Here is a 141,735-nt window from a genome sequence, read left to right on the forward strand (position 1 = left end):
TTCTGCGGGTGCCAGTGGGCCCCCTTCTAAAATCTGGGGGGCGGGGAAGGGGCGCCTGGGTGGCTCAGTCAGTCAAGCGTCTGACTCTTGATTTCGCCTCAGGTCATGATCTCACAGTTTGTGAATTCGAGCCCCGCAACGGGTTCTGTGCTGACAGCTCAGAGCCTGGGGCCTGCTTCGGATTCTGTGTCTCCCTCTCTCTCTGCCCTTCCCCTGCTCATGCTCTGTCTCTCTCTCTCTGTCAAAAATAAACATTAAAGATATTTAAAAGAAAGGAAGGAAGAAAGAAAGAAAAGAAAGTGATGCTCTTCAAAGCATCCCCCTGTAGGGGCGCCTGGGTGGCTCAGTCGGTTAAGCGGTTGACTTCGGCTCAGGTCATGATCTCGCGGTCCGTGAGTTCGAGCCCCGCATCGGGCTCTGTGCTGACGGCTCAGGGCCTGGAGCCTGTTTCAGATTCTGTGTCTCCCTCTCTCTGACCCTCCCCCATTCATGCTTTGTCTCTCTCTGTCTCAAAAATCAATAAACGTTAAAAAAAATTTTTTTTTAAATAAAAAAACAAGACAGAATACTTGGGACATATTTGTACAAAACAAGATGTATTAAACAAGAGACACATATGCTAAAAAATTATCCATTGTTTACCTAAAATTCAAATTAAACCGGGCTTAATGCATCATGTCCTGCATTTTATCTGGCAATCTCGAATGCATAAAAAATTAAGCTAATAAAATGTAAAACTAAAATGATAAAACAAAGCGATAAAATAAAATATAAAAAATAAAGTAAAATAAGATAAAATTTAAAGCTGATACGAAATAAAACATAAAATTTAGAGAATGAAAATAAAATAAACTAGATATAATATAAACATTACAAAATAAAGGTAAAAAAATAAAATGTAATATAAATTTGTTTAAAACTTTTTTTTACATTTATTTTTGAGAGCGAGAGACAGAGCGTGAGCAGGGGAGGGACAGAGAGAGAGAGGGAGACACAGAATCCCAAGCCGGCTCCAGGCTGTGAGCTGTCAGCGCAGAGCTCGACATGGAACTTGAACTCACGGACTGAAAGATCATGACCTGAGCTGAAGTCAGATGCCTAACTGACTGAGCCACCCAGGTGCCCCTAAATCTGTTTGTTTAATAGGCGGGTGGAGGCCTGTGTGATCCCTGGTGCCTTAACCGTCCAGCAGGTTGATGGTGGCCCAGTGCCACCCTGCCTGGCCCTTCAAGCCCCCACCTGTGTCTCCACACAGCTCACCCAGCTCTCCTGGGTGCCTCCCAGAAAAATAGGGACCTCTCGCTCAGAGTCCTCCCTACCAGGTGGCTGAAGGATGCAGCATTTTCTCCACTGGTTTTTAATTTTTTTTAATGTTTATTTGATTTTGAGACAGAGAAAGAGAAAGACATAGCATCAGCAGGGGAGGGGCAGAGAGAAAGGGAGATACGGAATCCAAAGCAGACTCCAGGCTCTGAGCCGTCAGCACAGAGCCCAATGCAGGGCTTGAACCCCTGAACCATAAAAGCATGACCTGAGCCAAAGTCATACACTCAATCGACGAAACAACCCATGCGCCCCTCTCCACCATTTTTTAACCGAACCCAGTGTGTTCTAGAAAAGGCTATCTGCAGCTCTGGAAGGAGCCCCCAAAGAGTGAGCAAATACTGCTCTGTTTTCAGGAAGGTTGCACCCCGCCTCCTGGCCTCTGCTGTCTTGTCTTGCTTGGGAGAAGGTCAGGTCGTGGAGGGCACCTGTGTCTGTAAGTTCCCAGGACACCTGCCAAGGCCCCCATGGGAGGGTAACGCCAGTGACGGTTCCCCCAGCTGAACTTTGCCGCCCCCATTCTGCGACCCCAATGCCAGGTGACATTCTGCAGCTGGAAACAGGCTGGGGGACCCTGGTCTTTTTTTCCAACAAATCTGAACGCTGAAAGGCACAGCAGAGGATTTTTGTTCGCTTGGGAAAAAGCCAATCTGTACCTTAGAAAGGAAGAGCAATAATAAAGTTATCATAATATGAAATTAATCCTACCTAATACAGCCATAAAGCTCCAAAACCTTACACCCAGTGGCCCCACTCCTTGGGCGTTGATCCTATTGAAATAATTATGTGCATAATAATGTTCATTTGGCATTGTTGACAGTGTTTGAAATTTGGAAACAGTTGAAAACCTAGGAAGGGAGAAGTATTCATTCAGTAAAGATTGACAGCCACGAGATGTAATGCTGGGCCGTCTTTCCATGATTATTTCCAGTGTTGTAGAAACATGGGGAAACGTTCACAACATCATGTCCATGAAAAGCGGTTGACACGAAATGGTCCCTACTCACGGATCACAGATCCTTCAAAATTCCTTTTTTTTTTTTAATTGACCTTTTACGCAGATAATTGTGGATTCACATGCAGTTGTAAGAGATAATACAGAGGGGCACCTGGGTGGCTCAGTCAGTTAAGCGTCCGGCTTCGGCTCAGGTCATGTTCTCAGAGTTCGTGAGCTTGAGCTCCGTGTCAGGCTCTGAGCTGTCAGATTAAAAAACTAATTAAAAATTAATTTTAAAAATTAAAAAAAAAAAAAGAATACAGAGAGATACAGTTTTACACAGTTTCCCTCATGGTAACATCTTGCAAAACGAGCGTGTTGACAGTGATAGAGACTCCACTGACCTCGTTCAGATTTCTCCAGTTTTACTTACAGTCATGTGTGCGTGTGTGTTCAGTTCTATACAATTTTATCACACAGGGATGGTTTTTTATGTTATTTTTATTTTTTTTAATGTTTATTTTTGAGAGAGAGAGAGAGCACAAACGAGGGAGGGGCAGAAAGAGAGACAGAATTTTTTTTTTTTTTTTTTTTTTTTCTTAACGTTTATTTATTTTTGAGACAGAGCATGAATGTGGGGAGGGTCAGAGAGAGAGGGAGACACAGAATCTGAAACAGGCTCCAGGCTCTGAGCTGTCAGCGCAGAGCCCGACGCGGGGCTCCAACTCATGGACCGTGAGATCATGACCTGAGCCGAAGTCGGCCGCTTAACTGAGCCACCCAGGCGCCCCAGACAGAATTTGAAGCAGGCTCCAGGCTCCAAGCCGTCAGCACAGAGCCTGATGCAGGGCCCAAACTCCCGAACCGCGGCATCATGACCTGAGCGCAAGTCGGACGCTTAACCAACTGAGCCACTCAGGTGCCCCAGGGATGTTTTTTTTTTTTGTTTTTTTGTTTTTTTAAAGAACACTTGAATATGTAGAAACGTGTTAAGGTGGTGGGATTTGGAGAGGTTTTCCTTAATGTTTCTCTTTAATGTGGCCGCGTTACGTTATCCATGAACAGAGAAGGAGAGGTTGGACAGGACAAGGCAGGTGACGAGCAGAGGGAGGCCTGGCCAGTACTCAGGAGGCTGAGTACTGAGAGGTCATCATCCAGGCCCTGAGCACAGTCAACTCACCATCCTTGCCAGAGGAGCCCGGGGTGGGGGGGCCGGGTGTCTCCCACGGCCTCCTTACCACTCACAGCCCACCACTGCCAAAAAGGGAAATCTCCCCACCAAGCGGGAGATATGACATGAGGCTTCCCAAATGTCTGCAGCCAAAGAGGCCTGGACTCTGGAATTGGACGGGCAGGCTCAAGACCGGCTCCCATGGGGCAGCCGGACGCAAACAGGATCTGATAGCAAAGGAGCCAATAAAGCAATGCCCACGGGGCCTCCTCTGGCTGCTCCTGAGAAAGTCGTCTGACTGAGGCTTTCCCTCCAGCGGGATCCCCCAAGGTCAGGGGCAGGGGAAGGGAGGTGCCTCCCCAGACTTCGCAGAGCCTCCTTCCCAGGGGACCCCCTTCCAGATGTGCCCTGCGCCGCTGTGCAAAAGGGCTCTGGTTCCCACACTGCCCTCTCCACAGGGAAGAGAAACTGTGAGCTGTTTCTGAAGGGGTTTTCACTTGAGACGTTTTGTAATTTTTTTTTTTTAATGCGTATTTATTTTTCAGAGAGGGAGAAAGAGAGAGAGTGGGTGAGGGGCAGAGAGGGAGACAGAGGATCTAAAGCAGGGCTTGGACTCATGAACCACAAGATCATGAGCTGAGCTGAAGTCAGACATTTCACCCACGGAGCCACTCAGGTGCCCCAAGACGATGCTTTGTATTTTAACGCTGCCTCGTGAAATGCCTTGTGACAGCTCGGAGATCACAGTTGCCCAGAAGATCCTTGACTTGGTGGTTAGCCTTGCTGTCTGCTTATCCCAGGACGCCCCTTGCCTTCTCCTGTGAACCCTACCCTGCTCCCTTAAGGCGGGGGATGGCAAATATTTCCTGAGAAGGGCCAGACAGTAAATTAAGGTTTGTGTAGCATCTCTGTCACAGCTAGCATGGTGGTGATCCCACTAAATTTTATTTATCGGGGCACTTGGGTGGCTCAGTTGGTTAAGCATCCGACCAGATCAGGTCATGATCTCACTGTTCGTGGGTTCAAGCCCTACATCGGGCTCTCTGCTGTCAGCGCAGACCCTGCTTTGGATCTTCTGTCCCCCTCTCTCGCTGCCCCTCCCCTGCGTGCATGCATTCTCTCTCTCAAAAATAAACATTAAAAAAATAAATAGGTTTAGTTATCAATATTTGTTGTGGATTAAATTTCGTCCCCCAGGAAGATTGTTTGAAGTGCTAACCCTCAGTACCTGTGAGTGTAAGCTGAGTTGGAAATGAGATCTTTGCAGATGATCAAGGCAAGACGAGGTCCTCAGGGTGTCCCCTAATCCAATATGACTGGTGTCCTTCTGAGAAATGGGAAATGTGGACACAGACACACAGAGAGAGAACACCATATGAAGACACAGACACGGAAGGAAGGCAGCCATGTGGGGACGAAGGCACAAGCCAAGGAAATCCTGGGGACACCAGAAGTAGGAAGAGGCAAGGGAGGATCCTCCCTTGAGGCATCAGGGGGAGCACAGCGCTGCCAGTGCCTTGGCCTTGGCCTTCCAAACGTCCAGAACTGTGAGGCAAGAAACTGTAGTTCTAAGCCACCCAGTTTGTGGCCTCTCTTACAGCAGCCCCAGGAAACTAATGCAACACTGGATTGGAATTTCGTATAGTGTTCACCCGAACCACATAGGTCTTGGTATCGTTTGTCAACCACACCAAGCAGCCTTGGGATTCAGCACATACACGTAGGCTGCTGAGAGCCTCTCCTCCAGTGAGCGCACCTCCCCACCACCCGTTCCTCTGAGAGAGCTGGCCGCACCCTTCGCTGAGAAAAGATGGGCTTCAGCCCCCTATGAGCCATTCCCATCAGAGCTCACTGGCCTGGGGTGACCCCGCCCCATCCAAGTGGGCAGCCAGAACCTACCCGAGAAAGCTGGTGTGGAGGGAGAGACCGGACTCAGCCAGGTCTGGTGCCTAGACTGGGAGGCTGGAAAAGCGGGGCCACGGGGCCTTTAAAAGGGCCTTGAGAGGCACGTATAAATGGGCATCCAGAGGCAAGGGAAGGGACAGATAAGCTAGAAGGCAGCAGGCAGAGTGCACATGGCCCCGGAGAAGAAGAAATGCCTGAGAAAGCTGCTGCCTGGCGTCCTTCCTCGCTGAGACAACGGCTCTGCTTCCTGCGGCTGGGTGCCTGAATGCTCTGACCATTTAGTCCAAGTCCCCCTGATGTAAATAGCTTAGGTGGGCTTCTGGGCCTTGTTGCTGCCCTGGGACAAGTTCGCAGGGAAGGCAGGATGGGCCCAGCCCAAGGCAAGTCCTCAAGGCATCTTCCTCCATCCAAAGAGGTCCCACGTACCTTCCGGGACTTACTTCTGCCCAGGGAAGGCATCTGGGATGCCTTCTGGAAAGCAAGGATCCCCCAGAACAGAGGGACGGAGCTGGGCTGGGATTCCAGCAATTTCACTGATAGCTGCAATGGGTCAAAGACTAACACCATACTGTGGATCTTATGTACTGGGTGCTGGTGTATATACTCTATCGAACACCCCATGTACGCGTCTTAATCATCACAACAACCCAGGGAAGGAGACTTCAATTGTTCCCGTTTTACAGGCGAGGGAACTGAGTGTTTGAAGGCGTTACACAGCTAGTAAAGAGCAAGTATTCCTTCTCTGGTCTGTCTGCTTTTCTGGCTTTGCCACACTGTACTGTTACCATAATTAAGACCCATATTTCTAGTTTGATTCTTCCGGCTGCTGTAGCCTTGAAATGTGAGTCAAGCAATTGCAGAATAGGCGTATCAGTTCTGTATTCTGACTGTTCCAAGAGCTAAGCAGTCTCATCGAGGGCTGAGAGTCAGCCACTAGTAATTTCTAGTGCCCTCTGTTGTGTTCCCGTCATCTCGAACAGACTGTGCTCTTCCATACGGACCCTCTGCCTACTTCGTTGTGAACTTTATCCTGAAAATCACGTGCGACGGCATCTGGTTGCTATTGGTTTTGGTTGACCAGCCCCTGGCAACCCCATTTCCTTCTGGAAGGAGATTCTATTCCATCTCCTTCAACCATATCACTCTGTTGCGGCCACTCAGCGTACGCCCTTCCTTGGACGCAGCGACCGTCCCTGTAATGAGTGAGATGGAAGGCCATCGGGAGAATTCCCCTGGCGCTGTGAGCTACAAGCACCTGAATTCGGAGCGGCCAGTGACCACCTTTACCCTATCTGGAATCAGTCTGTTTACAGAAGGGAGCCAGGCAGAGTCAAACAAAAGATAGAAGTGGAAAGAGTGCGAGAGACAGAAAATCGAGAAGGAGAGAGAAAGCAAATGAGAGAGACAAAAACAGAGAGAGACCGGAGGCACCAACCCCGACGCCTGTTCAATTCTGTGACCAATCCCATATCCTTCCTAACTCCGAGCGGGTCTGTTTCCTTTTTGTTAAGTGTGTGGTTCTGTAATATGTCACCATGAAAACTCACTCCAAGGAGCTCAAGGGATGCAGGATGAACTGACCAGAAAGTTTCTCTCATGCTGAGAAGACAGAGGGTCCCGGACTCCTGAGGGAAAGTGAAGTCAGCCCCTGTAGTGCCACCCCAGTGCCTCGTCTGCCTACTCCGCCCTTTGGACGTAGATGATATGTTCTACACAGGCAGACTCTGAGGCTCAGGGCGTCCATCAGACCTTCCCATTATGGGCTGCGGCCATACAGAAATCCCAGCGGCAGTTCTTGGGACCCCCTCTCTCTGGTAAACCCCACACCAACCCAAGCATCATCCCTCAACCCTCCGCATCTATTCCAAGCTCTGCCGAGCCCCCTTCCATCAGCCAGACAGGACTCTGTGTTTTCCCTGACACCTCTGGAGACCTAGCCCATGCCACTGCTGTCCCTCCCCAGGCCCCACCCCAGGTGGGCTTTCCTCCCTACCTACGCCATCGCCAAGGATCTAGATATTCTCGCTTCTAAGTCACTCAATCAGCATTGCGTCCTGCCTCAGGCTTGCCCACAGGCCTCGTGCCTTCTCTGCCCAGGGTTCTCAGGGCCTGAGAGAGGCCTTGCCGAATGCAGGGCAGGCTGGCTCCCCACCCTGAGTGACTCTGGTTTGGACAGCACGTGGTGTGGAAGGGGGCCCAGTGCGCACTGTCTGGTCCCATAATGAAGGCGGGGTAAGGCCTCCCGAAGGTGGAGAGTGCCAGCTGGTGGCCACGTCTTCGGAAAAGCCTCTGCTCACAAACAGCATGCACGTCATGGTCCATCTTTATTTAAAAAACAAATAAATATATACACACACACACATACATACATTTAGAGTTTGAGAGTTGCTTAGAGTTGTGTACATATATTTGTATACAGAAAAGCACACATTTACATATGTATATATAATAGAATATATATTACATATAAGTAAAAATCTAGAAGTAAATATACTAAAATGCCAATGACGGTGGGAATCTTAAAAATAAATGTTTTAAAAATAAAAACTTTATTGAGGTATAATTTACATACAATAAACCGTACCTATTTTAAGAGTACAGTTCGATCAGTTTTGACAAAAATATACACCCAGGTAACCGCTGTGATATTTTTATTTTTTCCTTTGTGCCTTTCTTTGATTTCTAATTTTTTTAATTCAGTGGGACAAGTGTGACTTGAGGAATCAGATAACGCATGTACTGAAGGGTGGGGTGGAACCTGTCTCTGACCTTGCACTCTAGCAGAGGCTGGCCCCTTTGACCAGGTTGACCAGGGGTTTCAACAACCCTCACCTCATGTGGCTTCCTACAGTCACGCTCTGAGGACCTTGCTAAAGCAGAAAGTTAACCCATTTTGCAGGCGAATAAACTGCAGCTCAGAGAGGTCAAGTACCCTGCCCACTAAGTGTACAGTTAGAACCAACAGGGAATAGTCTTGGACCCCAAGTCCAATGCCTTTTCCATATGCCATACTCAACAAAAGACCACACCACCAGGTGGGGGGAGCCCGACCAAACTTTCCTAGGCCTTTGGGGGTCCCTGGCTCCTCAGAGCTGCAGGGAATGAGGCCAGCAGCCTGTTCAGGCATAGCTGCCCCCTCCCGCTGGCCACAGGAGGTGAATGGTGAATCCGGCCCAGACCTCCTGGATCCTGCTCCTTCCAGGATCCTATAAACACCTCACTCAAACTCAAAAGGGGTGAGCAGCGGCCAGCAGGACCCACTTCTTGCCCTTGTCCCAAACTCCCCTCCGTGGCAAGCCAGGACAGAGAGAGCAGCACCCCTGGTCCCCCACAACACACACATTTCTTCTCCACTTCCAGAAGGAATCCCTTCACAGCTGAGTCCCTTGGGGCTACAAACCCAGAAGTCCTCAGGGCCCTCCCTCTGGCTCAGTTAACCTAGAAGCCCAGGTATGGAGGATTTACATGGAGGAAAATGCACATAAACAGGGGGACCTCACAGCCTCAGTCTACCAAGGCAGGAGGCTGTGGGCCCTGGTGACCTTGTACACATCTCAAACCTGTGTCCATTCCTGGACCTACCAAACACACACACACACACACACACACACACACACACGTATACGCAGCATTTTTTTTGTGCTTCTGTATAGCCCAGCCCAGCCCTTGGTGCTGACCATTTACACAACATCCTTGTAATTTCCACAATAATCTCATTATCACCCCCATTTCCCTAAGTGAGGAAACAGAGGCTCAGAGCAGTGAAATCACCTTCCTAGTTTGGGAGATTACAACCCAACCATCCGGGACCCCACCACTACACCCCAGCATCCAACTGCACCCACCGCCTCACGTGGTGCCACCCAAGAACTCTTCCTCTGAAAACTGCACGGAGACATTCCCAAGCCCCCGCCCAGATAGGGGTGAACCCCTAATGCCCCTGCCCTTTCTCAACCTGCTGTTCCACCGGTCAAAGGGGCGGGGGGGGGGGGGGCGCTCGGGTGCCCTCACTTGCCACCAACAGGAGAACACAATCCTTCCAGGGCCAATTTACTCATATGGGTCCCGAGCCCTTCCACCTGAAATCACATTTCAAACATTTATGCTAGAAAATGATCACATACAGACACCAGGTTGAATAAACGATCCACTAGGCTGTGCTCCTTGCCGGGAGGGTGCATCTCAGTCACAGGGTATCCTGTCATCACAGCAGATGAGGGCGCCAGGCCCTTGAGCAAGGCCCGCACAGGTGAGGGAAGGACCTGCCAGTGGCCCGGAAATCCCAGGGGGCCCAGGGGAGGAGAAGACAGCTAGGCTGGCCAGGCCAGTGGGATGGGGGCATGTGTGTGGGGGTCAGAGGCCAACCCTTCCTCCAAGCTCCCGGGTGGTAGGGATAGGAGTCCCCTCCCACCACCCCTGTCCCCCCGCGCCCCCCTCTCCCGCCCTCCCTACTGCTCAGAGGAAAAACTGAAATAAAATTATGTTACATCTGTGAGACAGAATAATACGCAGCCATTGAAAATGATGTTTTCAAAATAGTGATGGGGAAAATGCTCACAGTAAAATGTTAACAGAAAAATAGTATCCAGCATGCAATGAATTCTCAAAAAGTAATTATTATTTCAAAACACTATATTGACGAATAATACAGTCTTAAATGAATCAAGTTGTATATGTGCCTCATGGAAAAGAAAGAGAAAAGAATTCCAACAGCAGTTAAATTTGGGAGGTTGGGATAATGACTGATTTTTCACTTATCCCTTTTTTGATTACTTTGAAGGTGCGAGTAACATAATTTTAGGCTAGGGAGTCAGATTAACTTTTTTAAAGACTCATGGTCCATTCTCTTTAATGCAGAGAGCACAGACATCTCCTTCCCCTGGGCAGAGCCCCCCTCTGAGGAAGCCTGGAGAGTGGAAACAGCCTCTGGGCTGGCATGTCAGACACACCTCCATCCAGCTTCTACCTGGCAAGTTGGGTACTCTTGATAAGCCTCAATTTTCCCATCTGTAAAATGGCACAATTATGAGGTCTTTGCATAGGAAGTGAGCTAATGCATGTAAAGAACTTGGCACAAGTCTGGACCCATGGGAAGGCCGGTCACTGTTGGCAGCTGCGGGCTAGGATTTCTTATATCTGGTGGACACTCAATAATGAACTTTGCTTCCCTTCTCCTTGCCCTTTGTGCGCTGTGGACATAACCAACATTTATGCAACCAAGTTGGAACTAACTGAGGCCCATACGTTGTAAAAAATTCCAGAAACCCTGCTCAGCCCAGCAAGAGGCTTCTCGAGAGCCGCTATCCTGGAGATCACACAGGTGTGGGGCTGCCTGCGGTTACCCATTCATTCCACAAACATGCAATGTACCTCTGGGAGTATACCAAAGGACAAGACGACTCTATTTCTGCCTTCCTGGATTTCCATTTTAGCGAGAGAGACACAACAAATGAGTAAACAGAACGATTCTAATTATGATAAGAACTACAAAGGAAATAAAGGGCTGAACCAGAAAATTAGGGGAGAGGAGATCCTAATCTGAGCCAGGGGAGCCTCTCTTAAGGAACTGGTACCAGTAGGAATGTCTGCACACAGAAGAGCTAATAAGAAATCTACCCAGGTGCCCCCATGCCCCGTCTTCCAACTCCTTTCCCCACACCTTGAAGAGCTAGCTCCCTGGGGGTGTGGCTGGAGGAGGAGCCAGGTCTAAGTAGGGAAGCAGGGGTGGAGGGCTGCACACCCAGACCTCTGGGGAGGGAGCCGGAAACTGCCACAGAGACCCTAATGGACCAGCCCAATCTGTGTGAGAGATAGAGTAGGGGCAGGTAACTCGGACTGTGACCTGCAGCCTTGCAGCAAGCAGAGAGGGTTTGAAATTTGGGCATTGCCCCTATGTGCAACCACAAGCACAGTATGTATCCCGTCTGTAAAATGGGATAATAGCACTCAGCACACAGGGTTGAGCAGGTTAAATGAGTAATGCAGAAATGATTTCTGGTACACGCTGAGCACTCAATACATGTCAACTCTAGCAATGATTAGGTTTCCTATGCAATAGTTATGTAAGGACCCGGTCTGGGCCCTGGGCACACTGCAGAAACAAAGGAAAGTTCCCTGCTCTTGCAGAGCTTTCGTTTGAGTGGAGAAGAAAGACAACAGCCAGGAAAGCAAACTACTGAGTCAGAAGCGGAGAGGGCGAGGGCTAGGAAGATAATACACGTGACAGAAAGCAGTGGGCACAAAAGTACTTGAGAAAGAGCAGTTAGCGTTTCTCTGAGTCGAGACCTGGATGAGAGCGAACAGGCCGAACAGGCCGAGGAAGGAGGGGAGCAAGATTTCCAGGTGGAGGGCACCTCGAAAATGCTCTGCGCTGGGAAAGAGCTTGGAGGCCCAGGCGGAGCGCGTGAGGAGGGCGGGGCTTTGCAGGCCAGGGCGAGAAGGGTTTACGCTCCCTGCAGGTGCACACAACGGATGGGCATTTTTTTTTTTTTTTTTTTTAAGAGTTTGATTTTTCAATAAGATCATTCTGCGTGTTGAACGGGCCGAAACCGAAAGGGACGGGAACAGAACAAAGAGATCTATTGTCATGGGATGGGGACAGAGACCGGTTAGGGCCAGATGATGAAGACTTGGGGAAAGCTGCAAAAGTAAGACAGTGAAAGTGGCCCAATGAGGGTATATGTGGAGAGGGGTCTGTCAGTGCGAGCTGGTGACCGAGAAGTGGGCTGTGACAGAAAGAGGGGAATGGTGGATGAGCCCCAGTGTTTTGACACCAATTAAGCACCAGTTACAAAGATGTAGTGAAGTGTGAGAGCCGGGAGGAGACCAAGAGTTCTGTTTTTGGCAGGTCACATTTGAGGGGCCGGTTTTACACCTAAGCAGAGAGGCCAAGCAGGCAGCTGGATAGGAGAACCTGGGCTTCAGGGAAGTCGGGGTGAAAGCAGACACGGGGTCTCTGGAGCCCTCCAGCATTTAGAGAACAGGAAGGAGTCAAAGAAGTCGGGGGGGGGGGGGTGGGGGTGGATAGGAAGACACGGGGTATGATGTCAGGAGCCCAGAGAACAAGGTGGTTCAGGGAGGAGGGGGTCACCCGGGCCCCAGCTCCTGAGAGGTGACAGGGTGATGGGGTGAGGGCCCCGCTGGGATGGATGGAGGAGAATGGGAGGAAGAAAGCTGAGTTGTTAGATCCCAGGAGTGCTTTCGAGTTTTGCTGTAAAGAGGAACAGAGAAATAGGGCATTTGGAGGGAGGTCAAGGTCAAGTGTGCACGTGTGTTTAAGATCGATGGGTGCCATTTAGGAAATGCTCGGGGAGAAACAGAGACCAATGGTGCCAGACAGAGAGAGCCATGGCCAAGCAGGAGGACAGAGTGGGATTCAGAGCAGACAAGGGCGGTCCCTGTGGAGGGAGATCCCCGAGCCAAGCAGGAGGGGAGGGGAGGGGCGGGGAGGGACAGGGAGATTTCGGAAGTCCTCACGCTGGGCCAGGCAGAACCCAGACCCCAGGTGATCTACAGTGCTCATGTCACTGTCACATGGGCCAAGTCAGGGCCAGGCAAGGGATGGTCATGCAGTGAGAGGTGGGGCCTTGCGCTTCCATCAGAGCAAAAGCTTCTGAGAGGCTTTGGGTTCCCTCCCTCAGCCACCGCACACCCACTTTGGCCAAAGCCCTGGGCTCAGCCGGTGGCGGTGGCTGCGGGTGTGTCTCCCCAGGCCCCACAGCTACGGCCACACCTGGGTGGGGGGAGGGGGAGCCAAAAGCCACATGCTTGACGGACAAGAAGACGGAACCTGGGCCTCCAAGTAAGAAGACTGAGCTCAAGACCGGTAGCTAACCTGCCCGAGGTCACACAGGATTCAGATCCGAGGGTCCTACATGCTGTCCTCTTTCTTCTGATACAGTTCAGGGCACCTGGGACTTCAGCGTTGAGAATGAGGGGTCGGCTGGGTTGCTTTCTGAGATTTGAATCCAGCTCTGAAAACTGTTGTTCTAGCCACCCACCCATCAGAGGACTCTGCCCAGGCACTTCCCCCCCAGCCCAGCAGCCTCCCCTACAGGCTCCCAGCTGAGGCCAGCGGGCCTCGTTCTGTTACAGGGTACTAGAACCAGAGAGAAAGGGAGCTTTGGGGGATGATGCCAGGAGCCCATTGCAGGGGAGCCCCGTCCCCCTCGGATGGGACTTCCTTGTGCCCCCATCTTCGACATACACTTTCTGCCCCTCGCTGAAGCCCCTCGCCTAACACCCCCCCACACCGGACACCCACTGCCTGTGCCCACCACCTCTGGCCTTGCTGTGGATGGCAGCCTCCCCACCAGCCAGTTCTGAGACAGCCTCTCGTCTCCCTCTCTCCTCTCTTCTGCTCTGCATTCACCAGGTCAACCTCGCTGAACCCAAGGAAGTTGCTCCTGAACCAGCAAGCCTGGGAGCGTGGCACATCTCCTCCCCAGCCCGGGCAGACCCACCTGGGCATTCCTCCCCTTCACAACGACCTGACTCCTGCCCAGCCCTGGCCCTTCCCTCTCTGTCCCTCTCCGCCACCATCGGATGGTACCTGGTTTAAAGGCAGGAACTTCGCAAGATGGTTTTTACTAATGAAGTGTCCCCGGTAGCTCCCTCCCGTAAGCTCCGGCCAGACCGCCCACCTCCAGCTCAGGTGGCACTGGGAGGTCCCAGCGTGGCTTTCAGAGCTAGAGGGTACCCATGACACCCTCCCATTTCTCCTCAGCCTTGGAACCAGCATCTGAAAGATTCAGTGTGAATTCCATCCTCCCGAGGCTGCCTCCAGGTGGGTACTCCCAGGTGAGTTCTTTTTCCAAACTGAGTGACCAGTGTTGTTTCCACCTCTTGCTTCTGGCTACAGATTTCCAGCTTCTCAGGGGGAAAAAAAAAAACGCTTTGAGCCTTCACTTCCTCACCGGGATTAACACGTTTCTGAGATGGTCAAACTAAGGACTGTGTTTGTTTTTCTGAACTGAGAGCCTCAGACTGAAGATCCACACTATCTGTCTGCTGACCACTGAGAGGCAATCAGGCCAATGTGTCAGGAGCCAACCAAAATCTTCATCGTTCGGCCCCAAGACGTCTCATTTCTGGGAATCTAGCTTATGGAGAAAAAATACAAAATATAGGGGGGAAAAAAACCAACACATCAAGATATTTATTGCAGCTCTATTTATAGCTAAAATAAAATGCATATATATAGAAACAGATATCCAACAAGAAAATGCCATGCAGCCATTTAGAAAAAAAGCATTCTACATCAACACTGAAAAATAGAGAAAAAAAGTAGGATAAAAGTTAAGTGTACATTTACAATTTTGTAAAGAAAAGTGCCCATGAAAAAAAGCTGATTTTTCTCCCTTTTCTCAAATTTTCCCTTTAGAATTCCTTTCAAAGCAGCCAACAAAATGGTGCAGCCCTAAACCTCTCCCTAGGTCTAATGTAGGAAAGAAACCTTGAATAATCCTCCCTTAGGAAGCCACTGGCCGAACTTGCTTGGCACTTAGGAGATAGAAACGCCACACAGAATGCCAGGCTCTTAGAGCTGAGATCCGTAAGGGGAACATCCTAATTCTCGTATGTGCTTAGATTCTGTTTTTTTTAGATGGCGGGAGACCGGGAACTAGTGACTTTTAGGGGAAGAGTGGCAAGGATGAAGGGGACATTGCATATGAATGGGCTCTTCAAGCCACTAGCAAGACAGTTCTGAGGAGGGGCAGTGAGAGGGACCCAGACTCGGGGCTTCAAGGAAGGCCGGTGGCATCCCCAAATGGCTGCCCGGTACCTCTTAACTGCACTGCTGGCCAGGGGCAAAAAAAGGATCTTAAGCGGAGCTGAAATGGGCTGACTTCCTGCCGACTGTGGCCACTTCTGCTCCCTTGTGGAACTACCCCAACAATCCCAGCCCCTCAGGCTTACCATGTCAGTGTTTGCAAACATCTCTCCTCCTTCCTAGGCCAAATGCCTCAGTTTGTCCCAGGGTCCCTTGTGCAGTCCAGATTGTCTACCTCTCAGCTGCCTTCCTCTCAACACCTTTGTGTGTTGGAGAAACCCCCTGGAGAGGGCAACAGAGCCCATAAGCAAAAGGCCCTCCACTCGGCTGACCCGGGCGCTGGCACGAGGCCCTCCTCTCACGGCTCCAGCCTGGAAACTTCTACCCCTCAGCCCAGGACAGAACGTGCTCTTCCAGAGACACCCCCACCCCCACCCCCGTCTCACTACGTAGCTTGTCTGAGCTTCAAGTTGACCAAACCGTCCTTTTTTTCACCCAGTTTACAGCCCCTACTTAATGCTCACACAGGTGATATTTTAAAGGGAGAAGCTGCATCGTCTGGACCCAAAGCTAGTCCCTCCCCACTTGGGTACTTGACCCCTCTGGGAAGGCTGTGAACAGTCATGTCGGGGGGAAGGAGACGCAAGACAAAAGGACATTATTACGGTGCTTTTTCCGTTTTTCTTTTTGCACAAAAACAGTCCATTTATTCAAGTGTTCTCCAGCACAAGTACATTAGAAAGGAGCTTTATTATAGTCTTCTGGGCACAAAAAAAATGTGATGAAGGCGGAACTGACAGACTTTCTACATCTGCTGTACGCATTGACCTCTTTAATTATTTCATAAACAGCTATGTCACGAGCATCACTTACACAGAGATACAACGGAACACCAGGGGGACGGGGATGGGGACCCGCTCGGGGGCCCTCTCCCGTGCCCCTCCTCGGATGTTCCAGAACCAGACTGTGAAATGTACATTATTATTGTCAATAAATAGAGAAGCAACCCTAAAAAAAAATACAGTGGTGAAAGGGTGCTGGAACCAGGAAAACAAACAAACAAACAAAACCGAAGAAAAAAAAAAAAAGAAAGAAAAAAAAGGAGAAAAGAGGAAGTGAAGAGAAAAGGGGCAGGGGAGGGGGGGCTGGGGAGGAAGTCCTGCATTTAGCTGCGTGGAATGTGGAATAAAAGTGCTCTGCCGCCGGGGTCAAAGCGAAATCGTCTGTAACAGTAAAAGGTATCACCCAATCAGCTACGGAGTTTATTCTTCAGTATGAATACATGATTTCCCACAAATAAGTAAGCACCCGCTACTTCAATGCCTCAGCTAAAACACATGAAACCGCCCATTTAGTTTTCAAGTACAAAGTTAAAATGCCTTTTTAATAATAATATATCAGAGTAAAATAATAGTCTCTTTTAAACTCCACTACAAGAAAACAAAACAAACAGTCATTGTCCAGACAGCAGACTTAATTTAACAATATATATTTTTAATAAAATGTTTTAGCACCTTGTTGAGTCACCTCCTCCCTCTGCGTATTCTAAGAAATTTCGGCATTTTGGTTGGTTGGTGAATTCTAGAGCTGTGCAGCCGAATCGGTCTGGGAAGTGAAATGGGACTACGGGGCGAGGCTTTCGATCCCTGCTCAGCTCCTCAGGCGCCGGGCTGGAGGCCGGCCAGACTGGGGTCGGGGAAAGCCGCTCTCCCACGGCCCTCGGGCAGAGCAGAACGGGGGAGTTTTCCAGTTACCAGAGTTCCAGGAGTCCGTGGGCCTCCGTTCGGGCAGAGTCACGACGAGCCAAGGGCCCTTCCGTCCTTGTCCTCACTCCTGGTTTCTCCCACCCCCAAAACTCTACTGCCCAGGGTCTGTGGTGAGCCAGAGGTCACCAAGCAAAGGCCCGTCTCGGCCAGGTCTCTGAGGACACCCAGGGACAAGAGGGGCTGCCCTTGCCTCCCAAAGACCCCCAGGCTTCCTTTACCAAAACGTAAAGATTCGAGAGCTTCTGTGAGAACCGTGCAGTCTATCTTTTCCATTAATCTCTCCTCTTTCCTCCCAGGTCCTGCACACATTTGGAGTTAACCCCTGCCTCAGCAGGGAAAGGCCGGCAGGGCCATGCTAGCTCCAGGCCAGTCCTTGGCAACCCCCCCCCCTCCCCTCGCCCCCCCCCCCCAAGCCTGTGCTGGAGGAAAGCCTTTCCTGCCAAGGACAGCTCCAGTGTCACCTCTAATCGCAAGCACTGGGAGCGAGCGGAGAGACAAATTCAGATTCCTCACCTCCTGGGATCAAAATGGGGCCTGGCTAGAAATGCTGTTCTCGCCAGAATCTTGGGTCTGCTGTTTCTCTGACCAAAGGAAACTGCCAGCTCTCTCAGATCACAGTGCCGGGCAGGTCCCACAGCCCTAACCCCACAGAGGGGGATCCTGCAAGTTTCCTAAAAATGACTCCTCTGAAAGACCCCAGTGCCACAGCAACTCTGGCCAAGCAGAACAGCGACAGGAATTCGAAACCTCCTCCAAGATCTGCTTTACCTACACTTAGATCACCAAACACGGGAAGACTACTGATTGTGGTTTTCCTGGAGAACATTTCCCAGACGGCTCCACTGAAACCTTCCTTCCCTTGCTCCTGCTACAGACCTTCCTGAGCCGGACATGGCGGGTATTCCCATGTAGGCTCTCCCAGAGCTGCCAGCAAAGAGGGACGGAGTGGGGAGCCGGGCCTCATTAGCCCAGTTCAAGGTCCAGCAGCCTTCCCTGCTGTCCCAATCCACACCCTAGCGACTCACCAAGACTCCCAGGGGCATCTCCACCAGCCAACCACTCCCAGGCCTGTCTCAAAAGCTAAGAGGTCCTGGATGCTCTTTGGGGAAGTTTGCTTTCTAGAAGAATGTTCAGTAGCAGGAGAGTTCTGGGGTCTAGAGAGAAAAACAGATAGTAACGCACTCAAGTCGTCATGTACTGACCGCGAGACCCCTCTCCCCCCTGGTCCTCACCTGCTGCTTCCTCAGCCTACTGTTCTCTAGTCAGCCCACAGGGAAGGGGCTTAGCACCAGCCAGCTTGAGGCCCACAGGGCTCAGCAGCCGCCTGCTGGAGACTCACCTCCTCCTGAGACAGGCGACCAAGGGCTCTGTGACCCTGGCACAGGCCCCCGACTACCTCCCCCGGACAAAAGCCACCAATCTCTTTGGCACCACCTTCTACTTGGCACCTGCAACAAATGGGGAGGCATCCTCCTCAGTCCCTAGAAGCCCTGGTTTCCAGGGGTAAATTTCGTTACAAAGAAGATCCCACTGGGGACACATTCCAGAATTTTCCCTAGGCCCTCCTGGTTTCTCCGCTCCGTGCCTCTACCCTCGGCTTCGCCCACAGCAAGCGTAACGATCCCCACCTTAATCCTCGCACGACCCCGCCTCAGCCAAAGCACAGCCCTCCTTTAGAAAGCGACCAGATACATGTCCCCAGAAGCGCCCCTGCTGGGGCTGGAAGTAGACTGAGAGCATCTGGCATGGCCAAGTTGGCACATCCCCAAGGTCCCCTACACCCTCTCAAATTCTACTGTGGGACCAAGCCCACGGCTTGGGCTGGAAGAAAAGCTGGTGATTGTGAACTGTCATCTGGCCCATTCCGGGGCCTAGTCAGGTTGCTAGACCAGGAGGAACAAGTGCTCTTAGGTTATCACCCACAAAAGCCAGGCCTCCTCCGAGCAAGCTGGCTGGCCCACACTAAGCCCTCAGGCTTTGCCACATCCATGGCTGCCAAGTTTCTTCCCCACACCGACCCCCTGGGTGGAGCTTGGGCCATCGGGAAAGGCAAACCCCTTCGCGTAAGCAGTGGACGAAAAGCCTAGGAGGGCCGAGAGAGAGCCGGTAAGTCTGTTTGCAGAAGGAAGGCCCGGAAGAGACGGTCCTGACGCTGGGGACTGCGAAGACCTTAGTGTTGGCCAGTGGGGGAGGGAGCACCTTGGACTGCCTGAGGCAGCCCTCCTCCCCACAGCCCTCCTGGAGTGGTGCTGGTGAACTCCAGGCCAGGAGGATGGAGCCCGGCTGGAGGAAGGGACGGGCAAGCACCACGATTTAGTACAGGGATTCCAACGAGGGAGGGGCGGACGGATCCCCCCTCCTAGCTGCTCCAGCCCCAGGGGGGCCCACCATCGCCACCTGCCACCGTGTCACAGAGCCGGCAGGAAGCAACTGGCTGTGATTTTAAAAACCAATCTGACAAGGAAATAGTAGCTTGAGGCCCAGGACCAAGCACCTCTAAAAGGAACAGGAGACCACGGCCACCAGCTGTGCGCGGACTCCTGAGCAACGAGCAAGGGATTCAAAGCCTTGGTTTAGTTTTGTCACCAATTATTAATTTGCTTTATTCAAATGATGAGTTTCACTGTCCCATTTTTTTTTTTTTTTCCAATGGAAGCCCCCTTGGCCGAGACAGACCTGGATGTCAATTTTATTTTGGTTGGGGGAGAATAGGTAGGGGGAGTCGAGGGCTGACTTTACTGGTGCCTAGAGTTGCAGGTCAGTATCACAGGTTGCTAACAGAAGAATCTTTTGACATCACCAGGGGCAAAAGAGATAGAACGCTACCTGCTAGAGGAGAGCACCTGCGAAAATAAAACCTCCTCCTTTTCCTGCCTTCAGCACCTAGCAACTTCTGGGATTGACAGTCTACCTGCAATCAGGGCAACAGAGGTAAAGAGCTGCAGGGCCGACGCCACGAAGTCCTGAATCCTGGGGAGAAGGGCGCTGGGAGCCCCCTGGCTGTGTGTGTGTGTGTGTGTGTGTGTGTGTGTGTGTGTGCGTGCACGCATGCGCGCGTGCACGCGTCCATTCTGCATCGGTAGAATTCTGTTCCTGTGTATGCGTGTGGGATTGATTGATTGGCGTGGGGCTTGTCTGCAGTGGGACCCGAGGCTCAGCATCCTGAGCCCCCCTGCCCCGCTCCCCACTACATAATATTTCTTATACGTGACCCTATCTATGTATTTATATAGCGCCTATCACCGTAGGCCCTATCTTTCTAGGGATGCGAACTCGGGACCATGTGCTTGACAGCACACCTCCCAGCCCTGCCAGTCCCAGGAGGTGCCATCCCCCCTCCCATTATAAAATATATATCTCTATATGCCACATATCTACACCCCATCTATCCAGGCAAGCATCTGCCCATTGGGCCCTCACCCTGGAGCCACCAATGCTGTCCCTGCCTACCGCCAACGCCAGGCTGCCCGCCTCGGTAGGAGGTGTCAGTGCACTCGGGGGCTCCAGGTGCTGCTGGCTCCAACGAAGAGCACAGCTATCATCAGACCAAGTACTAGAAAAGAAATACACACCACTCCAATCATACACACGAGGAGAGAGATGGCCCGGTCCTCCCTCCAGCCCTGACACCCGGGACTCGAGAGGAGGGGAGTAGAAGAGAAGAGGGACGCGCCCGGAAGGCCGGCCTCGGGGACTCCTCTGGCCGCCTGGCTGTCGCTGCGCCCGGTGGCCCACCTGGCCCGAGGGGTGGGGAGCCAGGGCACCAGGGCCACCACTAACTTAGAAGCACCCTGCTCCCCGCACCTTGGTTTGAAACCGAAAGGGAGGGGGGTTGGGTTTTTGTTTTCTTAAAGAAAATCTGAAAACAAACATAATTATAACCAGAACCATAATAATAATTATAACAAAAGGTGTCATCAGCCTCCCAGTATAAAACTGCAGCCTTTGGAGATGACCAAAAACATCACATTCCAGGGGCCAGAAGCCGCCTTGTGCACAGAGGGTGGATGGTGAGGGCCTCATAAAAGAACACACAAAAGGCGACTTAGACAGGAAAGCACCAGTACGTTTTGTATGTTTTTTTATTTGCTCCAGGTGGGGTTTTAACTGTCACTTTCCCACACTCTGGATTATTTCTGATCCCACCACAAGGAGCCCTCGAATCGGCTAATGTGAGAAATTGGGAATGAAGACCCCTTATCCTGCCATCTTGCCGAGGGAGTCTCCTTTTTGAAAAAAAATCAAAAGGTTATTGCGTGAGCCTGGATGAATCCCACTCTTAGCTTTCCACGGTCCGACCACCTCGTCTCACCCCCTTTTTGGCAGGGAGAAGCGGGAGAACGCGGTTCCCAGAGTCTCCTCCTTCACCTTGTGAAAATACCAAGGGGAGAGCCCGCCATGGTTAACGATTCACCTTCAAGCTGCCTCCCTCCTCCATCCTCGGTTAAAACCCTTTGCACATAAGGCAATGTGGAAGCTGATGTTTTTACTCATCTCGCTGTTTTAAAGCACCATTATGAAGTCAGGTTGTACAGTAGTTAACAGTACCTTTTATATATATATCTCATATCTATCATATATATATAAACTGTAAACAAGAGGTAACAGCGGCTTCTAGAAACTGATTTTCTTCAAGGTTTCCTGTGTGGTAGGCACCTGAAATACTGTATAAAAGGGTCTTGTGTGTTCTGTCTCCCTGCTGCTAGTTGGGTTCTGTTTTGCATGACCAGGAATGGTGCTGGCAAGACAGCTCAGTGGCTGGGAGGGAATTCTGCCGCTGAGTGTCACTGTTTTCTGTCCCCTGCTTGTGCTCCTATCTGATCAGGCTAGAGACAACAACAAAAAAAGATATATAGTAAAAAAAAAAAAAAAAAAAAAAAAAAAAAAAAAAAAAATCCAATATATAGATTTCTATAGAATTTCCTTTCTTCCTTCTCTCCCATCCTTCCTCTGCAAGGTATCGTTACTATGTCTTGTTACCGATTTTTGCTGCAATAAACCTTCTTGTTTCAGTCACAGCAAGAAACAAAAACCCAAACAAACAGAAAACCCCTCTGAAAAGAGTAGAAAACAAAAGGTTTGACCGAAAAAAAAAAGGGGGGGGGGGAGGGGAGCTTGGTTTTGTTTTTAAATAGGACTGAAGATTAACATTGAAAAATCAGGAGATGATGTCCAACCCTTTTTGCAAAAGGCAAAGCCCTCCGGTATTTCCGCCTCTGTGGTTTTTGTTTTAAATTCCTTTTTCTCTTCTGGGTGCTGATACTTCTCTCCATCCTCATGTTGTTGGTGTTTTGTTGTGTTTTGTGTTTTTTGTTTGTTTGTTTAACTTTGTGTCACTACCTCGGTTTGCCCTCATGTCCCTTACACACAAGCAAAATATTCCTTCAGCGGAGCGAAGAGGTGGCGGATGACGGGCACACTCCATGACCGGCCCAGCAGTCTCTGCCTCGCCAAGCGGCTCATGTTGGAGACGTCGGTATAGTGGACAGGGAAGCCAAACACCCTAGAGACACAAGGCAGAAAGGGCAGGGGTCAATGTGGGCGTGGGCGAGTCTGCCAAATCTTCTGCCCTTCTTCACCAAGCACGACTCAGGCACCCAGCCACTTTCTGTGGACCTGAAGGAAAGTAAGAAAATCGCTGTCCGAGAGGCGCCTCCCAGTACAAAGTCAGCATTTGTGAAAAACACCTCCGCCTGAGAGGATGGAGACACAGGCACGGCGGGTATGGAAGTCTATATACTTAAATGCACATCCCTAGGGCACGCCTGGGCGGCTCAGTCGGTTAAGCATCCGATTTCGACTCAGGTCGTGATCTCACAGCCTGTGAGTTCGAGCCCCACGTCGGGCTCTGTGCTGACAGCTCAGAGCCTGGAGCCTGCTTCGGATTCTGTGTCTCCCTCTCTCTCTGCCCTTCCCCCACGCACGCGTGCTCTCTCTCTCTCTCTCTCTCAAAAATAATAAAAAATAAACATTTAGATAGATAAATACACCCCCCACCCCACCACCCCTGGTATCTTCTCCACAAGAGCAGACTCAACAAAGGAGTTGGACTCTTGCCTGAGTTCAGAAGCTTCAAGTTTCTGTTTGTTCTGTTCATTTGCGTAAATGGTCTCTCTGGCTAAGCTGCAGTTACACTGACATTGAAGAGGTAATCTAGCCCCAGAGTCTGGTTTGCACCAAATCAGAGTGCTGAGGCCGCGAGGCCTACCTTGGTCCCGCGCTGCCCCGGTGTGCAAAGTACCTACAACGAGCAGCACAAGTGGAGGAAGATCCTGCGGTTTAGCAGCTTGAGCAAGGACCTCTGGGAGCGAGCCAAGGCACCACGAACCGATTCCTAGACCCCTCTTACCCTGTGTGACCAACCTCACGATGCGCAGGAGTCCTCCCCAGGAACCTGCCCTGTCAGGAAACACTTGGGAGGACCCACCGCTCACAGGGTACCTGTGGAAGGTACGAGCCTGGCCGGAGGAGGCAGCGATCCCTCCTCCCTCACAGACAGCCACCGCTTCACCCCACACACCCCACGACACCAGCACCCGGCCTCGGTACTACCTTTCCATTTCAGTGCACCATAAGATGTCCTCTTTCTCGTTCATGAAGACGGGGAAATGCTGGTCTTTGCCCTGCTTTATGGAGTTCGACCTAGTAGTAATGGTCCTCACTTTGCTGAACTAGAAACAAGGAGAGGAAAAGAATGAGCACTCATCTGCCGGCTGTGCGTCTAACACATGTGCCAGGCCCTTGCCGGGACAGGCAAGTCCGACACTGACAAGTCAGGCCCGGTCCGTTCCGGTGGCCGGGGTGAGGCTCCGGCGTGAGCCTCGGCAGATCCCACCGCCCTGCTCTTCGTCCCACTTTGAGGTCACCCGGCCATCCTTAGTCCAGTCCCGCTGGCCAAGGACTTGAGAAGTAGCAGCTCGAGCCCAGGACTGAACTTCCTAAGTCTTCTGAGAACTGGTTCTTGCACACGTGAAGTAACTTGCAGGCAAAAGGAAGCCAAACGACTCGGGAGCTCGGACACCTCTGGGGTCCCTGCAGAGTGTTGGCGAATGTCGGTGCCTGCTCTCGTGGGCCCTGACGCCTAGTGCACTCGCTCCAGGAGATTTCTCCAGAGAGAGATGCGGCTTCCACATCACAGGAGAGACGTGCGGTCCCGAAGGCTCGTGCAACAGGCCCTGGCCAAAAAGCTTAAAAGCCCGAGCAGATCCAGGGACTCTGGCAAAGACGTCTTATCGAGTGTCTGCTTCCCACAGGACCAGCAGGCGACGCTCAACGGATGCGCCGGAGACTAGGAAGGACTTCTGATCTCTCTCCTTGCCCTCCAAGCTGTCCCCCGGGCCCGCCCCTCTGGCCGGCTGGCTGCGTGACCCCGTGTCACCTCCCAAAGTGCATCCTCCACACTAGCTGTGGACACGGCCCCAGAGGCCACTCTGGCTCACCCCGCCCTCTCTGCCCCTCTCCCTGCCCCCCCCAGCAGACGGCTTTGGTGCCAGGGGGCTAACCTTGGCTATTCTGCCGTGCTCGAGACACTCCTGCAGCTCCAGCTTATCGTTCACAGTGGATGCCAACGGCCTAGGAGGCAGAAAGAGAAGGTAACGCCAGAGACCAGGAGAGCATCGGGGACGCGCCGGGCGGCCGTGATTCACACGGAGAAGGAAAAGAGGGCTGAGGTCACCCGCACACGTTGTGACCCCCTTCAAACGCCCCCCAAACACAGGCACACACACCGCAGCCATCCCAGGACAGTGCGGCAAGTATTAATCCTTAAAGGGAAGTTCCACAGTGGTCTCAATCCACGAATAAGCAGGTAACACCTGCCCCAAAGAAGGAAAACCCAATCGCTCTTGTCAGTTATCTTTAAATATACTGAGCTTTCAAAGTATCTGTCAGGCTTTGGGGGTGACCAAAGGTTCTGTATCTTGACTATGGTGACGGTTTCCATGGGTGTGTATGCTGGATGAAATTCATCCAAGTGTGCACCTTAAATGTATAGTTAAAAAGGCCTACGTTCTTGCACAGTCCCCAGAAGACTAAAATTCCGTGACATTCAATGTGTCACTTCTCACAGGGCAGAGCAGATCACTGAACATCACCTTCGGCGCTGACCTTTTCTGACCTTTCAGAATACTTAGTGAAGGTTTCCCATGGCAGTCCACCACCTCAGCGTGGGACCCACAGGGACCCACGGCCTGAGTGGGCGCCTCCAGCCTCTGCCCTGTTCACGCACACACTCACTCTACTTGGTCCCTTGTGGTACCTCTGGTCCTCCTCGAAGGTCAGAGTTCTAGAATTTTAGAGTCGGAAGAAGCAAGTGAGAATAATCCCACAGGACCAAGATCCGCGAGGAGACACTGAGTTCGTGGCTCCATGAAACACCGGATTGTGTAATCCAGTCTGCCCTTCCAGTACACATACGTCTTGGGAGCTGAGGAGGGCACTGAAACAGTTTTCAGGCCAGCTCTCCTCCTGACCCATCTCCTCCCATCAATAAGCCCTCACAAAAGACAGCAAGCAGTTTTGAGACATGGGTAGGAGACGAGGGATGTTCCTACAACTTCACGCTAATGGATGAGAGGAAGAGGAGAAGACTGAGGCCAGGTTAGACGATGTTTCTGATTTATAGATATAGCAAGGTATATAATCCACTCTTAGAACATTCTGGAAAAGAAAAAAAGAACATCCTGGAAAATATTTCCCTACATAACAGATATCTAGATTGGGTGGGTCTCACTCTGCTCTTAAACAGACTCTCAACCAGAATTCCTTTCTCCTCATAGGCCTTTTTAGAATGCATTTATTCCACTGAAGAAATGAAGTTGCCTTCATGAACATCTGGACATTAAAATCTCTACCTATGTAACCTAAACAAAGAACATCCTTCCAACAAAGGACCTGAAGCTAACAAAGTGTGGGGATGACAAGCGAAGCTGGACCCTCTAAGCTGCCCAGTGTTGCTTCGAGGGTCCCTCTCCTGGAGCAGATGTGGCCCAGGTGTGGGCACCACTCCTTCCCATCCCACATCCACCCTCCGTGGCTTCACCTAGAAGACTAAGGACAAGCGCAGTCTGGATCCATCACCGACGTGGGAGCGCAAACTATGTAGCTCAGCAGCATGGGGATTCTCCTTTTGTGTAAAGGGTGCACTTTCAAAGGTCTTATTTCAGCCATTAGTTTCTGATTTCTCAGGCAAGTATTTTCTATGCCCTGACTCGCCTTCTCCCTCAAGGAGAAGGAAACAGAGAAAAACATGGCAGAGCGGCAAGCTGGTCAACAGGGGTGGCTGCCCAAGAGGGCCCCTCAGTGACCTCCTCCTCCTTGGCCTGAGCTGCCTGTCCACACCAACCCGCAGCCACCCCAGACCCGGGCTCTCTCACCAACCTGTTCATACCAGGAAGGTTCCCCCAGAAGTAGCGGGCCCTGTGTGCAGCTGACACTTCTTTGGCATCAATCATCACAGGGTTGGACTACAAAACAGGAGAAAGATTAAAGATGAGCAACAGAGGAAAATCAGAGTGCGCCAGGAAATTTTGCTAGTTTTAGAGCCTTACAGCCTCAAAGGCGCTTACTCCTCTCTCAGGAAGCCACACAGTGGAACAGCCTGAAGCCTCTAGGAAAAGCCAGAATGGAACCCAGCCACATTCCACATGCTCTCATTAGAACATTCTAGACCACTGCAGTCCAACTGAACACCCTGTGATGACGGAAATGTTTTCTGTCTGCCCTGTTCAATGGAGTAGCTGCAGGTGGCTAACGAGTACTTGAAATGAGGTTAGAGCGACTGAGGAATTTTAATGTCAATTTAAATACCACACGTGGCTGATGGCTACCCTATTGGACTACATACCTCTAGCTCACCCAGAGGCTCTGAGTAAGAAAGTTCCAATGAGTGTGGATGCGTTCACTGTGTGTCCAGATTATGAGCCAAACAGACGCTTGCGCTTAACGTAAGAACACCGAGCGGGAGCACGGGCTCGAGCTCCCAGACTGCCCACCCCAAGAATGCCTCTGGCCACAGAGATCCTGAGTGCACGGCTCCAGCCGGCTCAGAGCTGAGCTGGGACCCACGGTAAGCCATGTTTTTTCCTTCTCAGAAGCCACAGGGCATCTGTCGTGGTGCCAGGGAGTGAGGGCAAGCCATTCTGGTTGGGGAAAATTGATCTGGCCATCTCAAAGGTTCCCCCAGTGAAGCACCACACAGAACCCCAACTCTAGGAGTCTGGCACCCCACCTGACTTAGGAACAGTCCTTCAAGCCCTGAGGCCCACACCCACATACTACCTCTTAGAGTGAGACCACAGGTTCTTTCCAGGGTCGGCTTCTAGCAATGTTTCCTCCCTAAATGGGAAGCCCTGAGCTTCCCAAACAGGCCCCTTGCAAAGCAGAAGTCACCAGTCCCCAGCTCCACAATGCAGATGAGACAGGGATAAAGCAGCAGTCCAAGGTAGAAGCCATTAGTGAGCTGGCCAAACCAAGGTTGCTGGCTATACCTCGAGAAATCGCGAGATGTCCCTCTTGTCACTAACGCCCATGGCCACCACATTCTCAAAGAGCCAGAAGAAGGGGCGATCATCTCCCTCCTTGGGCCGCGCATCATGCAGGAGGCGGTAGAACTCAAAGAAGAGCCGGCCAGTGCCCTCTGAGAGGTCGGAAGAGAAAGCCATCAGCTGGGGCTGTCTGCATGAGACAGTGGTGTGGCTCGGGCACAGGGAGGGCAAGGGAGGACAGGGTCATTGGGAGTAGCTGTCCCAGGGCAGAAATATCCAAGTAGGAAACCTACGTGCGGAAGCACCAGCTCAGAAGGTGGAGGGGTGAGCACGGCACCTACCGTAGAGTCCTTTACGGGCAGGGTTGACGATGGAGAGATCATTGCAAGGACTGCCCCCAATCACCAGATCGAACGGGCCCCACTCCTGGATCTGGGAGGATAAAGGTAACGTGATGGCCTGATGTCCGGGGACAGAGGCAGAAAGGAAGAAATTATCTGTGAATCTGGCAAAAAAGTGCTTTGGCATGGGAGACAGGAGACCCAGCTGCTTGGTATGCTCACTACATACGTTCGTATCTAATACCACATATATGCCCCCCTCCCCCAAACACACACACACCGCCCCATGGGCACTGAGGCTCTCTGAGCTCAGTTTCCTAAACAAAGGGATTCAACCGGATAATCTCTGAGGCCAGCAGGGAAACAGCGTGCTCCTGACAGGAAAAGCAGCCACTTAGAGGGAAGGCAGTCCGGGCTGGGCAGCTGCATCTGAGGGTACTTTGTGCTCTGCACATTTTGGACAGGGTATCTGGGCCATCTGAACACCCTCCAAATGCCCTTGGGGATCCCCGAGGGCCTGCAGTTTCAGGGGTAGAGCTAGATAACTGGAAAGACAAAGGGTCACTTGGGCAAGACGCTGCCAGAGCCCCCCAGAAATGGAGGCTGGTAAAGCTGTTGCCAAAAGTATTAGAAAAACGGGAACCAAGGCGCTCTAGTAAAAAGGCCCTGAAAAGCTAGCTGGGGGCTGCCCATCTTCCTCTGCAGACAGGAGGAAAATGGAAGAGGAGAAGAGGCTGGGGAAAAGGACAAAGGAAAAGAGCAAATGAACAGAATGCAAGGGGGCGCTGCCGCCCCCCCAGGAGCAAAGCGCAAGGGACGCAGAGAAGGCGGGACGGGTCCCACTGCGCTGACATACATGCTTCTGTGTGACGCTGCGGACGTCCCCGACGTACATGATCTTCCCCTGGTGCCGCACCATGCCCACTGTGATGGAGTCCTCACACACCTCGGAAGCGATGTAGCGGTCCACCTGAATGCCCAAGTCCTTCAGCACCAGAAGCCCTGTGCCAGCCAGCAAAAGGCACGGTCACTGGGTCTCCTTCCCAGCACCCTGGTCTTCGCAGGGGGCTCTCTGGCTGGCTAGACACATGGGTCAGCAACAGGCCTGAACCCTACCCTGCCCGGTAAGCTGCAGGATCCTTCTGGACCTCTGTCATGCCTACTTTGGCATGAGCAAAAAGGCAGTCAAGAGCAGACAACAGATGGTTTTCAGGACCAGAGAGAATAGCAGGTGACTTTTGGGGAGGCCTCTTCTTTGCTGTTTCTACATCCTGCATATACTAGCCTTCCTCACCCCTCACCCATGGCCTCCTGCTGCAATTCTACCCAGCCTCCAAGACTCAACATAAATAAATGCCACCTGCTCTACAAGGTTTCGCCAACACCCCCCACCCCCCACCCCGCAGCCCCCTGGAAGCACCTCCCTGCCCCTGGAAGCCCCTAGCACTCTGCGTCTCTCCCCAACTCATTACAACGGTGTGTATTTCTAATTCAGCAGTTAGGCTGCAAAGGGTCTTCAGGACAGAGGAGTCTCATTTGTGTTTCCTCCTGAGCGAGCTACACTCACTTTCTTACCACGATCCCTCCACAAATGCCTGCTAATTGAGGGCAAGGAAACAATTAGAACAGACCCTGAGAGCTTCCGGAGAATCATCTCCACTGCTCAACAGGCCTCCCCACCAAGGAGCATTTACAGCCTGTTGGGGTGTGACGTGGTTCCAGAAGGCCTCAAGGTTCTGGCCTGGGAAACCAAGGCTGTAAATTAACTTCTCCACGTTCACCTAATACCAACGTGGAGCTGAGCACATAAGCATCTGGCCCGGGATGCTACCCCACCCTGGCCCTCTGACAGCCCGTCTCCCTCTGGTCACAAGTTCTGAAGAGGGTTGTTCCTTTCTTAAGAACTGAGAAGCCGGGGCACCTGGGTGGCTTCGTCAGTTGGGTGTCCGATTTCGGCTCAGGTCACGATCTCACAGTTTGTGGGTTTGAGCCCCGCGTCGGGCTCTGGGCTGACAGCTCAGAGCCTGGAACCTGTTTCAGATTCATGGTCTTCCTCTCTCTCTACCCCTCTCCCACTAGCACTCTGTCTCTCTCTCTCTCTCTCTCTCAAGAACAAACAAACATTAAAAAAAAAACAAAACTGAAAAGCCCTCAGGGCACCTGGGTGGTTGAGGTCATGATCTCCTGGTTCATGGGTTGGAGCCCTGCACTAGCATGGTGGAGCTTGCTCGGGATTCTCTCCCTCTCTGTCTGTCCCTCCCCCTCACATGTGCTCTCCCTTTCTCAAAAGAAATAAATGTTAAAAAAATTAAACCTTTAAAAAAAAACAAAAACAAAAACGGAGAAGCCCTCGGCCTAGGGGCTTGGCAGATGGACAGAGGTCAGTAGCACCTCTCGGGAGGGCACTCTGGCAAGGTCAAGAACCGCAAGAAAAAAACTTCCCATACGGTGACCCGGCATTCCCTACAAGAGAACAGTCTATGTGTGTATGTGTGTATAAAGATATTGTCAAGGACTACTCGTAACAGAGAAAAAACAGTAAACAACCCAACAGAGATCAGTTAAATAAATGATGGTACTTTTACCCAATGGAATCCTATGAAGCATTTTCCAGTAAGGGAGGTCCATGTTAACATGAAAAAGCACTCATAGTATCAAATGAAAAGGCAAGTTACAACACAGTGTGCATTTTACTATCCTTTCGTTTTATTTATCTATCTATGCATGATTATATAAACACACATTCATATACCCGCAGAAAAAAAAATATAAAAGGACAGACACCAAAACACTAATTATGAAATTATGGGTGATTTAAATATTCTTTAGACTCCCTTGTTGATAGTTTTTTTTTTGTTTTTTTTTTTGTTTTTTTTGTTTTACTGTAAGTTACAGCCATCACACAACAGAACTGCCTGTGTTTTTGTTTTGGTCGCCGAGTCTGTCCTTTGAGGCTTTGTGAAAATCTTCAATGATCTCTGGCTAACGACCACCCTGTCCTCTGCTGCAGTGCCTCCCCCATAGAGAAACATGCTGGTTTACCACTGATTTGACTTCTCATTGAGCACAGAAGTTTCCTCTCTGAGGTAATATTTTAACAGCTGTCACGTTAACTATCACTCCGTTTTGCCGGAGTTACACACACATGGTCCCTCAGGCAAAGCCTCCTTGTCCCGGGACCAGGACGGTGGCACATCTTGGGGTCTGTGCCACACACTCACCTGTAGCAATTCCGTCGAATAGAGACAGCACCCGGATGGGCTTCCTCTTCTCGGCTGGGACAGGTGGGTAAACCTTCGGAGGGTCCTAGGCATGAGCACAACAGGCCAGGTGAACGGCCAGGATTCTGCAGGCCTGCACCCGGGGCTGGCCTCCCCCCAGCAAACTGGGGCTGCCCTGGCTTTCCAAACCCGCACCCACGCCCAGGCCCCTCGACCACCCAAGCACTCTGGCTCTGGCCGAGCCTGCCCTCTGGTCCGGCAGGGAGGGGGTGGAAAAAGGCGCCCCAGGCCCGGCACTCACAAACTCCTGGTCGTGGTTATTGGCAAAGAACATCTGCAGCCGCGAGGGCCAGTCGTCCCGCCGCCGCAGCAGCCCGTAGGTGCCCTTGTGCCCGCACATGTAGCAGTTCCAGGGGTCCTCCTTGATGGCTGCCTGGGCGGCCCCCGGCCCCACCAACAGATCCACACACTCCACACAGAAGCACCTGGAAGGAAGCCCAGTGGAGCAGGGCTGGAGGGCGGCCGGGGCCGAGGCCGGGCGGGGGTGGCGCTTGGCCCCGGGCGGAGCTCAGCTGGGGGGCTGCGGGCCAGGCAGGGACCCTCACCTGCAACAGTTGTTGTTCCCACACATGAGCACCTCGCGTCCCCCACAACAGATGGTGCAGTAGGACTGATAGCCGTCGTCATCGTACTGGTAGGCGCACTCCAGAAAGCAGTTCTAGACAGCAGAGGGGAGGGTCAGAGACCATCAGGCAGCACCCAGGACAGCCACGGCCAAGGTGGGCTTCGAGCCCAGGTCTGAGCAGGGGACAGCAGGTCTCCCGACCCACGGCAGTGCGTGGAATCAAGAGGCACGAGAGCAACGCCAGGGAGGGAACCGCATCCCCTTGTCCCTTGCTGCGGTGCTGGACTTTTCTCCTGGGCCCCCAAGGACATCCATCCATCGGCCCGTTCTCCCTCACCCCACACTAGGGACCGTGACATTGTGAGCCCACATCCGGGGAGCAGAATGGGCTTTAGAGGGGGAAGAATCTTTCCGGGGAGGACAAATAAGGGCAAGTAAACGCTCTGAAGGCCCAGGGTCTGTTATCAGGACTCTGCGTCCACAGTGAACTGTGGGGTCAACGTTGCTGCCACCCCAGGCGACTATAAGCCCAATGAGTTGAGATGGCACAGAGAGCCAGGGCCCCAGAGTCACTCTCAACCACGTCTCTGCTGGGTGTGCCCCTACCTTACAGTTTTGGCACATTCCTCCAACGAAGAGAGGGTGTTCCAGGGTGACGTTGAGGCTCCCACAAGAGATGCAAATGTCTAGAAAGCAGGGACAGCAGAGAAAGCGGAGTGAACGTCACCAAAGGGCCCCTTCCCACCTTGGGCCAAAGCCCACTCCAGAAAAGCTACAAAAAAAGGGCGTGTTAGAGCCGCAGCCCCAAAAGGAGGCAGACAGGAGTCTGGGAGAGCACCCACGGAACAGGAAGACACCAGGGCCCCAATCTTAAAGCTCATTAGCTCTCAGAGCAGCAACGCCTACCGCCCAGGAAAGGTGTAATTCAATGACAGAAACCCGCCCAGGAGAAGGCCCTGACCCTGGGTGACTCTGGGGACAGTCCAGTCCCTGGGCTGTCTTTAAGTCTCGTGCTCCTGCCCCATCTTTCCCAGCCCTGAGAGCCCCACGCTGGACAGACTAGGTCAAGGGAAACAGACAAGAGATGCTCTAATGACCACGGGATGAGAGAAGGTGAGGAAAAGTAAAAGGCCCAAAGGTCACAGGTTTAAGCAAATCCAAGAGGCCACCTCGCTCTGACCCACTGGAGTGTCCCAAACCCTAAGGACCAGCCCGTGTCACTGACAGGAAAGCGTGTGAAGCAGGCTGGGGGTGGGACATACAGGACAGAGGCCTTGACTGGGTACTGACATCCTGTGACGTTCGAACCTTTCTAAATACCTATGCTACTCTGTGCCGGGCACCACACGAGGAGCCAAGCCCTCCTGCCCGTGCCGGGAGCCACAGACTATGGACCTCCCAGGGAGTCAGTGCCCACGAGGACTCACCCTCGATGTTCCGGCACTTCTGCCGCACCTCGTACACCAGCCGCTCTGCGGAGGGGAGGAGAGCCCAGCATCAGAGGGGGCCGCAAGGGCCACGCCCGCGCCTCTGAACGCCAGCCTCGCCACACCACTCTCTCCAGAGCCAGGCCAACTACCTCTTGTGCGTTCGTCAATGATCTCCTTGACCTTGGGCTTCTCAGTTGTGCTCTTTCGGGGCTTTTTGGCTGGTGGGGGTGGTGCATAGGCAGCTGCCTCAGGCTCGACCCACATGTCTGTGTAAACTTCTTTGTAGGGGTTCTTCTCCTCTGGATAAGGAAAGCAGGTGACGAGACTGTGGTTACCACGGACAAGCAGTGCCAGCTCCCTCCCCAACTCTGTTCTGCCTACAAAGGGGTGCAGCCTGGTCCCCAACTTGTTCTAGCTCCCAGCCCCCCAGTGCCAGCAAGCCAACGGGAGCATCTTATTCTGCGTCCCACAGCAGCACCGCCCCTACGCTGACCCCAGGGAAAGGGACACACCCCCCGGGCCTCTCGACAGAGGCACCTGGTGCCTCTAGGCAGAGCCTTCCCAGCCCTGGCATGGAGCTACCTGGCTGGCAGGGGTCCCAGAAGGCTGGGCTGAGCACCTGCATTTACCTTCGGGTGGCTCCAGGCCCTTGGGGCCGGAGGGCTGGAACCCTCCAAGAGCCCATTCGATCATCTGTTTGTTCTGCACCTCCACGGCCTTGGCAGTGTCGCTCTCATCGCTGTCGTGGCACGCTGGGAACAGCTTCCCCGCACGGCTACTGGCCACCTGGAGGGCAACACTTGTTGGGGAGAGCGTCAGGACAGGCTGGAGGACAGCAAAGGTGGCCTGAGGCAAGAGCTGGGAGAAGGGGCAGGGCAGGACCGCAGGAGAACACTGGAGGAGGGGAGCGCAGAGAGGATTCCCAAGGGCCTTACAGGTGGACCCCCTGCCTGGGCCTAACGTCTGCCCTCCAGCTTCTAGACCAGCTAGGAGTCCCTGCTGCCTAAGCCCCCTCTGCCTCGGAGGGGCACTCACCTGCAGGACCTCGTAGATGGCTTTGCGGTACATGGGCTGCTTGTTGTAGGTTGCCTGGTGGAAAGCACTGCAGAACGAGCTCAGGGGCATCAGCTTCTCAACACACACCTGGAGGAACAAGCGACGCCCCCTTGCTCCTCCGGCCACACCCGAGCCCCCACCGCGTGCCCGGCAACAGGCAGGTACTGAGGCGTGAGGACTCGGCCTCTGCCCTTGAGAGGACCAGATGCATCGACAAATGATTACACGATGCTCAAAGGAGGAGTCCAACCCAAGCGTGGGGGAGGACCTGAATGCAAGCAGGAAAGGAGTTCTGGAGAAAGGGTCCTGGGAGGCAAGAGCCTGGCAGGCGCACCAGCTCTCCGAGACCGCTTCTCCCGCCCCACTTCTGGACCTCGCCCCCAGCCAAAAAGCCTAGATAGCCCCTGGGACCCAGACCCGTCCCTCCCCGAGGCTACCACCAAACCCCACAACTTACCACCGAGAACTTGCCGTCTCCGAACCACATGACCCAGCGGGTGCCTTCAGCTGCTCGGCTCCGGCCCGTCATCCACCAAGACACAATGCGGCCTGGCCACCAGGAGAAGCCCCGAAGTTTCCCCCACACCAGCTCCCCAATGCCAAAGCCCCGGCCGTCCTGGAGCCCCAAGGAGCAGAAGTCATTACGTGGTGGTCACGAGGCCCTGCCACCCTGATCCCCCCATGGCAACCCCAGCCCTGGGCATCTGAGGGTCAGGACAGCCAGGAGGGAGCTCCATCTGAACGGACTGAGACAGAGCAAGACTGGGGAGACGAAGAGGCCTGGGGTCAGGTGGAGAGAGGAGAGCAGGACGGGAAGAGCTGGCAGTGGAAGGACCCAGGAAAGAGCTGGACGAGGCAGGTGAAGAAGCGAGCCGCTCACCTCGTACTCTGGCTCATCATCGGCCGCTTTGGTGGCGTTCTTATCCCCGGCGTCGGCTCCCACAGGCTCAGGTGTGGTGGCCACAGTGGGGGACGCAGGGTCAGTGGGCTGCTGCACCGCGGGAGGGCTGGCCTCCTCCACCTTCTGAGACTCGCCAGACCCCTGGTTTTCTTCCACAGCGTTCATTACTGCAATCACCTTGGCTTTCTTCTCAGCCTGGAGAAACAAAGGTAACAGAAGTTACCTTGACCTCTCCAGGAATTAGCAAGGCCGCTTGACACGGGAGGGCTCTTCTCAATCTCTTTGTGGCCTGGAGAGAGTGACAGAAGTATAGCTGAGTTCTTTGCTCATCAACTCAACTGGCTTGCCATGGAAAACGGGAAGATCTGAAGTTGGTTGGTGAACTCAAAACAGTTGGCTGCTTTCCAACCTCCTCTTGTGCCTCGCACAAAAATCTTCCTTCATCGGTCAGCATCACCAGTTGCCCACCCTCGGACATGGGAAGATTAATTCTACTCAAACAGTAATTGTGTGCCTCAGCTTAGGCACAGACCTTGGCTCCGCCCTCAATCTTACTTCCCAAGCACGAATTGGATCCTCTTGTCCTTTTCTTTGTAATTTTCCTGGGCAATCAACCCCTGCTATTCCTGGTCTTGGCTTCCAGACCACAAATCCAGTTTTGTCGTGATGTCTACCAAGGATGAAATCACTGTTCTGTGTTCCCTCTCTGCTCAAACCCCACAGAAAGAGCCACAGAGCTTGTCTGCTCCTACGTCATTCTGGAGTTCTTAGCATTGTTATCAAATGCATGTTATCGGATTCCCCCCTTCTTTCTACACGCACCTTTCAGATCCAACACCCTACAAGCCACACATCCTCTCTGCCATCCTACTGACCAATTAACAATCCAAACCCAATTATGCTCCCAAGTGGCCAGCCTCCATCCGTTCGCCTCATCACTCTCATCCTTCCCCAAACCTGCTCCAAAACTGTCATCACCCTACAGAAGAGAACAAAATCCTTGATCCTTAGTTCTGAGAACCATTTCCCCTAGTGTCACCCCAGCTACTGAATCTGAGGGACACGTGAATCTCAAACTTCAAGGCTCTGCACCTGTTTCCACCACATTCGGAGAAAAACATCCCATCTTCAATCTGCCTTTCAACATGAAGCTTTCCCAGAGAGTTTAGAGCTGTAAATGCAAGCCCGTCCTCAAGACTACATAAGAATATCACAAAGCAACTTGGAGTAGAAGAGCTCTAAGCTAGTCGGAGCACCTACATTCCCGCCTTCGCCTGGCAGTAACAGCCGATTCTAAGCAGTCCTTTCTTTCTCTTCCAAGTTGCCCAACCTAAAAAAGCATTTGATCTAAAGGATTTCCACTACCTGTTTCTGACTGGTTTAAGAATCTGATGTATATAAGTATCAAGATTTCCAAGGACTCTCTCTCCAAAGCTTGTCAACGGACTCCCAGATGCCAGGGTCCCAGGTGAAGAACCTTTGTTTTAAGCTCAAAGGCCTACTGTGTCGTCGATTCATTTCCCTTCTTTCCCTTCGGTCTTCCCGTCTGCCTCCAGGCCACCAACCAACCCTGCTTCTGGTGCAGTCCTGAAACACTGAGGATGAAGTCCTGGTTCTTTCCCCCGACTCCACAAATTCTAAGATGGGACACCGCATCCTTTGCCCCCAGCCCACAAACAGCTGGGAAAAGGAGCTGGATGCCAGCGGTGGAAAAAGGCAGGGCAACTTTTCTTCCCTCGCAAGCCCCTTGCTCACCTGCCGGGACTTTGCCCTCCCAGTCCCACCATCAATTATCTACCACCTCCTCCCCCACAAGAAGGTGCACCTAGGTGTGTGCTCAACCCCATCCTCTTCCAGGACCAGCTGTGGCAACACTACTGAAGCCCCAGATCCGCTCACGGAGAAACACCATGCCTCCATGAAATTCAGGCACGGATCTACAGCAGGGTGCTGCTGTGGGAGACCCAAAGACCCTGCTTCGGGGGTGACGAGGCCCCTCAGCCAGAACAAGGTTGCGGGTGGCAGAGGGCAGGAGGGGCCTTCTTTGGAAAGGTGAAGCCACTGGCACAGAGAACAGCAGAGGGTGGGTGCCGGGCTCCCCAGGTCTAGAAGGGAATCGTGCGTGATGCCACCCTCCTCACTCCCCCACAGCCCCTTTGTCTCTCTTCTCAACCCCTCCACTGTGAGTTCCTGAACATTATTCTTCCCCCACAACTTCCCCCAGCTTGTCAGATGCTGCTGCTGACGGCTGTTAAGCACCCCCAACCCACTAGGTGCAGGAGAACGCGCACCCAGCAGGGTTTTGGCAGGCGGAGGAGGAGGAGGAAGAAGGGGGCCTCCATAGGGACGAGGCCAGCAAGGGTGGGGGAAGGAGGATGGGGGTGGGTTAGCAGCAGGAGGCAAGAGGAAAGGGGAAGAAGTGGCAGAGACGGTGGCTGGGTGGGGGAGGGGCCTCATTAGAATAGTCTGCCTAGGGCAGTGTGGGAATGCCTTTTTTCCACGCTCACTCCCACCCTCCTCCCCAGGCAAACAATAGGAGAAAGAAGGGTTAACTCAGGGCTTTGGCATTTGGGCTAAAGGCTCCTACCCCCAGTTCACAAGAGCCCACGCCAGAGCGGCCCAGAGACTGGGCAGGGCCAGGGAGACACCGCACCAACCCCCCACTACCGTGGCTCAAGGAAGCCACTTCTCTGGAGTTTGTCCAGCCTGGAAAGCCACTGGCAACTCCGCTCTAGTAGAAGCAAGGGCCCCGCGTCCAGGCCCATCTTCCTGGGCAGCTGTCCCGCCTCCACCTTCCTCTGCGACTCAGGCTGCTTTCCGTTCTAAAGGTCAGAGGTCCGGGCGCCCATGTGGACTGCCGGTGCAGTAGATCCCAGGCTGTCCCAGGCACCTCTGCCTTCCCAGGTCGGCGTCAGGCTGCCCTCCACGGCAGCCGCTGACGTGCCACAGCCCCTGTCAGGGCCACACTGCTCCTTCAGGAGTCAGGGCTACCCAGCACCATTTCTCTCTGCCTGGCCTGCCCCGTGGCTCCCAGTGACACGCAGGAGAAGAAACTGTCCCTCCCAAGAGGCTGCAAGGTTGGCATGGCCCGAGGACAGCATGGTCCGCCAGCCAAGAGCACGGGTCAGCAAGGAAATGCCGACAACCCATCAGCCAGCCACTTCGGCCAAAGGGCTGCTTCCAGCCCAACTCCTGGTCTCCCAGCTCCCGTGGGCCAGGGCCTGCCCCCCAGCTTCACTGACTGCTGCTCCGGGCACACACGCTGGGGCTGCTCTTCTGGCCCCTGCACCGCCAGTCCCCACCTGAGCACAGGGAGAAGTGGGGCTGGGGGCTCCTGAAGAGGGAGTGGGTGGGACAGCACTAACTCAGCATCTCCAGAACTCGGGCCAGGCACAGCAGCCAGCTCCTGCGGGCCAGGGAGGCAGACTTTGACTCTTCTCAAATCCAGAGGGCTGCAGCGGCCCAGAGATCCTCCCACCGGCCCCTGCCGCCTCCCCGCCCCCAGTCTCCCCAGGGCTCCGTCCAGGAACCTACCCATAAGGCCAGGTGCAGCCCCTCTGTGGTCCGGCTCAGGTGTGAGCCCCGGCCCTGAAGCTCTGTAAGTAGCTGCCCGTCTGGGGGGAGGGGAAGGGGGCGATGGGGCTGGGGGCGGAGGGGGCCAGGGAGAGGGGGAGGGGGGAGGTGGGGGGGAGGGCTTGAACATTTTCTTTGTCTAGAACTCCAGGTCACGTGGGCCCCGCTGGAGTGCCTGGTTGGCTGCGAGCGGGCCGGGGGAGGGGGCCGGCTCTCAGACGCTGGCAATGGGCCAGCCCCTCTCCTCCCGTCCGAGGGGCGCGGGCCGCCGCTGGGGCCTGGGGGCGCGGCTGGGCCTCCGCCCGTTCCCAGGACCCCGCCCAGGCCTGGGCTGGAGGCGGCACCGCCCCCTCCTCCGGGCTGGCCCTCCCGCCCCCTTCACCCCCAACTCTGCGTGAGCTCCGAGGGACGCCTCGGGGCGAGGCGGGGAGCCCGCGGAGGCTGGGAAGGGGACCCGGGAGGGAAGGGGCTGCACTGCAGCGGCGGAGGTAAGCTGGGAGCGTGGAGAGTACCAGGAGCGCCGGCAAAACAAGAGAGGAGGTTGCGGACAGCCTGGGAGAGCCAGGAGAAAGTTGGTAAAAGTCCGTCTCTCGGAAGCACAACCAAAAAAAAAAAAAAAAAAGAAGAATAAAAAGCTTACAGATGAGCGTAGAGGCCCAGGAAGCTGTAGGGAAAACTCAAAGCACACAGAGATGGACAGAAGGCGCCTGCAGAAATTGGGAGCGCTCCAGAACAAGAACTGTTGGGGAGAGGGCTCTCCTCTTCATACTACAGGTGGATAGACAGGGGTCCCTTAAACGCGTGGCTTGAGTTCAGGCTTTGAAAACCTCTTCCTGGCCAAGTCCCTGGGTCCCCTACGTCACTCAGGATCTGCCTTGGATGTCCCATTTTCCCGTTTGCGGGGGGGCAGGGGGGCACACTCTAGTTTAAAAGTGTAGCAATTCCTCTTTCCCAGGCACAATCATCTGGTGCTCAGGAAGACTACATTCCTCTTCTGGAGCCTCCAGGTGCGGACTCAACCATTTCAACCTCCCTCCTCCAGAGCAGAGGCCCCTATCCCAGGGAGGAGGGACACACATACACACACACTCTCTCTCTACCCACATCTGATAAAGAAGCAGACCCTCTTGGCCCTACCTTCAAGGAGCTGACAGATTCAACTAGACTTGGAGAGATAGGAAAAGGTCATTGAAAAAACATCTGTGAAGATAACTATACCACAAATACCAAGCCCCGTGGACTTGGATGGCTTGAAAGCCCAACAAAAAAAAAATGGCTAGTATGAATGATAAATGAGGTTAAGAGGTCAGTGTGGAGCAGAGATGAATCAGATTTGGAATGAAGTAAGACAGAAAGGAAATAAGAGATGTAGGGCTGAGGTGGGGGGAAATCCTTGCCCATCTCCACCTCCCAAGACAACTAAGGCTAAAAGGGTGCAGAGAAAGATGTCAATGGATATATCCCACAGCAGTGAAGAATAACACAGGTGTTTCTGACAAGACCAGATGAATGGTTATTTTGGAAAGATCAGCCTGATTTCCGTTTGCAAGATGAATTAGAAGGAGGAGCAGAGGAACTGAAGGTAAATGCTGTCAGCAGCAGAGAGCTGTTTAGCCAGCAGCACTTGTCAGAAGATCTGGACTTGGGTTCTGGTTCCATCACCATGACCTTGAACAAGTCACTTAACCCCAAGAAGTCTGGTTTTCTCATTTGCAAAATAGAAGTGATAACATCTGCCCTCCCAGGCCCTGGAATACCAGCATCTCTTAAAGAGATACTGCCCCAGGTGCCTGGCTTCCAGCCACAGTCAGCTGGGAACATACCAGCTGGAACAGGTGCTGGTATAAGGAGGTTAAGAGATATGCTGTGAAGGACGGCCCACCATCCCTCCTGGGGCTCGGCACCCTTCTGAGGGCCATCAGAGCAAGCAAGCCCTGAAGAGGGAGGAAGACTCCAAATCAGAGAGCTTTCTCCAAATAATACTTGGGGAGTTCACACTTCGCTCTCCCAACCCTGACTGAGACTCAGAATCCATCCATACAGCAAGGAGAAGGAGTCAGGCTGTTCTGTTCCAACCCATCTTTCAACCCAGTCGAGGGATCTGGAACAGTTTTTCAGGCGATCCCCAAGCAGAGACCAGAAGTCCTGAATTTGTGCTTCTTGCCTGCTGGAATCCTTTCTGGATGAGCTTCTTCTCTGATGCCTCCTGGGCATCCAGGGCCTGTAAACAGGCCACTTTAGACCTCCCCTCCCAGGCCTCCTCTCAAAATGAAATTTCTGATCTGGTTTGGCCAGCTCTTTTTTAAAAAACTCTAGATCTTGGGGCACCTGGATGGCTCAGTCGGTTAAGCGTCCGACTTCGGTTCAGGTCGTGATCTCGCGGTCCGTGAGTTCGAGCCCCGCGTCGGGCTCTGTGCTGACAGCTCAGAGCCTGGAGCCTGATTCGGATTCTGTGTCTCCCTCTCTCTCTCTGTTCCTCCCCCGTTCATGCTCTGTCTCTCTCTGTCTCAAAAATAAATAAACATTAAAAAAAAATAAAATAAATAAAAATAAAAAACTCTAGATCTCATCCATGGCATCTCCTTTTCCACTAATACGAGGTTAAACACTTTAGACTCTACACTGTGGCCTTGGGACTTCTTCAGACAGTAGTAACGATCCCTGGTGCATGCAGCCAGGATTCAAAGTGTCACCTCGGACAAGGACTATCAGTTTCACTTTCTCTTGGCCCACTTAATCAAGTAGCCTTTCCCTCCAACTGCCAAACTTCCTTGTTCTCATCCTTTAAAATTAAGCCCAAATCTTAACCTCTTCCACCCAGCTCCCAACTTAAGCATAAGAAAGACCCAACTCAAAGTTGTCCCCTCACCAACCTAGAGCACCGTCCCCCTCTTGTAGCTATGCGGACAGGAAAGTTTCCCCCCTTCTGTATGTATGCGTCACTCAGAGATTCATGTCTTCTTGGTGCTCAGTGGGCAGAGACGTGCCCCAAAACAGAAGAGGCCTCAAATCTAGGACACGAGGTGACTTTAGCAGGAAAAAAACAGGGCAGCCTTCAAGGATCCTCAGGTCATGTATGTCCTTGACCTTCCAAAGGAAGCTTCCCAGGCTGGTTACTGAGTTGGTCTTTTTTTTTTTTTTTTTTTTTTTTTTTTTTTTTAAGTTTATTTACTTAAGTAATCTCTATACCCAATGTGGGGCTCGAACTCATGACCCTGAAATCAGTAGTCCCAATGTGGGGCTCAAACTCATGACCCTGAGATCAACAGTCGCAGGCTCTTCCAACTGAGCCCTGAGATAGGTCTTTTGATTGCAATAAAGATCATAAACCTGAAATAGGAGTGTCACATAAAACAAGCCAGGTTTTTGGAAACGTTAGAAAGTATGTTGAAAGGGGGAACTGCTGGATGAAAAGATCTAGTGGATGTCAAGAGCCTAAAAGAAGTGTTGGAGAGGAAGTATCCAGGATGGCCCAAAAGAGAGGGTAACTTGAAAGAGAGGGCCGTTTCCTGTTTGACAGGCAGAAAGCAGTGATTCAACAGGCCTGATGAAACACCTCTTAAGGACACCTGACTCTTCGCCCTGATCCTGCACTCATCGAGCAAACTTCTCATTTTAATTATATTTTCCAGCGACTCCGATGCCAGTAAGTTGCCAGAAAACAGCAGGACAAGTGCTAGGATCTGTGTGGCGAGGACACGTCCTGTTATAAATCTCAGCATTCTGCTATGTGTCGCTCTCCTGTGTTTCTGAAGAACATGATCACAAGACGTGCCATTAACCTGACTCTCCAGCTCCCAGACCTGAGATGAGGCACGAGGGCCACGATCCACCAGTAAAGAGCAGTAATTCCCACGGGTCAAGGTGGGGACACCAGGCCTGCTGGGCTGGTTTTAACTCAAAGTTCAGTGTTCTGCGGTACGCTCTGACATGAAATCCGGTGCCGGCAGGACAGGGGGAGGTCATGTTGCTGCCATCAAACAGGACATTTAACCACAAGTCCGTTTACTCAAAGCCAGAGAAGCCATGATCCCTATGAAGCCATCTGCAAAGCCACATATTGAGGAAGCACTGTGTATACTCTGCCACAAAAGCACTCGCAGCCATCCCAAGGAGACCTGGTCCGCACAAAAGGCCGTGAGATCAAAATGGATGTCTGTTCCGATCCTGCCCTTCTCCTACCTGTAGCTCAAAAGACTCAGTGCTACGCACTAGACTCTGACTACCTGCTGATTACAGTCAACCCTCTGCATGGCATTCAAGGCCCCCACAAGCCGTATAGCGCTTATGTCACGCAGCCCACTCAGCCCACCCACTTGCTATTCCCGAAATATGCCCTTTCCTGCCTCTGTGCCTTTGCTCATGCTGTTCCTTGCTCCTCCCCTTCAACTCCCACCAGCCCAAATCCTGTCTATCCTTCCAGTTCATCAGTTATCTCCACCATCAAAGTTTCTCTAGACCTGAACTGTCCAATAGGGTAGCCACTCACTGCATGTGCTATTTAAATTAATTAAAATTAGGGGCACCTCGGTGGCTCAGGCGGTTGAGCGTCCGACTTCAGCTCATGATCTCACAGTTCATGGGTTCGAGCCGTGTGTCAGGCTCTATGCTGACAGCTCAGAGCCTGGAACCTGCTTTGGATTCTGTGTCTCCGCCTCTCTCTGCCCCTCCCCTGCTCGCCCTCTGTCTCTGTCTCTGTCTCTGTCTCTCTCTCAAAAATAAATAAAAACAATGTTTTTAATAAATTAAAAATTAAATAAAAATAAAAGTTATTTTCCTCAGTTGCATTGGTCACATTCCAAGTGTCCAAGAGCCACCTGTGGCTGGGGCTATTATATTGGACAGCACAGATCTTAGAACATTTTTATCATTGCATAAAGTTCTGTTGGACAGTGGTACTCTGGCCCCTCCCCCTTACCTTTCCCTACTGAAAAACTGCCCTGCCCCCACTCGGAGGTACTCCCATAGCACCTTGTAATCCTCTTAGCACCTGCCAATATTTGCCCATACTAAGGCAATCGTGCACTCACTCATCTTTCTCCTCCACAAATTAAAAATTCCTAGAGGGCAGAGACTGGACGTTATTCAGCTTCATATGGAAGCAGTGTGGACTCGAGCTTCTTGCACATTGAAGAGGATTTAGATAGTGTTTGCTGAACTGAATTCAACATTGTCTCAGGAGCCTCATCCAGAATCCACTGCCAAAGTTCCCAGTTAGGGACAGATTCTGTCCATAGCAAAATTCTAATAGGTGCTAAGAGGTCCAGGTCTGCCCCCGCCCCCCCCAACCAGAGGCCGGGAATCTTTGTTTGCCTGTTCCCCTGCAATCCATATGGAGGTTGCAAGCAAATGACCAGGACTGGGCTGCTGGCAGTGAAGCTAAAAATAGCCACGGAGCCAACAGCAAGGAGTTAGCAGGACTTGTTGCTAGGGAGACCAGTCACAGAGAGAGCAACTAAGCAGGGAGAGTGTCAGACCAGCACCTGGAGAGCAGAGGCCATAGTTGCGGGAGGTGGGGGGGGGGGGGCTTGAAGTTGACAGGGGTCCAAGGCTCCCACCTAGAGATGTTCAGCCTCCTGGCAGCTCCTGACTAATGCTCTAAGTGGGGCAAATGCTCCCCCTGTCCCTCAGTAACCCATCTCCATGGAAACCACCATTACTGGGGTGAAGTACCAGCCCCTGGAAGGGAGGCCTCTGCCTAGAGCTGGTTGTTATGGCAACACCCCCCCCCCTTTCCTGTCATTCTCTCTCCCCAGGCTTCTCCTGTGGGGGAAAGGTGGGGGCCTGGTCTTGGCTTAGCCAGCATGACCAGGAAACACCCGCTTCCTGACAAGAGTAACCTGCAAGGGGCTCTTCAGAAGCTCCTGGGAACCCAGAAAGGCCAGTCAGTCCTCAGCACAGGGCAGGCCTTCCTTTTCTTCCCACAAGAGCCCCACAGATCATCTTGCTAGGAGAATCCCCAAATCGGTTGGGTTTAATTGTATTAGGATCACCCAAGGTTTTTAAAAATACAGATTCTTGGGCCCTCTTGTGGAGATCAGCAGGTTGGGGCAGGGCCCAGGAATCTGCTAAAACCTCCCTAGGTAATTCTGATTCTCGCCAGGTGTGGAAACCACTAAAGGCCCTGGCTGTCCTTGTTACAAACGAGGAAACCGAAACCTGCAGGAACTGAGCCCACCCAAAGGGTCAGAGCCAGTACCGGGAGAGGAAGCGGTCTGGAGCAGGAGGGGTAGGTGGAAGGAGATTCGGAGGGAAGCTCCCTCAGTGCAAGCGTCGGAGGAGAGGCCTCAGGGAGGCCGTGTGTCCTGGGCCTTTCTCTCCTCCCCTTCAAGCCAGAACATGCAATTGTCCGATACTGGATTGTGATTTAGGACCGAGCCTCTCTCGACAAGCTATCCCCTGTGGCACAAGGCAGAGGTAGTGGGGTTGGGCCGTCTGGTTCCCAGAGTGTACAGAAGGGTGGCGGCCCAGGCAGATGATCTGCGCTGAAAGAAACTATCCTCCTTCGGAAGGAGACCAAAAGGGTCGCCATGGCAACCTGCAGTGCGCTGGCCTGGTTGGGCTCTGTGCCATCCTCCCAAACTTGGGCCCAGGAGAGGTGCAGCAGTATTCAGGCAAATGCCGGAGGGGCAGGGGCGCCCCATCCCCCTCGCCGGTCCAAGAACCCACAGGGAGGCCGGGCTGTACTCCGGAGCCGACCTCGGAGCCCGCCTGGAACACACCCAGACACCGGAATCCGGGAGCACGGGAGTTCTGAGCACCTGCAGTAGCTGGGCCGGGGGAGGACACTGCGGAGGTGGGGGAGACGGGCCTCCGCCCTTCTGTTACTCAGCCTAATTGTGTGCCCAAGACCCACCGCACATGGAACCACAACCCTCATGCAAGACAGCATGCAATTAGCTGGTAAATTATGTGGTAGGGATGCTGTCTCCATGTGCTGAGGGAAGTCAGAGGAGACGGAAATCAGTAAAGGCAGCAACGGGAGGATGACAGAGGGTATGCCAGGAGTGGGCACAGCCTCCCAGCTTTCTCAGACAGGAGTGGCCAGATCTTTAGGGGTGTCTGCAGTTGTATCGACTCCCCGGCAGATAGAGGGGCAGGGGTGTGAGGCACAGGCATGGCGCCTGCCTATCTATGAGGGAGAAGGAGTCCCAGCTCCCCCCCCACCCCCCCCTGCGTGCCATCCTTGCACTCAGATGCATTCTTCTGAGCCTGGGAGGCACCTCCTGGCCGACCCCTCACCTCATCTCTTCCTGCCACATTCCCAGGCAGCCTCCCCTCCTCCCCAGCCCCCTCAATCTCTGCAGTCACTGCTACGCCCCCCCTAATGCTGTGTGCCTGGGAGCCCCAACTCGCCAGAGCAGCCCTGAGGCTTCTGGAGCTTCAGCTGCTACCTCCTTCCTCACTGCACCCATCTGCCTTCTCCTTCCCTACCGCTCCAGGTCTGCTCCATAAGGGGAAGGCTTCCCCCACAAAGCCAGCTCCCCGCTGCGAATCAGTTCCCCGGCCCCTAGCCCGGAGCTGTTGGGTGTGCAGGGCTCCACCTGTGAGTGAGTGGAGTGCGGGTCCGGGCAGGGAGCAGGGGTGCAGGTGGCAGTGCTGCTGGTCCCCATACCTTACCACGGCAACATCAAAGAGCGGGATGTGAGGTCTCAGACTGAGCAGGGGATCATAGCTGATGCCAAGACCTTTAATAAGTGCCTAGCCTCTTTGGACCCTGATTTCCTAATCAGTCTGACAGGACCACAAATATCTGCTGACTAGTACAGGTAAGATCGAAGGAAGTCAGGAGGGGGGCGCCTGGGTGGCTCAGTCGGTTAAGTGTCCGCTCTTGGTTTCGGCTCAGGTCATGATCTCATGGTTCATGAGTTCAAGCCCCACATCTGGCACTGTGCTGACACTGTACAGCCTGCCTGGGATTTTCTCTTTCTCTCACTGCCCCTTCCCTGCTCATGCTCTCGCGCACACCCTCTCTCTCAAAATAAACTTAAAAAAAAAAAAAAAAAAAAAGGAAGTCATGAGGGTGCAACATTTTGAGAGGTGGAAAGAACCCTATGACAGGTTTGCCTGAGGACTTGTCGATGTTCACTTTGCTTTAGAAACCCGACCCTAGAGAGAAGTGTTAATTTTATACCTGGGACAGATGGGTCAAAAGGAACCTGGTAAACCCTAACAGCCAGGGCTGCGCTGCTCTCCCCTCCCCTCCCCCACCCCTTCTCCAGGCTCTGGGGGTCAAAGGGAGGGGCTCAGGGACCACGATTCAGATTCAGGCATGCAGACCCTCTCAAGTTTCAGAGTCCAAAGAGAAGACCCAGGAGGAGCCCGGCAGACAGGCATTGCAGTAAACTACAGCTGGAAACAGCAGGAACGCCTACCATCTCCATCCCAAAGGGAAAATTTGAATTCCTGTACCAAGTCCTTTCCGGTCTTCTCCCCCCGCCCCACCCATGTTTGGAAACGGTTCCCTAGCTCTGCCTGCCTTAGAGCCCGAACTTCTTTCCTAGTTCAGTATTCCAAGATCAGAGAGTCTCACGCAACAGCTGTACATTAGAATCACCTGGGAGAGCGTTAGCAGCAATGTGGGCCAGGGCCCATCGCTAAATTCCAAATGTAATGAATCCAGAGGAGGGGCCCAGGCGGTGGTGGTTAAAACAAAACAAGACTCCCAGGTGATCCTAATGTGCACAGAGCGCCCCCCACCCCATGCGGTTGATAGGGCGGTAGGTGAAATGACAAATGCACCTTTTGGGGGATCTCTTCTGTGCCAGATTTGCTTTACTTGGAATCATCCAAAGCTTGGTGGTTCTCAAGCTTTCATAAGCCACAGAATCATCTGGGGACCTGGCTAGAAAACCAGCTTTCTCAGGAACCGCCCTAGAGATTGTGCCTCCTTGGGTTCTGAATGGGGCCTGGGAACATGCCTTTTTTGAATGCACAGCCCACATGATTCTGACGTAGTATCACAGCAACCCGCCCTCTAAGACACGCTGAATGCCGACGGCATCTTTGTTATGTATAAAGCAAGCCCAACTCAGTTTTTGGTTTTTGTTTGCCCCATAGAGTTGCCCTTGAAACAGCATCTAGATTCAAATATACAGGAGACTAAGCTCTTTCATCCCTATTGGTGTTTAATTCCTCCGAGTTGGAAATGAAAAATTAAATATGTATACTGCTCACCATTTACAGACTAAGGAGGAATAGGGGAAGAGTCATAAGGCATCTATAAGGAGTTGTAATTAAAAAATGGCAAATCTGAAAACTGGTAAAATCACACACACGCACACACACACACACACACACACACACACACACACACACACGACATGTTTGTCATGGAAGAGTATAAACTGAGAGGTGGAGGACCAGGATGGCCAGATGCTTCACAGAGATTAGAAAGGGCCCCACAGCCTGGTGAAAGAGGGGGCTTTCTTGGTTCTTTAATGGGCTCCAGAACTCCTTCGGATTCCGAAGCCCTCGTAGTAGTCCTGGGCACCAGCTGTTCCCAGAAGCTCCAAGTCCCTGCCCCTCCTTATCCTGGTCTCCAACAGGCTGCTCTCCCTGCTTCCGGCTCTTCCCTCCCAGCTCTGCAGCACGTGCCCTCCACAGCAGTGATTCCAGAGTCTGGTTCCGGACCCACCTTCAGAGCTGCCTGCTACACCTCTCCCAGCGCACAGCCACCCTGCCGGCTTCTCAAAACCAGCTTGTCCAACACCGAACTCACCCTCTCCTAAGGGAACATATTTTCATGACCTTGGGGTGGGCAGAGAATTCTTAGAGATACACACACATGCTAACCAATAAAATGGGGGGAAGAAAAGGATAAATTGGACTTGATTAAAATTAAAAGCTCCTGCTCATCACAATACATCCTTAAGAAAATCAAAAGCCCAGACCACCTTCCAGTCCCAAACCCGCTCTTCCTCCAAGATTCTCTAGCTCAGATAATGACCACCACCCCCAGCCCCTAAATACGAGGCCAGTTTCTCCCTGTCCTCCGACTGGAGACAATTCTATCAAGTCTCTCGTGTCCGCCTCTTGTTACCTGGACCCTCAGTCAAAGCCCAGCCGAATGCCCTCCTAACTTGTCCTGCTTCTCGACTTCTCTGCTCTGGACTCCCTTGCCATGCTGCCAGGGTTACCTTCCTAAAAGCCACGGCCACCTCTCTCACACTCCTGCTCTCTGCTGCACAATGAAGCAGTTCCTGACCGTGACAGGAAGGCCTTTGCGGATCTGTCCATCTTCCTTTGTAGTCTTCTCTCTCCTAACGCTTCCTCCCCGACTCTCACACCCTAGTTACCAGATCTCTCGCTGTTCCCTGAACAACCCAGAAGCTTCACGGCTCCTTCTCTTTGCCCCCTCGGTGGTTCTTTCCTCATTTATCCCTACTAGAATTCCCAAAGGAGGCCTCCACCAGGAAGCTTCCTGGAAATTCCCTGGAAAAGTGCCCTTGCCCTCCACTGTGCTCACCAGACTCTTGGTACCGGGAGCACAGAACAAGCCCCACGCTCTACCCGACACCGAGGTTCACAGTGAACGCTCCAGCCTTCTCCACTAGCCACATGTCCCCGGGACGGGAGCTGTGCCCATGAGTCTCCTCCAGCACCAGCACAGTGCTGTGTGTGTTTGGTAAGAACTGAATTCAAGTCCATTAACTCTTTCATCTAGAGTTATTGGCTCCTTAATAGGGTCACACAGTCCAGCCGGCCACCCCGTGCTTCAACATCCCTGGGGTCTCCAGGACAAATGGTCTGGTCTTTAAAGCAAAGCAGAGAGAACATCACTGTTATATCTTCTCCTTTGTCTGCCCCATAGAAGGTGCTATAAGAACGCTTCTCAAAGTTGGGACTAAATATGCAAGCCATCTGGAGGTGCTCCAGACCCCAAACTCCCGGAGGATTTCTCGGCACCTACCTTAAGATCCCACTCAACGCCCTTCCCCCGCCATCCCTGTCAGGCAGACGGCTGGTTCCAGGGGGAGGGCTGCGTGCTGTCCCTTCTTTGGCAAGCCTTCCCCGAGGTCCTCAGGCTAGTTAGTGCTCCCATGGCCTGTTTGCTCCTAGTCCTAAAATGGCCGTACCGGGTTGCACAAGGTACTCACCTACCTGCCTACGTCTCCCAGGGGAAGGAGGCATCCCAGGCCGGGATTCTGACTTTCCTTCCAATTTGTTTCCGTAGTGTCTAGAAAATGTCGGAATGCAGTAGATCCGCAGACACATGTGGTGTTATCTTAAAGCTCAGATAAGGTTCGACGGTTCTTTGAATGAATGAATGAATGAATGAATGAATGAATCAGTGATTAATAAAAAGAAAACTAGCAATACTGGGCAGATCTAGGTAGAGGGCCACCAAAGCCAGAAGCTGGAATGTGAATTCCCAAGCTAAGGAAATGCCCTAGGAAGATGTGTCACCTGGCGGGGGTGGAGGGGTGTACTTTGCAACATGGCCTTTTTTGTATGAACTCAAGCCTCTCCCTAGCCTGGGCCTAGTGTCTGAAGATGAGCACCAAGTCAAGAGTAGTGAAGAGGAAAGGAAAACTAGGTTCCAGCACCAAACACGTAAATATTACAAAAGTCTTTATTAAGAATCCTTGTCGGGATACTTTATATATGTGTTTCTAGAAGAGGCATGTACGTAAGGTCTGAGAATGCGCTCAGATATTTAATTTCGAATTCATGTACAAGGTAGTACAGGAGACAAAGGTGCTACAGGTCATGACTCGAGCCCTCGTCCCCACAAATTGTAAAATTTTAGAATCTCTGGGGTCAGCTGAGTCTATTTCTGTCACGTTACAAATGAGGAAACTGAAGTGCAGAGAGGAGAAAGATCTTCTCAAATAGATCAGGGGCAGAGGCTGAGCCCGGAAACCAAGCCTCCTGAATCCCAAGCCTCGTGAATCTCGTTCCAACACTGTTTTAATCCAATCTCACAATGTCAAAGGTACCTTCATGAGAAAACAGCGATTCAAGGAGGGGCTCAGGACCAAGTGAGTGGAGGGGGGGCGGGGCGGGGGCAGTCCTGAGGGCCTAAAGGACCCAAACCTGGCTCAGGCAGCCCAGGAGGTGGGGAGTGGAGGCGGCAGCTGGGGCAGGGGGTGGGGGGTAGGGCTGGGCCAGCTCTATCCTATCTCTTTTTTTAAGATGTGGTATGATTCTTTTCCTTTTTTCTTTTTTTTAAAGCTTATTGTTTTGAGAGAGGGAGAGAGAGACAGAACAAGTGGGGGAGGGGCAGAGAGAGAGGGAGAGAGAGAGTATCCCAAGCAGGCTCCGCCCTGCCAGCACAGAGCCCAACGCAGGGCTGGAACTCACAAACTTTGAGATCATGGCCTGAGCAGAAGTCAGACTTTTAACCAACTGAGCCACTAAGGCGCCCCCACTATCCTTCTCTTTTAACCCCATACTTTAAGGAGAAGCCATCAGCAAACCAGGAAGATTCTGTTCTAGGTGAGTCATTTGGGCGCAAAACAGAAGCAGCATGGGATGGGTTTTGCCCCTGGGAACACTCTACAAGCATATCCGTGTGGTTCTCACCTCCTTATCTAGGGGAATCTTAGTTTCCTAGGAGTAAGATAGGGATAAAGATAGTTCTTATAGTAACTGCAGATAATATATCTGTCAAATGACAAAAACAATACAATTCAGTAATGCGTTTGATGTCCTTTATTCCAGGGAGAAGAATCCAAGGATCGGAGAGTACAGTGCCTAACAAGCAATGGAGTACTCTTCCCGAGGGATTCCGGCAGGAAGCGACTTTGATAGACTCTTAGAAGAGGTAACACGGAAACAAGGCATGATTGGCTAGGAAGTGCGGAATTTCCTTATAAGGCTAGCAGGTCCTATTTTCTAGGGTAAGGTGAGCCAACGAAAGCTGAGCTGGACGATTGTGATTGGTGTATGTTAAGTTTGACCTGTGGTTCCCGTAAGTGCATAAACTTAGGTTTGGATTCGTGACCTAAGCTGGGCCACTGGAACATACCGTATCTTAGTTCTATGGTGAAAGTGAATGCTCCTGGCACAGTGCCTGGTACAAAGTAGGTGCTCAGTACAGTCCAACCCCTCTTGCCTAGTTCCGCGGCCTCGGCCAGCCGCTAGACCCCGCCCACAACCACCACCACCACGCCCACCCCCCCCACCCGCCGCCATTTGTTTCCTCATCACTAAAAAGTGAGGGTTGTTCTAAGAGCTATTCTCTGTGCCCCCTGATAAAGTGAACACTCCAGTGTGCAAACAGCCCATCCCCTCAGGAGACAGTGGGAGCCTCTATGATGACAATTTCACAGCCAGCCCTGGAAGTCACTCTGATTATAGGCTGTCACAGGAATACCTTTAAAAACCTGTTCAGCCTTTTGGTAAAGTACATACTTGTCATGCTTGCCCCAAATGGCATCACCTCCTTGAAGGAGATGTTATTTTTGAGGCCATCCTGCAAAAGTTCAGGTTGTCATGAATTTACGTATGGTGGATAAGAGAGGGATGCCTGCCGGTCAGAATACCCTAAAACTGCTATCCGCGTAGTTTGCTAATAATTTGATTTTAGTCCTTAATGGTCTACTAGCGTAGCCATTTCTCAAGTCTCCAGTGCTAGAGCCCAGGGGAATCACACCTAATTCATCTCCTTATTCCTAAAGCCCCAAGCACAATGGCCCCCTACTTAGTAGGCGCTTAGTGATTGCTTATTAAATGGAATATAGCACAGCAGGAGATGACCCTCTCGACATTCACAGGCTGTTTCTTCCCAGGACGGACAGGAAGCACAGTCTGTTGAGACTGCAGGGTTATAAAGCAAGAGGAAGCAACATTTGCTCAGCTCAACAGAAGCAGCAGCACAAATGGCCAATAACCATATGAAAAGAAGTCCAGCCTCACTTATTATCTGGGAAATGCCAATTAAAATCATAACAAGATACCGTTTTTTTTCCCCACCCATTAGATTAGCAAAATATTGATGTTGGCAAAGGTGGAAGTCTTCTCATACCCTGTTTATGGGCACACAAATGGCACTGCCCTTTTTGGAAGGCAACTTGGCAGGTTCGATAAAATGCAAAACACACATTCCCTTTGACCTAGCATTCCTCTTTCTAGGTGTCTTAGAGGAACACAGATGCACAAAGAGGCATGACCAAGGATGTTCGCTGCTGCAACGCGTATGTAGTAAACTACTATAAACAACACAAATGCCCGCGACTCAGAGAACGGTTGAGTAAAATCGTGGCAATCCATATGCTGGGATAGAACAGTGATTACGTGGCGAGATTGTTGAGACTTATTGTAAGTGAAAAACCAAGCTGTAAAACAAAACTACAATGTGGTTCCATTTATGTAAAAAAGGAAGAGAAACAAAAGCAACTGTGAAGTAAAATTATATATTTATACACACAGAGATGGATAGAAAAAATCATGTCGTATATACACCAAACTCACAACACCAAGCACCTCTGCTGGAGGAATTAGAATCACGGGGGAGGGATGAGTTTTTCACAAGAATGCATTTGTGTAATACTTATGTCATTTAAAATCATTTAGAAAAGTATCAAGCTCCTGTTATACGCTACCCCTGCCCTAGGAGCTTTAAATGTTAAGGATTATTTTATTAACCCACACCAGTTCTGAGATTACAATTATTGACTCATTCAGCAAACCTTTCCCCAGTCTCCCCTGAGTGCCACCCCTGGGGACAGAGGTGCCCAGAGTGCCTGCATCTACCCAGCTCGGGTTGGGGAGAGGCGGAAAGCAAGCCGGCAAGAGCCGCTCTCGTGCATACGAGATACACCCGGGAGCTCGGGGCACATCCAAGGCCAGCTACAACCAAGGGCTCTCAGCCTGGTGAGGTTAAAAGTGATGCCTAAGGTCCCACATCCCGTAAGTGGCCAGGTGGCATTCGAAGTCCCCTCCAAAGGCACCCTTCCTTTCAGGAACATAAAAGCTTTGCCACCTGTTGGGGGGCCCAGGGGGAGGGGATGGGGAACTGCCTGATATAGGCAGGAGAGGGGAGGTCTCTATGTGAACCACAGATTATTTGTTATCATCACTATTGAATATGTATTAAGCATCTAGTAAGTGTAAAGGTGCATGAGTCCCTCCCTTCAGGATGGGAGCCAGGAAAGAGACCAGATCCTAGATCAGCAGGACATGGTGTCCTTGCCTTGACATAATTTAGAATCAGGCCGGGGTGAAGAGATTACTCTTCATCACGCAGCTACAAGGGAGTCCTGAAACCACACAAACTGGAACCGTGGGAGTCCTCGGCCCCTCTGGCCAGACGACCGTCCCCGCTGCTTGAGCAGCCCTCTGCACCTCTTCTGCCTCACAGTGGTGACATCCGATGAAGTGACACATGTGCGAAGACCTTCCTAAACCCACCATACTCCCCTGGGTCACTGTGTTCTGTTAATCATTAGAAAGAGGAGCTAGGACTTGCCCTCCTCTGGGAGGAGGAATGCCTCACCTCTGCCCTCCCTGCTGCCAGGGCCTGGGCCAGCTCCGCCAGGGCAGGGAAGGTTCTCATCGGCTCCAGCACAGCGGAGGCCCGGCAGAAATAGCGGGAGCATGGAGTGCAGAAGAATCAGGGCACCACCTTACCCGTGGGAGTCTAATCACACGGGTCCTCCTGCCCCATGCTGTTCTCCAGGTACACCTGTCAGCACCTCTGAGAAACCATATGGAAACCAAGGGCTTGGGGCCTCAAGGCAGAAATCCAAGGACCTGAGCTCCCTGAGGTGTCCCACATTCACCAATGTCTCAACTGCTTGGCCAACCAGCAGGTATATATTGAGCCTATTCTTATCCAATATCAGGCTGGGCATGATGGGGGAAGACAGGATTAACACACGAGAAATAGTGAAAAGTACCCTACAAAATATAACTGAGTGCTTCATCCAAAAACATTAGCAGTAAGGGCAATGGGGTGCAGAGAAGGGAGGAGGTCAGTGTGAACTGGAGAAATCCTAGAGAGCCTTGTGGACTCAGTCCTGCAGAGCATATAAAGGAAAGCACAGCGGGGACAAAGGGAAGAAAGAAGGGGCACAGCAAATCTAAAGGGGGACTGGTCCTTCTTAGAGGGCCTTCCTCTTAGAGAGTGGCAGTGAAACGGGGTGGGGTGATTGTGAGGTCCCAGTGAGAGATGATGCCTTGAGAAACAGCCAGGGCATTTCTAGCACAGATGAGGGAGACAATGGGGAGCCATTGTATGTTGTATAGCAGGGCCCAGTCAGCATTCAAGGGGAGCTTAACCCTTGAAAGGATTAGTAAGGAAGTGACTATGTGATAGGACAGACAGAAAATGACAGCTTCCCACCTTCAGCCAGAATTCCCACCTCAGTCTCAGGGAAGGAGCACATGTCTCATTTTTCTCACCCGCTTATTTTAAATTTCTTTCATTTTGTGATATTCTAAGCCTTCTTTAAAAAAAAAAAAAAATTGGAGGTAGAGGAAAGCCTGGGGAGGTAGGTAATCTCAGATGGAAAAGGAAAGAGTAAACCTCAGTCAGTAACGGGATTGACAGAGGAGGATTTTGAAGGAAGCAGGCCCCACAGGTTGGGGCATGTGGACCAGCGAAGGAGCAGGTGCAGACTGGGGTCTGGTGGGAGCCCCAAAACAAGACACACAGTCCTCAAGCCCTACATCCTGTGTTTCTTCACCAACTTCCATTCCTGATCCTGAAAAGGCCATGTTGCCTGGTGCCTCAGAACCTCTGCATATGCCGTATCCCTCCTTCTGCAATGCCCTTTTTCCCCTTCCCTAAATTCTAGTCCATTCTTTAGAAGCCAAAAGCCACCTCTTGCTGATGCATGGATGATCCAGGCAGAACCGCCCTAAGCCCTTTGGGTGATGCTCTTCCCGAGGTGCCCTAAACCCTTGTCCTATCTTGGGGTAACTAGGAATCTTCTAGGCTTCTGGTACCCTCAATATCTCATACAGTGCTGAGACATGGAGGGTTCTCGTAGCTCAAAAATGGTGCCCTGCGGGAAGTTTTAAAGAGCAGGTGTCACCTTCTGAGGTTAGGAAGAGCCGGCTGGGCCTTCAAGTGACACTGCCTGGGAAACAGCTGGAACTGTGGTTTTAGGAGGGCACCTAGTAGGATCTAGGAGAGCACATAAGGGGTAAGTGGATCAAAACTGGCAGGAGGCGGGGGCGGGCAGAGATCTGGGGATGCCATAGTTAAGGGACAGAGGAGAATGTCAAGCAGATGCCATTGGAGGAAACAGGGAAGGATCCCAGGGCCAAGGTCAGGAAGGCCTAGTGAGGCAGTGTCGGAAGAAAGGCTCGGACGCCAGAGAACGAGGATGAGGCCGCAAGAGGTGGAAGGGTTTCTTTACCCCTGGGAAGCCACTCGGAAGACAGGCCTGCTGGTGACAGTTACTACCCTTTAGTCTGAGGGGAACCTGGCACTCTTGAGAGCTACCTGTGTTTCCCCAACATTCTTATTGCCCGCAGCTAGCTCTCTCCTAGCTCCCTGGCCGAGCCCAAGGGGGGCAGGGTTGGTGCTGTGGCCAGGCCTCAGAGGGCAGTAGGAAGCCCGAAGGGGGCCTGAGCTTGTAGCCAGCGCTTAAGTGCGGCCTCAGCCCCCTAGTTTGAGAATGAGGAGATCAGCAGTTCTAACACCTGTACTGGAAATCACGGAAGGCTTTATGACATCTTTAGTTATAGAATATGAATGAGGAACAGTTCTACTGGCAGAAGAAATACATTTTTTTAACTTCTTTTTTTTTTTTTTTTTTACTAAGTTCTATGCCCCATGTAGAGCTTGAACTCAAGACCCCAAGATCAGGAGTCAGGTATGCTATTAACTGAGCCAGCCAGGAGCCCAACGGATATACTTTTGGGGCACATACCTCAAACATTTTAAATTAATTCAACTTTGTACGTGTTTCTGTAAATGCTCATTGGTTGCCTTTGTTGGCTGGGGGTGGGGAAGCAGAGGCCAAAGGTTTAAGATTTACTAGAAAAGCTTTTGATGATGGTTGAAGCTGGGTGATAGGTACATGGGGGTTCGGCACATCACTCTCTCTGCTTCTGCGTATGCTACAAGACATCCATGATAAAGTCTTGAAATTTTAGTGGAACACTTAAAATTAGGAGAAAATACACCTATTATCTTAATGTTTCCTGCAAGTTGAGAAAAGATCCGCTTTTCTATTGCAACTGAGGGCAGGCCCCCATACTGCTTCTTCAAGGGAGCACAGTTTGAGGACCACAGAGTTTATAAATTTACCAGGCCTAAAAGTCATCGTGTCTAAGCTTCTGGCCCGAGGGCTAAGGGAGAGCAGAAAAAAGCAAAGCCCCCCTCTGCTGGCCCCTGGGAACTGATTGGTGGGCACCTGACCAGATGGCAAAAACAGCCCAAGTTCCTGAAATTTCCAGTCCAAAGACCACACTGCGTGCTCAGGGTCAAGTGCTTCTCTCCTCTCCCAGACCTCAGACAGGCTGCCCCTTTTCCAGGCTCTTCCCGGAGAGAAATTTCTGCCTTCCTGGATCCCGAAGGAACTGGAAACAATCAAGTAGCCAAACCCCTACCTGTTCTGAACCTCTTCTAGAGCAAGCTCTCACACAATGTAAAACGGGATAAGGCCTTTCTTTGTAGGCCATGTCCCAGATGGTGGCAATTCAAGGCATTTCTGCTCCAATCCTGGTGCCAGAGGTCAACCGCCTTCTCTCTACTAATCAGACAGGAAGGAGAGCAGCCCCACAAATCAGGCTTCATAGACTGGGGCCTCCCTGGTCTTGCAGTCTCCTTAGCTCCTCTCTCGGCTGCAGCCTTCCACGGGCTGGCTTCCACCCGCCACGGAAGCTGCTCTTAGAAAAGTTGCTGGCCAACTCCAGGGCGTCAGATGCAATGAGCATGTCTCAGTGAATTCACCTTCCACAGGGCTAGGCAAACACTCTCGGGAAAGCCTTCTCCTTCCTGAGTCATGGCTCTTCTCCCCTCGGCTACCCCCCAAGCCCCTCGTCAGTCCCTGCAGCCTGCCAGTCCTGCTCTCTACACGGCCCATAAATAGTGGGGTTTTGTGGCTGCGATCCTGGGACTTTGTCTCTTCTCTCTCCCTGTCCCTGGGTGAGCTCATCAGCTTCCCTGGACTTAAACACTAGCTTCTGCTCTTAACGCCCTCTCACCTTTGCATCTGGAGCCCAGACCTCCCTGCCCCCCAGGCTCCAGGCACCTCCACATCTCAGACTGAAGTCAGAATTCCTGCCGGTCTCAAACCTGCCCCTCCGCTAGCCATCCCCATATGAGGACATGGCCCAACCATCACTAGTATTCAGGTGAGACCCCTGGGAGTTGTCCCGGAGTCCCCCCATGTCCTCCCCTCCCCCCCGCCTCTCCCCTCCATCAGCAAGCCCTACTGATTCTATCTCCAAAATACATCCCGATGTGTCCACTGCTGCCCCTTTAATCCACATCAGATCATTCCTCTGCATAGAAACCTTCAATGTCCTCAGAACTATACCAGCTTCTGGCCAGGAGCTGCAAAGCTCCATGTGGTTGGACCCCTGCCGACCTCCCAGCCTCGTCCAGTCCCACTTCCTCCCTTGCTTGTTTCACACTGGGCATACTGGTCTCTCACTTTGCCAAACAAAGTGCCTTGCTTGTGTGTTTCCTCTTCTTAGAACACTACCCCACTCCGCTCCTCACCAGACACCTTCTGCGGGGGTCGTGGGGTGAGGGGTGGAAGCTAGCTAGTAGAGGGATTTAGCAGCAAGAGGCTTTGAGGCAGTGGAGACTGAAAGACCAAGGAGCGACCCGATAAGAGCCAGCTCTCCTCTTCCTTTAGGTCTCAACTTAAATGCCACCTCCTCCAAGAAGCCTCCCGTGACCACCCTCACCTAAAGCAGGCCTCTGTTATCCTCTACTTCAGCCCCTTCTTTACTTTTCTGTCTTTATTGTTCTATCTCCTCCATCAGAATGTCAGCTCCACGAGGCCAAGAATTATATAGGCACAGAGCCTAGAACACTACCTGGTACACAGTAAGCGATCAAGAAACATTTGTTGAACGGACAAAGAAACCAGTCACTGCCTACTAATTGAGCGGTTCCCTGTAAGTGCAAGAGGTTAACCTGAAGGGGAAACTGAGGCTCAGCCAGGGGCCGACAACAGCTCCGGAAGGCGGCTGAAGCTAACTTCTGGTTTTCCAATGCTGGGGGACGGGCTGGGGCCCAGGCCAGAAGGCACCTCACCTCCCTTTTCCAGCGTGCCAGCCACTCGTCCCGCTTGCGCTTGCTGATGTAGTAGGGGTCCCCCGCCTGGAAGGTGAGCCGCGGCATGGGCCGCTGGCGGAGGCTGGACTCCCAGCCCAAGCCACCCCGCAGCCGGCCCCGGGAGCCCTAGGACAGAGAGACGACAGAGACAGACTGGCATTAAGATGGGCACCGACAGTCCCACTGCAAGGTTTCTTCCTCCTAAGGGGAAACTGAGGAGGCACTCACCTCGAACACGACACAGGAGCTCTGACTCCTGGCCAGAGATGCCGACCCTGCAAGTGCTGGGCAAGCCCCTGTTTGGGCTGGAGGAGTGAGCCGTGGGGTAACGGGGCACGTGGACGTGAACCACGAGGGGAGGTGCTTGGTCTCAGAGCGGGACCAGCTGGCTGCCTCGTTGGGGGACTGCTAACCTCCGCACCCATTTCCTTTCTTCCTAACATGGGGGACAGGTAGAGAAGGGGGCAGGGCCACCTCAGGATTCCCCTCACACACACTGGCCACAGTTGGTCAGAGAGGTGGCTTTCTTCTCCTAGAACCAGGATCCACAGAGCCCCTGGGGGTTGAGGAAAACACTTGCCTCCATTTTCATGGATTCGATGTTGGTCTCCTTCTGTTCTTTGCCTGTGGAGAGGGAAGAACAAAGGGACTGTCGCAGAGTTACAGGAGTGGCTCAGAGGCCCCACCTTGTGCCTGGGGTCCCTGCCACAGAGACGGGGTCCTCCAGCCGTTCAGTTGTTCGTGTGTCAAACCTGCTGGCCCACCGCGTGCTAGGCACGGTGTTGGCCCCAAGGACTCAGAGCAGGGCCTAGAGCAGAGAAGGGACTGGTGTGGGGTTGGAGGCCCAAATCTGAAGGAACAATAGAAAAGCCAGGGCCACTGTTTCTGGCCCACAGACACTGTCTCGGGCACACAAAAGGGGTCGTCTAGAAACAGCTCTCTCCCCCAGAGGAGGGGCCAGACAGCCTCCCCTACCCTGGAAGGGAGCTGTTCTCTTCCCTGTATGGAGTCAGGCAAAGATACCCTGGGGGGCAGTGGGTACAGAGCCACTGGAGCAAGACTCTGGTGAAGCAACTTTGTCTCTGAGACTCGGTTTCCTCATCTGGAAAATAATGATGCTGGAGATGATTTCTAAGGTCCTTCTGCAATTCTCAATATTGTGGTTCTGTTATCGATATCTGCCTCTGTACTCCATTCTCCCCCCACCCCCCTTCTCAGGTCCCTGAGCTAAGCCTCTATTCTAGTAGACTTGGATTCCGGCTGTTTCTGTGTGACCTCTGTAACCTCTCCTAGCCTGTTTCCTCACTGCATTAAGATAGAGAACTGTTCTAATATCTTTAGGTGATTGGCAACATTGAGTGCCTGGGGCAGGGCTTGGCATATAGTAGGTGTTCAATGAACGTTCATTTGGATCTCTGTCCCCAAGGCATTTCCCTGCTCCTCTACCCTGTGGCTCCTTCACTGGGCCCAGATGCCATTTCCTGGAAGCCCCCCACCCCCCTAGCAGAAGCCCCAGAAGTTCTGTCTATAGGGGAGTCTCACCCTCTCCCTGTCCCTCTCTGGGCCCCAAGCAGGAGGACAGCCACACTCCTCCAGAATATCCTGTGCTCCTATCCCGGTCCTCTCGGGGTCCTCACCCAGATGCCCTTCCCAGGCCCCGCACACACCTGGCAGTCTGGCGGCGGGGTTGGGTTAATTATGCCTTCCAGAGCTTCCTGCAGGTGGGGGTGGGCAAGTGAGCCCCTTCTCACCTGGGCCCCTGGACTCGGTTCTCTGAAGCCAAGAGTACTGAGCTTGGGCCCAAAGCAGGAAGGTCACTAAGGCTGGTTCACGGTAGTTGGGGTGGGGGAGCCCAAAACGGAAAAAACAGCCCCTACTTCATCTCCTGGCTCTGAAGCGGAAACCAGACACAGCATTGAAGGCCTCTTCGGCCCCCGGAGAGGAAGTTTCTTTCCCTCTCTCTCGCTAGAGAAGACCTGGGGCTCTTTGTGTGTGCCCCTGGGGCAGGGGCAGTCCGGGGTTACAGCGCCCCCAGAGCCCAGGGGAGGGGAGGCAGGGGCAGCGCCCACAAGGGCCCTGGCTGCGGGCACCGCACCACGTGCCGGCATGCGACAGGGACGGTGCTGAGCTGGCTGCCTGGGTGGGGGAGGGGGCGTGGGAGGAAGCAGGAGTGTCTGTCGTGGGTGTGCGCAGTGGGAACGGGGGTGCTAGCTAACACTTTACACGACAGGCTTTTTAAGTGTGTCTCACCCGGGGCTTTCTGTCTCTTCCTCTGAGCTTCTGCTCAGCACGGCCAGCTCCCGGACTTTTCTCCCTGGAGCAGGGTGCCCCTCCCGCCCCCGGGGGTCCCCCTCCTCTCAGACCTGCACGTTCTCCCAGCAAGGCTTTGGGCTGCCAGAAGGGGGAGCCTGCCCTCGGACCAGGCTACGACCCAGGGTCCCTTGGACCTTTCAAGCTTTTCCTATGGGGGGGCCCTCCATGGCATCTCATTATGGGGAATCATACATTTATTAGAATGAAAGAAAATCAGGGCTGAAGGGGACTGTAGAGATGCTGGAGAACCTGTCCAGTCCCTAGATTTTGCCAATGAGGAAACTGAGGCTGGGGGGTGGGTGGCTGGGTGGGTGTGGAGTGACTTACTGCCAGGGCCGAAATCAGATATCGGGGCTCCTGAACCCCAAGCCAGCTCACTTTACCCTGTACCACCTTCAGGTTCTCCCCTTCCCCATTCCCTGGCCCCCATGCTCCCCCAAACAGAATTGCTTTTCCTCATGCAGTTTCCAACTGGCTTCTTTCTGGAATTTTCTCCCTGACAGATTCTGCACATGCCCACTGAGTGATATCACACACACACTTTCCAGCCTGGCCCAGCAAAACAACAAACTGGGCTGTCTCAGAATGCCACTCTTGTCCTGAGTCAAGGAGGGTCAGCTGCTCTCTCAACACTCCCTCTGCGGTCCATCTGCTCCTGGCCCAGACCCAGGGTCACAGGCGGGCCAGGTGGCTGCATGCCTCCCGGGGTGGCCCTGGCAGACTCAGACATGACCCTAGAGTATCTTAGGTCCTGGGGGCAGGAGAGGCCGGGATGTTTCCAACACTTACCTGTCGGTCTAAGCCTATACCCAGCTGGGGGCCACCCCAAATTCCCTTGAAAAGGAACCCAAATCTCAATGACAAGGCTAAGGCCAGGCTTGCCTCAGAGGGCAGTCACTAGCCCAATAGTGAGTGTTCAGAGAGGGGCTTTGTGCTGACCCTGATCTGGTCCTGTACTAGTTGTACAGTCTCGGGTAAGTAACTTAACCTTTCCGAACTCTCAGTCTCCCCAGCTGAAAAATGGGGACAATAAGAGTCTTCCTCACGTGATCACAAAGATGAAACAAGAGAATACATAAAAAGCAGGGCTTCTTAAACTTGAATATGCATCGAAATCAGGATCTCTTTGAAATGTAGATTTTGATCCCACAGGTCTAGGGTGGGGCCTAGGATTCTGCATTTCTAACTTCCGCGGTGACAGAGCTGGTCCACGGGCCACTTTGAGTAATGAGGATATAGGACACTCAGCGCATAGTCAATACTCAGTAAAAGAAAGCCATATTACCGTCGTTTCTATTATAATCATGGCGGCATTAATGCTAGGAATGCAGGAGCGGTCCCAAGGCCACCACCTGCCTATCCAGGTGGCTCTTGTCCTGATTACTCATCATCTCCCCTGTTCTTCCTTCTTTCTCCTGGCTGTACTATCAGGATCTGGGGCACCTATGTGCACAAGAACGCTGCCCTAAAGTCTTCTGTCTTTCCTGTATAAGAGCTAACGGAAGGGGTTCCAGAGGGGATGGATGCCCCTCCCCCCGCAAGAGATCTGGAATGAGGGAAATAGAAAGGAGACCATGGCTAACTCACTTCCTCCCCTGGGGCCTTAGTCTCCTTCCTCCTTGGAACTAAGCAGCTGAGTATGTGTTCTGTGTGGCTGACTGCTGGCCTGGCAGACCGCTGCCCATGCCTCCAGGTAGCACCTCACGGGTCTCAGCATCCGGGCAATGCACAGTGGCCTTCAGGGGTCCTACCAGCTCTGAGCGCGGCCAGTATCTCCCCCTCCTGGATAGCTGCAGCACACAGGAGCGCTCTGAGGCCGTAGCTGGGCGGTCGGGGAGGCCCGGAGTGTTTGCTTGCCACACTCAGCACTAAGACTCTGAGGAAGGTCCGCCTGACGTGTGAAGATCCCAAACCCAGGAGTCACCTCGACACCCTCTCTCCCCTTTCCCCTGGTGTTCTGGGGCTTGTCTGTTTCTCTCCATCTCTGCTGCCACCTCACTTGTCACAGCCACCTTCCCCCGCCCTCAACGCCTGCAGCAGCGTCCTAACCCTGCTTCCCAACCCCTCTGTTCCATTCCAGGATCCAGAGCACAAAGTGATTTGTTTTTCAAAACACAAAGCAGACCGTGTCACCGCCCCCCCCCCCTCCCCAGCCCCGAAGGTGTCCTCAAAGACCTGCCCCGGCCCTGTCTGCTCTGCTCTCATCTCACACCCTTCTCCCTTGCTCTCTCCACTGCAGCCCTGCTGGTTTCTATCAGGTCTCTGGGTGCCCTGCTCCCTCCTACCTGGGAGCCTGTGTACCTTTTTTCCCTCATCCTGCACCACCCCTCACGTGGCGAGCCCCCACTCATCCTTCAGCTTCTGTGTAACAGGCCAGACCGGCTGAGGTTCCTTGGTCACCGTTCCTTACAGAACCATGCTTATTTTCTCTTAGAGAACATATCTCCCTGTATAATCACAAGCTTTTCTCTTTTTTAAACTTTAAAAAAACTTTTATTTTAAGTAGGCTCCATGCCCAACGTGGGGCTTGAACTCCAGCATGCTCTACTGACTGAGCCAGCCAGGCGCCCCTAATCACAAGCTTTTAAGTGTGAATTTCTCTTTCATGTCTGTCTCTCCAGCTGACTGTGAGGTCCTTGAAGGTAAGAACCAGGTTTTTGTTCATGATGGTTTCCCCAGATCCTGACACACACACACACACACACACCAAATAGGTGTTTAACAAACGCCTATTGACCGACTCAAGAAGGAACTCCTGAGAACAAACAGAAATGGAGACAGGGAAATCCCAAACTGAAAGCAAACCCTTAAGGGTTAAGAGCAGCTTTAGAGCTCTGGCTCCACCCCACTGGGCAGGAAGGACCTGCCCTGACCTTGCACAGCAGCTTGGTGCCAGTCGTGGTGAGATCCCAGGAATCTGGGAGTCAGCCAAGATGTACCCACGGGAAGTGGCACATTTGGTGGGCAGGGCTGATGGGCTCCCAGGTTCTGCTCTGGAACACCTGGTCTCTTTAACGGGAGGGATGGTGTCTTCTCCCTTTCCTCCTCAGTTCCCCCCCACTCAGGCCCCTTGAACAATTCTGCCAAGTGTCGGGACATATCCCATGAGGCACTTGGGTGAGGGCAGGAGCCCTGGACAGTTCTGGGCCAGCCCACCCCGAGCCCCATTGCAGAATAAAAGGGGACAGTGGAAGGGCACACCGACTTTGAAGCCAGAGACCAAGACGGAATGAATCCTGGATCTACCACTTACAGGCTCAGGGTCCCTGAGCAAGTCACTTCCTCTCACTAAGTGGCAAGTTTTTCCTGCTTTAAAATGGGGATAATAATACCTCCGGAAGACTGTTTGGAGGACTAAAACAACGAATACAGAGTGCCCCAGAAAGCGCTTTGCACATAATGGGAACATCAAAGTATTAGTTGAATAATAAATGAATGAAAGATATTTTTTAATAAATTTGGAACTCTCTTTTCTGGAAATGCGCTCAATCTTGCATGAATATTGGGTTTGGATCCATGCAAAATAAGCGATGCCAATTAATCAATTTACTCATTCCATCATACACACTTGGAAAGAAGACGTTTTGAATTTAAAATGCACATATGCAAACCAACCTGGCAGGGCCCTGGGAGGATCAAATGTGATAATATATGAGAAAGCGCTCTGTAAACTGTGAACCCTGTACAAATGCTAGTTGTCCTCATTACCAACATGTTTACAGCTCGCTTGGCCCTGAAATCACTGGCTTAACCTGAAAGAGAAAAGTAGGCAACTTTCCAGGACTCCAGGGAGAGGCCAAAAAGTCCAGGGAGAAAGGGGCCTGGGCCGGGCAGCGCCCTGGCCACCCCATCCACCCCTCCCCCGCCCCGCTCAGTCACAACCACATTTTAGCGGGGTCAGCTGAACTGTGGTGGGTTCAGGACATCTGTGCTGGGGAAGACTAACTGGGCTTTTAACACCTACAAGGGCATCCACTGCCCTGAAGAGCCCAGAGGCTACAGACACAACCATCCCTGAGAGCTGCGCGCCAGGTGAGGGCTGAAGGAAACTGAGGTGCACACCCAGCCTACGAAGGGGTAGGGGGCGGGGTGGGGGGACAGCCATCACCCCAGTCCCGCAACTGTTAGCATTCTGCAAAGCCACTGCTTCCAGATCTGGCTTTTTTTTTTTTTTTCTTCACGAGAAGCCAAAACTCCAGATTTTTATGTGAAATTTCTTGATTTTTAAATACTGGCAACTAATTTTTTTTAGATGTTTAAAACACTACATGGGCCAAATAAAATACGTATGCAGGCTGCATGCAGCCAGCCGCTTCCAGGGCACAGCCTTGGCAAGCCCACCGACCTTCAGCTCCCATGCCTCCCCGGACCGGACCTGCTGGCCCCAAGTCTCTAACCCTCGGGGGAATCCTGCGGAGCCCAGAGAGGCTGCCCCTTGTGCCCAAGACTCACTCTCTTCTGCGGGGGCTCCTCGGCCATCCTTGGGGGTGCAGCAGCCATTCTCCACAGCTCTGGAGGCTTCGGGCGGGGTCTCAGCCGCACCCTCTCCCTCTGCTGGGGCTCCGCCCTTCTGCCCTCCAGCGGGGCTCCCCTCCTCAGGCTGGGGATCACTCCGCTTCTCCAAGTCCCCATTGGGTAACAGCTCTGAGGGGCCTGAGTCCTGGGCCATGGACGGGGACTTGGAGGTCACTGCGGAGTCCTTCGGCGTGTCACTGCTTTCCACCTGGAAGATGAAGAAACAGGAGGAGAGGATTAGACCAGCGGTCTTGTCTCTCTTAGATCACTAACCCCTCTGGAAATTCTGGTGAGTGATGTCCTCTTTGTCCAGAAAACCGTGTTCATGTAAGCATCCGTACCAGCAGAGACACTCACGGTTTTGCTCTCAGTGTCAAGGGATTCGTGGGCCTGACTCCCTGAGGTCAAGGGGTTTGTGCGCTCCAGCTTCAGAAGCGGGAGAAGAATCCGGTAGGTGTGCCAGGCTGGTTTCACTGCCCAAGCCACCCTGGCCACCACCCCCGCTCCCTGAGGTGACATAGGGCTTCCAAGCCGACGCTGCAGCCCGCTGTTAGAAACAAATGTTCTGGGGCGCCTGGCTGCCTCAGTCAGCAGAGCCCGCGACTCTTGATCTCAGGGTTGTGAGTTCAAGCTTTGCATTGGACCTAGAGCCTCATTAAAATAAATACATAAGGGGTGCCTGGGTGCCTCAGTCGGTTAAGCGTCCGACTTCGGCTCAGGTCATGATCTCACGGTCCGTGAGTTCGGGCCCTGAGTCGGGCTCTGTGCTTACAGCTCAGAGCCTGGAGCCTGTTTCAGATTCTGTGTCTCCCTCTCTCTCTGACCCTCCCCCGTTCATGCTCTGTCTCTCTCTGTCTCAAAAATAAATAAACGTTAAAAAAAAATTAAAATAAATACATAAACGTGAGAATGCAAGCTGGTGCTGCCACTCTGGAAAACAGGATGGAGGTTCCTCAAAAAACTGAAAATAGAACTACCCTACGACCCAGCAATTGCACTACTAGGCATTTATCCACGGGATACAGGTGTGCTGTTTTGAAGGGACACATGCACCCCCATGTTTATAGCAGCACTATCCACAATAGCCACAGTATGGAAAGAGCCCAAATGTCCATCGATGGTGAATGGATAAAGAAGATGTGGTATATATATACAATGGGGTATTACTCGGCAATCAAAAAGAATGAAATCTTGCCATTTGCAACTATGTGGATGGAACTGGAGGGTATTACACTAAGTGAAATTAGTCAGAGAAAGACAAAAACCATAGGACTTCATTCATATGAGGACTTTAAGAGACAAAACAGATGAACATAAGGGAAGGGAAACAAAAATAATATAAAAACAGGGAGGGGGACAAAACAGAAGAGACTCATAAATATGGAGAACAAACGGAGGGTTATGGGAGGGGTTGTGGGGGGGGGGATGGGCTAAATAGGTAAGGGGCACTAAGGAATCTACTCCTGAAATCATTGTTGCACTATATGCTAATTTGGATGTAAATTTAAAAAAATAAAAAATAAAACAAAATAAATAATAAATAAATACATAAAAGAAAAGAAAAAAAAATCAAGGATTTTTTAAAAAACAAAAACACAAACAACAAACATCCCTTGCACTATCCCTACTGCAAATTAGGACCACTCCTCAGAAGATTCTAGTGCCACCAAATCAATTCTGTTAACCTTGGGCTGATCGGACTTTTTTTTTTTTTTTTTATGTTTATTTATTTATTTTGAGACAGAGGGAGGGAGGAGGGAGGGGCAGAGAGAAAGGGAGAGAGAGAATCCCAAGCAAGCTCCTTGCCATCAGCACTGTGGGCTGATCTGACTTCCGTCCGACATCTCTGGCTTTTGTTCTGGCCTCCTAAGGCCCAGACCCAAATAGTGACCAGTTGCCCCCTGGAGCGGAAGAGTCAAAGGGGGAGCCTCTCAAATATACATTCTGCTGGGCCCCAAAGCCCGGCACAGTTCTTTCCCTCAGCTCTGGACCCCACGTGTTCTCCCAGCATCCAGGCCCCGGGAGAAACCGCCCCCCCGACCCCAACAGAAGCAGTTTGCAGCCTCTGCGGTAAGCCCTCCCTGGCGCGTGTTCTCATATTCCCCTCTGAAAGGAAATGTATCGCTCCATCCCAAGAGTCTAAGACCCGAGCCTGCTACAGTTCCAGGTAGTAAGAATCCCATCAAGGGTAATCGTGACTGTCCTTTGTAAGTGTCACTGCATGGTGGGCAAGACTCCTTGTCACCATTACCCCGTTAGAGCCACTCAACCTCCCTGAGGAGGCTCTAGAGAATTCTGTGACTTGCATAAGGCCACACACTTTGTAAGGACAGAGTGAGGGGAGGAGAGCCTGAGGAGCACTTTGTGCTTGGCCCCCGGGGGGCAAGTAGGCCCAGACATCTCAGAAGGAAGGGAGGTGTCCTCTTGGAGCAGAAAAAGCTAGCTTCCCCTGTGATCAGTGCTCTGCCATGCCCACGGGCACAAGGCCACCCTCGGCACCCGCCAGCCGCATCCGCGGAATGCCTATGAGAAGGGAGACCGGGCCGCTGGCCTGCCAGTTAGGCGATGCTCAGGAGGGGGCCTCGGGTGCCCCACCTAGAAGGTGAGATGCTTAGGCTAGTCCCCTGAGGTTTTTCCCATCTTTTTAAGTCTTTTTTTTTTTTTTCTGTTTCTAAAAGTCAGACACATATAAAAATTCAAGCCACACAAAAATGAGTCTTCTTAAAAGGCTAAAGCTCCTTTCTCTTTTTCTTTTTTTTTTTATAATTTTTTTTAATGTTTATTTTTGAGAGTGAGAGACAGAGTGTGAGAGGGGGAGGGGCAGAGAGAGAGGGAGACACAGAATCTGAAGCGGGCTGTCAGCACAGAGCCTGACACAGACCCCGAACCCATGAACCTCGAGATCATGATCTGAGCCAAAGTCAGACGCTTAACTGACAGCCACCCAGGCGCCCCTAAATCTCATTTTTCAATTCCCTACTTCCAAAATCACAGGTAAACCCTGATCAACAGTTTGGTGAGTATATTTTCTAGACTTTTTTTTTTTCTATGCATCTACAATCATGTGTGAGTTACATGTTTATACATATGTATTCGCACACACATCCAGATCCAGATTTTTTTTTTCTAATAGGGTATCATACTACTCTGTGTTCTATAACTTGCTTTTTCACATAACAAGCAGAGCGGGCATCTCTCCATACCCGTACATATGGATCCGTCTCCTATCTCACAGCTGCTCAACATTCTATTGAATGGAGGCTCCGTAATTTATTCAAGCAGTTCCCTAATAGTGAGCCTTTGGGGGGATTTACTTTACCTACAGTGAACCCCGAGCACTTCACAGTTCTGTGCACCTGTGTATTTCTGTAGCTTGGAGTCCCACAAGTGGGCTGGCTGGTAGAGGGCCTGCCTAAGTGTGAGTAAATAGGCCAAATCCCCTCCAGAGAGTTGTACCACTCAAGTGCACCCTGACGGCCCGAGAGAGAGCGCTGGTCTCCCTCCCCAGCAATCTCCAAGGCCGCTTCTGCTCTAAGGGTCTGTATCCTCAACTCTGAGCCCGCTGCTGCCATCTGTTGAGGAACCTCCAGGGTGGCAAATAGGGACAAGGGTCTTGGGGACAAAAAAAAATAAATCAATCAAAATAAAAACCAGAGTCTTCCCTGGACAAGGCTCCAGGCCAGGCCTACAGAGCAGCCTGAGGCAAAGGGACCGGCCGAATGGGGTAGCTTGGGGCAGGCCTGCTTCCAGGAAGGGAAGCTCCCATGGAAAGCTGCAAGTGTATGCAGTCCTCAGAGGCTGGGGGTGGGGTGGGGGCTGTAGCAAGAAAAAGAGGAGGCCTCTGGCAGGAACAAGAAGTCCTCCTGTTAACCTAGCCTTGGGCACAGAGGGCCTCCCAAGCCACAGCCAGGAGGCCAAACACAGGAACACAAGCGAGCAAGGAGGCCCCGTCTTTCTCCTTAGCCTCCATCTCTGAGTGTTGGGACCTACACACTCTGTCCAGGACTCAGATGGCCCTTCCCACCTCCCTGCTCAAGCCAACAGGGTTCCCTGGCCTAGCACGCCCCTCCCTGGTACAAATCCTCTCACCTCTAGACAGCCCAGGTAGAGTAGGGCATACCCGGACCCTCAGGGCACCCCTAACGCCCAGCTGTGTCGGGCACCACAGAGCCCTAAACATGGCACTCCCAGGAAGACGGGGTGGGGGTCCCGCTGGCCAACTCAGGCTGGGAAATTCAGGTCAGAGCCAAGCTCTTACCGTGGCCGCGTCCTTTTCCCCTCTGGCCACTTGCTGCCCACAGACACCTCAAGTTGGGGCAGGCTCCCAGCCCCCCAAAGCTGCTCGAGACAACCCTGCTGTCACTAACTTCCTGCCTGGGAACCACATGGCCTGCTCTAACCCTGGGACTCACTTCCTGTTGATCGCCAGCTCCAGCAGAGAGAGCCAGGAGGACCTGTTCTAACACCCACGCTGCTCACACACCCCTCCCAGGCCCGCTCCGGGAGGACCTCAGTCTGCAGCAGACCCCACACCCTCTCCAGAGGTGGGCGAATCAGGCGAAGGGAAGCACTCTGCACAGCTCCAGCCCCAGGGTTAGTTCGGTGGGCTGAAATCCCCCCTGGATCCCACACAGTCCTCACCTCCTCTCTTCCCAACCACACCACCCTCCACTGCCCATTCTTTCTGGTTCTAGATGAGTCTGCGTTAGCCAAAGCTCTGGAATCGGGGGAGCTGCTGACTCCAGCCCAGGCCAGCCCCTGAGCCAACTCAAGACTCCCCCAGCCCCCCAACGCTGGGATGCCTGGCTGGCTCTATTGGTAGAGCATGTGACTCTTGATCTCCAGGTTACAGGTTCAAGTCCCATATTGGATATAGAGAGTACTTAAAAATAAAATCTTGAAAAAAAAAGAACCCTCCCCTCCCCAAGCCAGCGGTAGGTCCTCACTGGCTTCCTCTCTGGGGCCCAGGCAACTGAGCAGGTTGAATCCACCTATAAGAAACCTCTGAGAGGAAGGAAGGAGGTCCACAGGCAAATGAACTGAAGTGACTGTCCAAATCTCTTGGAGGGGCTGCGTACACTCTGAAAGGGACATCTCGGGTGAGGAGCACAGCCTGATCCACATCTGGAAGCCACCGGGAGAGCCAGAACTGCACCCTTCTGCCCCCACCTCCATACCTTCCTCCCAGCTCCTTCCTCTCCTGTCCCCTGTCACCCTTGGGCTTGTCCACTCCTGGAGGCAAGGAGTTTGCTTTATCCAGCTCGACTCAGCAGGAGCAGGGCACCTGCTGGGCACTCAGTATTCATAACCGATTCTTGCATGCCAAGCTTAGGTTACAACTCAGAACACCCTGCTCATCTGCTGAGAGGCAGTTTCAACTTAGTTGCAGGTCAGATGTTAACTTTAAAATTCGGTTTTTGTTTGCTTTTATTTCACAGTTGCCTTGAAAGGAGACACAGCGGCACACCCTGAGACACTTATTTTTTCCCATGGAGGTGAGGGGGAGGGGTAGCAGCAGAAGCCCCTGGTCCTTTCAGAAGCCACCAGCAGCAGCTGAAGGTGACAATTTCAGCTTCCTCTGCTTCTCACCTGTGGGGCTGGGGGGAGGGGCGGCAGAGTTGGCAGAATGGGAATGGCGGCAGCTAGCGCCCCGTCACATCTCCCCCCTGGGGGCAGGGGGCAACAGTTATGGGTAAAGCCTGATCCCACTGCCCACGATGTACCTACTCTTGCCTGTATGCCCCATTATGGGTCTTCAAACCCTGCCCACCGCCTCCTGGGGTCCCTCAGAATTTGCTGACCTTTGCCTTCCTTCCAGGCAAGACCCCTCCACTCTGGGACAATGGTTCCTCCACTACCGCTACCCCCCTGCCTACCACCCCCGCCTCGGGCTCTCCTGTGAGCAGCTTATTTCAAGCTGGCAAATGCAGTGGTTCACAACTGGGGGCAGTTTTGCCCTCCAGAGGACATTTGGTAATGTGTCTGAGACACTTTTGATTGTCACACTGGGCTGGGGCTACTGCTGGCTTCTAGTGGGTAGGGGTCAAGGATGCTGCTGAACACCATACAAAAACAGGGCAGCGACCACAACAAAGAATTATTCGGCCCCAAATATCAACAGTGTTGCTGTTGAAAACCTCTGGGCTGAATGGGGGGCACTGAGCAGACTGCCTTTTTCTAAGAACCCTTTTTTAAAACGTCTTAAAAAAAGTGTATTGTGGCAAAATACACCTAACATAAAATTTTACCATTTTAACCATTTTCAACTGTACAATTTAGTGGCGTTAAAGCGCATTCATACTGAACAACCATCACCACCATCTGTCTTCAGAACTTTGTCATCATCCCAAACGGAAACTGCACCCGCCACATACTAACTCCCCACTCCCTGTGCCCCCAGTCCCTGGTAACCACTATTCTACTTTGTGTCTTCTAAGGAACATTTTAAGGTCTGCCTGTCTCTTACACACACACACACACACACACACATACACACTCCCAGCCAGGCAGGTATTTGTGCTAGGCCCTGTCCCCAGGTCACAGTCAGCCCCTCCAGCCCCCCTACCCCAGCCTGGCAGTAAAGGTGTTGGGGGGGGGGGGTAAAGTCCAGTCCAGAGGTCACCGAACCCCCAGCCCACTGCAGGCACGTTTGTTTACCGAGCCTTCCACACCCTAGCTCGTTACAGCACGCCTCTGCTACACTTCATTATTCACCATGTGTCTCCCTCGTAGACTCAAGAGTTTTTTGCCTTACGTCTCTTTTCATTCCCCTCCCTTCCAACGACTCCACCTACAGCTCCCTAGCACTGAGCACGCGGCATAAATATGCACATGCAATTAATAAATGTAATTATCACAGTCGTCCTGGTGGGTAGCGTTACCCTCACTTTTCCGAGGAAAAAGGCACCAAGGCCTCTGGTCACACACCTTCTAAGTGGCAAAGCTTCCAGAATGACCCAGGTACGAGAGAGGCATTTGAAAGCCAGCTCCCTCTTTGGGTTGAGTCTCTGGAAAAACCCAACCTCAAATCCCAAGGGTTCCAAGGAGGAAAAGGAGGCTTTGATGTGCCTAAGCAGGGCCAGGGAAAGGCTGCCGGCTGTTTCCTTGGCAGCAGCCACAGCAGGGAAAAGCCGGAGGCAAAGCAAGAAGCAACCTTCGGCAGTGAACCTGTCCAGGCCCCCGCCCCTGTTCGCCTCCTCCTCTGCTGGAAGTCTGGACCAGACCCCAGAACACCCCCCCCCCCCACCGAATGAGGCCTCGTCTCCCAAGGTGGGGCAGTGTGCTGAGGTTCCAAATAAGGAAATGACTTTCGAGAGGCCCTTTATTATAATAATAATATTTACACACAAAAAATTAAAACCTGGCAAATAAGAGATGAGGAAAACAATACAAAGGAGGCGAGGCCCAGACATCTGAGGGCACAGGAACCCATTCACTGAGGGTGCCAGGGCACAGGGACCAGCTGTCCAGGGCAGCCCCGCGTGCAGGCTCACCTGGGCCCAGGTGTGGAGGGGGCCGGCCCAGGGCCCGGCCTCTCTTACAGGAAGCCCCTGGAGGCCTGAGTCAGGTTCCCGGGCTGGTTCTGGGCCCCTAAATGGCTCTCCCTTGCAGCCCTGGAGGCCAGGGCTGCAGCTAAAAGGGGCCTTCTCTCCTGCACCCCAGCGCAGCGCTGGGGCGGGAAGCCCAGAGGCCGGCAGATGTGGGGCGGCCCCTCCCACCCCGTGTTACCGCCGTTGTGCCTTTAAGGCCCTTGGCAGCACTCAGCTCTGTGCCAGCCGGGAACCCTGGCATCCCGCCAGCCTTGGCCTCTTGATTGAAGACACACAGTCACACGCACAGACACACAAGGGGTGCGCCACCTTCCGGAGGCACAGCCCGGGAGATGCGCGGGGGAGGCGGCAGAGCGGTGTCCACAAAAACACACACACAGTCCCCCTCTCCTTGTACCCGCGGGCCCGTCAGCCCCCCACCAAGCCCTGGATTCTCCCAGGCTGACTCCTGCTACAGGTTGACTTCAGCTTGCAGGGCGGCCTGTCCCACAGCACTGGCGCTGGGCCCCACACTCCCCCCTTCGCCTCTGCCCCAGGCCTTCCTGCAGCCCCTTCTCCTGGCGGCCCTCGATCTGATTGGCCGGACGTGGCCTTGAGGCAGGGAGAGCCAGAGAGGTCCACGCATTGCCAACTCCCAAAAGAGGTCCCCAAAGCCTCCCTGCTCTGCCTTCCTGAGGTGAATGGAGGCAGACTCTAAGCAGATCGCTCTACCGTGTGTGTGTGTGTGTGTGTGTGTGTGTGTGTGTGTGTGTGTGTGAGAAAGAGACACAGACGGACAGACACTGATTCTAGGAGACAAATTCAGGGCTCAGCAGAGCCTCAGAGGTCACACAGTTTGCGCCCCTGCTGGCCATGGCAAGTGCGTGCAAGAACGAACACGCCTGGTGGTGGCCAAGCCACTCGGAGTTCTGCCTCCAGCAGGGACACCTGTCCACCTGGAAGAGGGCCTGGCTGTGCTCTTTGAAGTCAACCTCAAAGGATTTCAGGATGAGCTGGAGGCTCCCGTTAAAAAGCCACCAGGTATAGAAGACCCACATATTTAGGTAAATCTCTTCTGAAGTTACTTCTATTTTCAACCCCTACCATCCAGGCCTGGGGTTTGGTAAGAAGGAAATCCACCATGGAAAATGGGGCTTTCTTTCTCTGTGCTTCCTGTACCTTTCTAAAGTTTCAAAGGGGTACCTCCCCACCCCGCCCCACTGGGGTGCACCACAACCCCCCCCCCCGCCCCACCCCTCAACATGATTTCACAACTTCAATCGCATCCCCTCTAGCCTTCGTCTCTCCGGACTGGGGAGCCACAGTCTCGTCTGTCCTCACTTGGCAGCCCTGCCTTCCCCTTGATCAAGCTAGCTGCCCTGCTCTGGAACTTTTCCAGTTCGGTTATATCTTCCTCGAGGTGGCGGGACCAAAACGCACACAATTCCCTAGGTGATGATGATGAAAGAAAACCAGCGTCAACAACTCTGTCCGGGTGCATGTGCTGGCGAGCACCCACAGGAGCACAGGAGTGGTGCAGGTGCAGGGCGGGTTCCAGAGAGGCCCATGGGGTCCTAGGAAGCCCCCTGGAGGCCACCCCTGGAGGGAAGCAGGGCTTTCTCTGGAGGTGGCCCTGGAATGTGTGACTCTGGGGAAGGGACCAAGGCGGGATGAAAAGAAACAGGGAATTTTGGAAAAACAAAACAGAGATTCTGGGATTTCACTCAGATGCTCGCTGAGACCAGCTATCTAGAGTGACCTCTGCGAGGGCCCCTGCCAAATCTGCTCTCTTCCAGACGCCTCCATCTCTCACAACAACACTGATGCCATCCATGGGGCCTGCAGCATCTCCTCTCTCCCCTCCTTCTCCCCGGTCCACAGCGGTCAGCAGTGTGGGCCCCGCCAATTCTGTCCCACGCTGCCTCCCCTGGCAGGCTCTGGGGGTGTTTTCTGGCACCGCCCCACCTCACCCTCCTACTCCCTGCAGTCTCTCGTGCTCAACCCCCCATGCTCATGGATGCCAGAGCCGGCTGCCCAAAACATGACCCCCATTGCTTCACGCCCCCCACCCCCTCAAAAATCTCCTAGATAAACACACTTTTGAGAGGATAAAGTGTAAACCCCTCGGGCCGCCTGCCAACTACCTCTCCAACCGCTATCTAATGTGTTCATAAATGAAACCCTCAGCCACTCAGCCACACCAGTCAGCTCTCAGTGCCTCCTTCAGTGCGCCTTCCTCCCTCCACACCTTTGTTCAGGAAGGTCCTAGGTAGGAAAGTCTCCCACTTTTCCCTGGACTTGTAAACATTACCTCCCTTCCCAGGCCCAAGTCCAGCTCCTTCCCCCCCAGCATGTCTTTGGCACTTGAAGACCAGACTACCAGCCAGGCTCTCGGTCCTGGATGCCACTGGCAAGTGCCGCTTTGACCCATCAGGTGCAGGAATGGGCAGATGAATCTGCAGGGCATAGTTACGAGAGGTCTCTAACCTCCTAAGATGAGCGACAGAACTGTTCTCCCCACACTTCGGAAACCACGGACAGACGGGTGCTAGCACTGCATCGAGGCACCCTCACAGGCAGCGAAGCCCTCCGAGGGGCTGGCAGCCAGGACTGGGAGATACTTTCTGAAAGTTTTGTGCATAAAACCCAGGGGGCACCAAGTCACTGAATCAAGGTTCCAAAGATCGGTGAAGGAACCATTCTGACCTGGACACAAAGACGGGATTTGAGCTCTGTCTGAACTTGGAGACGAATCAAAAGTTCGTATTAGGTTGGAAAATGAGCCAATACTGCAAACGCCCAACAGCTGAGTTAAACTGTCCCCAGCTGGCTTGAGCTGCAGTGAAATGGCTCCCTAACTTCCCAGTTTACACCCCAAGTCTTCTGCTGCGAAGAGGGGAAGCTTTGCCCTCTTGAACTCATTTGGGCGTTGTGTCAGAGGCTCAGCCTCCAACGTGGAGTGAGTAATGTTGGCTTTGGGCTGGCCTGGCTGAGCTGGGCCCCTGCTCCCAACCCCCTCCTCCTCCCCCTCCCCCTCCCTTTCTGGGTTATTCTTAGCAAGAGGTGACCTCAGAATGCTCCCACTGAGCAAAAAATAACCCTGGAGGAAGTCGGTGAGTATAAATCTTCAATGAATAAATACATATAGCTAGTACACAAGGTATGGAGCCCTAAAGGGCTGGTCACTCCCCAGGGTCTGGTGGGCAAGGGCAGAAACTGTCCCTCCTAGTCCCCCAGTTGTAACCAGCATGAACGACAAAGGTGCCTGCAGGGCTGCTGGGGCTTGTGACCAGGCAGGACCCGGCTTCAGACACTTCCACTTGTTATGTCCTCAGGAGTTGGTGAACAGGAAGATGCCTCTTCCTCCCACCCTGAGGCTCGCACCCACGCACAGGCTCACACTCTCCGGCCGGCAGAAATCAGCCCTGCACACTGCTCTCCCTCCTCCCCATCACGGGCACCGGCCAGCCCGCAGGCCCTGAGCCCAGGTGCCAGCTCCCTTCCTAAGCCACGCCCAGCCCCGCACGGGCTTCCTGTTTCCTGTTGCCTGCTCGGCTCAAGCATCCTGGCTCTGAGGCCAGCGCTGCAGACCAGCCCCACTGCCCGGTTTTAATGGGCCCCCCTCTCGCTCTGAAGGCCGCTGCAGCCTTGCCCATTTACCCCCAGGCTCCCTGGTACTTGGGTTGGTCGCCCTCCTCCTATTATATCTGACTTGCATTTCTCTGTATGCTTTTTAGACCAGGTCTCCACTTCTTTCAAACAGCCCTGCATTCACATTTTAACTTCAGGCGGCTTTGGGAACACCCAGGCTTCCAGAGCATGTGGCTGGCGTGGTAAGGAGGATTGAGTGCTGTGGGCTTTGCAGGCGGGAGGTGTGGAGTCCAAGTCCCAAACATCCTCTCTGAACCTCAGTCTCCTCATCTGAACGTGGGCATCGTAATGACAGAGGCCCCACCTATCTCACACAGGTAAGTAAGTCACCCTTGCACAAGGCCTTTCCTTGTAGGCAATAAAGCGCTACACGACCCTAACTACGCCTTTGCTCCTGGTCTGCGTCCTCAGTGAGGTGGGTAGACAGTGCAGTGTGGCTCAGCTCAGTGCGATGTGGGGTGGCAGTCAACGTTAAGTCCAGTGGAAGGCACGAGCTCTCTCCGTGTGCTCTTCCAACTATGCGGGGTGGAAAGGCCAGGTTTTTGGTTTTGTTTTCTCAGTTCTCAATCCAGCAAGAAATAGTACTTTTTTAAAATACAAACTCATGCGTGTGGCTGTAGTGACAGTATCGAATCGGCAAAAATTCAAAATACTTATTTTCAAGTTCCCTAAAGACGTGTAATAGTTTGAAGACCAGTGCCATCCAAGCACATGATCAGTGGGCTTATTATCTTTTTTTAAATATCTTTTTTTTTTTTTAACGTTTATTTATTTTTGAGACAGAGAGAGACAGAGCATGAATGGGGGAGGGTCAGAGAGAGGGAGACACAGAATCTGAAACAGGCTCCAGGCTCTGAGCAGTCAGCACAGAGCCTGATGCGGGGCTCGAACCCACGGACTGCGAGATCATGACCTGAGCCGAAGTTGGACACTTAACTGACTGCGCCACCCAGGCGCCCCTTTTTTAATATTTTTTTAAATGTTTTTTTTTTTTTTTTTTTTTTTTGAGAGGGAGAGAGAGAGCAGGGGACGGACAGGGGTGGGGGGACAGAAGATCGGAAACAGGCTCTGCACTGACAGCAGAGAGCCCGATGTGGGGCTCAAAATTTCCAACCGTGAGATCATAACCTGAGCCGAGGTCGGATGCTTAACCAGCTGAACCACCCAGGCGCCCCAGTGGGCTTAATATCTTGTCTTTTATTCCTTTGTGTTCGTTGGGATTAATTTTACAAACAGCTCAGAAGAGAGGGTCATGATGGCCAAAGGGGACTTCCCTTGCAGGACAGGCTTTGATGGGCTATGACAGTGGGGCCAGGAGAGAGAAGGGAAGGCTGTGGACCAAGCCCCCAAGGTAGTGAGAGAAATGTGGCTGGTGTGCTCAGGGAGCAGCTGGCAGACAGGGTTTCTATGACAAAAGCAGTGGACGCTGAGCACCAGAGCAGGTTCAGGAGAGGGGCCAGATGGAGCATTCCAGACCTTGTCCCATAAGAAATGAAGATTCTTGAACACAAAAGTACCGTGGACAGTATTTAGTGTAACTGCACGGGGCCCCCTCTCTCTAACACACTAGGTTGAAAGGTATGTCTTCTTTATCAGTGTGGCCTCCTCACCCTGGTAGGTGCTCAGTGGGTGTGAAGTATCTGTCACTGAGGGGTTACAAAGTATACTGGGGGCAGCTGGGGTCTGGTCTGGGTGAGGGTGCAGCCAGGAGGCTGATGCCAGAGCAGGAATGAGTGGAAGAGATCCAGGCCTTGTGGACAACACGGGAAGGCAGACAATGATTTCTTAGCCTTGGGGCCAGGCGAGAGCGGGGACAGTAGTGGCCGTACCTCACCCCTCCCTGTTCAGCACGGGACATGCACAAATTAAGACCCCAGCTGCAGCTCGCTCTCACGCTCAGCTTCCCCGCACTTCCCCCTCCGTGCCACCTATCGGGATCTGAGCCAGGCTCCCTCCTGTTTCCAGGCTTAGCTGGATGACACAGGCTCGGCTGCTTCAAAGCTCTCTGGTCAGTCTGTCCCCAGGGCTGCCGCTGTACCGGGTCCCCACGAAGCCCTCCGGCTCTGCTCCTCTGCTGGGAGGCGAGGAGGCCAGGGCAAGCACCTGCTCCGTCCTGGGAGCCGACCTCTAGTGGCTGCACAAACTTCCCTGATTTCCCCCCCACAGGCTCCCTCCGGGGGCCAGGGGCCTGCTGCCTGGGAAGGCCTGTGAGCTTTTATTCCGGGGTCAGTTCTTCTCTGTTGCCCCAGAGTACAAGGGGTCCCTTTCACAACAGCTGCCTCAGCCCTCTGTCCCCCTGTCAGCATTGCCGTCCCCATGGTCTCTCTCCCATCCTGGGGCCTCTCTTGAGAGTCTGGGGGCTGCAGATGTCCACTAGGGCATGGGCTGGGCCACATGCAGACTGTGACCTGCACAGTATTGCACCGCCTCTCACCAGGGCTGCCGAGAGGCCAATGCTTGGCTCCCACCCGAAAGATCTGGTAGACCCCGGCCCCATGGACCCCCGCACAGGAGCAGGTTTATTCCACTGTCTGCCCTGCCCTTTTGGATCCACTTGGCTGTTTGCAAAGCATCCCTGGAGGTGGACAGGACAAGTGTTCCTGGCGGTTAAGTTTTCCCGATGGAGCAGCAGAAGTTCAGAGAAGTTCAGTAACTTGCTCAAGGTCACACAGCTGGTAAGCAGTAAATCTGTTTCTTCTATCAAACTGAGGTTGCTGTAGCCTCCTAAAGAGGAAAGGTTTGGCCGGGCAAGGGAAGACCGACCTTTGCTAAGCCCTGGCTCTCCAGTGCTTGCACCAATTTAACTCCCACAGGCATCTAGGAGGAGTGAATCCTTATCATCAATATTTTTCCAAGGGGGAAGCCGAGGTTCAGGCGGTGACTTCTTCAAGGTCACACGGGTGGTCAGTGGTGGAGCCAGGATTTAAACCCGGGTCTGTTATAGTCTAAAGACAGTGCCTTTCCTTCCACACTAGCCCCTGTTCCAGGCAGGGGTGGGGAGGGCATACGACCCACTGACCCTTCACCCACTTGGCCCTGCCCCTCCTCCCTCGCGTTCGTCCACCTCTGGACACATTTCCACAAACCTGCCCCTGAATGCCTTGCACTTTCTCTCCCGGGGCCTCACCTCCCCTCTCAGTGATATGCCCTCCCTCTGGTCCCGGGGACTCACAAGGATGAGCAAAGGGTTGCCAGGTCTTTATTTGCTATAGGTGGTAATTCTTGTCCCAGGTGTGCCTGAATGGGGGGTGGGGGCCGAGTTCTCGGCCACAGATCATGGCCACATGTGCAGGTGAGGAATAACTGGTGGGCTCTAACTCAGCCTGGCTCCCTGCCCCCTCCCTCCAGCCTGCACTGGGGCCCTCCACCTTCTCCCAGATGCCCATGGGGAAGGAGAGTGGAGGGGCACCCTGGGAATCTGGGAGTACAGCCTGGAGTCTGCTGCAAGCTGGAAATTCCTTTGAAGTCCCCTGTTTTATCTTTCAACTTCATGTGAATTTTTCATCACAGGCCATAAAATATCCATGTTTGCTTTAATATTAAAATACTTAAAATTACTTACCAATTAAACGACTTAACTTCTGCCCCCCCCCCCCCCCCATCTCCAAACAGAATTGGCAGTGTACGCTTTGGTACCCACAGGTGCCCAAACCTCCTGGCTCTAAGAACCTCCCCTCCCCTCCCCCTGGTGCAGGCCTCCCTCCCTCTGCTGTCCTTTTCACCATGGCCACCATTCACCCCGACTCTCTCCCCCAAGGGAGAAAACCCTGCCCTGCTGAGAACATTTCCTTGATGGGCTGAGTTACAAATCTGAGCTCCCAGCCCTCCCTTGCCTACTTGCTCTGACTCTCCCATTCTCAGCTGGAAGGAACTGAAAGAAAGGAACCAGCTGTCTTCGGTGCTGGCAAATAATTATTGCTCTGCCTCTGAGTCTAAGGCATAGGCAGGCCAGCTCTTAGAGCCCCCAGGGCATGCCCTCTGGAGCATTCTTCATCCTGGGCAACCCCGGGACTCTCCCTAGACTCAGAGGTTATGGCCCCCAGAAGCCTGGGCTTGGGACTGGCCCTGTAGCCCACACTTAAACAGCGTCAGGTTCTCCTTCTTCTTTTTTTAATGTTTATTTTATTTTTGAGAGACAGAGAGAGAGAGCATGAGCAGGGGAGGGGCAGAGAGAGAGGGAGACACAGAATCTGAGGCAGGCCCCAGGCTCTGAGCTGTCAGCACAGAGCCCGATGCGGGGCTCGAACCCACAAACCGCGAGATCATGACCTGAGCCGAAGTCGGACGCTTAACCAACTGAGCCACCCAGGAGCCCCTCTACTTATTTCTTCTGAAGGGACCCATCAGCCTGCAGCTCTCCTACTCACTTGGATCAGACGTCCAGACCTGGGTTCCCTTCCTCCGGGTCCTCAGGTGGGGCTGAAGCCCAGGGTGGGGGGTGGATGGGGAGGGGCCTGTGCAGGCTGGCCAGGGAACAGCAAGTCCTGCTGTCAAAGCCACAGGCCTGGCCTGGGGAACGTTTCAGGCTCTCTTACTGCCACTGCCCTTCCAGAAAAGTCCCAGCTCCGCCACGACTCGCAGCGCAAATCCTCTGGTCTCTAGGGGTTTCCAGTTCAGTGTAGAAAACAGGAAAGCGTGAGGGTGGCGGTAGGGTTCAAAGGACAGGGAATGTCAGCGAGCTCTGCACCCGCAGGCGTGCACCGCATTGCCGAGTCTTAACGCCCCCTGGTCCCCGCAGGACACACGTCATTGCTGTTTAGTGCGTGCGTGCGCGTGCGTGTGTGCGCGCGCTGGGGGGGAGGGGATGCCATGACACTCACCAGGGGGTGCTTGCGCTTCCGCCCAGGCCGCCCCACCTTCCGTGCGGTTGTGCTGGGCTCCTGCCGCTCCTCCTTGCCACGAGCCTCCTCCGGCTCCTCTCCCTCCTGCGGGTACAGACACAGCCTGTGAAGCCAGGGCTGGATCCAAGAGGCCTCCTCCCCTGTCCCACCCACCCCCGTGACAGCCACATTCCCGGGGTCGTGCCAGGCTGTTCCTCCCGGGTGGGGATGATCTTCATCCATTTCTTGCCTGGCAAAGCTCAAGCTGCCCCTCAGAGTCCCATTTAAGCAAAACCTTGGGGAAGACTTGAGGGCAGACGCTGTTGCCCCAAGCGCTGTGCCGCTCTGCTTCCTGGCGGTCACGTTTTTCTCAAGCACAGGGTCACAACACATGCTCTGACAAAAAGTGTATTTCTGGATAGGAATTTATTTATATGAAACCAACCTTACACAAGTACAAAAGTTAAATTAGCTATGTATTTCATGAATCACCTGTCCTGTAAAGCATAAAGTCACATGACACGACATTGTAAATCTGGCGACTGGACATCTGGGCAGCACTTGGCATGGGGACTGTGGCAAACAATGGAGGACTTTCACAGTCACTGTGATGTATCTGCCCTGAAGCATTTGCCATGAATGCCTGTCACCCCACAGGAGCATCTCAGGGACACCATCTTGGTTCATCTCGATGCCCTGCGTTCATGGAGCTCTGGACCAGAAGTTTGGTCTTGTGAGCCACCTCCCCCAGCACCTGACAGAGCCGGGCCCTGCACTGTCGTCTCATGGAGCACAGAGACACAAACCTAGAAAGTCCTCCTGCCTCACTGCTCCAGCCTGGCCACAAACCACCCACGGGTTTCTTCTGACTCAGCCGGCTCCAGCATGACTAATCACAAACAGAAACAATGATGGGGAAGGAGAAAGGGACCCTGACCCCGCAGAGGGATCTCAGGCAGCTCTTCAAACCTTCCATGATGTCAGGAGCCAAAGATGGCTTCCCAGTCCACCCTGGGGAGGGTGCCAACCCAGAGCCGCGCTGGTGCCACAGAAGAGAAAGGGAAGGTGCACAGGTTCCCTGTGGATTTAATCAAGATGTCCCTCAACATCCCACTCAACTTTCATTTTCTGTGATTTCAAAATAGCTTGTGGTTTGCCTGTCTGTGGGCGGGAGGGGAGGGTCCAGGGTGGAAAGAGAGAGTTTGCACCAGGACCAGAGACCCTTGACAGGCTCTTTTTAGGAAGACACGGCAGAGAAGCTGTGAGAGCAGAAAGGCCACAGAGGTGGACCGCCAGATGGTGGGGAGGGTTCCACGAGGGCTCTGGGAGGCCTGAGTGCGGGGGCCAGGGCACGTGCCCCCATGGGAGGCCAGCCCTCCGGCTCTGAGCTGTCCTTGGTGAGACCTCGCAGATACCCCGTATAAGAAACGATCGCTTGGATCACAGAGGAAATCTTACCCATGCAGCTTAGTCTCTGTGAAGGTTTCAGTCGAAGCTACAGAATGGCAGTGAATTTCAGGCGGAGACAGTGCTTTTGTTCTGACTCCACCACTGCTAACTGGGCAACATCTTAATCATTCTGACCAGGTAACCCGGCGTTTACAAAGCACAGCCAACGTGAAGTCATGCAAAGGCGCAGGACTTAGAGCAAACCAAAATGGGGCTGAGCCCGGCTTATCCGTTAGCTATAGTACCATCTTCTCTGAGCCTCACTTTGCTCATCCATAAAAGGGGAATCTGAAGGTGTCCATTCTGCCTGCTTCTCAAGTTTTTCAGAGGACCGAACCAATGTTTTGTCCCCTTGTCTGTTTTGTCCGCTGCTGACTTCCCAGAGCCTAGAACAGGCCCGGCGCTCAGTGAGTGTTCCGCATGCCCCCCACAGGAGGGGCTTACATAATCCCTGGCAGCAGGAGGCCTACTCAGCCCCTGCATTTGCCTGGAAAGCACTGGGCCAGACCTAGCCAAGCCTCTGACCACTCCTCACGGCCAGGCCCATGGGACTGGAATGCACAAGGCAACAGGCAAGAACGAGGCACCGATGTGGATCAGGGTCAGGCTGGGTGGCCACGGGGTCTGGAAAGACTCCTACTGCCCAGAAATTCTGGGCTACGAATGATTTCTTTAACAAACTGCATTTCTTACAGAGGGATTCATTTGGTTTTCTAACTTTTACTCTGAACTAACCTGAGAAGTGAAAGTCATTCAGAGCCCCTGAACGGCACTAAGGAACCACAATCACCACACTGCGATGACCTAAAAACAATGACACTTGACATTTCAGGACCCGTGAGGCCGGTGCAGCCCATGCAGAAGCCTTCAGGGGCCCCTGAGAGGCAACTGCTGTGCTACCCGAAGACTGCTGTAAGTTGGCCCCTTAGTGACACTGGCTATGCCTGACGCATAGGAGATGTTCCACGTATCTTCCCCCCGTTTGAATTCAGCTCAGTGCAATACACCCCCGGAGGAAGGGGTGGGATGCCTGAAATGCCATGCCACCTGACCAGGTCCTGACATGTTGAAAGTGTGGACATCACCAGGGCAGGCTGCCACATGCTGAGCCCGTACCTTGGCCCAGGTGCAGGGCAAAGTGCGATACGCCCGGTCCGGCATTCAGGCCTCACCCCTGGGTTGTGCATGAAGAAACCCAATCTCCCCAAGAGCCCGGGTCGGGACTCGAACTCAGGTCCGGGTAACAACTGGCCCATGCCCTTTCCATCAGACCCTTAAGTACGGCTTTGTAAAAAGCATGTTATTTGGGGCCAACACATCATTCTTCCGTGACGTAGTGATGTCACAGGGCAAGGAGAAGGGCGGTAAGGCCTCCGGCTCGGGACCTGCCTGAGTCCACACACACAGTCAGGGGGATGACACACAGAGAAGGAGAACAGATGGCTCAGGGCCGTGCCCCTCAAGGAGGCGTATCAAGAGGTCCATTCTCGCATCTGTCACGGAGCTGGCTTCATTCAATATCTTTGCTGATGGGTTGAGCAAAGGAATGTAAAATATGCTTATCAAATCTGTAAGCAGCCCTGATTAGGCAGCATCACTAATACTCTGAAAGGGAAGAATCTGATCCCCAGTGACTTGGAGCAGCTGGAAAACAGTAACAAATTTAGCAGGAACAGACATGAGCCCAGGTTGGTTTCCTCATCTGTCAACTCAACTAAGGGGACTGAATTAGTCAATTCCTATAGTGGGGGTTGGCAGGAAGGGGACAGAAATTCTAGTTGGGTGGGATTTGGAGAGGGCAGGGATGAGCTGGCCTTCCCGTCCTGCTCTTGAGTCACTAGTAACTTCAAGCCATCTAACCTGAGTCTCTCTTTGCTCACCTATGAAACGAGGCTGATAATATCTACCTTACAGCGATGCCGTGACAATTGAATGAGGTAATATATCAAGAGCTGACACATGAGAGTCACTGAAGAACTACTAACTCCCGCTCTACACGTCCTGACCAGAACTATTCACAAAAGTGCATCCCTCCCTCTTCCCCTTCCCCCCTCCCTCCCCACCCCCAGGCAGAACCCAGTGCCCTGCATTTGCAGCCATCACTCACTGCTACAGACCAAGCCCAGCATCTGGCTGGTACCACTGCAGTGGGATACTCAGGAACACCGGCTCTCTGATCTTTCCAAAATGCAAAGCTGATTATGTCACTCTGCAGAGCTTAAGCCCTTGCTGAGGGGGCTCCCAGGGGCCTGCAGGATCCAACCAAGCTCCTTAGCCCGTGTGAAGGAAGTCCCCCAGGATCTGGCCAGCCGCCTTGGTCTCCCCTCCCCACCGCCTTCCTCCCACTCACCGTAAACAGACTGCACCAGCTGCAAAAGTGGGCTGCTTCCTTCCCCAGTGCCGTGGCACAGACCATTCCTTCTGTCCCGACTACCTCCCCCTCAGGTTGACCAGCAAATCCTTACTTTTCCAACCTAATTTCCTGGATTTCCTTCCTCTTGGTCCCTTCCTCTGACGGAGTCCATAGGTCCTTTCTCCCCATGGCACCAAATACCCAGCACTGCAATGGCCAGCAGTTGTCCTGGATGGGCTGTGAGTGTCTTGAGGGAAGGGACTATGTCTTATCCACCTTGGCATCCCCAAAGCCTAGACCGATGCGCCTAGCATGAGGCAGGCACTCAAAAGCACTTGATGAGTGACTGTCACATAGTAGGTACTCTCAGTAGGTGACTCCATACACACCGAGAGAGGCACACATGCAAATCTACAAACCTACAGTTACGTGAAGATAACTGTGCATGAGGCTCCGGTGCTGCCCTGAGCTTTATGATTTCAAATCAGGAAACAGGATGACTAACGTGTACTTTCTAGGCTTACACAGAGTCATGTCACTTTACATTTATGTAACTCTTTACAGCTCTCAAAGCACCTTCACATTTGGTGGCCTGTTAGGTTAGGTAGTTACCATCAGCCTTTCTAAACTTCTGAGGCTATGATTTGACCTAGATTTTAACCCAGCTCACTGGATGGATTATTTTAAGCCACATACAACTTCTCATTCTGATGAGCTGGGCTATGACGATAATAATCTCTTGCAGTTGTACAGTAGGTGGTAATTAACAGAGCATTTTCACATACATTATTTCATTTTATTCTTCTGCTTTACAGAAAGCAGAGCCGGCATTATTATTATTATTCTTTTTTTTTTTTTCCATTACACAGGCGGGAAATCTGAAGCTCAGAGAGGTTATCTAACTTACAGAGATCAGGGAGCCAGGAAAAAAGGTCTTTAGAACCAAAATTTCAATCTTTCGACGCCCAGCTCATGGGTCTTTCCACTGCCACGTGCCATTACACCCTATTACGCCACGTGCTGCTGACGTGTGTCACCGTGTGCGTCACAGGGAAACCGTGAGCGTGCAGGCGATCCAAGGTAAAGGCACACACCGGCATTCACATGTGCATATCTACACAGCTGTCTCAGGAGGCTCAAGCCTAGACACAGGACCCCTCCCCTAAAGAGATCTACGTCCCACCCAGAGACAGCCGGCAAGATGTACGTGCTCCCTCCAGAGCGTACAGAGGATGCTACCGACCCAGCATCCGTTGAGCAGATGTCTCAAGTTGGTGTTTGAGTTGAGGGGATGACCTTGACAGATCTAGCCAGCCACTTGCCCAGACCCTTTGGGACAAGAGGCACGTACAGCCTTGGCCAGCTGGCCGGCTGGCCTCCAGGGGCCGTCTGTGATCGTGGAATTCAATGGAACCGATTGGCCTCTCCGCCAGGCCCAGCCCCGTTCTCGGTGGCCCGAGTCCCAGCTCTGCAGAGTGACAGCCACAGGACCCTGCACACCACACTGCGCACATGTGCTCACAGGTGCCACACGCCCAGGCTGGGCCCACAGACAGGTGGGTGGCAGGGCACGCTGCCGGAGGACGCACGGGGAGGACGAGGCTGCAGCGTGAGTGGCCACGCGGTGGCACCAGGAATGGCTGCACATACCCCCCAAAGTCCCTTGCTTTTAACGATCTCAGTCACCTCCCAAACTATCAGTCCTCTGTTCCAATTATTCATCAGTATTCGACAAGTATTCACTGCCCCATCGGTCTGCTTCATATTATACATACTGAGGAAGGCCCCATCCCTCCCAAAAGGCCATGCCCCCGAGGGGTTCCCACAGCTCCAGTGCCCCATAAATGCTATTTGGAAACCCCAAATGGTTCAAAATGGTGGTGCCTGGGGTTTTCCAGGCCCTCCTGCCAGGGTGCAGCCCTCCCCGACAAGCTGGGTGCCATGATGGGGCCTCACTGCCTTCTGGAATGGAGACTCCACTAAGCACATACCCAACACGCTGCAGCCCGGCAGGTTAACCTCCGTGGCCTCAAGGCCAACGTGAGGCCAGGCTAATGGGTGTGCTCAAAAAATATTTATCCAGCACCTATTGTGTGCTGGATACAAAGATAAGCAAATAGAGCACTCAGTTTAGAGAGAGACAACACATAAATAAAAAAGCACCTCAGTAGAGTGTCCCTTCCGTGGACCCCAAGCCCACCCAAGCTCTACATAGTGCTCCATCTCATCCCCACCCCACCAGGCACCCCCTTTCCGGAGGCATTAGAATGCTACGTGGGGCATGATTTTTCTCGATTTATAGAGGGAGAGAATCCAGGTAAAACTACTTCACAGCCATGTGACCCTTTGCCAAGTTTCTTAGCCTCCCTATGCCTCCATTCCTTCTAAAATGGGGGTGACGAGGAGATGCCCCCTGGGTTGTTGCGGGATTGAGTGAGTTAATTGCCAAGCCAAGGAAGCTCCTTTACATGCCCCACCACAGCGTGCAGACATTAAGTGGGATGATCACAAGCAATATCCCTCATTGCCCCGCAGCTCTCTGCAGGGCACGACCAGGCCCAGGTGCCAGAAAGGAAGGGCATCGTCCCCATTTCCCGAACGTCCTGGAATACCCACTCCAGTCTGCCCTTCTCCTCTGCAAAGCCGAGCTCGGCTGTTCCCGCCCAGGCCCTGTGGGACGTGCTTCTTGGCAGGGAGGAGCTCCATCCCCAGCCTGACCATTTAAGCCACGAGGGACCTAGGGAACCTCACCTGAGCTTCTGAAGGTAGCCACAGCCCTTCCCGTCAGGAGTTGGGGCTCCCTGTCTCTTGCCTCAGTGTCGCTTCTATTCAACGCATGAAGGGAAGAGGGACCTCAGGCCTGTTTTTGAGGACCCAGGAATAACCTTCCTTCCCCATGCCAGGTTCTCAGTGGACTTTCAACCCACACCACACCCCGCCTGCGTTTTCCACCCTGTCACGCCAAGCTCCTGAGATCCTGGGGGCTACAGTGCACCTACCCCACCAGTGTGCGGACAGGCAGGTAGACAAATACATGGGTGGGTAGGTAGGTAGGTAGAGAGCAAGCTCGCTAGTTATCCAAAATAAGTCTTAAGACTAACTTAACACGTCAGGTCCCTGTGTTAAAAACACACCATGTAAACCTCTCTTTTCCCCGCTCAGAGGCCATGCCGCTGAGTCACACGGCGCATTCCAGACGCAAACACAGGTCTGTCTCCAGAGTCCGAGTGATGCCTTCTCAAGACTGTAGTGACTGCAGGTTACCTAAACTTGACCTGCCTACCTCCTCTTACGGTGCCTCACAGATAGCACGTGTTTTATGAATTGAAGGTTTGTGGCAACCCCGTGTCAAGCACGTCTGCCGGCACCATTTTTCTGACAGCATTTGCTCACTTCGTGCCACGTTTTAGTAACTCTTGCAATTTTTCAAAAATTTTCATTCTATTTGTTATGGTGATCAGTGATTACGACTTGCTGAAAGCTCAGATGATGGTTAGCATTTTTAGCAATGTTTCAAAATTAAGGTCTGTACATTTTTTTAGACACGTTATTGCACTCTTGATAGACTACGGTATAGCCCAAGCGTAACTTTTAGGCACTGGGAAATCAAAAAGTTCATTTGACTTGCTTTATTGCAGTATTCACTTTGCCCTGCGGATCTGGGAAGGAACGTGCAGTATCTCCAAGGTACGCCTGTCATATCTAACGTAAAGAATTTTAGAGGACCTAAAACATGGGTCCCAGTCGGCTCAGGGGTGGACTGTTTACGTCACACGTCCACTCTACGTGACCAAGCATCTAATCGACTCCACTGAACTACAAACGGATGTGCCCTTAGTCGTAGCTGTGTTCTTGAAGAGGTAAGGGTAAAGCTACCTTTTCTGTTACCGTCTGCATGAATTAAGAGGGATGCTATTTAAACAACCCCTATAGTGACTATTATAAAGCAAAGAGCCGGCCCTAAGCATTGATGTGTGGGCATCTGAGTGTGATAAAGGCAGAGTGTGCCCAGAGTGGGCAACAGACCTGTGGACCAGCAAGAACAATGCAGAGGGGAGCTAGGGGAAGCCTAGCCAGGGTGCCCTTGAGTTTGTGTACCAGAATGCAGGAAGTAGTCAGTGCCCAAGGGAAGTCGGCACTTGCCAGGCCTTTGGGCCAGGCCTTTGGGTTGGAGGAGAGAGCCCTGGCCACAGCGGTGGACACACACGCACACACACACACGCACACGGGCACACTCACTGTGCTTCCCCGGCACAAATATGCATCCACTGCTGTTGCTTCTTCCACCCAGCTTCTCCCCCCCGGATGGTAGGCACGGCTCGTACCTTCCTATCCCCATTCCTTTACAGGAATGTTTATTTAGTTCATCTGACAGACTTATGGAGCCCTACTATGTGCTAGGTGCCTGGAGAGGTACCTGGAAAGAAAGAGAGGAAGAGAAGGAAAGAGAATGGGTGCAGGAGGGAGGCAGACAGGCAGGGAAGGAGGCATGGTAAGAAGTAGGGTGTCCACAGCCCTGTCTTCATTGACCAGCGTGTGTCTGGAGTGTCTGTGTGTGTGCGCACGCACATACCCACAATCGTGCCCACTAGACTTGTGTGTGAATTCTTACTGGAGATGAAGTGCCCCCAACACCCACCCTGGGGCAAGAGCGCTGTCGCGAGGAGTAAGGCATTCCCTGGCTATCCCGACTTGGAGGCACCACTCATTCTACCTCTTCATGCAGGAGGCAGCCTGGTGGTCAGCAGCCAAGAGCACAGTCTGCCTGGGTTCCAAGCCCACTTGCTAGCCACTGACGAGCTGTGTAACCTTAGGCAAGTGACCGCACCTCTCCAAGCACCCATTTAGTCGTTAATAAGATGGAGGGTGAAAAGAATACAGCCTATCTTATGGAGCAATGGTCAGAATGAAATAAGATAATGCAAAGCACAGAGCTTAAAGTAGCACCTGGCAGATAGCACTCAGTGCATCTTGGCTGTTGTGTTTCTGAGGCCAGAGGAAAGAAAGAGGGGAGCGGCGTGATCGGGGGCCCAGCCTGGGGCTTAGACTCGTGGCCAGGCGCTGATTCATATTTGGGGAACTGAGGAGGCCTTTCCAGCCCCTTCCTGCTCCCTCTGCCCCTCCCCTCCCCTCCATGCAGGGCCTGACACCCCACCTCCATGCTCCTCCGCAAGCCAGGACCCTGGCTCCGGGCCTCCCTGCTGTTGGACGTGCCCCCCGCCCCACACACATCCCCCATAAGGCCAGCTCCCCCTCCCTCCATGTGGCTACACCTACCCAGCTGACCCACCCTGGAGAGAACCCCAGAGCTCTACCCACCCCAAATCTGCATTGTCCCAGCCTCCCCACTTAACATACGGATGGCAAGGTAGGGGAGGCCACAGGGAGAAGAGGTGCTGGGCAGACCCCTCTATGCACTCCCAGCCATACGCACTCTGCCTCAGCCACACGCACTCTGACTCAGCCACCACTGCACCCAGCCTGCTTGACCCAGGCCCCAGGCTGCTGTTCTGTGGGAGGGTCTTACCCCTCTCATTTCCCTTTCTCTGCTATCCGCTATGTATTTCCTGAGCATCTACTCGAGGCTAGTCAGGCCCTGCCCTCCCCTCCCCCTGGATATCATCCACACCAGTACTTCCTAGATGCCCCTAGAGAGCTAGTTAAAACAGATTGCTGGGCCCCTGCCCCAGAGTTTCTGATTTGCATTTCTAACCTTTCCAGGGGCCACTGGGGCTGCCGGTTTAGGGGGTCACGTTTTGAGAACCGCGTGTCCACTACAAACTATAATTCAAGGCCGACAGAAGGAAGCAAGGGCTTTGATCAGAGAGGAGCAGTGAAGATTAGGGAGCAGGCACACCGGGCAGAGGAAACCACAGAAACAGACGCCTGGCAGCTCCAGGAAGTACCCAAGTGGAAGGTGCGTGGAGGCGTGGCCGGGAAGGAGGCTGGAAGGGGCGTGGGGCCCAGTGGAGCAGGGGCCAGTGCGTGGCCACACCCCTTCCCTCTGGCTCACCAAACAGTTCCTTTATGCCAGGTGCCCCAGGCAACTCTGCCAGGCTCCTTGGGCCGCAGCCCAAGCCCATCTTCCCCCTCTGCAGACAAGGCACCTCTGCCCCAGGCCTGGCTTTCTCGGGCCAGCGTGGGCGGCTGTGTCTCTACCCGCCCTCCCCGGTGGCTCCCTGGAGCTGTGGGAGCCAGCCCAGAGGTGCCAGGGAGGTGTGCCAGGTGAGCCGGCATGCGCGCTGTGGGCGTGGGCGGCTGGGGAGGAGCGCCCGCCATGCCCCAGCCCCCGTCTATCGGCCGCTCTATCAGCACCAGGATCTGGGGCTTGGGTGTGTGTTTGTTGCCGCATAAGCCAGAACAGTTACTATGGGTAGATAATAATAGCAATCGTAATCCCTCATAATTGGACCAGACTTTGCTGTTTGCAGGGCATTTCCATGCCCGTGACCTCATCTGACTTCCACAACCACCCTGTAAAACAGGCACAGCCAGAGTCGTGATCCCCACTTCACAGCTGAGCAAATGCAAGCCCGGATGGCCTGAAGTCACATCTCCAGGAAGTGGCGTACTCAGGCCCGGGCCCGGGGACTTCTGACTCTGTCCAGTGCTCTTTCTCGATCTTGAACTGTCATCACAGGGAGCCTGATCTGCTGCTTTCCATGTGAGGGAGCCAGGGCCTCTGCTATCCAGGGTGGCACAGTTCAGTAACAAGAGGAGTCCGGCCTGACTGTCCCCCCCACCTTCCCCACCTGCCAGCGTGTGGACTGGAGCTGTGTCAGCACCAGTCAGGGCATCAGGCCACGTCGGGAGGTCAGGGTCACCTAATCCAACAGAGGAGCAAAGCAGAGCTGGTGGAGGGAAGGGAATTACCCATAGCTTCCACTCAAGAGCACAGGTGGCCAGCTGCAGGTGGCCCTGACTCCGTGGTGGCAGGGTGTAGGTCTACCGCCGCCCGAGATAGGAGTGGCCCAGAAGGCCCACGGGATAACCTGGACTACCTGTTATTTTCTGTGGGGGTCAGAGAAAGGGGACCGGTAGCGCCTAGAAAGCCTGGCTCAGTGGGCCACGGCAAGCACTTTCTCCCCAGTTTGCTGCGTATACACCCCCAACCGGGGCATTCTGCCGGATTCCAGGCTGGGAAGGCAGGTGCCTGCGCTTTGTGCGCACACCTGTGCGTGTGTCCACACGAGGACTGACGCAGGCGGGGCAGCGAGAAAGGTTCTGACCCACCAGGCTCTCATCTGGACCCACCACTGAGTATCTGGGCTCAGCGTCCTCACCTGTAAACTAGGGCCATCTGCCCTTGCCCCACCTGTTTCAAGGGCTGCTTCCAAGAACCACATGGATGGAAACCACTCAGAAAACCGAAACAGGCTCTAAGAATGAGCAACCCCAGGAAGGAGCTGAGTACGCATGGGGGAGGGTAAGCAGTGAGCGGGTCTCAGGGCCGCCCCTGACGGTGGCCAAGCAGAGGGGACACTCCTCAGAGTGCCGGGGGCGGGGGGGGGGGGGGCATGCCCGGTGCCAGGTGTCCACTGTAGTTCCAGAAGGACAAACTATAACCCCCAACCAAGCATCACCACCCCTCGCTCCTTGCTCAGGAAAAGGGGAGCAGACAGAGGAAACTGTGGGGACCAGGGCACGGCAGATAGGACACCCCAGAAAGGCCCGTGGCTGGCACAGCTTCCCCAGAAAGGTGGTGGTGGGGTTTACCATTTCACTGACAGAGGGGGAACACAGAATCCCAACGTTGGGGGTTCAGGGTGGCTTTGCCTACAGGTGGACACGGCTTGGTGAGGTTCCAAGGCAGCCTGTGGGGACCCAGCAGGGATCCCTACTGGTCTGCTGGGATCTCCTCTGATTTAGGCTCATCCTGGAGTTCAGCAGAGGGTGATGAGGTCACCTCTCATGGGGCTCTGAAAACAAGGAGGTCATTAGCTCCATGGTCACAAGTGACACTCACTCAGAGCCCGGGGGGGGGGGGGGTGAGGAGCAGGAAATCACCATCTCCAGGATGACTGGTGTCACCCTGTGTGGGAGGGGGAGCCCTCACGCGGCCTCACATCTACCAACCTCCCTGAACTTGTCTTTGGCCTCCCAGAAGCTACCGAATACCCTGGGGAAGCAGAGGCAGCTAAGACAGGTAAAGTGACCAACCCGAGGACACAGGGCTGGTAGGAGGCCAATCCAGAAAGGAATCTGGGTCCGGGGACACGCTGCAAGGACGACTGCCAACACTGTACAGACCCAGGGCTTGAGCCTCTGCTCAGACACCAGGAAGGTGAAAAGCCTGGGTCCTGGAGCCTGATCACGTGGTTCAAATTCCCACCGTACCACCAGGACTGAACCTCTACCAGCCATCACCCGAAGGGGGACATCACCCCCCCTCCACCGCCCAGCGCGAAGGCTGAGCTGCGCGGTCCAGCGCTCAGCACACCAGAGCTGTCACTGCTCGGGGACGGGCCCTCCCCTTCCCTGGGTTTGGGGTCCTAGGGGGTCCTGGGCAGAGCCAGCCGCTCACCTTGCGGTCCTCCTCCCGCTCCGGAGCGGAGCTGCTGGTGTCCCCGGGGCCGCTGGAGGGCATGGCGGGCAGCTGGGCGGTGGGAGGCAGGCTGGGGCTGCGCGGGGCTGGGGGGCTGCTGGGCTTTGGGGAAGGAATTATCGTGGTCTTTGTAAGCAAGAGTTAGAACTTAGACATAGATCCCGGTGCTGAGGGAGACTCCTGCTGCCTGCGGTGTGGACTTCCAGTGGCTCCACCTGTGGGGGAAAGACAAGAGGGGTCAGCAGGGCAGGGCACCCCCAACCCAAGCCCCACCTGACCCCCCCACACACACCTCAGCCCCGGGGCCTGTGAGGCCTGTTCCTCTGACCTCACTCCTCTTCCCAGGCTCACCAGCAGCTCCGGCCAAACTAGCACCCCAGAGAGTAGGGGAAACCGAGGCCGACTCAGCTGGCAGGGTACCGCCTGGCTTCCCCCAGGGCCACCTCCTGCCTGCGAGGCGGCAACAGTCTCCCCGGGGCCTCCGCGTTGCTGGGGCGCAGTGGGCGCCACTTCTGGGACTTCTAACTGCCTCCTGCCTCCTCCCTTTTCTTCATTCACGTCTGTTCTCTCCTTTGAAAGCTTCCCGCACCCTCCCTCCCACCCAGCCACCCCCTGGGAAATCCCAGAGGTCCCCAGCCCCGCTACATTTTCCTTCTAATCTGTCCTCCCCTCACGCCCCCGCCCCCACACCGCTCCCACCACGTGGAGGAAGTGAGCTGCAGTCACAGGATGTGAAATGAATGTCAGCTCACTTTAGGACCAGCGCCTGGGCCCAGAGAGAGCTGAGGTTGAACTCGGGCTGCGGCCAGGCTGAAGGCCTAGGTTTGCAGTGCAGTCTGGAGGGCGCCCCGGTGGGGAGAGGCCGAAGCCAAGGCCACGGTGACGGCTGACGGGAGGCTGCTTCCCCCCCCACCCCCACTCGAGCCCCACGGATCGGCACCATTTGCCCGGGGAACCTGGTGGGCTTGAGGGGGGCCCTCCGCACCCACCCTGCTTGATTTTAGGGGCTTTTTCATCTTCCCTGCTTCAGGTGCGGGCCTCAAGCCAGTGAAATCACAAAGCCCCCGCCGCAGGCCTCTGCTCGGGGTGGGGGTGTTGCGGATTCAACCCCCTTTGCTCGGAGACACTGAGTTCTGGGCTCCCCACCCCCCAGGAGGAAACCCGGGCCAAGCCCCTGCCTCCAGTGCACCCGCCCGCGGGGAGGGGATTGGCAGGAGAAGGAAAGTGGGAGGCAGCTGGATCTGGGCCCACCCACACCCTTCCCCTTCCAGTTCCCGTTCTGCTTCCCGGGCTTCCCCTCCCTCTCGGGCTCCTTCTCCCATCCCCCTCCAGCCAAGGCTCCCTGGAAAACCAGGCACTGGAGAAAGCACAGGCTTGGGTCTCCCACGGGCACGGCCCCTCCCCCAGGGACGGCGGCGGCTGGAAGGTGGGTTCTGCCCAGGGTGTGTTGGGACAGGCTGGGGCTGGGAGGAGCCTCCTTAGGGCCAGCACAGGAGGGGCTGTAAGTTCAGACCCCAGTGGGCTGTAGATGCTCCAAGCCCCCACAGGTGAACCCGAAGGAAACCCCAGGTGCTATGCAGACACATAAGCTCGGCACAGTACTGAGCTCCATGAATGTTTGCTGCCCAAATGCACTGAGTGCACAGACAGCAGGAGGAGTATTGCTTTAAGTGTCAGACACGGTGCTAAGCACGTGACATGCTGGCCTGCCTTCCTTCCTTCCTTCCTTCCTTCCTTCCTTCCTTCCTTCGGGGAGCTTCTAGTACTATTACTATCCCATGTTTACAGTGGAACCTAATGTTCAAAAAGGTTAGGATTTGTCCATATTCTAGAGTCAAAGCAGAAACTTGAATCCAGATCTCTCTCACTAAAGCTCTGGGGGGACTGTCTGTGAAGCTTTGTCCCCCAGCTTATACCACCCCACAGAAACAACTCTTGAGAGCCCATTAGAGAACTGGTCCAACCCAGAGCTCCATAAAGCTTCCCTCCATTATCAGCCAGTCATTCCCCCTCAAACCCACACCCCGTTTGTTAGCACAAACATGCCCAATGGCCTTACAACCACCCCCCCCCCCAACCACATTAAAACCTTCAAAAGGATAAGGGAGTTATCTGGTTGGAAAGAATATTGAACCCAGAGTCAGCAGATGTGGGTTCTAGTCCTGACTCGGGCTTCCCACCCTTAGTTTCCTCAACCGTGAAATGGGGCGAGGTAGACTCCGTTATCTACAAGGTGTCTTCTCGCCCCTCCCGGCCAAGCTACTGGAGGCTCCAAGGCCAAAGGGGAGATGCAGACAAGGCTGGGATAACTTCAGGAGCCCCAGAGCCCCAGAATGGAGTCGGTGAAGACCCAGGCACAAAGTAAGTAAGAGGCAGATAACCCTCCACCAGATGTTTGTGTCAACACTGCCCTGAGGCCCAGAAACACCCAGGGAGCTTCTGCAAGAAAAAAAAAAAAAAAAAAACACTTTCAGAGAACCTCTGGTTGCCATTGAAAAGAGTAGGAAGTAGGAGGGAAAAGCGGAACATCACAAGGCATTGACCCTGAGGGCAGACACCCCGGAAAGGAAAGGAAACCTCTTTCCTCCTCCCCTTCCTCCACATATCCCCCTGGTATCTGAGCTGCACGCACAAACTCACCGCAAACTCAGCTGACCTGGGTCAGTCTGTAGGTTCCTTTGTGTTACTCAATGGAACAGATCTGTCAGAAAGTGTTCCTCAGAATCACCCAGCATCATCTAAAACCATCCGGCATATGGTCAGGCAGGCCACGCACCGCACAGCCCAGGGGGCCCACGGCGGTGGCCAAGCTCCAGGACTCGACACGGCGCTTTCCACCTGCCCTTGGAAGCTTCCTTCTCTCAAGCAGCCCTGCTGAGAGGAGCGACCAGCTCCTGGGCCCCCGGTCCCAACCCAGCGGCATGTGTCCACCACGACGACGGTCCTTCGCCAAGCACGGCTCTCTGCTGCTCCTGGCGCCGAAGCCTCCTTCTCACCGGTGCCAAGGGCTGTGCCACAAAAACCACCACCAAAGAAAAATCCATGCCAGGAACGCTACCACCAAGGACAAGCAGCTTTTATTTCCTTCTTTACACTTCTAAATGTCCACAGTGGCCGTAAATAATGTGTATAGCAACATCTTTAAAAAATGCTTAAGGAATCCCATCAGAAAAATATCTGGGTATCACAACCTACACAGTCACCATTATCACTCTTCAATTACAAACCCGCTGTGGGAAAGAGGACAGGGATTTTGAATATACACACCAAATTTCACCACCGTCTAAATCCAAGTTGGTAAAAAGTTTTTTTTGTTTTGTTTCTCAAGACGTACAGTCACGGGCTGGGGCCGAACAGAGAGGAGACACCCCCCCCCACCCCCACGACATTTTGGGGTCTGGAAAGCCGCTTCGTGATTGCCAAATTTCAGACAAAACTGATTTCAAATCAACCTCAAATCAAATCAGATCAGACCTGCTTTATGACAAGAATCCTCAAAAGACACTTGAGACAGTAGCACCAGCTACCTCCCAGACCAGGGGTGAGGGGGACGGACAAGGGAAAATGAAGAAGACTGAAGGAAAGAAGTAAAAGCCCTAGGTCCTGTCCCCATGGAGTCCGAAGGTTTACTCTCTGGAGAGAACAGAACAGAGGGGTCTCTGCACAGAGTTGACTGGTGCAGCTGAGAGCAAAGGTAATATATCAAAATCCGGGAGATGAAGATTATTTTAAACGCTGACGTCGAGTGCCCCCAGCTTTTCCCCACTGGGCTCCCAGACCCCTGGCAGCCTGACCCTCGCCTTTTCTGGAGAATCTCATTATCCAAGGGGATAGGCCTGCGGACATAGATGCTGCCACCGGAAGCCAAACGGTGTCCAAATGGCTTGTTTAGGTCAACCAGGTGGGTCTGCCGCACAACAAGCCCCAGCATCATGCACAGGTCTTCTAATCCGCTTGTTCGTCCCCCGTGCTTAATCCTGTAAAGGACCATCATGGACCAGTAGACGTCAGAGGGAAGTCTCTGACTTGGAAGACAGAGACGAGAACGCAGAAACCACAACTTGGAAAACCTAGACTTCAGGCCCAGATCAGACGCCGCGTTCATGAGACAAGAACGTGGCGCGATTTGAAGAGAACACTCAGAGAACAAAACAGATTTGCCGAAGGTACAACTCATGCTAGCAAGATGCAGAACTCAACACAAAGCTACTCCAAAGAGAAAAATGGAAATAGGAGAGGACGGGAAAGAGAGCTTGAGAACTGGTCCGGAAGTTTCATCTGAAAAGCAGGCGTTACAGAAAACAAAAACAAAAACAAAAACAAAAAAAAACGGGAGAAAATTACCAATGAAATAATTCAAGGGAATTTCCCAGAACCGAGACATGAGTGACCTGGTTGAAAAGACCCACCACAAGGCACGTCACCGTGAAATCTCAGAACACTGACATCAAGAGAGGATCTTGCAGACCAGGAGAAAAAGTGACACATAAAGGTCCAGGAAGCAGAATGGCTTCGGATCGCTCAACGGTAATGTGGAAAGCAAGAAGACAAAGGACCAATACCTTTGGAATTCTTAAAATAATTCTCCCGTTAGAATTCTTTACGCAGCCTCATCATCATTTACGTGTGATAGGAGAATATATTTTCCAGACGCTCCTTTCTCAGGAACACAGGAAGATGTCCTCTAAGACACACGAGACAAGGGAAGGGGATCTCCGGGATTGAGGTGGAAACAGGCCAGGTGAAGCCATCGAGGGTCACTGTTCGGATCAAAGCAGTGTCACCTAAGCCTCAGGCCTGTTGACTGCTGTCATTGCCATGCCCTTGACCATCGAACGGTCTTTTTAATCCGACAAGACTACAGGTGTCACTCCCTGTTCCCACTCTGCCATCTGAACTCAGGAACTGGACGGATTCGGATATTGACCGGTATCTGTCCTGGACGATGTGCTCCAAAAAGGGGGAGTAAACCAGACAAGAGGAAGAAGGCGAGATCCAGGAAACAGGAACTTCGACCCGAAAGAAGGCAGAGGGAATGCCACGGAGGACCACAAAAGGAAGCCACAGAATGGCAGCCACAACGTGCCACACAGCTAGAACTGGAAAGAACTTTCCAGCGAGAACTGGAAAACTGGGTCTGGAGCATGTAATATTTGATGTGACTGCCCTATGGAAAGCCACACCAACAGCTATTAGAAGGTGAGACAGCAACTAGCAAAAAGTACAAAGAAAATAAGGCAGGTGCAGAAACCAGATCATTGTTAACTTCAGTGGAAAAAAAAAAAAGGAAACGATTGCAGTAGACTATAAGGCTTAGCTGTGAATACAGATGCATTAGTTGATTTAACAAATATGTGTGTGTGTATACACACCTATGTAATGCATGTGGGTATATATACATATGTATGTATATATATACATATATACACGTATATATATGTATATATATACACATATATATGTGTGTGTATATATATGTATATATACGTATATGTATATATACACATATATGTGTGTGTGTGTGTGTATATATATATATATATATATATATATATATATGCATTTCCTGTTGCTGCTGTTACAAGTTACCACAAAATTAATGACTTAAAACAACACAAATGTGTCATGTTGCAGTTCTGGGAAACAAAAGTTCAAAATGGTTCTTGTCACTGGACTGAAAATCAAGATGTTGGTAGGGCTGCACTCCCCTCCCTGGAGGCTCTAGGGAGAATCCATTCCCTCGATTTTTTCGACTCCTACAGGCTACTCATATTCCTTGGCTCATGGTCCCTTCCATCGTCAGAGCCAGCAACGGCCAGTCTCTCTCTTAACGCATTACTCTGACTCCGCTTCCAGAATCACATCTCCTCTGCCTCTCCCACCTCTGTCTTTCATTTCTAGGGACCCTGTTGATTACCCTAGACCCACCCAGAGAATGTAGGATGATCTCCCCATCTCAAGATCTTTAACTTAATCAGACCTGCCTGCAAAGTCCCTTTTGTTACATAAGGTAACATATCCACAGGTTCAGGGGATTAGGATGCGTCCCTCTTGGCGGGGGTGGGGACGTGGCAATATCCTGCCTATGACACGTATACACACACATACATTCATATGTGCATAAAACATTTTTGAAAGAGCACTGTTAATAGTATGCCCTACCACGAGAGCGATTTCGGAGCAGAAAGGCTGGCCGTGTAAGGGAGCTGCATGCCTACTTACTAAATAGGAAATCAATGGGAAATGTCTAAAATGGAAGAATCAAAAATATGCACATGCCTCAGAAACGTGAGATGCAAAATTGCTAGAAGAAACAGCTAAAAGTGGTCGCCTCTGAGAAGGAGAGGGTGGGAGGGTCTCTTTGGTGAAGTGATGTTGGTCTTGACGTCTTACGTGATGCATATGTACTGCTGTGAGGAAATAAGACAGGAATGTTATGGGGCGCCTGGGTTAACCAGGCGGTTAAGCGTCAGCTTCAGCTCAGGTCATGATCTCACGGTTCGGGGATTCAAGCCCTGCGTTGGGCTCTGCGCTGCCAGCTCGGAGCCTGGAGCCTGCTTCGGATTCTGTGTCTCCCTCTCTCTCTGCCCCTCCCCCACTTGCATTCTGTCTGTCTGTCTGTCTCTCTCTCTCTCTCTCTCAAAAATACATAAACATTAACACAATTATTTTAAAGAGGCAATAGGGAAGGGCAAGAGGGCTTACCTCCCAACTTCAACCACTGGTTGGCATTGGCTTCTATCCTCCTCTACGAGTGCGTCTAAGCCCTTCTACCTTGCTGCTCTGTGAAACCATCACTTCCCACAGCATGACCATGACCAGTGCCTCACGCCCACACACAGTTCCATCACCAGCTATAAAAGGGGTGCCTCCCTCCCTGCTCCCCCACCCCACCCCTCACCGAACGTGTCTAATCCCTCCCCGTATATCACTTCCACCAAGCACAGCCCCTGCCCGGGGTGCTGCACGTCCCTTCCATTCCTCCCAAAGTGCATCTGTGCTCGCCATGGCTGCCCACGTCCCTAACCGCAACACCGGCTCATTCAACAGCCCACCTCAGCCAAACACCCACAGTTGAGCCATCCCTGCCACGTCACCTGCCCCCCCCCCCCCGCCTCCAGCCTGCCACCACACCGTCCCCGGCACCGTCCCCACCTTCCTCACCAACCCCAACCCCATCAGCACCTCCCCAGCTCATCACCCCAAGTCTCCCCTCCAGGTTTGCGCCCACCGGCACTGAGACCGTCACCCCGCTATGTCACCTCAACAAGAGCCTGCGCAGAACGATTCTCTTCCAGGAACAAAACCAGAATTGCCCCAAACCTAAATCCTTTCTCCATCAAAAACAATCCCGGGGCACCTGGGTGGCTCAGTCGGTTGAGCTTCCGACTTCGGCTCAGGTCACGATCTCACGGTTGGTGGGTTCAAGCCCCCTGTCGGGCTCTGTGCTGACAGCTCAGAGCCTGGAGCTGCTCTGGATTCTGTGTCTCCTTCTCTCTCTGCCCCTCCCCTGCTCACGCTCTCTCTCTCAAAGATAAACAAAAATTTTTTAAAAATTAAAAAAACAACACAATCTTGATGTCATCATCGTAAGAGCCCCTTCCACTCCATCTCAAGTGCTCGATCTGCATAGCTGAAAAACATAGACCATCTCTGGAGCAGGCCCTTCCTCCCCTTCCGTCTAAAGTCTACTTTTCCCCTTGTGGACTTTGCTTGTTTCCAGCTATCTACCCCTCCCCACCAGGGGGCTTGGGGCGTATTTGTCCTGACCCCACAACTCACTCCAGGCAGAGTGAGCACGTGACCAGGCGGGGCCAACCGGACGCCTCCGGGGACCGTGGTGGTGCAATGGAAAGGCTACAGGGTAGGATGTGAGTCAGGAGCGGCTGCCTGCGGGGGAGGGCTTGCCTGAGAACAAAGAGCTGAAGACAGAGGGATGGCACACTGAGGTCATTGTCTAGGCCCCCGAGAATCTAGCTGTACCTGGAGGCAGGGCATCTCTGAAACTCGCAGTAATGGAAGCCTTTCCCTGCTTGGGTGTGAGTGAGTCTGTGCCGTGCGGCTGACAGTCCTGACTCATATGCTAATCTCAGCCTCCTAAAGGGCTTCTTCCTGCGTGGGTTCAAATCCTGACCTGCTTACTCTATCAGCTGTGTGACCTGGGGCAAAACCATGGCCCTCGGCCTCAGTTTTCTCAGCTGTAAAATGGGGTAATAATAGGAGCCACTTCACAGGGTTGTTGTGAGAATTCAAACGAAATTCATTGAACATGCTTACAAGGGTGCCTGGCACAAAGAAAATCCTCAGTACATTTAAACAACTGTTAGTCCCTGACTAATCCAGCCCACGGTTTTCTCTCCTTTCTTGAAATCCCCCGAGTGCCCGTGAGCGGACGTCACTCAAACAGGAGCTTGTACTCACGAAGCTCCCACGACGTGCCAGCCCCTGTGAATAGAGCTTTACAACCGCAACATCTTGTTCATCGTCACGCCTCACTCCGACCTTTTGAAGTGGGGCCTCTCCCCTCCCCCCTCCCCGTTTTCCAGACGAGAAACGTGCAGTATCGAAAGGTTAAGAAAGCTGCCCAAGGTCATTATTAAGTGGTGGAGCTGGATTCACATCCACGTCAGTCCCACCCTGAAGTCCAGAGTTTTCCACTTCATCATGTCCTCTTACAATTAACATGTGGCTGTTGCAGACATATTAACTTTGGGCACAGATTGGTCTGAAAGCAAAGTTTCCAGTTAGCCTCCCTTTCCTGGTGAGGCCTGTCTGCGGGGAGGGCAGGAGTCGGCGTGGTGGTAAACAACTTTCTAATCATAGTAGCCCGGGCTCTGCCCAACGCGTCAATCATTCATTCAGCTATTTACTGGGTACCTACCATGTGCTCGGCACTTGCTAAGAGACTCGTATGGTCCCATTTCATCCTTGCAACGATCCTGTGAAATGTATGAAATGGTTCTCTTGTTATTCCCGTCTTATAGAAGGAAAACCTGAGGCTGAGGGGTTTAGTACCTCTCCAAGGGAGCACAGGTAGAAAGTTCCAGGGCAGGATTATGAAGCCAGGTCCATCTAACTCCAGAGTCCTTACAAACATGGCAGCACTTGGTCACGGATGAACGTGCTGAGCCTACGCCGCAGCTCATCTGTCTACGCCCCTGGTGTGGCACCAGCCCAGAGATAACAGCGTCATAGCTGAATTTCCTACTGGAGCTTGGGCAGAGCTACAAATGCACCTTGTGGATGACCAAAGGCAGGAGAGTAATCGTGTGCCCCTCGCCACCTAATCATCTGCCAGGGTGGCGATAAGCTCCGGGCCTAGTAAACTGGGGGCCGGTAGGAGGCTGAGGGGAGCAACCAGGGCCTCCTAGACAGAGATGTCTATCTGCCAAGTCTTTCCCCTTACCACAGCCTCTCTCGGTCACAAGACTGAGCTGGATGGGGGGCGGGGGGGGGGGTCTCCTTTGGACTGCTCATTCCCTCTCAGCGTGAGTGAGATGCACATCATCATACCATTCCTCTGGCTTCCAGAAACATCCCTCCCATCCAAACCACCAGCTGCACAGAGAATACCAAAAGCCATTGGCAACAGGCCAACAGTCCTGCCATCCTGTTGCCACTTCAAAGCCCATCTGTCTGGCTCTGGAGTCACAACAAGATGACCTGTGGTTGTCACACTCCCCTCGAGGCCAGGGCACCACCAGTGTGAGCATTTATGATCACACCAAACCTGCTGCCACGATGGTAGCAACACCGGCAGAGATGAGTTGAATCAGACTCCTGTGCTCATACTAATGGTTACCATGACACAGACCCGAAAGCAAGGAGGGAAAAAAAAGATTTATACCCAAAATAGATGCTGGTAAGGAGCCGAAGTTGTCCTTGGGCATTAAAAAGAACCAGTACAGACTTCCGTTAAGGAGCATGCAATTCTGAGTGTGACAGGTCAGGAGATGCCTGACTTGTGGGGAGCCATGCGTGCTGGAGCAGTCAGATGGGCGTCCCGGGCCTTGGATCAGAGAGCCAGGGTGGCCAGGCTGAGGGTCCACATGAGAATCAGCCACGTGGGCCCTGGCAGGGCCTGCTGTCTGAGCAGCCGTGAGCGTGGGTCCGGTCCTGTCCTCCCCTGGAGGTAGCCCATGGTCCACACCTGCCAGCGCCGGGACCTCTTCACTTACTCCCTGTTGACCCCTGCCTGTGGCCCCTACCTCCTGTCTCTGAAAGCGTCAAGGAGTGCGAAATGTCATAATCCCCGAAGGGGACACCACCATGGTTCCACTGGAAAGCAAGTCCACAGCCTGGCATTTTTTGGACCCCTGCGCCACTGAACCAAGAGCCCCCAAAAAGGAGTTACTCCACTGGCTTGGGTGATCGATCCTAGTTACCACACCGCTGAGTTGCTGGTTCGTAACAGAGACAAGGAAGACCACATCCGGAATCCAGAGGATTCTCTCAGTCACCTCTTAGAACTTCCAAGCCCCAAAGTTAGGGTTAATGGAAAAACTAGAGTAACAATAACAACAACATAAAAGACAGACCAACGAGGGATTCGGATCCTTCGAGAATCAAGGTTCAGGCCCCTGCACCATGTAAAAGAAGCCTGGCCTGCTGACATTCCAGTAGAGCACAGAGGAAATCTAGGGTGGATAACGGGAGAAAGGAGCCAGACATCAAATGTGGCCTTGGGAACAAACACAGAAATGAAAACAGTAGTAGTTTTGTGTACTTTCTATTTACTGGATACATATACGTGTTCATTTGTACATGGTAACCGTTTTTCTTCTTTTTCCTCCTTCTTCCCATTATTTCATATACAAGCTGTTGGAAGTTAAATTTATACTTTAGTCTTTAAAAAAAAAAAAAAGATTTTATTTTTAAGTAATCGCTACACCCATCGTGGGGCTTGAACTCACAGCCCTGTGATCAAGAGTCACATGCTCCACCGACTGAGCCAGCCAGCCTCCCCTATACTTTAGTCTTTAGGTAACAGAATAGTCAGTGGCACTGTGGCTGAACTTGAGAAGCTATTCATTCACGTAGACAGTGGCTGATCCAGTGCTTAGTGGGACTCTTCGGGGAAAGGGTGAGAAGAATTGCTTGCCGTGTCTTGCTAGGTAGAAACACGGCTTCGATTGTAGTTGTAGGGGAGCCCAAATAGGTGTGAAAGGTGCAAATGCAGTTGTGCGGCCAAAGGGGTAGGTAGACTGCCAGTTAGCGATTTATTCATCCTTCACTTCCTGCTTGGTGAAAATGGAACCAGGCCCTTGAAGTGTTTCTCCTCTGCCAGCAGGCACGGCGTTAGACTCTGCCACCAGAGGGTACTGGAGGGACACTGAAGAAAAGGGAGTCTTCTTTCCTAGACCTGGGGTGCTCTCCCGGAGCTCTGTACACAACTTCCCAGGCCCCGGGCTCCTGCAGCGAGGGGGCTTCTGAAGCGAGGGGGCTTCTGAAGCGCCTGGTCTGGGGAGTGCCTAACAGCCGGCAGCAGCCAACATCTCCACCCGACACTCCCCTTGGGTAGTTTAGTGGCAGTGTGACCCATGCGTAGCTTTCCTTGGGACCCAAAGGATGGCTTCCAGTGAGTTCCAGGGGCAAGTCTCCAGCAAGGTCTTCCAACGTGTCTCCACAGTCAGCTCCCTGTCATCCAGGGAGCCACAGCCGTGCCCTCTCCATCCAGGTTGGGATATCGGCCCCGGCGTGGGCCTCTTCCCCGGGCGCTCCATGGTGACCCCCCAGGGAAGCGGCTGGTCTCACACGTGCTATTTCTAGATTCTCTGTAGTTCGTTCTACGTCTCACCGGCCAGTCTCTCACTACTCCCAACCCCAGTTGTAGTTAACACGTCTTGATAGTAAAACCTGTTCGGATCACGATGTGCTTTCTGTCTTCTGAATGGACTCTGATACGGTCACGCACAGCCTCAAAGGACCATTTTCCATCCTCATGGTCCTTCAGTTCAATTCAGCCTCCTCGCCAGCTAACCGTTACCCTGCTTCAAGCACTCGATCGGCCACCGTTTACTGAGTGCCACTGCTGAGCCACAAGACACCCTACTTCTGGAAGCTTCCAAGCCAGTCGGCTCTCTTGCTCTCAGTTCTGCCCATGCCTCCCCCTGGCTCCATGCCCTTGACTCTCCCACCCCTCGGGCCCCTCTGCTGTCTCGGGGGGCAGCTATTACTGCACGGCGGGCACCCCCGTGGGGCACACGGTCCCCTCTGCGGAGATGCTCAGGCACCGGGGTCAGTACAGACCCTCACCTTCTGGACATCTCCACCTGGCTGGTTTGCAACCACCTAAAATCCCACTCTTCTAGACCCAGATGCCTCATGTTTCCTCTGGCTTCTCTCCCTACGCGGTAGTGGCACCACCCCCCCTCGGCCGCCGAAGTCCCAAAGCCTGAAGAGAACCGAGGTCCCCCTTCCTCCTCAGTCCACCCGGCACCTGATCCTGTCCTCGGGCCTCTATCCTCCACCTCTGCCCTCCGGGCCCTTTGTGCCACAGGTCTCGACCTTGGTGGATGTTCTACGATGGGGCTCCCTGCCTCTTGCATATCTACCGCCCACCCCGGCCTCTCAGCAAAGATTTTCCACAGCACGTGGCCTCCTCCATCAAAACCTATGATGCCTGATGAAAACGTTCTGAGATTGCCTGTGGTGATGGTCGCACAACTCTGTGAATGTACTAAAAACCATCGCATTGCACACGTTAAACGGGTGGATTGTATGGTATGTGAATCATATCTCAATTCAGCCGTTATTTTTTTTAAAACTCCATCGGGCCTATGATTTTCACGCACAGTAAAATCTGAACCCTGGTCCAGACCTACACGGATGGCTCACCACCGCGTGGCCTCACCCCCCACCTTCCCAGCCGACCCCATCATTCCAGGGCCGGTCACTGTCCCCCAGCTCACACCCTCCGTTCCCACACCTGTGACTACACCCACCCCGTCCTCTCCTCTGAGGGAGTCCCCTCCCCCCGTCCCTCAGCACCCCCTATGCCCACTGCTTCTCCTCGACCACCCATCCAGTGGTCTTTAATCAGTGTCTGTCACGTGGTCATTTCGCTTTTCATGCGTATATGCGTGTGTCTGCTTTCCCAAACAGAGGAGGTCAGAGTTCATGTCTTGCACCTTGCTGTCCCCCCAGACAGCTCACAGCTGCCTCCCCCCTCCTCCCTGTTCCGGGTGACCCTTGAGGCAAAGAGGACTGTGTGAAATCACTCCCAGGCAGCTGCAACATCCCCAGCACAGTGCTGCGGTGCCCCGAGTGACCCCCCACAAGCCCCATTCCAGGGGTCGCTCAGCAGAGCCCCCCAAGGGACTCTGCCCACAGTGAGGCCCCCTGCGGGAGCTCCTGGCTTCCTGCACCACCTTTCCCAGGCCAGAACATACACCTGCTGTGGGGTCTACAGGCCCCACTGGCCCCCAGATGCACAGGGTGAAGGGGGTCATGAGGGTCCTAGGTCAGGGTGTCAGTGAACCACAGGAAGCAAGGGGGGATGGCCTCCCACACCCCTCCGGGCCCTTGGAGGCTGAGTCCCCACATGGCCTGTTGCCACTCTCTCCCCACCATCTACGCACATGCTTCTTCCACTCACGCTTTTTCACCCTCCTCCTAAATCAAGTGATCACCCAGCTGACCCCCTTCCAGGCCACAATTAAGATGTCCCTGAAAAGGTCTTCAGGGCCTGGGAGCTGCTATCGGGGCACAGCTCCTCTCCACCTGTTGCTACATGAACTACTCACTTGTCCCTGGTTTGCTTTCTCCTCACCCTCTGCCCCAACCAAAACCAAACGTTTTGTGAAGGGGGTCAAGGGGAGGAAGTAGAGCTCCAGATTCTGGGCAGTGCTTCTCGGAGTCACTAGCCCCTGGCAGCAGCCCTGGGGCCTCTCACCACCCTCCCCCCCCCACCCAACTTCAGCCCTAGGGAGGCTCAGCCAGACTCCATCTCAAACCCTGGCCCTGCCAGTCACGGACACAGGCTGCGGTGTCTGGTCTGTGCAGTGGAGTGAATAGGAGCCCCTATTTTAAGATATGAGAGAATCCAGGGCGCCTGGGTGGCTCAGTCGGTCAAGCATCTGACTTTGGCTCAGGTCACGATCTCACAGTTTGTGAGTTCAAGCCCTGGTTCGGGCTCTGTGCTGACAGCTCAGAGCCTGGAGCCTGCTTCAGTTTCTGTGTCTCCTTCTCTCTCTGCCCCTGCCCTGCTCACGCTCTGTCTCTGTCTCAAAAATAAACAAACAAACAAACAAACAAACAAACAAAGGATATGAGAGAATCCAAGTCAAGCTTTTAGCACAGCGCCTGGGACACAGTAGGCACTAAATAAATGTTAAGTCTTTTAAAAAGTATTATGTGATTAATCAGGGCAAAAGGCCAGTGAAGTGTCCTTAGAAAACCTAGACTCTGGCTTAAGATCACATCTACAAGTGCCTGTTGCTCATGGTGGCCTGACCCAGAGTCATCTCTCCCAGCTAAAGCCCTCGTCTGCCCCTAATCCCCCAGTCCAAGGCCCCTGGCCACAAGTATGGGCAACCTCTTCACCAGGGCCCCAAAGCCATCATCATGGCCACACACACACACACACACACACGTGTGTGCACACAGATACACACAGACAGGTGCATATGTGCACACACGGGCATGTATACAAGGACAGATGCATGCACACACATACACAGATATACATGCGTGTGCGCACAGACACGGGTACACAGATACACATGCATGTGCACACACAGATACAGACAGATGCGTGTGTGCACAGACACACACAGACACTCACCCCTCCACATACACACAGACGGATACAGACACACACTGACACGCAGAGACACACATATATAGACAGACACGTATGTACACACACACACACACACACACACACACACACACACTCGCTCTCTCTCTCTCTCTCTCTCTCTCCTCACGCTCCAGGCGCCCCCTGCACATGCATCACACATTTCACCTACTGTATGGGCCAAAGAGGCATTTGGAAACCAGCTTGGGAACCTCATAACCATTCATAACATTGTTCTGATAGAAAACACAAAACATTGCCCGATAAACAAACATTTGCAATAGAATTCCTCCAAGAGCTAGGAATTGCCTGTGCTAGAAAACTAACCGAGCAAGAAGAGAAAACCGCATACACTTAGTTTGCCTCTGCAAAATTAATACCAATTACAAAAACATTTATGTGAACTGCTTACCATTTACACCTAATTACCATGCAGCACAATTATGCATACCATTAAGGGCATGCCAGATGAATTATGCTGTATGTTTCATTTGATTACACCACCACACCCTCCGTCCATATACGCCCGGCTTCCAGAGGGCCATCCCTCTGACAGGGTGCAAGCACAGGTCTGTACAAACCAGAGAAACATTGCTTTCCACTCTGAAGTCGATCGTGGTCCCCACCCCAACCTCTTGCCCCAGCCAGAGCCAGCCTGACTCTGGCCCAGGCCTTCCCGCCAACATCACCACCACGGGAGCCCAGGCCGAGACGCCATCTTCCCGCCAGAGCCTCCACCAGAAGGCTGACCTCCCAAGGTCTCCCCGCAGCCATGGCTACACGTCACAGGGGCCACGATACAGCCAATGGTCACCATGGCGTGGCCACTCACGAGGAAGTTGGCCTCGCTGTCCAGACAAGGCCACCCCAAACTCACCTTGCAGACGCCACCAGGGCCCTACACCCCTCCTCCTGGCACACTGAGCCAGCCACTGCCCAGGCCCCGCACGGTGCAGAGCTTCTCCCTCTCTTGTCCACACGGCCGTGGACAGTCCTGCCCCCTCTTTATTAAAGAGAAAAGGAACCGACTCCCCTGATTCCCACTTAGCCCACTAGACGCTCTTCAAATACAGTGGGGTGACCCAGGCTCGAGAAACAGGAGAGTCAATGGAACGTGATACGTGGACCTTCCCAGGACAGGGAACTCCTCAAAACTGACTGCGGGCAGGTGACACGGGCCTCCTGGAGGCAAAGCGCAAGAAGTAACTCAGCCGCTGAGAGAGGGAAGGAAGGGGTGCGCACGTGTGTGCCTCCACAGCACCAGAAGGGAACACGCGCAGCTGAATGTTAATTCTCGAACACCTGTGAGGCCAACTGCATAAGGATTCTTTTCAAAGACGAGTGACATAAAATGTGTGACGAGTGACATCAAATATCCAGGGTTAGCGCAAGAAGCAGCGTTTCAAAGAAGCAAACACAAGCCTGTGAGGTTGTCTCCACTTTGCAGATGGCAAAACCGAGACTGAGAAGCATGGAGTGATCTGCCCAAGCACGCGGCTAGGAGGTGGCAGGGCCAAGCTGAGACCCCTGTCTGTCCAGCACCGGGTCTGCTGGCCCTGGCACGATGCCACGCTGCCTCTCGTCTCAGTGGTGCTAACTCAGCTCACGTCATTTTGCTGGAAGGTCTTTGGAAATGGCCCTTCCTGCGACAGGCAGATTCATTTCTATCTTAGAGAAATGGTTTTTGTTTGTTTCTCGTTTGCTTCTCCAAACTGCTGTCCCCGGCTTATCCCCACCTATCTCGGCAGCCCTGCCTTAAAGGGAAGGGTGGACGCCAACTCTGCAATTCGCGTACCATTTTCCAGGGTGAAGGGACTCACCCTGGGGCCCTGCAGCCAGGGAGCCCGGGGACAGAGCCTAGGCATTAAGGCTCATCTTCTGAGGGGGCTCCTGAGACGAGCAAGGTCCGGCTCAGGCCCTCAAACATCAGTAGCCCCCAGTTACTTCCCTCCGAAAAGTCTACAGAAGTTGCTACCAGCTACGGAAGAAAATGTGCCGGCCCTTCTAATCCATCATGCTGGGCCCTGTCCCTCCCTCCAGCCCCAGTCCTGTCCCCCATGGGAAGCCTCCGCAGGGCTCCCCCAGGCTCCCCCCACCGGTGCCCTCTCAGTGGCTGTAGCCTCCCCCCACACAGCTGGCCAGGTGACACTGCCCAGCCTCTAGCCCCACCTCCATGCCCGCACTGCCACTCCCCTTCTGACTAGGCTCCCTGCCCCCCTCCTTCTGTCCAGTCTCTCTGCCTCGAGGCCCCTGGACCCCCCCGCTCGGGTATAAACGTGGACATGTTACTCCAAGCTCGACATCTGCCAGAGGATAACACCCCAGCCTTCCGTGGTCCAGCTCCACCCCGCATCCCACCATTCCTCACATCCCGTGACGTCAGAAAATGCCCTTGACCCCCTGGCTGACCGCTCCCTGCCCTTTGACACTCAGCTCAAGCATCACGTCCTTTAGAACAGTATCCTGATGAGCACTTCATAATGTCTGTCATTGTCGTATCGCTATGTTGTACACCTGAAACTAATCTAATATTATAGGTCAACTAAATTTCAATTAAAAAATTAAAAAAAAAAAAGCCTTTGCTGTTTTTCTCTCCCCTTCTAATGAGACGTCTGAGCCCCTGTGGTATCCGGAGCTCTCTCCACTCCTCCACTCCCCTGCCAGATAATAATCATCATCCTGGTCAGATTCACCTACTGTGGGCTCAGCCCACAGGGACCGGCTCAGCCTCTCTCATCTTTGTGGCCAGTGCCTGGCACGTAGTAGGTCTTTAATAAATGAATAGATGAACGTGACTTGAGGATCTGAAGCAAAGGACCTCTGGACAGAAAACTCGAGAGCTGCCAGACCTGCCAAGGCGGGGCCCTGGCATCTCACTCTGCTGAACCCCGGCTCTCTCGGAGTCCAGGCTGTGTGGAGGGTGTTGACAGAAAAAACACAGAAGCAACGGCCCGGCCCCACTGGGCTTCCCAGCTGAGCCTCCAGTACTAGGCAGGCCCTCAGGCCACCAGCAGATGGGCGGGGGGAACCAGGCCCGGACAGAGGATGGCAATAGGCACCACCATTGTTGCTGGACATGAAACCATTAGGAACCAGCGCTGGGTCCCAGCTGCCAGCCCGCTGTGGTCTAGAGCCTCCCACGCCTCCAGGCCAGGGGGCAGGGCCAGAACCCGGCAGAGAGGTCACTGCCTGCTCTGGGCCCAAAGAGACTAGAGGGCAGGGAGAGAGAGAGGCCCAGGGCTTAGGGGCCCTTCGAGGTCCCCAGCGGGCACGGACTCCGACAAGACTGAAGTTAGCGCATCCAGATGAAAGGCCCAGAGATCAGGCGGCCAGGGCCAGAGGGCTCACAGATCAACCACCCAGCTGAATCTTAGCTTCCCACAGGAGGCCCTGAAACCCCGACAGCGAGAACGACAGACATCTGTAGGGTCGTACAGAGCAACAAGGCCTTCACGGGGGTCATCTCACCCGGTGCCCACCGTCACCCTCATGCAGCCCTGTCATGACCCCACTTAAAACAAAGGAACGCACATCTCCTCACCACCTACAGCGTGTCGGGGACAGCGCCAGCTGGTTTTCATACAGTATCTCATTCGACGCGGGCAACCCCGGGAAGGTGGGCAGGCTATTCTCCCTGCGGCTCACAGATGCAGGGCCTGCGGCACAGAGACATTAGGGCCCGCGGTGAGTGAGTGGTAGCGGGGCTGAGATGCTCAAGGTGTGCCCCCGCCCCCTGCCTGCCAGGGCTCTGCTTTGCCCAGCACATCCGTCCCCCTACCAGCCTGGGGCTGAGGGGCGGGGGGTGCAGCAGAGGGACACATTCTGTGCCTGCTTGCAGCACACGTTACCGTATTTATCTTCCTGCCTTAATCCGGGGGGGGGGGGGGGGCAGAGACAAACAAGGCCGCATACCCTTTCTCAAGTCACGTTAAACAGGGGCAGCCTCAGAGTGGAAAGCGAACTCCAAGAGGGCACCCATGGGTGCAGGGGTAGGGCCGGAGGAGGAGGCTGTGGAAGGGGAAGGTGGGTGCTGTTGCCAAGCAACAGGCCGAGGAATTTGTACCTGCCGTTCCTCACCTCTCCACCCCATCACCGGGGTCACTGCCACCCACTCATGGGCCTCCAGATCACAGAGCTGGGCACATGCTGGATGAGTTCTCCAGAACCCCCTCCATCCCTCTTGGGGGTCTCCTGAAGCCCTATTTTGTCCTCCCTGTGTGCGGCTCCCCATGCTGTCCATGCTATGCCAGGGCTGGATCCCCTGAGCTCCGTACTGGGACCAGGGCCTGGTTATACCTCTGGTTCCCAGAGGACCATTTGGGCCACAACAGCCACCAGATCGAAGCCTTCTGTGAAGATCTTCGATGACTTGTGTGCCATCCTGGGTGAACTGAGAGTTCTAGTCACCACCCTAGAAAACTAACTCAGGCCACTGGCCCTGGCATGGACCAAGAGTTCAGCCAGCTGCCTATTTTCCACTCTCACCCAATCCCTGTTAGCCCAGGCCTTTGCCTAGAGCGTCTGCAATATTTCTTCCTGCAACCTTTCCAGAAAAGACAGGTACCTGAGTGGCTCTACCCTTTGCTGTCAGTCTCCAAGCCCGTATCTTATCCATTACCAAAAAAAAAAAAAAAAAAAAAAAAAAAAAGCCATTCTCCCAGCCCTGGCACGACTCAATTTTTTTCATATTCTTCCAGAAGCTTTCAAAAGTGTGCTTTTATTTATTTTTGTTGTTGTCATTAAGAAAGCAACACACGTGTGTTTACATTTTTCCAAAGATTACAAAAGACGTATAAAGCATATAAAGCAAAAAAGGCAAAGTCTCTGTTGACAGGTCTGCTGTGTGTCCTTCCAGAGCAACTTTTTCTGTCCACGTATATTTGTATTTCTTTTAAGGGATTTTACAAAAACAAGATCACACTCTGCACCCTGCTTTTGCGGGTAACCCAGCACCGTATCACGGACATTTAACACATCAGAGTAGACATGCTACGAAGTCATTTCAAAGACTTAGGTCTATTTAGATTCCCCTTTATCCACAAATGTATTTACCTTTCCAGGATTTCTAAAATTAATCACACAGGACCGTTCCCTCAAGAAGTCCCTGCCCGACAGGTACCGTTTGCTGGAGTGTTAGAGGATCTCACCCGCCAGGCACAGGCCTGGGTGCCCTCCCCGGCCCCTCTCAGGGTCCTCTGGGGAACCTCTGAGGGGGGGGGCACACTTCCAGAGCCCCAAGCCCCAGCATTCCCAAACAGTCACCATGACATGGCCCACGTCCAGTCTAGGGCTCAGTAAACCATAGATCTGACCCCATTGTCCCATAATGTCCCCTCTGAGCATCTTTCACCTGTTCAAGTAAGCACCACTGAAACACAGGGATCTAGACGATCTGTTAGGTCCGGAACATCTGCACCAAAGCCCAGATCCATCCACACAGCCAAGCAGGCAGAGTACTAGACTGGGAGTCAGGACACCCAAGTTCCGACCTTCTGCTTACTAGCAGAGACAGACGGTCCTCCGTCCCCTCGGTGCACCCAGACAGGGCAGCTAACAACTGGCTCAGAATAAAAATGACCTTGACATTTGAAACGGAAACAGAGAGGAAAGATCAATAGGGATGACAGTGAGCAGGGCCATGACCGCAGGAAAGAGAAAATAGGAAACTGGTTATAGAAGTAAATAAGGCTGGGAAGCCTTAGGGGTCAGAGGGGACCACAGCAGGATGGGAGTGGACAATGCTGAGCTATGGTTGAAAAAAATTCCACTCCCTACTGGGATTCAGTTAGGAAAGCCCCAGACGTCTGCACCTCCTCCCCCTGTCGCTGTCCTCCAGACAGGCCTGGCTTGATGTGATCAGCAAGGGAGACGTGGCCTGGAGGGCCCTGAGCACTGGCTGTCCTTGCTGGGGGCTGCCAGGCACCTGCAGCCACACCTTGGTCATATCCCACTCACGCCCACCCTCACCCCCAGCTGGGGGCTTTGGGCTCTCAGTTCTGCTGCGTGTGGGGGAGGGAGACTGGAGGGAAGGGCAGAGTCAGCCTCTCCTGCCCCCATCCCCTTCCTACTCACAGCCCCTTGCAGGAATGTTCTGGATGCCAGGGCACCTCAGCTTGGGTTAGGGGAAGCCATGGGAGGCCAAGCAAGGGACCCCCCCCCCTCCTCCCCATTCATACCATGGTTGCTGTCACTGGCATGTAATCCTTACCCCAACTGGTGTTTCCCTTAATGGCCACAGCCCCCCTGGGGTTAGTGTGATTTAAATATGCTGTTTCCCTCCAAGTCTGAGCTCTTAAGTGCTAGTCTCTGGAATATAAAGAAATCATTAAGAGCCTATACCAAATGAAATCAGCTGGCCCCTTCCCTGCCCTCCCTTCTGTCCCTGTCTTCTCCCCACCCCACCTTGCAAAGCCACTATAAGCAGGGTAGTTCAAAGCCATTGTCCACAGGCCACGCAGGCGTTAGAGCACAGGGGCCGCTCTCCTCAAATCAATATGGGGTCTCCGTCTGGCTCCCAGCACAGCCAAGGCCTATCCCACATCCCAGCGGCTCTTCTACACTCCAGCCACCCCAACCGCCGCCCCCCCCCCCCCCCAGCAGCCTGGCTTCCTCCCCTCAGCCTGGAAACCCCACCTCAGTGCTTTGAGGCCCCTCTCAGGCGCCACCCCCAGGAAGCCTTCCCAGACGACCTCAGATGGTTGTGACTTCACCGTCCTTTGAGCACTTTATTTCTCCCTCTCCTGTGACCTCGGTCTGTGGTCATTAATTAGTTGGGCTCATCGTAAACTCACTCTGTTGTCTCCTCAAATCCTAGCCCAGGGCCTTGCCCACGGGAAATGCTCAGCAAACACACATGGGCCACTGAAGACAGGCTGAGAATAAAGCCTGGAACTGCAGCGTGAGGGATCGAAGGTGGGTACAAAGACAACCTGTTGACAATGGGATCCATTACACTCAGGAACAGACAGCTAAGTGGCACAGAGGGGCCTCCACCTCTGAAGATTATCCAATCAGAATCAGCACGTTCCTCCTTTGTCCAAGATTTTGCAAAAGAGGCAAAAGAGGAGGGTGGACAAGGCTTCCCAGAGCGCTTTGCAGCGCCGGTCCAACCCAAGCTGCCCACGTGATGAAGACAGTCACAGCTGCCTAACACTGAGCCCTGGCTCTCTGCTAAGGCAGTGCACTCTCTCTCCTGGAATCCTCACCACCACCTTGACGAGAGCCTCGTCTCATTTCCGCGTTACAGGTGAGGAAACTGAGGCACAGAGAAATTAAGTTAGCTGCCCCAGATCTCACAGCAGGGAAGCGGCTGTCTCGGGGGGGGGGGGGGGGGGCCTCACTTCGGCTGCCTCGAAACAGGCTCATGTCTAAGCAAGTCATATCCCTCCCCACGCGGCTGCACACCGTGTACACAGAAGTACACACAGACAGACACACGTGCACCACACCCTGTCTTGCCCAGAACACTCAGCCAAGTGGAAGCAGGCTTGAACACACACACACACACACACACACACACACACACACACACCTGTGACACTTCATGAGCCTCAGATTTGTTATTTTGTTTTGTTTTGTTTTAGGGAAAAACAGTCAAGGAGAGAAAGGACTAAAAACAAGCCCTCAAGATTTGCAGGGAACGGAATCTGGCACCTTAGTTTATCATGAAAGCCCCCAGGAGCGGCCAAACTCAGGCCCATAGAGATGCCCAGCCTCAAAGGGCAGGTGGAGGCAGACTCCTGACTGACTCCACCGTTAGATACCAAAATGGAAGTGGAAACAATCCCCAAGGGCGCCGGACACCCGAGTCAGGGTCCCCAGGCCCCTACAGGCAGCAGGAAGTGACGAAGGAAAGGAGCAGGAGCACGTGACAGGCCATTATTGGCTCTTCTGGCCTCAGGCTCAGGGTAGCACTTCCAAGCCCAGCCAGGCCCCACACGCAGACAGCCCCCAACTCAGCTCTAAGTGTTCTCAGAGCTTCAAGTTCTCTTTCAACCCTAAACTGTAAGGCTCGTATTCTAATGGTAACATTTCAGGCCCAAGGATGGGGAGTGGGTGGTCTATTCTTAACTGACCCGTTCGTTCAGGAGCCAGTGAGACTGATCTGAGGAAGCTCTTCTGTGCTTCCAACAAACGCAGCCTTGCCTGGCCACGGCTAGGGAGAGGACAGGGACCAAAAACACAGATGTGTAGCAAACTCCCCCGCCATTCAGCAGACACCCATGGAGGCCCCACTAAATGTCTGATGGGGGACCCAGAGGCAGCCGAGTCAAGGTCCTTGTCCTGTGGAGATCACAGGCTTACGGGAGAGACGGTCACCCAGAGCAGCAGCCCCGGAGAGCTGGAGCGGGGGACAGTGTAAGTTCCCCAGGGGCCAGGTCACCCTGGGCAAGTATTTTGTAAGTCCTGTCTCCCTTGTGGCCTTTTTCAGAGGACCATCAGCAGTGATGTGTGTGACTGTGATAGGAAAATACCCACAAGGGAGTCGGCATACTGTGAATTGGACTCAGAGCAAAACAAAACCCTCAGAAATTATGTACACACACAGATTTACACGTAAATCACACACGTGTGAAGGTTTAACTGGAGGCTGCATTTTTACAGCCTCTGTGGAGTCACCTGTGACAAACCTGTCTCCCTGCAGGGCCCCCACCCCTCACACCACCTTCTCCTTTCAAAGGCCCATCCCCCAGGAGGCCTTGCTCTCTCAGACCTCCTCTCCTTGGAAGCCTTTCCGGATTACCGCCATGTGGTGAAAACAGACCACCCCGCCCCCATTCCTGGGTCTGAAATTCCACCACTAGAATCAGAGCCATAGAATTTCAAAGTTGGAATGGACCTCCAAGCTCCAGTCCAACCCCCACCCCACAGAGGAATCCTGTCCGCAGACACCCTGACAGATGGCCACAGTCCGGTCGTCTTCTCCAGTGCTGGGGTTGGGGGGGTGGGGGTGGGCAGTCCTTGCACTGTGCACCCGGCACTCAGGGAATCTAGAAGGAATTAGGAATTCACCTTCCTAAGGCCGACCTCTCATTGCAGACCCCACGCCAGGGATGGAAAACGAGGAGAGCCTCGGTCAGCCTGAGCTTTGAGGAGTAGCTGAAGACAAGCACCAAGCAGCTGGACAAGAGTGCAGAGAGGGAGCCAGGGCCCAAAGAAGTGGGGCCCGGGAAGGGAGGCAGTCAGGCAGGTGCCAGACTCGCCGCACAAGTTTGTGGGCCCCTGCCTGGGTGCAGCGCATGCACTCACATGCGCACACACACACACACACACACACACACACACACACACGCAGACTCACACTTTCACACAGTTGCCTGTCAAACAGCTCAACCGGGGGCTCAACGGGACCCGGAGGCAGAGCAGGACCACCTTACCCCAGAAACCTAGCAGGGACTCCCTCCTGACAACCCAAGTCTCCAAACCCCGGGGGGTTTACTCAACCACCAGAAGATAGCCCCTGCCAGCAGAGAAGACAGCCCAAAGAGGGTCCCTCCGCCTGACAGCTGGGCTCCCCAAATCCCACAGGCCAGTCCTAACACTCCAGCAACGCCTAAGGAGAAAAGCTTCCCTGGCTGCAGCTGTCACATCTGCCTGGAAGGGAGGAGGCACAGCAGAGCAGCACCTGATCCCAGGATCCCTTCGCAGCCCGCCCGCCCAGGAGGCCGGAGGCCGGTTCAGCCGCTGGCAAGCCCAGGGTGAAACATGAAGACTGAACAGTCCCGCGGGGATGCTGATGGCAGTCTCTGGGCAAGGCTGCGAGGGGGGCAAGCTGGGTCACAGGGCAGAGGGCGCTTCTCGCCCAGGCTCCTGTCCCTGCTGGTTTGGGAGGGGGCGCGTGGCGTGGCTCTGGGGCCCGGCCCTTCCTCCCCCCGCCCTCAGGCCGGGGCTGCCCAGCTGGGTGCTGGACGCCATCTTGGGTCAAGGTGCAGCCACAGGGGGCTCCCCTCATGAGCCGGGGGTGGGGGGGTGGGGGAAGAAAGCCAATGAGACTGAGCGAGCCCCCCCGGCCCCCTTCCAGGGCAGCAACACCTACTCAACTGGCTTTGCAGTAGAGAGAGGTGGAAGGACATTGGGGATGGAGAGAAAAGTGGGAAATCACAGAGGGGGGAGTGAGGGAAGTGGGTGCCCCCAAGAAGGGAGGTTCCAGGAAAGCGAAATGCAGTTTGGCAGCCCGAGGGCCGCGGGCCCCAGCGATGGGGGGCTGGGGGAGGCCGGGGGCGGGCCCTGGACCCACGCCAGCTCGGTCCGCGCCGAGGGGGAGGGAGGGCAGGGCGGCCTGGGGGAGGGGAGCCGGGGTGAGGGCGGGACACGGACCGCGGCCGCCTGCGGCTCCGAAGCTCGGGGTCTCCCGGGGCGCGGGGCCGAAGACCCCGCTCGGCAGCCTCTGCGAGGCCTCGTCCTTCACTGTGCAGATGCGAAGCTTTCAAGGACACGTCTGCACCGGCCCAGCGGGGGTGCGTGTGCGTGAGTGTGCCCGCGTGCGTGTGAGTGTGTGCGACTGGGGGTGCTGCTGCAGGGGGCGACCCTGGGCGCCCCCACCCGCGCCGCTCCCGGCCCCGGCCCGCAGCTCCCATCCCCGCGTTTTCCGGCCCCAGCGGCCCGGGCCCGGGATCTTCGCCCGCCCCCGCCCCGCCCCCACACTGCGGCGCCGCCGCCACCGCCGCCGCCGCCGCCGCCGCCGCCGCCGCCGCCGCCGCCCCGGCTCCCACGGCCCGCGGCGGGGGCAGGGAGGAGCCAGGCACGACGTCCCCCCCGCGCGCCGCCTGGCCCTCCGCGGGGAGGTGTGCCCCCCGAGTGGCACTCTCCCCACCCCCGCCGCCCCTCCCAGATCCGCTGGCACCCCGCACCCCCAGCCACAGGTGGCCGGAGGAGGATCGCAGCGCAGCGCTCCTCGGCCCGGCCCCCGGATCACCCCTCGGCCCGCCCCCGGGGGCCTCCCGGGTCCCCCGCCCCGCCGGGCCGAGGAGGGCCGGGAGCCGGGGGGAGGGGCGGGGGGCCGGGTCGTGCCAGGCTGCCATTTTCTGCCGCCGCCGCGGAGCCTGCGCGGGGCCCGGCCCCCGCCCCCTCCCCCGCTCCCTGCGGGCCGCGGCGGGAGCCGATCATTCCGGGTCGGGGTCCGCGCCCTCCAGCGCCCCGGCCGCAGGCCCCAGGCGGGGCCCCGGGGCGGGGGCAGGGCCCGGAAGGCGGGGGCGGCCAGGCCGGGGCCCCTGCGGCAGCGCCGAACCGGGCACCGCGGCTGAGGCCGGCGGTGGAGGGGGCCCCCCGCGGCATTGTATAGACTTGAACTTGAGCCCGGAGCCGGGCGGGGGCGGGGAGGGGGCTCCGCGCCGGGAGCGGGCGGGACGGGAGGGGGCGCCTGCCGAGCCCGCGGGGACATAAACAAACCCTCAAATCCCCCGCGCCGCCCTGGCCAGCCCGGCCCGCCGTCCCCTCCCGCAGCCCTGGCCCCGCGAGCGCCCGGCGCCGAGTTGCAGGGGTCCGGGAGCGTGCCCCAAGCCGGGCACTGCCCGCCGCCGTGCCCCCCGCCCGGCCTCCCCTCCTCTCCGCCCGCCTCCGGGCCGGCCTCCCGGGCCGCCAGCAGCGGCGCTCATTACCGTGTGGCCGGTGGGGTCGGGCCGGCCCGGCTGCGCGCCCTGGTGCCGCGGCGCCGCGTCCCGGCTCGTCCTCTGCTCTCGCCGCCGCCGCCGCCGCCCGCGCGCCCTCCCTCCCTCCCGGCCCGCCTGCCTCGCTCGCTCCCTCCCTCCGCTCTCGCTGTCGCGCTCCCTCTCTCCGCCTCCTCTGCCGGGTCCCCCCCCTCCCACCCCTTCTCTCCGCCTTCCTCCTTCCCTCCCTCCGGCCGCCCGCGGGCCCAGGCCTCCGCCCGCTGCTCGCCCCCCGCGGCCGCGCTGGCCCCGGCCCCGGCGCTGCGGAGCCGGCCCGGGAGGCAGCGCCGACTGGGGGGCCCCGGGGCGCCGCGGCGGTAGCGGCCTGGGCGCGCGGCCGGTCCTAGCGCCCTCGGCCCGACTTCCCGGCCTCTGCGGCCCCGCCGGGAGTCCCCGCACGCTGCGAGACGGAGGGCCAGACCCCGCAGCGCCCCGACCCTGCGCTGGGCCTGGGCACCTAGCTTCCGCCGCTCTCCGGGCCACTCCGCCGGGGGCCTTGCTGCAGCCCTCCCCCCGCGGGGTGCCCCGCTACCTGGCGCTGCCTCTGCGCTGGGTCCCCGCATCCAGCACTGGCCGCAGGGACAGCGGCCCCTCCTCTCCCTGGGCCGGTGTCAGTGCCTCCCCCCCAGCAGCCCGTGGAGCCCCCGGCGGCCTTCACCCTGCAGTTCTCCCGACCTCCACCAGAGCCCACTGCACTCTGCCTGCCTCAGCACTGGGGCTGGGGACAGCAGCGCCGGCCCATCCGCACAGCAATCCCCACCCGACCCGCCACCCCCGCCAGGTGCCGCCGCCGAGTGGAGGCCAGCCCACTCAACAGGGCCAAGGTCGGGGCGCCAGGTCCATCCAGGCCGTCCTAGAGGCTCGGGCACCTCTATAGGATGAGTCCCCTTAAAGGGAGTGAGCTCCCCGTACCTTGACGCGTCCAAGTAGAGTTGAGTGCCCTCAATTGGACAGTGGAAGACTGAAAGACTTCGTGGGGTGGGAGGTTGAACTAAATGACATTGAAGATCCCTTCCAGCTCTAAGATTCTGTGCACACCTACACTCCACCCTCACGCTTACTCACCCCTTCCCTGCGGGGGTTGTTCTCATTTCCCAGAGAGTTCTCCCGCTCCTGGTTTCTGACTTGGGGCATCTCTGTCTACTTCCATCAGCACAGCCACCCTCTGTTCATCGCTACCTCTAAGGCTTGGTGCCGGGCCCCCAGTCCCCCCAGACTGGCTCTCCACTTCTGCCTGTACCTCCATCAGCCCCTTCCACTGTGCACCCCCATTTCACCTAGCACTTCAGCTACATGGCAGTGCCCTGAGTTCCCTCACCCGGGACATGGAGTGCTCCCTTCCCGAGGCACCCACCCTCCCACTTGTGGGTGGGGGCTACTGAAAATGGGCACTCAGGCCCTCGCTGCTGAAACCAGTCCTACTTTTCCCTTCTCCCCCACCAGCTTCACCCCGTGGAGGGCACAGGAACAGATAGTTACCTAACTCTTTGAGACACAGAGCTGAACTTTCATCCAAGAGGTTTTCCTTCTGGAAGCTCTGTAATGCTTCCAGATCCTGTACACTTCCCCCACTCCCCAGCGTCAAGGTCAGAGGCCACTCTCCACACAGTTGTCTTGGCCTCACTCAAGTGTCCCCCCGCCCCCATGCCACTGATGGCAGGCCCTGTATGCATGGACTCCAGCTGGCCAGTTCTAGAAACTTGTACTGTTTCCTCCATGAGGATAGGAACCACATATGTAGCCCAGCACTTGGCACCCAGTAGGTTCTCAATAAACATCGGTTGAATGAAGGTGCACATTGCAAGCTCCTTGCCACTTTGCTTTCCACGTCAAGGCGGGCATCCACAAATAGTCTAAAGCTTGGCGAAGGGGAAAACCATGTTTAGAAAGATGGCACCATACCTCTCCCCTCCTCAAAGGCTTACGGAATAGTGCCCCCATATAGCGACTGTTTACCGAGCATGTCCTGTACACCAGGCACCAGACTTGGCACATTTCCCTTAGCCCTTGCCAACTCTGTGTGGTAGTTTCTATTATCCTCACTCTACGAATGAAGAAACTGAGGCTTAGTCAAAGCCATGCAGTCGGGAAGCCGCAGAATCAGGATTCAAAGCCTGGTTCATCTGACTCTGAGATCACCACACCATACTTTTAACACATTATAGTTACTCTTCACAAGCTGAAATCCTCAGGATCTAGAAGGGCAAATATAAGTTTCTGCTGATTAGTACTATTTATGATGGAATCCATAATGATGGAGCCCATGATGTGTGTGACCTTGGATATCTGTGGTGCTGGGGTCAAGAGGCCCAAGCTGACTATGTTAGAAGGGGTTTGTGTCCAGTGAGAAGCAACCATGTGGCTACAGGGTTGGTTCCAGAGTGTGGCCCTGATGTCTTTGGCATGAGAAGGACCCTCCAGGTGGTCCCAAGAAGAGGCATATCAGTTGTGGCAAACCCTACTGGTCCACACCCCATGTCACACTGGGTCTGGCTCAGATCGAGTTAGCCTTTGGGCCCCTATACCCCCTCACTTCTGTCTGTTCCACTGTGGCCTGCAGAACCCTGGTTGATCCTAGATTATCCGGGGCGAGGGGCAGTGTGGGTCAGGATATGCTAGGTTATCCTGCGATAACAAACAACCCCAAGTTTTGGTGATTTAAAATCACAAAAGTTCTATGGAAAACAGCATGATGGTTCCTCACACGAATTAAACCTAGAATTACCATATGACCCAGCAATTCCCCTTCTGTGAAAGAGACTCTTCTAGACATTTGTACACCAGCGTTCATAGCAGCCTTGTTTACAATAGCCCAAAGGTGAAGATGTTCACGAATAGATAAGTAAATGTACCACCTACATACAGTGGAATATTATGCAGCCTTAAGAAGGAAGGAAATTCTGACACCTGTTCAACACGGATAAGCCACGAAGACATTATGCTAAGTGAAATAAGCCAGACACCAAAGGACAAAAATTGTGCGATTCTACTTACGTGAGGTACATAGAGTGGTCAAAGTCACAGAGACAAAGCAGAATGGTAGTTGCCAGGAAGTTGGGGCTGCGGGGCGGGGTGGCTGGGTGAGGAGGAGTGGGGAGTTAGTGTTCGTGGGTCCAGAGCTTCAGTTTGGGAAGATGGGGAGAGTCCTGGAGATGGAGGGGGGTGATGGTGGCACAATATGCGAATGTACTTAATGCCTCTGAACTGTGCACTTAAAGATCGTTCAAATGGCAATTTTATGTTATACATATTTTACCACAATACAAAAGTTGAGCATGGTACAACTATAAATTAAATCTATTAGATATATTACTTAAAAAAAAAATCACGTAAGTTTCTTTTCTCGTTCCTGTTACGTGTCTGTGGCAAGTCTGCAGAAGGGTAGAGTCCGTGGAATATTCTGGGACCCTGGCTGACGGAAGAGTCACCATCTCAAGGAGAGCACTGGAGAGTATCACACTGACAAGAGCCATTTGTCACTCATTGGCTGGAAGCAGTCATACGGCTCCATTCAGCTCTCAGGATCCAGGAAGTAATCACTACCACAGACCTTAAAGCAGTGAGAATCAGACGTATTTAGCAACCAGCACCAATGACTACCGCAGGGGCCCTTCCAACTCCTTCACTGACAACATGTTCCTCTAACATCTTCCACCCAGGGATTCTAGAGGGTGAGACTCGGTTCCCACACGTCTGACTCAGATGAGAGTCTACCCTGGGCCCCGCACCCCGGTAGACCTTATGTCCTCCACGTCAGTTGGCTTCCGAAACCATTCCACCTGCCTTTGCAGCACCTCGTCCTAACGTCCAGACCCGGCTCACCTTCCATCCCGCTCGGTGGTTTCAACCCCACAGTGACTCATCACTCAGGCCATCTTAATACTCACCGCTCGTCACACCCACCAGGAGAGCTGCATCATGGACCGCTATCCACGTAGGTTCTTCATCTATAGCAAATGGTGACACTTCCACCTACCTTCCATGTGGGTTGTTATATTAGTCAAGACTCTCAAGTCACACGGGACAGAATCCCAGCCTAAACTGGTTTAAACAAACAAAGGGATTCAGTAGTTTAGAGTTTAGACAGTTGGGAAACCCAGGGTTGGAGATTCAGGACTAGGTGAATCCAGGGTCTCGAATGTTAACTCCAGGCCTCACTGTCTCCATCACTCTTGTCTGCTCCCCCACTGCCTTGGCACTTTCTCTCCTCCTCGAAACAGACCCCAAGATGGCAGCCAACAGCCTCAGGTATACATCCTCCCAGCTTAGAATCCCAGGGGAAGAACATCGTTTTCCCTTAGGAAGCCCCCGAATGCTTCCAGGACATAAAGCTCCCCGTCCTTTAGAAACGACCCCTCCCCCACCTCGAGCCTCAAGGTCTGAGACACATAATTGTCCCATTTTGGTTTTCATCGCCACCCTCACTAAAGGTGCCGTGCCTAGCAGACAAGTTCCAAGGGTTACTCCGGTTGTTCCGGCTTTGGTCACAAGCCCACCCCGAACCCGGCTCTACAGCCAGTAGGATAGCATGAATCACATGCCCACCCCCCTAGGTGAGGACAGGCGGTGGCTGGGGCCGAGGGATCCAGCCAGCACCCCGTGGAGTAGGAGCAGAGCTGTTCCCCCAAGGAAGGGGGCTGGACAAACACGTTACGCATCCTTCTTTCCCCGTGTGAGCACTTCCCAAATGCTCTGCCTACCTGATTGAGGCAGTGGTTGTACAACATCGCATGTTGTATATACATATATACATGATACAACATCAACGTGCCACTGAATTGTGCATTTTTCAATGATTGATGGTATGTGAATCTCACCTCAATAAAAAAGACATTTTTAAAATGTTCCTCCTCAAATGAAGAACCCACGCCATCTACAACTAAAAATGCACTTGATCTCCTTCCCAAAAGAAGATAGTCCAAGTCATGACCAGCTCTAAAATCGGGATCTCTGAGTAATGTGCATTTCTCTCAATGAGGTTTGGATGTGGCTCCTTTTCTATAACGGTGGCTAAATTACAAATTTAACCACCCAAAACACCGAAATTATGATGGCGGACAGAAAACAGATTATCCCCAGTAAGGACTGACTTTGCAAGAGGAGAAGGGAAAGAGCCTTCAGGGGTTGCCAGACCGCGGCCTCCACCACACCCACTTCTCCACAGTGGATCCAGGTGCGGGTCCTGGGAGAATCTCATGGAGGTTCATGGTCCTCCATGGCTGGGCCGGAGGGCCTACAGGGAGGAAGTCTCTTTGGGGGAGGGCCAGCTTTCCTCTTGGCGCGATCATGGCTTCCTGGGGATTCCTTTAGACCTTGAGCAATCCCTGGCTCTGGGAATTTGAGATCACTTCCGTAAGGCCTCAGCCAGTGGCCAGTCAGCTCATTTTCTGGGCATTCCATGGACCAGCCACTAGCCACCCCCTCCCAAAGACCCAAAGCACTGGGTGGACCACTTTGCCAGCCCCCCACAGGAGTCGTAAGCACAAATACAAAGAGCGGCTAGGAAAATGCTTTGTAACCCTTAAAATGTCATCCTTCTCACTCACAGAGAAAATCAGAAAGACACAAATTCATTCGGTGTGGTTTTGTGTGTGCCAATACACGGTCCTTTTATTCAGGTCTTCTACCCTCTTACTGGATTTCCCACAGCAACTGTCATAAACCTCCCCCGTTTCGAGATGCTGGCTCAGCCCCTTCCCCCAGGAGACTCCTCAGCCTCTACCTCTCACCCCAGCATGAGCCTCACACTGTGTGTTGACAGATCTGGAAATAAATATGGATGTAAAATGTATGCATATATACATACATATATATATATACACATGTGTGTATGTGTATCTACCTATATTTTCCATTTTTCTGTTCACTGAGAGCACCTACAAGTACTAAAACCTCCATAGCAATGAGCACACCTCATGCCCAGATCTTAGTTTCTAAATACCATTCTTTACTAAAAGGAACTGAATTTTTTTGGAGAAATGGCAGATTCCCGAGATGGGTCAAGCAAGGAGCGAGATGAGGCCAGAACACGTCACACTTAAAAGTAAGGAAGCGCAAAAAAATTAAAAAAAAAAAAAAAAAGTAAGGGAGTGCTCACAGAATCATGGGATCCAGGGGAGGGACTCCCGCTGGCAAGATGTGGGAAAATTTGAGCATCAGAATCAATGATAGCAACACTGAATAAAATAGGAATCTATCAGTCCACACTGCTAGAAATAAATGAATACACCGCAAGTTTAATGAGGAAGGGGATATTTACATAGTCTCAAAGTACTTCCCAACAAAATACTGCCTAATTACAAAGGGAAAAAGAGTGACTTTACAATGGAAAAACCTGAAACGCATCCCTTGAATCAAGTGATTAAAGTTAACATCATCAGTAATGAGCCAAGCTGAAATGGTATCCCACCTAACAGGATGCAGTGAGAACAACAGGGCACAATTTCTCTTGATATTCCAACCCAAGATGCATCACCTGAATCTAATCTTGAGGAAACATCAGACAAACCTTATCTTAATCCATTGGGCTGTGGTGACGAAGTACCATGGGTTGGGTGGCCGATAAACAGCAAACATTCACTTCTTACAGCTCTGGGGTCTGAAAAATCCAAGATTGTCACACCAGCAGATTCAATGTTTGGTGAGGGCTTCCTGGTGCTTAAACAGCCATCTTTTCTCTGGGTCCTCACATGGTGGAAGGGACAAGCTAGCGCTCTGGGGGCTCTTTTAAATGGGTACTAATCCCAGTCATGAGGGCACCGCCTCCTAATTCCATCACCTTGGGGGGTAGGTTTCAACGTATGGCTTTTGAGAGGACACAGCCATCAGACCCTAGCAAATCCAAAACAAGGGATATTCTACAAAATAACTGACTTGTGTTTTTCCAGAATATCGAGGTCACAAAAGTCAATGAAAGATTGAGTTTTTCCAGATCAAAGGAAACTAAAGACATAACAAGTGTATGTGTGCATTTCGGATGGAATCTTTTTGCTATAAAGGACATTATTGGAACAATAAGAGAAAGTTGAATGGGGTCTGAGGATAGCTGGTAGTAATGGGTCAATGTTACGTCCCTGATTTTGATGTTTATGCTGTAGTTAATTGTGAAAGAGAATGCCCGTATTTGAAAGAAATATATACTACAGTTTTTTGGAGGCTATTGGGCAATGTGTTGACACATTCATGAAAAGTTTAGAAAAAATTAAGTTTTTTTACTGTGTTTGCATCTTTTCTGTAAGTTTAAGATGTTCTTCTTACTTATTTTTAATGCATTTTTAGAAAAGATTTTATTTTTAAATCTTTCCACCCAATGTGGGGCTCAAACTTACAACCCAGAGATCAAGAGTCGCATGCTCTACCGTCTGAGCCAGCCAGGAGCCCCAGTTTGATTGTATTTAAACAAAAAGTTAAAAAAATCACCCCCAGGGGTTGTAGCATTTTGCTTTCCCGCAATGACCATGTATGAGAAAGCATGTTGCCAGTTGAGAATGCCGTCCCCCTGGTGGGTGAGCAGTGGTCTCACCACACATTGTGCCTTTTATGTCTCTCATTTTGAGGAGGTCGATCGTCTTTTCATATGTTTAAGGGCCCTTTGTATTTAAGAACTATCAGTTTATTTTTGACCATTTTTCTTTCAGGCTGTGTGTCTCTTTCTTCGTGTGTGTGTGTGTGTGTGTGTGTGTGTGTGTGTGTTACCTCTCCATAAATCAGAGGTCATCCCTTTGAGACACAAGCCAAGCTGAAGGCCAGTTGGGATTAGGTAGGTGAGGGCATCAGGGACGAGAGGGCAGTATCTGGGGAGGTATGTGGAGGGTAAGAACATGATGACTGGGGCCACTCCCCCTCAATCCCTCTCCCTCTGATGCTGGCCTGCACCCTCAGACTGGGTGACCCTGCCTTACAGAACTTTCCTCTCTCTTCTGCAGCCTCCCCTCACCCAAATCGTTTCCCCCTTTCGCTGCTCCTCCAGAGGGAAGGGGAAAGAAAGGAACTACCTGCTGAATAGGGTCTCATGGGCTCCGGGGAGCAGCTGAGCCACCCCACAGCCCACCTGGCTCTCTGTGGGGCGTGTAATTCAATGTCAAGATAAAAGACTGGAAACCTGTGTTTGTGTCAGTACTTTGCGGGTACAGATGTTTTTGTGAGTAAAATATTTTTTTCATTCATTTCATTTCATTAGTAACGTACCTTCCAGGTTTTAAGATGAGTTCCATGCAACTCAATAAAAGGGTATCTTTTTTTAATTACACTTTTTGGAGATTTTTTTTTTAATGTTTATTTTTTTTTGAGAGAGAGAGAGAGAATTCGAGCAGGGGAGGGGCTTGGCGGGGGCGGGACAGAGGATCCAAAGTGGGCTCTGTGTTGATGGGATAGAACCCAATGCAGGGCTCGAACTCATGAACTGCAAGGCAAAGTCAGATCCTTAATTGACTAAGCCACCCAGGTGCCCTGGAGATATATATAAATATATATATATATATATATATATATATATATATATATATATATATTTTTTTTTTTTTTTTTTTTTTTTTTTTAAGTAAGCTCTGCGCCCAGTGTGGGGCTGGAACTCACAACCCTGATATCCAAAGTCGCGCCTTCTACCTACTGAGCAGCCAGCCAGCCTCCCCTTTCTGGAGATAATTCTAGATTCACATGCAGTTGTAAGAACTACTACAGAGAAATCCTCCATACTCTTTGCCCGATTCCCCCCCGAAAACTTCTCTCAACACTCAAGTGTCCTATTCACAATCAGGATATTGACACTGACATGGTCAGTGGGCAGAACATTTCCATCTCCTCACGTTGGCTTCCTCACAGCCACACCCACCTCCCCTGTGCCTCTCCCCAACCCTGGACAATACGAATCCATTCTCCATTTCTCTAGTTTTCTCGTTTCGATGATGTTATATAAATGGAGTCATGCCTTTTAGGATTGGCTTTTATCACCCAACATAAGTCTCTGGAGATTCATCCAGGTTGTTGCGTGTGTCAATAGCTCTTTTGTTTTATTTCTTTTTTTTCTGGGTAGAATTCCATGGTACAGATGTGTCACAGTTTAACCATTCACCTGTTGAAGGTTATCTGGGGCCCGTCCAGTTGTTAGGTTCAGGTTAGAAACCTGAGGCCAGGGAGGAGAACCAACCCGCACACAGGCGGAATATGGTAGAACCAGCCTGCAGACCCTGGCCTGGCTGCTGGAGTCATGGGGGGGACAGTGGTGGGAAACATCAGGCAAGTTCAATGGGAACGAATATGGAGACGCGAGAGTGATCAATAATCTGACATCTTGAGGTTCGTGTTTAAGGAAGGTGTGCTGCTTTGGAGTGAGGCAGCTCAGAGGCGAGGAGACTGGTGCTCAGCTCTGGCAGGGGGTCTGGGCCAGCTATCAGCTGCCTTCCAGAAGGAACATCTACTGCTGACTGGAAACAGAGATGACAAGAAGGGACATATTCACTGGTTTGGGTTGTTATAGTAACATCCAGATAAAATATATATTCAGGGGCCAGAGGAGAAATGGAGCTGAATGCAGATGAGCTGCTGGAAGGGGAGAGACGACTGGAAGAACATCGCAATAGATGTGGTACTTACACATTGCTGGAGCCGGAAATAGGTGGGCTCTCCCTGAGGAGTGTGGAGACCAGAGACACCGGAGTGGACCTCCACCTGGGGGCGGAAGCGATGATGGCAAAGGAGAGAGGAGGAGACTCAGGAAGGCCAGGGGAGAACCAGATGAGTACGCAAAGGCCAAGGACAAGGGGATGATGGGGCGACAGGGTCAAGGAGAAAGGGCTGTATCTGTTATCTGTCGCCACATAACAAATTAACCCAATCTCGGTGGCTTACACAGCAACATTCGTTGTCTCACAGATGCTGCGTGTCAGGAATCTGTGGATGGCTCAGTGGGGTCATCTGGGCCAGGGTCTCCCACAGGTAGCTGGCTCCAGCCATCTCCAGGTTCCATGGAGAAAGATTCATTTCTGAGTGTACTCATGTGGGAGTCCTTAACAAGATTCAGTTCCTTGGGGGTTGTCGGACTGAGGCCTTGTATTCCATGTTGGCTGGAGGCTGAGAGCAGCCCTCAGTTCCCTGCCATGTGGGCCTCTCCACGGGACAGCTCACAAGATGGCGGCTGCCTTCATCAGAGTGACAAGCCCGAGAGAGCGAGAGACAGTGTTCAGGAAAGGGAGAGGGCGGAGACACAGACTCTTGTATCAGAATCTTAGAAGTTTCGTCCTATTGTCTTTGTAAACAGCAAGTTACCAGGACCAGCCCACACTCAAGGGGAAGGGATTCCATGAGGGTGTGCGTACCAGGAAACCATTTTAGAAGCTGCCTACTACAGGGAGCAAAGACAAGGTGTCTGCACTTGACCTAAGACTGCCCCAGGTGGCCCCTGAGAGCTTGGTGTCAGGAGAGTGCGAGGGGTAGGGGACAGAACGGAGGGAGACAAGTGGTGATGCCGAATTCCCAGCTGGCCCAGCACTTCAGGGGACATGAACAAACTCACGGCCTCCACCCCAGTCCCCGGATGATTCCAGCTCAATTGTCTGCCCGGGTCTGCTTCCTCCACCCCCCACCTTCACCCCCAAGCAGAGCAGAGCACACAAGCAGGCAGCGCCTGGCCCCTCATCTCCATTTTGCCAACTGAAACCAACTCCATTTCGCTAGGGGGGGCACAGGACCCTCCTCAGGGGATAGGAGGGCAGGAACCGATTCCATAGCCCTTTGCACACTCCTGGACTGGCGGCCTGTTGACTGATGCACCAGCAGTGACCGTCTCCCCGTCCCATCTGCAGAGGCATCCGCCTTCCCCTGCTGAGCCTGGCCAGCAATCTGGACCTGTCTCCCTGTCCCTCCTCCAGCCCAGAGGCCGTGGGTCCACTTGTTGGAGGGACACACAGAAAGGGAAGAGCCGAGGAGATGGGAACCAGGGCCTTCTCATCAGCAGCGGGCACCTCCTGGGCACACTTCCAGGGGGCACACAGGAGGCAAGAAGTGGAATGGAGGGGAAATCCTCAAAGGATGAGGCTGGGGCTGGACACGGACTTTTCCGAGAGGTGCATAGGAGACAGCCGCAGGTGCACATCACAGCCCACCCGACGGATGTGCAGGATGTGTGACCATTTGGGGATGCCGCCTTTGGGACAAGGGGCATATGATAGCCGGAATAATGGCCCCCAACAGTGTCCACATCTTAATCCCCGGGACCTGTGAAAATGTTAGGTCACATGACAGGAGGAATTGAGGTTGCTAATCAGCCTACCTAGAGGTGGGGGTGTCACCTGGATTATCCCAGGGGAGGGGGTCCAGTGTAATCACAGGGGCCTTAGAAGCAGGAGATGGAAGAGTCACATCAGAATTACAAGGTATGAGAAGGACTCCACCCACCGTTGCTGGCTTTGAAGGAGGAGGAAGGGGCCTCGAGCCAAGAGCTGTAGGCAGGTTCTGGACTCTGGCAAAGGCCAGGATTCTCCCTTAGGGTCTCAGAAAGTTCCACTTGCCTTGTTCTCCCTCCTCTGCTCCGAGCTGAGGCCTGGGCCCAGGGAGCTGAGAACAGCCTGGGGGTTGAGAGATCTGGCTTCCAACCCTAGCTCTGCCGCTAACTCGCTTTTCCACCTGGGAAGTCATTTTTTTCCTTATTGGACACTCGCTTTCTGAAACATGGGCTTGGTAATAGCCTCCATTGCCCCCCACCCCAGCCCCCAGCCCCCGGGAGGTTGAGTCTAGACCACAGGTGGCGATGCTCAAAGGCTGCGGGAATCCCAAGGTCCACATTAGGGCTCAGCGCCCCGCCCCCCATCCCAGGTCTGCCTCCCTTCTACACATCTATTCCTTTTCTAACCACACAGAGGACGAGGGCAGGGATGACAGACATGCCCCCTGAGGACCTGGCAGGGGACTTGGAGAGCAAACTCCTTATAAACGAAGGAGACGATGGACGCCCAGAGAAGTTCATGTTGCCCAGGCCCCCACGGTGAGCTGCAGAGAGCACGGAACCCAGGTCAGACTCCCAGGAGGGTGCGTCCCCAGGCCAGGAGCTCCCTGGATGGTGTTGGGGCAAAGGGGAGGGGCTTCACTTCAGGCAGATATGGATGCGCGTGCTGGCCTGGCCATGCTTGGGAGTAACATGGGGGGGGTGACGGTCCTGCCCGATTCCTGCACTTGTTGGGAGAATTTAACGGCACGCTGAGTGCCCCGGGCGGAGCCGGGCACACAGCGAGCGCTCCACAAACATCAGCGGACGGTACTTTCATTTGTTTGTTAATTTCTAACGCAAGCCTCATGTTTTTAATTGATGTATGATTAACATGCAGTGTTATATTAGTTTCAGGTGTGCTGACAGTGCCTTTATGAGTTGCTTTCCCACTTCTCTCTGTCCCTCGTCTCAGAAGGGGAGAGAGGAATAACGAAAATTCCCTCGACGGGACACAATGTTTACGGTGGGCTTTCCGGCTAGGCTCTCATTAGATCCTAACCACAAACCTGAAGGCCCTCGGGCCAGAGACCATTATCCCAGTTTGAAGGATGAGGCCGCGGAGGCGCAGAGAGGTCTCTTGGCAAGTCAGTGGCCAGCAGGACCGTCCTGGACTCCCAGCCACATTCGGTGCCCACGTGGAGTTTCCAGGGGCCCCAGGCTCCTCTGGGCACGGGAGGATGGCCAAGCTGGTGCACCCGGCTCGCCGGCTCACCTGTTGCCATGCCACATGTGGGGCTTTGGGCTCACAGCTCCGTCCCGGGGCCCGCTGCACCCTCGCCCTGCCCCTGCAGTACCTTCCCCCCAAATGTCCTAGGTTCCCAGCATCCAAGGAGCATTCAGAAAACCTGCCTATCCCCAGACATCCTGAAATTTCTTTACTTGGAGACCAACCATGTCTTTTATCCCACAATTAGTGAGTTCCCAGGAGCTGAATGTCACCTGTTGCCGTGGTGATATGGGAGGCCATGAGCAAGGCAAGAGAGCAGCGGAGAGGGAAAAAGAGGCTTGGGAGAGGGGAAGGAGAAGCTGGGCCTTGGGAGCTCTTTCTGACCCAAACCGGGGGTTCGTGTGTTCCTGGGAACAAAGTAGCCAGGAGGAAATCGGAACGAGGAAAAGAAATAGAGACCAGGGCTTAGGCTGCACCAAAGAGGGAAAAGCTAAGCTTTGGGACTTCTCAGGTATCCCCCTCCCCGCCCCCACAGCTGTGCCTGCCTCAGTTTACCCCCAGCACAGTCTACTTTACTTTGATACCCAGGGATTCCAGAGTGTGAGGCCTCTCACTCCGGGAGTGGCAGGAATGGCCTTAGTCCCGGGGTGGCTGTTGGCTCTGCCAGAGCAAACTCGGGCACCCAAGAAGCAAGTCCTCTCTCACCACCGTGGTGATCTTGGACCAAGTGGCTCCCCCACCAACCCCAGTGGACCCCGGGCTCAGAAGATCTCCCAGATTTGGTGGCTGACACAGACCATCCCTTCCCAGAAGCCAGCGGTGAGCGGGGCACCCGGAGTTGCCCTGTCTACTCCCCCGTGACAGGGCACGTCATCTTGGAGTTTCCAGAGCCAGTTTCTTCAGAAACCTTGAGCTTCCTCCTGGCCCACCAGGGAAAGGCCTGGAACCTCATTTCCAGTCCTCACAATCCCTCCGGTACAGGACCTCACATCCCTTCTCAGGTGACTTTGGTGGCGTACCTCAGCCTCTCCATTCTACACCCATAGACTCCCACCTTTTTTTTTCTTTTTGGCCACAGACAAGAAAAGTAGGGCTAGGTGATAAAGGAAGAGCCTAAAGGGATATGCTTCTTTGTATAAAATTAATATGTGACATTCCAATGATAAATATATTTCTTAAACCAAACTTCTTGGGCTTTTGTGAGGATGCCGCTGTCCCGGCCAGAAATCTAACACGGTAGCTGGCACATAGCAGGTACTCAATAAAATAAAAATCCCTCTTCCCCACGCTCGTCCCCTCTTGCCTTTCCCCGTATCTGGGGAGGGCGGGCAGTGAAGGGGGTTCCTGAGAGCACCTGGACTTCCCGGATCTTGGGCAGCCCTCCTTCCAGAACAAACCTCTCCTGCAGAGGAGGGCAAGCAGCACCTAAGGGGCTGTGCTGAGTGACACAAGGGGAAAATCCACCTTGAGCCAAGCAAATCTTCAGTGTCCTTGGAAGGTGTATTGCTCAGACTTCCTTTCAAATGAGGAATAAGGAACTATGAAATGATTAAGGATTAAGTTCTGTGCCCTGACCTGGTGAGGGAGAGCAGGGCTGACAGTCAAGGCCCGTCAGAGAGGGGGACCTGGAGGTCAGGGTGCAGGGCCAGCCCTGGGCTCTCTGGGCCACTAGCTGGGGGCGGGGACCAGGGAAAGGGTGCCACTCCCTCGCCACATCCATCTGCTTAATGGAGGTGGGGCCCAAAGGAGATGCTATGGAAGCATTTAAAACCACTATTGTATCACTTTTCTGAGACACTTTTACTCACCAAATCCATTCTTCCGGTCAAGCAGGGATAATTCGCAACAAAGTAGGGGAAAGCTGTGGGATGTCACTGGAGTAAATCAGATAAACGGCGCTGTCGGGAGCTCCTTAGAGGTTCCTGCCTGAACGACCCCTTAGCAGTCTGATTGGGGGTGGGTGTGACGGAGTGGGCGTGGGGACCGGAGGCCAGCATCTCTAGGGGCCCCAGGGACGTGGCCAGGTCTGGCTGGGCAAAGAACCCACTCGGCAGGCGCCACATTTGCACTCCTCGACCTCCAGGTGGCGCTGGGCTGGTACCGAGCACGCTGTCTGTCACCCATGTGCGGGGAGGGGCCTCGGCAATGCTGACTTCTGATTGGTTGAGTTCAGTCTCGCTTTCTTTTCGTGTCCAGAGCAGGTTTTAGGGAGGGGCGAGAGGAAGCGCGTGTGTATTTCATGTTTTGTTTTGTTTTTTTCTTTACAACTAAAACCGAGTTTCCATTTCTCATACCCTTACAAGACACCTCATAAATTTGCACATCAGGGAAAATCCTTGGTCACACCTATTTACAATAAATACATCATTTATGAGGTCCCTGGGTGGCTCAGTGGGTTAAGCCTCCGACTATTGGTTTAAGCTCAAGTCATGATCTCACAGTTGGGAAGTTCTAGTCCCCTCGTGGGGCTCTGTGCTGGCAGTGCCCAGAGTCAGCTTGGGATTCATTCTCTCCCTCTCTCTGCCCCTCCCCCACTCTACCTCTCTCAAAATAAATAAAAACAAACTTTAAAAAATGTAAATACATCACTTATTTATAAGGGAGTTAAGGTTTAGGATCTACCACTCAGACTTACCATTTTTTGTTTCCTTAGTCTCTGTCGTATGTGTGTTACCAACATAATAATTGCATCTTGGGTATAGTTTATTTGCACATTTGACAGCTGTTGGTTAAGCTTTTACGATCTGCCAGGCATTGGGTGGGGTTTTGTGGAGTCAACGGTGAGGAAAACAGACATGGGCCTTGCCCTCAAGGAGCTCACAGACATGATTTAGCAAGCACACCCATGTCAAATTTTAACAAACACAAAACTCCTTTGTGGCAATAAATGAGAAGTGGCTGGTGCTCTGAGAGAGAAGTGTGGAGATTTGAGGAAGTGTAGTACTGAGTACAGGCAACAGAGCCACTCACCCAAAGAGTATGAAACTGAAGTGTAACTGATCTCGTTCTAGAACACCGGTGGGCTCCCTTGTGAAGATGGGGAAGCCAGGGAGGAGTAGAAGGAGATTTGAGGTGGTTTTGTAGATACTCTCTGGTAGCCAAGGTGGCCAGTCTGGGCTTTTGTCTGGTTGGTGTGGAGGAAAGCACTGGAAAGTATGTAGCTTCCAGAATATTCTTTTCTTGCTCCAGCTAGAAAGCTATCTTCTGGGATTGGATGTGACAGGGGAACTATAAACCTTGTCCCTGGAGAAGGTGGCCAAGGAAGGGCTGACAAAACAAATAAGCAAACAAACGACACCTGTCAGGGAAACAAAGGCCTGGAGTCCAGAACACAGCGTGGACTTCAGAGAGAAGAAGGAGGAAAAAAGGAGGCAGGAGGGTTTTAGTCTGAGACCGGATCAGTCGCTGGGAGAGTCTGGCCTGGGTGGCTGGCAATGGTGGGACAGGACCCAGAGGGTCATAACCTGCCAGGACTCTTTTGAACTGGTTCGCAATTGGATACCGACCAGAGGAATTTCCTGCCAAGTATACTTGTGTTTTCTCTTTGTTCCTCTAAAAAGGTGCCGGTTCCTGCGCATTGGGGCAGAGACTGAGAACACTGAAAAGTTCACACGCTGCCCTCCCCGCCCCGTAGTCTCTAAACTTTCACCACACTTCCCCCCTCCCTTCCCCCACCCAAGCAACTTCCACCTGCTGACGTTACACGATCATCTGTTGCCTGGCTCCCGCACTGGAATACAAGCTTCCACAGGGCAGGTACCTGGTCCTTCTCTGCTGTAGCCCCAGGGCCTGGGATATGTCTGGTCCGTAGTAGGTGGGTGCCCTATAGATATCTGTTAAATGTATGAATGAAGCAGATTCTCCTGGGCCTGTAGAGAAACCTCCCTCAGCCTAAACGTGGAATGTACGGAGCGGGTCCCTCCAACGAAGGATAAATTGCTCTGAGAGGCCCCTTTGCCCTGAGAGAAGGCTGGTGCAGACTCTGCTGTTTCAGAGGTTTGAAAAGTCTGCCTCGCCAACCGAGGGGGCAGGCAGTCACCAGAGAGGGGTGTGCAGGTACTTGGTGGCGGGCGGTGCGGCCTGTGAGGTGGCACTCCCGTCCTGTCCTGGCCCTTCCCTACACCCCTGGAGCAACCCCTGGCCCAGAAGTGGCTCCTCCTGTGAGGTGGAGTCTGCGGTACGAGCAGAGGTTCCGCTCGGCCCTCAGAACCCCATGCTCGGACCTGACGGTGGCCCCTCGCGTGTCTGTGCAGGGGGATGAATTGGTCCCCAAGCCCTCGCAGCTCTCGCTGGCCCTGGGAGGCATCACGGGGGTGACTGGGGGCCACCCAGCGCCCAGCATGGCTCAGGAGCCCGCCCCGAGGCCGAGGCTCCGAAGGGGCAGCACCTGCAGTGTTGCGGGGGTGGTGCGCTTAGGGTCAGAGGAAGGAAGGAAAGGAAAGGCTATGGATCGGTGCTATGTGCTGAGTGCCATTCGGACCTTTAATCTTTTTTATTTTTTAAATGTTTATTTTTGAGAGAGAGAGAGAGAGAGAGAGAGCACAAGCAGGGGAGGGGTAGAGAGAGAGGGAGACACTAAATCTGAAGCAGGCTCCAGGCTCTGAGCTGTCAGCACAGAGCCCGATGCGGGGCTTGAACCCACGAACTGAGAGATCGTGACCTGAGCCGAAGTCCGATGCTTAACCAGCTGAGCCACCCAGGCGCCCCAATCTTTATAGCAACCATGTACGTTGGAACGATCCTCATTTTATAGATGCAGAGAACAAGGCGTGACCTGTCTGAGGTCACACTCTAGAAAGGAGCTGTGTGAGGATTCAAATGCAGGCACGGCTGCCCTCCAAAGCCCGTGTTTGTTCCACTCTACCCTACGGCTGCCCAAGAAGACTAGGACAGGGGTGGGGAGCCCAAGGAAGGTTCCCCGAGGAACGGGACCTCACCCAGGCCTCTGAGAGACGATGGCATAAGCTCAGAGAAGAGGGCAGGATCCTTGCCGGTGAAGGTGCTTGGGAGGAAAGATGGGGCAGAAGGAGGAGCCTTAGTGAGGGACACGCAGGGGGCAGGCTCACAGAGAGAGAAAAGAGAGAGGATTCAAAAGGATAAACCGAAGCCAGGTCTGGGGAGGTCACGGGGGAAGCCCAGGGAGCCTGAGGTGCCCCAACAGGACTGGATGGCTTCCAACTGAGTTGGAGCAGACTTTCTCCAGGAGCTGGGCCGGTCACATCCGTGGGCAGGTCAGCTGGAGGGCATAAACAGCCAGAGTGCAGGCAGAGGCACTCGGGACGGCAGAGCTGAGAGTTAGAGCGAGGGTGGGGGAGCCCCCAGATGACCAGTGGGAGGCCCGGGTCCACAGGCAGCCTGTGTTTCCTGGGCAGCGGGAGAATGCCAGATAGTTCAAGCACTGGCTCCCCCTTCCTCTCTACGTGGTCCTCACCCTCCCCTTTAGCCTCCCGGAGTTTTTTCTAGGGGCGGATGCTTCTCTGCATCATCTTAAACCACATATTCATTAACTGCACTGAAAAGCAGTCTTTTGCCCATATTAGTTAGGCACAGTCTACACAATAATTTGATTCCTATTTAAGTTTCATTTCCAGGCCAGTGCACTCTCCGGGTCCCCATACATCGGCCATTTGTTTGCTCAGAGTCAGCGCCCAATATGCTCTCAGCACTTAGTCTTCTAGCTCCTTCTCTTATGCCTCAAGTTGATTGGTGTGTCTCGGAAGGTTTTTACCCCCTCTGGGTGTTCCCAAGTGGGAATATCCTCAGCGGCCACTGCCACAGAACAAATCGTTGCTTCACGTGGGCCAGGACACACCCCCAGGGCAGGCGTCAGCGCCTATGGAATCCTGAGGAGGTCCCCAGGCTCCTTTAGGAGAGGACACCTGGCTTCAACGCTCTAGCTCCAGGCTGGGAGTGGCAGCGGGTGGAGAAGGACAATCGGGAAGATAGGTGACAGCAGGTGGATTTTTTTTCATTTATTTTAAATTTTTTAATGTTTATTTATTTTTGAGAGAGAGAGGGAGAGTGTGAGGGAGGGAGGGACAGAAAGAGAGGGAGACACAGAATCTGAAGCAGGCTGCAGACTCCGAGCTGTCAGCACAGAGCCCGATGCGGAGTTCAAACCCACCAACTGCAAGATCATGGCCTGAGCCGAAGTCGGATGTTCAACCTGACTGAGCCACCCAGGCGCCCTAGATGGATTTTTTTTTTTTTTTAAATAAAAAGCAACAAATAGCAATACTACTTGTAAACTTTGTTCAGATACTATCCTAGGATTCCATGGGTGTTGGCTGAGGGGCAGAAATGTAACTACATTATATCCATCTATATTCATGAAATCATTTGTGCTTTAGGTAATTGACCATACGCACTCATTTTCGTCACTGGGAATGTCGGAGAACGTAGTATTTCCTGTTGTGAGAAGACTTGAAGAAGTCTTCTTTTGCTCTCAGGGAGCCTACAGTCCATTCTGGAAGATGAGGGGAGCGCATGTTAAAAAGCTCCAAGGTAAGAGGCGCCTGGGTGGCTCAGTCGGTTGACCGTGCAACTCTTGATTTCTGCTCAGGTCATGAACCCAGAATTGTGGGATTGAGCCCCGCACTGAGTGTGGAATCTGCTTAAGATTCTCTCTCTCTCTCTCTCTCTCTCTCTCTCTCTCTCCCTCTGCCCCACTCAGAGTGGGCTTGGGGGTGGAAGCTCCGAGGTTCAAGGTCACATGTGTTCAATGAATGGAGACACAAAGCATAAATGTTTCAAGGGAGGTGAGTGTCTAGGCTGGGTGCTCGCTGACTTCCTGATTGTGACAACATTGAAGCGTCTCTCATATTCTTCCTCAGTTGTTTGTTTCCCTAAAACTACCTCTCCTTTCCTGCTTAGAGCCCAGGGCCATCCTGGACAGTCACTACCAGGCCTGCCATCACCACGGGGTGGCCCAAAGTCACGTCTGCCAGGAACACCATAGTTCGGCATTTACCTATGCAAATTTTACATCGCCCGCTGATGAGCAAAACAGTGGTCCACATATAGATTTGGGGTGTGGGGCTTTTGCTGTCGGAGTTCCCCCAGAGTGATGGTGGCTGAAGGCACAGTGACAGCAGCCACCAGGAGCAGTTGACCCCGGCAAAGGGGACTGTCTCTGACTCAGCAGCGAGGCCCCTCTCTGACCCTTCTGTCCCAGAATTCTGGCTCTGCATGGTAAAGGGGGTGGCGTACCTGTGGGTGTGGATGCTTTCCCACAAGTCTGTGCTCCCCAGAAATTCAGCTGCCTTGGCCCTTATTAAAAGGGCTGTTCTCGGTGGGGCCAGGGAGGCTCCTTCCAGGCTGCAGCTCGGGAATGGTGGGGAGGTGGGAGTGGGGGTCAGGGGGTGGGTGCTCTCTGGTCGGGGCTTCAGGGGGTGCAAGGACACCACCACGCAGCAGGATCCATGCCCACAGCAGCCCCCGGCACAGCTGCCCTGGGATGCGCAGGCACAGTCTCGAGAGAGAGGGGTCTGGCGGTCTTCAGCAGAATCGTTGCCACGGGGGGACTTGTGGGACCAGAATAGCCAGATAGTCTAACATTTCCAGAGAAGCTGTAAATCTGGATTTTTCTGTGAAATCTTCTGATGCTTCACCATTTGCAGACCATTAAATTGTTTTAAAAACACCCCTCGGGCCAAAGCAAATGACTTTGGGCCATTCTCTGTTACACCCTCCTTAGACCCCAAACAGCAAGCAGAGTGTCTATGTCCTCAGTCCAAATGATGATGAGCACCCGACCTCTATGGTGTCATGATCCTCAAAGTGCTCCTTCCCCAGAGGGCCAAGCGGGCAAATGAGGCTGGGGCAGGAGCAAGCGTCAGTGTCACCGTGGAGTCACCAGCTAACCCCACCCATGAGGCGTCAGCCCGGTGTGGGTCTGAGGAGTGAGCCTTGCCCTTCCCAGCCTCTGATGCCCGTGGCCTTGTAATGCTCTTCCCGGCCTGGCATCGGCAGTGGGCGAAGATGAGGAGGCCTGAGCGGGTGAAGTGCGCACTTTCTCGGTCACCTGCCCCAGTCCTGGGCCCGAGGAGGGGAGGAGGCAGGAGTCACCCCAGGCCTTAGTCTTAACCACCCGAGGCCAGCATCCTGGTTTGGGCTGCCAAGTCCTCGCCTCCTATTTTAGGGAAGCTGAAACAGATCCCCCTCCCCTCCCTGGAGGCTGCCTGGGCCCTTTGCACCTTGCTTTGCCCTAGCATTTTAAAAGTAAATCTCCAAACAGATGGATTTATTTGCTTTGTAGGTGTTTTAGGTTGAGTTGATTTTGTTTTGACGTGCTGGTTCAAAATAAGATTGAGACCCTTTGGAAACTCAACTTGCTAAAGCCATGTACCCAGCTTCAGCTTGAGGGTTTAATTGAAAACAGATGAGGCACAAGGCCACCCCGCAGGCCTCCAGACTGAGCGAGACCTCGGAGGAGGTACACTGGCTCAGAGCAGGGGACGTGTGGCTTCAAAGGCAAGGGCCAGTGATGGGAAGTCTCATCCCAAGAGAAGGGTTTTGCTTCAAAAATAGCTTTTAATATGTGTTTTTTAAAAAATGAAGACACTAAAGGAGCTGACCAGGCATATTTAAGACCCTATAAGCATAGGAAACAGTAAAAGAACTCACTGGAATTCTATCTAAAAGCAGCCTTGGACAGGCTGAGTGAGCAAGTGAAGGAATGAGTTCACGTAATAAGAGACACCATGTTTTCTGTTATTTCGTCTTTTCCTATCATTTGATTTACCTGTGGTTGAACTCCTCCGCCTTCCCTGA

The 141,735-nt window shown here is 53.5% G+C and overlaps 1 protein-coding gene and 1 long non-coding RNA gene across 7 annotated transcripts; one reads left to right on the forward strand and one right to left on the reverse strand.

The window, feature by feature from the left end:
• Positions 1-15,778: 15,778 nt before the first annotated feature.
• Positions 15,779-120,995, reverse strand: DNMT3A (DNA methyltransferase 3 alpha). 5 transcript variants are annotated; one of them, XM_081795185.1, is made up of 23 exons: positions 120,849-120,995; positions 93,851-94,086; positions 81,525-81,629; positions 65,462-65,732; positions 59,277-59,320; positions 58,676-58,822; positions 34,912-35,127; positions 34,489-34,647; positions 34,011-34,118; positions 33,605-33,761; positions 33,125-33,274; positions 32,973-33,017; positions 32,152-32,231; positions 31,526-31,638; positions 31,222-31,405; positions 30,921-31,005; positions 28,556-28,701; positions 27,700-27,790; positions 27,362-27,510; positions 26,253-26,338; positions 24,377-24,446; positions 23,427-23,545; positions 15,779-22,377 (listed from the first exon to the last, which is right to left on the reverse strand). In XM_081795185.1, exons 2-23 carry the CDS (start codon positions 93,911-93,913, stop codon positions 22,236-22,238), a joined length of 2,730 nt encoding a protein of 909 aa, XP_081651311.1. In that variant the 5' UTR covers positions 93,914-94,086; positions 120,849-120,995; the 3' UTR covers positions 15,779-22,235. The 5 variants fall into 5 exon arrangements, with proteins under 5 accessions (XP_081651311.1, XP_060506117.1, XP_081651312.1 ...); XM_060650134.3 differs by lacking the exon at positions 120,849-120,995 and adding an exon at positions 120,269-120,433; XM_081795186.1 differs by lacking the exon at positions 120,849-120,995 and adding an exon at positions 94,223-94,460.
• On the forward strand, positions 45,188-52,830 carry LOC132690159 (uncharacterized). Of its 2 annotated transcripts, none has more exons than XR_009615283.3 (3): positions 45,188-45,408; positions 51,172-51,274; positions 52,585-52,830. It is a non-coding gene; the product is annotated as an uncharacterized LOC132690159 (long non-coding RNA). The 2 variants fall into 2 exon arrangements; XR_009615282.2 differs by lacking the exon at positions 45,188-45,408 and adding an exon at positions 49,771-50,489.
• Positions 120,996-141,735: the final 20,740 nt, after the last annotated feature.

The sequence above is a fragment of the Panthera onca genome, chromosome A3 (genome assembly GCF_046562875.1).
Source record: "Panthera onca isolate mPanOnc1 chromosome A3, mPanOnc1 haplotype 2, whole genome shotgun sequence".
In the NCBI taxonomy this organism is placed as follows: Eukaryota; Metazoa; Chordata; class Mammalia; order Carnivora; family Felidae; genus Panthera; species Panthera onca.

Coding starts and splice junctions, on each gene's coding strand:
- DNMT3A (XM_081795185.1), bottom strand. CDS start 93,913: ATGCCCTCCAGCGGCCCCGGGGACACCAGCAGCTCCGCTCCGGAGCGG. Junction 35,128..58,675: donor TGGCACGCTGGAAAAGGGAG/GTGAGGTGCCTT, acceptor TTGTTTCTCCAG/GCTGAGAAGAAAGCCAAGGT. Junction 27,791..28,555: donor GCAGCGTCACACAGAAGCAT/GTATGTCAGCGC, acceptor TTATCCTCCCAG/ATCCAGGAGTGGGGCCCGTT.